This window comes from Prionailurus bengalensis, chromosome B1 (genome assembly GCF_016509475.1).
Source record: "Prionailurus bengalensis isolate Pbe53 chromosome B1, Fcat_Pben_1.1_paternal_pri, whole genome shotgun sequence".
Classification (NCBI taxonomy): Eukaryota; Metazoa; Chordata; class Mammalia; order Carnivora; family Felidae; genus Prionailurus; species Prionailurus bengalensis.
This window is the reverse complement of record NC_057344.1, coordinates 31,772,413-31,916,591: the sequence shown is the minus strand read 5'-3', so window position 1 is coordinate 31,916,591 and position 144,179 is coordinate 31,772,413. Positions and strand designations below refer to the sequence as shown.

The window sequence follows — 144,179 nt, the reverse complement described above, 5'->3', positions numbered from 1 at the left end:
ATCGGTGATGTCTCTATAAATAGTACCTTATTATTTGAAGATACCACAATATAAAGGCATGTTAGGCACAAAGCTCTTACGTGCAGTAAATATGTCATAAGCTGAAGTCAGTTGACACACTATTAGTTACACCATTCCCAACAACCAAACCCGCAATCACTTCCCAGCCTTTGGGCGACATGCTTGGACAGCCTGTCATATTCAAGTGGTTGCTATCCTAGGAAGAAACAGTTGTATCCTTTGGAATAGGTCCAATTCCCGGAAATGCCTCAGTGATCAAGATGGAGTAACCAAGGTCCCCAAATTGTCTCCTCTCGTCTCACCTCCCGTGTTGTTTCTGCACAAGGAGGAAGGGCTGAAGTGGAAGGAAGGAAGTGGATGTGCTCTTGGCATAGTTTGGCTGTGGTTCTAAACCACTGATTAACCAGTACTTGTCATCTTTAAAAAGAAAAACTTGGGGCGCCTGGGTGGCGCAGTCGGTTGAGCGTCCGACTTCAGCCAGGTCACGATCTCGCGGTCCGTGAGTTCGAGCCCCGCGTCAGGCTCTGGGCTGATGGCTCGGAACCTGGAGCCTGTTTCCGATTCTGTGTCTCCCTCTCTCTGTGCCCCTACCCCGTTCATGCTCTGTCTCTCTCTGTCCCAAAAATAAATAAAAACGTTAAAAAAAAAAAATTAAAAAAAAAGAAAAACTTGACTCCTGGTTCCAATTTCATAAGTGGCTTTATAGCTCAGGAAACTTCCACCAAAGGGCCCATCCTTAAAGAAACAATTTTTTCCTCCAACTGCAGTGATAGGATCAACATTGAAATGGGGGCCACAGGTGGTTGGTCCCCTAGTGTAAGGATGCGACATAGCTTGGTGCTTTTCTGAGTCTCCTTACAAAGACTGGACGTCACAGATGTCATCTGTAAGGAGGAGAAAATATGTTAACTGTAACTGTAGAGGGAGAACATGATAGCCTTTGGATCTTTGGAATGGCCAAGCTCATGAACAACAGCAGTAAACAAGTTTATGCCTTTGGTGTGTTTAACCTAGATTTCAGCCTCACCGAAACGCAAGGCTTCTCGAATGCCAGCTCGGGCTCCATAAGCTTGATGGGCCCACCTCTGCCATCAAAGGATTGGAGCCCCTTGTGTGAGCTCCTCGTGTGAAATGTATCCTAACGTCGGCCTCACCGGGGCTAATCTGTCTGAATTGCAGGGGGTCACGTCACTCCGTACTTGAAAAGCCTCCTGGATGGCATAGTCCATATCTTTCCACGCCACGTCAGGAATGCAATTCTTGATTCCGTAGGTTACATATGTTCTGCCCAGACAGGTTTCCCCATCATTGTGCCGGACCAGTGAACATGGGATCCTCCGCAGTGAGGTGTTTACATCATTGCCAGAGGAGATGCACCCGGTTGCCCCGTCACATTTAGCCCCAAGAACTGCTGTGTGTCCTGGGTTATGTCCACCAGCAAGTCGCTAATGACTCATTTTGAGCACAGTTCTTTCCATCTCCATCTGGAGGCCATAAAAGGTGCCCAGGTGCCTTTATACCACATCATCTTCTTCTGGACTTGTACCATCAGGCAGAGGAACAGCTCCAGAGGCAGGAGCTTGAAGAACCAGACTTAAGAGTAGAAACTTCTAACTTTCTCTTGAATAGTTTAACCCAACTTACTTTGTTCCTTTTCAATCTCCAGCTGGCTTTTATTCCTGCCTTTTATATATGCAGATATTTCCACCCCCAACATCCCTCGGTGTCTCTGACACCAGATCTCAGGGAGCACTCCCACCTCTAAATTCCTTATTATCTGTACTTCTTCTTTGATAACACCTTGTATTATCACTTAGCTTTTCCTCAAAATGATCGGATTTACCAACTGTGTTGTAAGACCCTCGATGGCACCCAGGCCAACCTGAGTTTCCAGTGTTATTATTACTTTTTTTATTTGCTATTTTTTTATTTTTGAGGTTGGCATCTCCCTCTACTTCCCACTCTCTCCTTTGACCCTGAATCTTCAAATTTAGACCAAAAGAGTTTTCGCAGGTGCATTCAAATGAAAGTGAGGTGAGGAATTTGGAACTGCCCTCTGGCCAGAGGGAAAGGAATCCCCAGCATTCAGGATCAATGTCCTTAAATGATGGCATCCTAAGCACCTCAGATCAAGCCTGATTTTTTTTTTTGAGAGGAGGGGGGCACCTGGTGGCTCAGTCATGATCTCGCGGTTCGTGGGTTCAAGCCCCGCATCAGGCTCTGTGCTGATGGCATGGATGGAGCCTGCTTTAGATTCTCTCTCCCTCCCTCCCCTGCTTGAACTCAAAAGAAAGAAAGAAAGAAAGAAAGAAAGAGAAAAAGAAAGAGGGGGAGGGACAGAGAGAGAGAGAGAGAGAGAGAGAGAATCCTAAGCAGGCTCCATGCTCAACATGGAGCCCAACACTGGACTCGATCCCACGACCCTGGGATCATGACCTGAACCAAAATCAAGAGTCAGACACCCAACCAACTGAGCGACCAGGGGCCCCAAGGCTGATATTTAAAATTAGGACTCTCGGGGCACCTGGGTGGCTCAGTCGGTTGAGCGCCTGACTTTGGCTCAGGTCATGATCTCACAGCTCTGTGGGTTCGAGCCCCACATTGGGCTCTGTGCTGATGGCTCGGAGCCTGGAGCCTACTTCGGATTCTGTCTCCCTCTCTCTGCCCCTAACCCACTTGCATTCTGTCTCTGTCTCTCTCAAAAATAAATAAAAACATTAAAAAAATAAAATAAAATAAAATAAAGTAAAATAAAATAAAATAAAATTAGGACTCTCTATATCTACACATCCACGTCAGAAGTTTTAGTCTCGTCTGAGCCTTTTGTTGGTGTGGTTAAAGGAAACAAATGCTGTTGCGGGGCGGTGGGGGGGGAGGGGGAGGGGTCCAGCCTGCATGTAAATGGTTCCCTCAGAATGAAAGGGCTTAATGTAAAACATTTTTCTGCAAGTCATTCCACATTCATTAAGTACTATCACTGGTATTTGTCTCTTAAACCCCTTTTACGAGTGGGAGGACCCCAGAGAGTTTACAAATAACGCCAGTGCCAATGGAGGTGGTTAGTATGACCTAACACACATCCATCTACTGGGGAAGTCCTGGGAGGAGAGACTGCTTTATCATTTATTCCAGTTACTCACTCCTGTTTTGGCCATCGAGTCATGTTTAAAGGGGCCCTTCAAGGTTATTTGGCTCAAACTCCCAGCAAATTCTGGGATTTGCTTTCATACCTGACCTGCGTTCGACCACTCCGAGCGTTGTCAGATTACCCCTGTGTGAGGCAGTCCCACCCGCCATGCCTAGCTATGGGGGTCAAGAAATTTCCCACGGGGGGAGGGTGGGAATCTTCTTGATATTTGTCTGCACTTGCCCCCCTGTCTGCTCCCTTCACTGAATGGAACGTCTTGACCTAGTAAGTCTTGTCCAACCCACCAGGGCACGGACACCCATGTGGGTTTTGTACGCCTGAATATCAGAGACGGTGTCGGAATATGCGTGGAGTGCGTAGCCCCTTTCTCGTTTCTGTTACTTCAGATAAGTTCAGTTTAGAGAGTTATATAATTCTCAAATTTATAAGGGGCCTCAAAGTTCATCTAGGACGTAAATTCACAACATGAGCAAAAAAACCCACCTGACTCTTTTATGCACAGAGTGCAGATGCTCATACAGCGCGTAAACATACATACGGCATATCAGGTGGTGGTACATTTTTATGGCAGAGGGTAACGAGGAAAATCCATCTTTAAAAAGGATCTTAGGGGAGAAATAACGAAAACACAAAGTTGAGAAACACTGATGGGCCAGTGTCTTGAGGCCAATTACCTCAGAATCCATCAGGAGTGGGATCCAAACAGCACTTTTTTTTTTAATGTTTTTTATTTCTTTTTTGGGAGAGAGAGCATGAGCTGGGGAGGGGCAGAGAGAGAGGGGGGCAGAGGATTCGAAGTGGGCTGTGCGCTGACAGCAGCAAGCCGGATATGGGGCTCGAACTCACAAACCGTGAGATCGTGACCTGAGCCAGCCTACATCGGACGCTCAGCCGACTAAGCCACCCAAGTGCCCCAAAACAGCACAATTTTTCAAAACTAGTTTTCGACTATATAGCCGAGATTGAGCACCAGTGACCTAGACGAACCCCCCTCTTATCCCATGGGGCATTTGGGGACCGAAAAAGAGAAATAACCTGTTGTGATGAGCAAACTAGACAGTAGAGTCCCTCTTGAGGGCTATTTGAACCTTTTGTTTCACCGTGCCATGATGTTTTTTTCAACTTTTTTCTGTACCATTTTGTTATGCTTCTATAACATGTTAGCCTGTGGACAATTTGGCCCATGTGTTTATACCACACTTTATCCTGACAGCTTGAGTAATGAGGTACCGCCCTTTGTGAAAGTGGAAAATGTGCTATCTGCACATGGTTTTTAAATTGTTCAAATATAAAACGTCTATTATAAAAACGAAGTTTCTGTTTCTCAACCCCGACTCCAGTATCCCAGTCACTGACTTCCTCCCCCAGGCGTGGGCTCTGTGCCAAGCGTCTTGACTATCTTTCCGACAAAATTGTGTGCCTCCTTCGGTGGCTCTTAAATAATGAAATCGCTTGATAATTAAACAGAAAATGATAGTGTTCAAATCAGGGCCCCCAAGTGGCTTTACTCCCAGCTTCATTATATCTTCCTCAGGGTCTGGTAACAAGTACACACTCTTCACCAGGAGTGAAAATAGCATCACTTTGAGCAAAGCCAGTCTTACACTTTCATTTTATACCGAACCTGCCCATACTGAAAATATCCCTGTAAACTACGACCACAACAGGCTGTCTCATTGTCCCATTAGATGGCAGCAGGATGGTAAGTTACCCAGCATTTCACAGAACAATCTAGAAAACTTTGCCTATCACAGACTTCCTCTTTTCTTCCTTCCTTTGAAAGCAAATTGCTTTAAGCACACATCAAAGTCCTGAATAACTGATATATTTAATAAACTGTAAAAAGTCATGGTGTTTTTCCAAATGCATATAATCGTAGGTCATGCTTGTTGGATAATTTGGATTACTTGGATAGCTGGATTATTGATTCCTCTCATTCATGATGAGAGTTTTAAATTAGAACCTTTCAAAGGAAAAAGAGAACATCCATCTGTCTTTTTTTTTTTTTTTCAGAGAGAGAGAGAGAGAGCGAGCGAGAGAGAGCGTGCGCAGGAGACGGGCAGAGGGAGAGGGAGAGATCATCTTAAGCAGGCTCCATGCTTGTTGCAGAGCCCGATGCCAGGCTTGAGCCCATGACCCTGGGATCATGACTTGAGCCAAAATCAAGAGTCAGAGGCTCAGCCAACCGAGCCACACAGGACCTCCTAAGTGTCTTTCTTTTTTTTTTAATTTTTTTTTCAATGTTTATTTATTTTTGGGACAGAGAGAGACAGAGCATGAACGGGGGAGGGGCAGAGAGAGAGGGAGACACAGAATCGGAAACAGGCTCCAGGCTCTGAGCCATCAGCCCAGAGCCCGACGCGGGGCTCGAACTCATGGACCGCGAGATCGTGACCTGGCTGAAGTCGGACGCTCAACCGACTGCGCCACCCAGGCGCCCCCTAAGTGTCTTTCTTAACACAATATTCTCAATGTCCCAAAAGATGACCTCCGGCAGTGACAAGCAATCATCTATAGACTCAGGCTAGGTTGATAACTAGTGTCCAAACTTCTGCCCCTCTTCCCCACCCAAGTCTCAACTCTGAAGCGCTACCCTAAAGAGAAAAACCAATGTTATTTCCCTGGGAAGAGAAATTTTTAAAACCGTTCTCTTGGAACTTATCCCTACCCTGAACATGCTGACATAGAAGTGATAACAGTGAAATTTGGAAAGTTCTTCCTCAAATAAGAGAATACTCACGCTGAGAGGAAAAACAGAACGCATTCCACCCCGTTATTTCATTTGACAGAAAGAAAACTGAAGACGAGGGAGGTTAACCGGTTTGTCCAAGGTCACGTGGGAAAATTCACTCTTACTATGTAGTTGTTGGGTGTCTACCATGTGCCCAGCATGTCCCAGGCATGGGGGTACAGCCCCCCGTGGGTTTCCATCAGGGGCATGAGCGGCAGCCCCAGGGCCAGGATTTAGTTCTGTCCTCTCCCACCATTCTCCATTACAGTCCCCTCTGGGGGACCGCCGGCCTTGCCTCTTCAGAGGATCAGCATTCAGAATGATAAAAATAAAGCGATTTCCAGGAAGGTGGAGCCTCATTTCTCTCAGTCCCTTCTGGCAGAAATTGAAGGATATTTGGGAGAAAGCCAGGGACACGAATGTGTCCTTATTTGTGGAGATGATGCCACTGTCCCAAAGCCACAGGACATGGCCTTGACTAATTTTATAGGTAGCTCTCCTATGGTTATGCGTCCCCTTGTGAATCAAGAGGGTCGTGGGGGCTAGATGGGTGCTGTCACCCTAGAACACACACGCCACCAGAAAGCTGACCCACTCGGAGATTACAACCGAGACTCATCTCCCTAGAACGGTACGACAGCCAATCGGGCCATAAACAGAACAGCCCTCGAGTCTGACTTTCAACCAACGACTTACTGTTCCTGAAATGTGTATTTATTTTGGCTTCATGACTTAACAGAAATAGTGTGAGGTAAAATGACATGAATCACTTAAAGCCTTTCAGATGGTGAAGTACCAGTCTTGGCTGGAAACATAAAACAAGCCATACAGGCACAAGGCATGCACGCACACACACACACACACACACACACACACGCACAGAAGTTAAGACTTATCCCTACGAAAATAAAATCTGACAATAGGAAACTTCTTGGAAGTGTCACTCTGGTACATCTCTGTGAATGGATATCTGTTTTGTTTAAAAAATTCAAGTAGGTGGATGAACCTTGAGAACATTACGCAAAGTGAAAGAAACCACTCACTAAAAAAAAAAAAAGGCAAAATCTATAGGATTCCACTTATGTGAGGTATCCAGAGTAGTCAAATTCAGGGACACAGAAAGCGGAATGGGAGATCCCAGAGGCTGGCGGGGAGGGGAGGATGGGAGGTTGTTGTTTAATGGATACAGAGTTTCAGTTTTGCAAGATGAAAATGCTCTGGAGATTGGTTGCACAACAATGTGAATATACTTAATAATACTGCGTTACACTCTTAAAATTGATTGTGATGGTAACTTTTACGTTACATGCATTTTACCTTAATTTAAGAAAATTTTGAAATAGAAATGAAGTAATACATGTTCTCCATCAAGAATTTTCTATCATGTATCAGTGATATAGGTGTCACAGAGGAAAAACTTTTCCTCTACCCTCTTAGGGGTGGTGCGAGGGGCCTGTGAATTAAATTGCCAAAAGCCAGATTGGCAGGAGAAAAGATGATGTTTCTTTACATAGGTATTTGAGAGCTCACAAAGAAACCAAACTAAACTAAGGGTTTATGTACCTAACTTAACAAGGGGAAAGGAATGGGTCGAAGAAACCTCCTAGGGGAAAAACGAATGGTTTCTTTAGGAAAAACAAATGGGCTCTTAGTAGAAAAAAAAAAGGGGGGGGAGATAAGATAGTCTGCGATAATGTTTATTTATGCAAGTGTGAGAGCGGTCTTCTTTATCTTCTTTGGGGCCTGAATCTTCCCTGGAGAGGGGATTTATGATCATTTCATTCTAGATATCCTTCCTGGGAGTCAAACTGCCCAGAAGAGGGGAATTATGACAATCTCATTCCCAGGAGTTTCTGCTTTTAGTCAGATACATGTGTGAAGGTGGGAGGGCGGGCAGTCAGACAAAGCTTCTTTCTGGATCTGTTGATTGTCAGATGTCTTCAGCTCAGAGTAATTTTTATGCCACTGCCATCCGATTTAGACTACTTCCTAAGCGTTATTCCAAATATTAAAAAAGGTGCAGTTCGTAATATTTCCCAAAACGTTAGTTACCATGTCTGCCAAACGAACCTCTTCTCTCCTTGCAAGGGGCCCAAAATTATAAACCTCATGTTGTAGTTCAGTTTCAGTCCACAAAAAGCTGAGAGTAAAAGCTCAAAAGATCTTCTGAGATCAATCGTCATCAGCAAAGGGCAGTGAAGTGATAAAATGGGGGGCTGTCATTCAGTACAAAACTATGATTTTACCCCTGGGAGGCACCCGCTGGGTGGCACAGAGGATTTTATTTTTGCTCCAGATTCTAGAGCCCAGAAGAAATGAAATTATAACATGCCCTCTTTGAGGGGATGTTCACTGGTGCTCGGGACCAAAGAGATACAGGTCTGAGTTGCTTTTTTTTAGAAGGCATGTTTGTCTGTCTATGTATGGGTATTTTTCAATATTGCTTTCATTCTTAAAATTCTATATGCTTTACTGCTTTGCAGCAAGTGCTGGAAATAAACCTAAGGAGTTTTCTAGGCAGAGTAGAAACCTACAGAGTGTGATCCTGGAACAGCAGCATGTGAGAGCCAGTTAGAATGCAGAATCTTGGGTCCCACCCCAGATGTACTGACTAGAATCTGCATCTCTAAAGAATCTCTGTAGGGGATTCTTGTGCCCTTAAAAGGCTGGTTAGAAACATGGAGTTCCAGGTAGGCTTGGGTGGCTCAGTTGGTTAAGCCTCTGATGTAGGCTCACGTCATGATCTCGTGGCTTGTGGAGTTCAAGCCCTGTACCAGGTTGTCTGCTGTAGGCAGGGAGCCTGCTTGGGTCCTTTGTCCCCCCCTCTCTCTGCTCCTCCCCTGCTGGCGCATGCTCTCTCTTTTTCAAAATAAAATTTTAAAAGGAAAAGAGAAACCTGGAGTTCTGCGTTCCACCTCAGTGAATCTTTTCTAAAGTCTGAGACTCCTTGGCCTAGAAGTTTCAAGTTACTTACCGTGAAATTTCATATCCATAGAATTCCTGTGACAACAGTGAATTGCTTGTGGAGGAGAGTACTGGGAGAGGGACCCTTTCAATGTCATACCCTTTGTATGGCTTGAATTTTTTTTATGTGTCTATATTATCTTTTTTACGTTTATTTATTTAAGAGAGAGAGTGCGAGCATGGGTGCAGGAGGGGAAGAGAGGGAGAGAGAATCCTAAGCAGTCTCCGTGGCTTGAACCCACGAACTGTGGGATCGTGACCTGAGCTGAAATCAACCGACTGAGCCACCCAGGTGCCCCTTAGGTGTCTATATTTTCTTTATTATGATTAAGTAATCATGAGCTGTCTCTAACCACCACATTTCAGTAGGACATTATAATTTACAAAGGACTTTCGTGATTGCACAAATACTCCAAACACCCATGAACCAAGAAGTGACACATTCGGGTATCCCTATACTAACAAAGGAAGATTCTGAAATACAGAAATAAAGAGCATAAGGAAACATTGAAAATTAGAGCCAAACACGGGATCCAAGTGTTTAAAATGTTTTTATTATGAAAAATTCAGACATTTATAAAGTAAATAGAATATCCTAATGGACTCCCATGTTCTATCATTCCCACCCCCTATTCCATTATTTATATGTATACTTTTTTAAGTAAAATGTACATACATTGAAATGCACAAATCTTACCCAGGTCCCTTTTTTCCCTTAATTCCAATCTTGTGTGGCAGAAATCTGGCTCTAGCACCTCCCAAATGTAAATGCTATTGACGGATTTCCGGCTGTTTCCTACACTGAGTTGAATCATCCTTCCCTCGATTTAGGTTTGGCCAGAAACGGAATGCCTTTGTTCTCAGTCAGAAAGCATATGGGATTCTAAGTCTGACTGCTGCATTGTTACCCACTCCGCAAGTGAAATCGGGGCCTGCCCCCTTCAAACTGCCCTCCTGGCCAATAGCCTCCCTCCAAGACCGAAGCTCAGAGCCCCTTGGCTGTGCTCCACCCCCACCCAGCCTTGCACCCCATCCGCACCGCTCTGCGTGGGCTCTCGGGCCATCAGAAATACACTCGCCGCTCATGTAGTCTTATGTGCCAGGCGTTGCTGGCGCATCATCTCATCTCCAAGAGACCTGACCTTGCAAGACTCCCATTTCCCTTTAAAAGCTGGAAAAGAAAATCTAAGCTTGCCTTCCATGTCATTGCAGGAGATGAGTCAGCAGAACAGGAAATTCTCCCCGCACAAGCCCTTCTGATCCCGTGGGTTGGGCGTGTGTGGCATCGAGAGCGAGGGCTGGGAAGGGAACCGGCTTCTCCCCTGGAACCACTTTGAAAGGCGAACAATGTGAGTTGGCCGGTGAGTTTAGAAGTGTTGACACACACCTTGCCAATTAGGACTGTCCCGACATGTTTTGGGGAAAGCTCAGCTGTTTCCAAATAAGGAACAAGGCAAATAGGGAAGCCGGTGGTTGCGAAAGTCTAGGTGGCTTTAGAGCCGGAGAGGTGAGCGGAGTTGCTGCCCGTGACACTCGCCGTGCATCTGAGCGGCAAGGCCAGCTTTCTGGGATGTTTGAGGGAAGAAGTGAGTTAAGCGGGGGGGGGTCCCCGAGAAGGTCCTTAAATGCCACGGAAGCCCTAGTGGTGCAATTGTGCACACGTGGTGGATTACAAAACAGCGAAGAGCTGCGGGCACTGGAGACGCCTGTGTGAGGCCGCCACCTCTGGCCCCGTCTGCATGACACTGCCCTGTCCACCGAGGGCGCTCAGGTCACGGCCTGGGTTCTGCGCCTAACCAGCTGTGGGGCACTTGGGGTAAGTCTTCCAACTGTGTGGGGGCCCCGTTTTCTCAGCTGCAGAAAGGAAGTGCTTAAGAGCACAATAAGCTCTTCCATTTCTAAATCGCAAATCTTTCTCGACCTGGGATGCAGTTACGTCCCGGGGAAACCCCATCGTTAAGTTGAAAACACCGCGAGGTCGAAATGCATTTAACGCCCCGAACCTACCGACCGGCACCGCCCAGCCGAGCTGACCTGACACGTGCTCAGAACACGGACACGAGCCTACAGCCGGGCAAAAGCGGCTCACGCCAAGCCCGTTTGGTAACAGACTGTTGATCGGCTCGTGGGATGGATTGAACACCGTACCGGAAGTGAACAACAGAACGGCTCTGTGGGTGCAGAAGGGTTCCGAGTACCCGGGTTGTTGGCCCTCGCGATGGCGAGGCTGACTGCGAGCTGGGGCTCGCTGCCACGGCTCCGCATCACGAGACACGATCGTGTGGCACGTTGCTAGCCCGGGAGAAGATCCAAATTCAAAATTCGAAGTATGGTTTCTACGTGTGGAATACGTACAGTGGGAAGATGCGAAGTCGAACCATGGCAAGTCGGGGACCGTCTGTACTGCTGCTCCCTCACCAACTCGGACTGGTGTAGCATTAACCCCACTTTCTCCTTCCTTTCATGACTTTTCCAATGGGACAGGGAGAGAGAAGTGGCTGAGTGCGGCAGGCCGTGAGCGAAGCCAGGACTCTTTAAAATAAGTCGCCTGTGGGAATCAGGCGCTAGGTGCGGGGTGTGTGTGTGTGTACATTTCTATTGTGTGTGTACATTTCTATTGGGTGGGGCTCTGCAGAGGGGAAGAGCATTCAGCCTGCTCTAAATGTTTCAGCTTTGCAGGAAAATAGATGCAGCAAAGATTGAGGAGTGAGATTTTGCATATGAGGAGGTGGGGGAGGAGCAAATGCGCTGAGATTCCAGCACTGAATTAAAAAAAGAATGAGGACACAGAAGGGTAGGCTGAAAATGAGCCAAGAAGTAAAAATATGCTGGGGCTTTTAAATAGGGTGTAGCCAGAGCCGGTTAAATCCTACCCTTCCACTCCGACTGGCCTTCCCCTCACCCCGCCCGGACCCATTCTAAATTCTTTCAAGGCGCGGGTCCCTCCCCCCCTCCTCCCCCGCGGAGAAATGATATAGGAGCCAGGAGGAAGTGACACATTTTCCTGCTTGAATGGAGCAGGCCCCTGCTGCAGCCTCGCAGCCATCGTCAGCAATCTTATCTCCCCCCGGCCATCCATCCATCGTGGGCGCCTGGTTCCTCAAACAATGGTTTCCTCTGGCTGAATGAACCGTGGGTGATGACCAGAACACCCAGGCGAGCTCCGTGCTGAGAGGTTCGGGACAACCGTGCCTGGTTCGTGTTCCTTTCCAGGGCGCCACCCCACGAATAATCAAGTGCAGAGGGTAGCACTTAGCGTTTCCAAAAACGGGTCTGAGTCTGGACCCCGCACCCGGCCAAGTGCAGGGCCCTTGGGCGGTGAAGTGGGAGAATCCTGAGGTTGGTATTGAGGACTGAATTTGAGTGCCAGCTGTGTGACCTTGGGCAAGTTATGCGGCCTCTCTGAACCTCTGTATCTTCCTCTACAAAAGGAGGAAGGGCTGGTAATAATAACTGCCTTGAAGGTTCTTGTGAGGATTTAATAAGGTAGCAGGTGTGAAGGGCTTGGAGTGTTGTAAATATGCAAAGTTCATTTCCCTACCCCGCCCATCTTAGACACCCCCCCCTCACCGGTCCAACCCACAGTACTATTTGCTTACCCTTTAATAGCACTTTTTATCAGTACCTTACCAGCATAGCACTTAATTTTATGCAGTTATAGTGTAGTTTAATCATGTAGGCCTCATTTTGTCAGTCACACCGAAAACATAAATCAGCATTCCAGGCGAACATCTTATTAGCGGCTCCCAAATGACTAACTAAATGCTGTACTGACTAAACAATAAAACTACATAAGAATAGAGAGTGAAGTTAAAAGCATCACAGGCAAAAATAACCTCTAGGCCTCCCTGTTCCCATACGGTTTTGTCCTGCCTGGTATGTATCTCCACTTTGTAGGATTTTCCTTTTTTTTTCTTTTTTTAATTTTTGTAATGTTTATTTTATTTTATTTTATTTTTTTGAGAGAGAGAGAAAGAGAGAGAGAGAGAGCACAAGCAGGGGAGGGAGAGAGAGAGAGAAGGAGACACAGAATCCGAAGCAGGCTCCAGGCTCTGAGCTGTCAGCACAGAGCCCGATGCAGGGCTTGAACTCACAAACTGTGAGATCATGACCTGAGCCGAAGTGGGACGCCTAACCGACTGAGCCACCCAGGCGCCCCTAGGTTTGTTCTTATTATGTTATAATCACCTGGCTCCATACTTGTCTCTCAAGAGTCTATAAGCTCCTGGAAGGCAGGGACAATGCTTCTTGTATCTTTGTATTTTCAGAACATAGCTTAACAAACTACGTTGTGGGTGCATAATAACTTTAATCAATTACTTTGAATAAGCCATTAAACTAGTAGATTTTTTTCCTGTTCTGTTCACTGATGTAGCCTCTGCGTGTGGAATCGTGCCTGGCACATGGCAGGCTCCCCTAAACGTGTGTTGAGTGATTGCCCTGGGACCTTCCTGGGTTGCACTTTCTTCATCTGTATGAGGCTCGTTCAAGGGGGGGTGGTCAGTGGACTAAATTAGCAGTTCTCAAATCCTGGTTCTCCAATGGGCCACAGCAGAATTGCACTGGGATTTTAAAAGACACAGATGCCTGGACTCCCCTGCTGAACGATTCAGTAGGTCTGAGATAGGACCTACTATCTTTTTTTTTAAAAAAAAAAAAAAAAAAAAAAAGGAAGAAGAAATCTTTCCAGATGATTCTGGACAAAACCCAGGCCTCACTATGTTAGATATTTCTAACAGTTCTCATGTAGTATGATTTGGTACATCATTTTGACTGTTTCAAAAGACTGCATGCAGATCATCAGAGGAGTTTGCTGGGCTGATATAAGGAGAATATATAGAGCTTGATTTTGTGTTCAGAGGAGTTAGAGAGGAACGCTTTTGGGATTTTTTTTTTATGTTTATTTTTGACAGAGAGAGAGAGAGAGAGAGCGCACGCAAGCAAGTAGGGGAGGGGTAGAGAGTGAGGGAGACACAGAATCCGAAGCAGGCTCCAGGCTCTGAGCTGTCAGCACAGAGCCCAATGCGGGGCTCCAACCCACCAACTGCGAGATCATGACCTGAGCCGGAGTTGGACGCTTAACCCACTGAGCCACCCAGGTGCCCTGAGACACATTTTTTTTTAAAGAAATAAATACATATTGCATATGTCTTTCTGTTTAAAATAAGCAATTTATGACATGTTTTTTTTTTTTTTCTGATTTTCTGAACCAGACAACATCTTCGGAGGCAGAGAGCATAGTTTCAAAATTCAGATAAGTTGTTTCAGGTAAACGTCCATTATTCAGACCACCATCAGCTGGCTGCTTTTGGGGTTCAGACAGGACCTGAGTAAAGTTGCCCCTGGACCTTTGCATGTGCCACAAAATCCTCAAGTTACCAGGGGTACAGAAACCAGGAAGGGTTTTGCATTTCTTCAAGGACACACTCTACTTTGGTGGTGGCAGAACCCATTTAATATTTCACCGAGTTCGTATTTTCACCTGGCTGGGGTCGTTCAACTCTAGTACTGTACTATACTCCGGTGATGGTTGACGACACCTTTTAGACTGATGCTGACCGGCTGGCCCAATAGTCCTCTTAACATTTGGGACATGCTAATCAAATGACAAAGGTCACTTCTATACCCCCACAAATATTTTTTTCTCTCTCTCCCAAGTCAAAGAGTGTCCTCATCTGTTATATAATGGTACAAATTGGGGATGAGGAGGCTGGGGCGAAGGAGGGAAGTAGGTCTATTTTAACTGGATCAAGTTCCCTCCCACTCAGTAGTCAGGGCATCCGCGAAGAAGCCACGTACCGTACCGGAGGGAAGAGTCCAAGGGAGACCTACAGAGATTAGCATCTCTTAGCAGCCAAATAAGGGTGGGTCAATGAAGGCACGGCAGTCATCTGTTGAACCACACCAGCTTTTCATTGTTCTTCTTTCCTATGTTGATGAAAAATTTTGTGGTTTTGACACTCTCACTGAAAAAAAAAAAAAACCACCTGTGACATCTGACAACATTTAGGCCATTCAGTCAACTTTTCTGGCACAGAAACATGTTCAACCCCTCCGGGATGGTAAGGGTGTCACACGTCTGCCTTTCTGTTCCCCTGTGCTTTGTTTATATCACTATGTGACTTCTGGTACCAACACAGCCAGACAAGATCAGTGACCTGGTCGCACAGTCCCCCGGGATGTTCTGTGTGGTGACAGAGGAAGGGATATCCCTCAACACCACTGCCCACAGGGGTGCTAGGGAGAGGGCTTCTAATGAGTCACTGGCAAAACGAGGGCTTGCCATTGAGCTGCACGAGAAAGTTCAGGATTTAACAGGGAAATGCCAAACTGCAAGGTTCTGGCTGACGAAAAAAATTGAAAGAGACAGTGCACAAATCCCATAGCACTTTTCAGGAATTTTTAGGAGCTGGAGTGACAAAACGGAAGTCATAGACATTTTGGATTTGGCCACAGAGCTGATTTCTCCGGAAGGACCAGAAGCTCACGCTGCAGGACATCCAAGCCCTTCCTTCTTTGAGAGCCAAGGCTGCGAAGCACACCTCCAAGCACAACCTGGAAGACGTGGCTCCTTTGGTAACCAGCAGGACTTGTATTGAGCACGCAATCATTCAAGAGGCGCCAGCTGATGGGGGTGGCATAAAATGGCATGTGCTTCATGACTGTACTCTCAGACTTTCTGCAGAGGGATGAAGAAAACCGGGGGTGACTCTTGCACGTGAAACAAAAGTAGCCTGCGTGTCATTTGCAAGGTCTGGAGTAACCATCACCCTTTCTTCAAAAATATGTCTCCATGGGGCGCCTGGGTGGCTCAGTCGGTTGAGCGTCCGACTTCGGCTCAGGTCACGATCTCACCGTTCACCGTTCGTGAGTTCGAGCCCCGCGTCAGGCTCTGGGCTGATGGCTCGGAGCCTGGAGCCTGCTTCCGATTCTGTGTCTCCCTCTCTCTCTGCCCCTCCCCCATTCATGCTCTGTCTCTCTCTGTCTCAAAAATAAATAAACATTAAAAAAAAAATGTCTCCTGTGAGCAGTTGGGAGAAGCAGTCGTGTTCTCAGCAGCAGCTTTTAAGTGACTGGAAACTCTTTGTAAATAAATGGAAATAGATCACATTCTATGGCATCATACTCCAGTTCCCTCAACTATAGTACGGTCATCCTAATGTATCCGATTGTATTATTGTGACCTTGCATCCGTAGGGCTGTAACAATGCGAATGAGGGTGACAAGCAGCACTTGCTTTGCAGCAGTGATATCTTTTCAACACATTTGTTGCTAGTTGTGGGACGGAACAGGTGGTATTCACCCCATTTCATCAGGGTGTCGGGTCTAATAAAAATAAAAATACAACACTTGATTGGGAGTGATACCTTTTTTAACCAGGAGCGCTGATTCATGGGAAATCATCTTAAAGGGCCTCGATTCTACCAATATAAGGATATTTACTATTTACTTTGAAGCATCTCATATGACCTCCCCCCATCAATAAAGCAGTGGTTCTGAATATTTTAGGCCACAGACCCCTTTAAAAACCTGAGGAAAACTGTGGGCCCTCCACTTGGAAGAGGGCACATTCACACATGCATAGAATATTTTTCAGGCTGTATCACGGGGCTCATTCACCCCAAGTTAGAATTCCCCTGCTATAGACATAGGATAGATAGAAAAAGAAAGATCTGGAATGGATCTTCTTTCCACAATTCTTTGGGGCCCATCTCCATGGTGACCGTTTTAGATTCCAAGTTCTAGGGCCATACCTTTACAAGGTGAAACTTGAGATCCAGCTATTTTTGTCATTATTTTCAACTTCTCTTCTTGCAACGGTTCTCTGCCTTGGCCATATGTTGGAATCATATGTAGAATTTTTAAGAATCGCAGTGTGTGCCCAAAGCCATACCCCAGATCAATCAAATCGGAATTTCTGGAGGGTAGGAGCAAGGCATCAATACTATTTAAAGCTCCCAGATAATTTGGATGTTAAACCGAAGTTGAGAAATCCTGCTTTTCTGCCCCTCCGTACTTGAGAGAATAATTCTGTCAATCTGGGTATTCCAGCCGCTTGCAACCCCCTATATCTTGTGCGTCTTTCTGTGACACATCCAGTGTCTTTTCTGTGTGGGGTATAACAATTTCCTCTTTAAGCTAATAATTGCCTTTCACCTCGTTATCTAGAACGTCACTGAGAAATGTATTGTTCAGCTACCACTTAAGAAAGATTTCGTTTGACTCAGAGGTTATGATGGGGGAGAACAAGAAGCAGAAGAAAACAAAAGCTACCCCGAATCGCTAAACTCCATCCAACCTCATGGGTATGCTTTACTGAAAGAACAGAAGACAGAGAGGAGGTGGCGGCCCCCAAAAATTCCTCAAGCTGATTTTGAAGAGGTAGGTGACTCAGTTAAATCTGCAAGAGTGAAGAGGTCCAGAGAAAAGGCAGAAACATCTCAAAAGTGATGCTCCTTTCAACGGCAGAGGTGAGGAATAAGGTGAATATCAGGAGGTGGGATTGAGTAGGCCCCCAAAAAAAGTTCCTACAAAGTCATGATTTTAGAGCTAGAAGAGATCACTGAGATAACTCAAGAGTTATTTCTTTCATTTTCTAGGTGAGAAAGCAACCCAGGTTGGTGGTGTCTCTGCCTGAAGTCTCTCAGCTGGTCGTGGTGGGGTAGGCATGGGCCCAGGCCTCCTGAATGGCCAGGCCTCTCTCATCTTCAATGGCTAGAGCTCATTAATATGGTGACCGCCCACTTTGTCATCTAAACCTAGACACTTCTGAGAGTAAAAGAGGACAACAGGCAAACCTACATTTTTTTTTTTCCTCTCTAAAACTCATTTGTTGGGGCTCCCGGGTGGCCCAGTCGGTTAAGCGTCTGACTCTTGATTTCGGCTCAGGTCATGATCTCCTGGTTTATGGGTTCGAGCCCCGCGTCGGGCTCTGTGTTGACAGCATGGAGCCTGACCGCTTGGGGTTCTCTCTCTCCCTCGCTCTCTGCCCCTCCCATTCCGACCCCCTACCCCCATTCACGCTCATTCTCTCTCTCTCTCTCTCTCTCTCTCTCTCTCTCTCTCTCTCAAAAATAAACATTTCAAAAAGAGAAAAGTTTGCTGGTTCTGAATCCTGTTCCTCATATCTTTCCCTCCTGTCATCTGGATTCTAGCATCCCTGGAGGGTAACACATGGACGCTTGAGAGAACACTCCTACAAAGGTAATAAGGCCCCAGATGTGTGTCCTACGCCTCACTCTCCACCTCTTTCCTTATAGAGTTTCTTTGTATGAAAACTGGCCTTTGTAGGGGAGCCTCTGAGTTGACGTCTCTCCCAGAGATATAGTGTTGTCCCTCAGGTGAGCGCTATTTCTCCTTCTGCCAGTGGTTTTCCTTTTTGGGAAAGCAATGCTCTGATTTCTGTGACTTTTTGCTTGTTGAAAGACAGGCCGGCCCTCTTTCCCGATTAGGCCCTGTTTACTTGGGGCTGGGTTTAAATATCTGCCACAGATTGGTCAGTGATGACGACGGCATTTCTAGTGAGTTTTCTGTAAGTGCTGCTTTTATATTAGCCTGTTAAAAATTTACTGTTGGGACCTTCCAAGAACAGAGCACATTTCCTTATGTGACAGTAATGCGGTTTCCAAATGGCTAACTACGAATGCCTTCTGGACCTTCTGCTTTTTATTTTTTTCTAAAAGTGTCCAAGGTAGTTACCAGACTCTGAGATACTTGGTAAACTCCTTTGTAATCGCTCTGGACTGATATAGAGTGAATTCCTGTTATAAAACTTGACATTGGGGGGGCGCCTGGGTGGCGCAGTTGGTTAAGCGTCCGACTTCAGCCAGGTCACGATCTCGCGGTCCGGGAGTTGGAGCCCCGCGTCGGGCTCTGGGCTGATGGCTCAGAGCCTGGAGCCTGTTTCCGATTCTGTGTCTCCCTCTCTCTCTGCCCCTCGCCCGTTCATGCTCTGTCTCTCTCTGTCCCAAAAATAAACGTTGGAAAAAAAAATTTAAAAACTTGACGTTGGCTAAATTTTAGGACTCCATTTCCAATCAACATTGGGACCAATAAGGAGCAGGACTCAGTCAAGTTAATACAATCCCTATAAAATACTTAGATTTCAGTGATCAATACTCCAATGTCCACTCAGCTGAGGTAGCCTCATTTTCTGATTTCTTAACATAGCAGCTGATTAATTCAATTATCTTAATTATCATCATTATTTTAATTTGAGAGAGGGATATAGCACAAGCAGGAGAAAGGAGCAGAGAGAGAGAGGGGGAGAGAGAATCTCAAGCAGGCTCCACACTCAGCGCGGACCTGGGCTGGATCTGGGCGTGATCCCGCCACCCTGGGATCATGACCTGAGCTGAAATCAAGAGTCAGACGCTCAACTGAGTCACCACGGTGCCCACAGTGATCTTGATGCTTAGTGGCTTGCCAACCACTGGTACCCCTCAGTTTGCTGTTACTGTAGACTTTTGCTATGTGGATGCAGCTTAAGCCCATTTATTCCTGGATATAACAGGATTTTAGCTGAGGACCTGTCTCCCAACTTTGATGGCACTGTCACTACCTGCTCGTGTTGTCTTGATTTTTAGGAGCCTCCTTCTTCAAACACAAGCTGTATTTTCCCTCGGATGATTTGCTTGGGACCGTGAAGCCTCCAGTGATTAGACAGGCTTATTTGTGGAGGTAGATACCTGCGTTGGAGAGAAGTCTTCTCAGGTTGGAAAGGACTCTGGCAGGGAACTTAGGCGGGACACTGAATAGCATTCTCACGTGACCTTCAAAAGAATCGCACATTTTTCCTTCTGCACCTTGACGGAGACGGCTGAGGTGGAGGAGGTTAAATCACAGAGGGGCGCCTGGGTGGCTCAGTCCGGTGAGCGTCCGACTTCGGCTCGGGTCGTGATCTCGCGGTCTGTGAGTTCGAGCCCCACGATGGGCTCTGTGCTGACAGCTCAGAGACTGGAGCCTGTTTCAGATTCCGTGTCTCCTTCTCTCTCTCTGACCCTCCCCCATTCATGCTCTGTCTCTCTCTGTCTCAAAATAAATAAACGTTAAAAAAAAAATTAAAAAAAAAAAAATCATGGAGGTGGGTGCCTCAAAGAGCATTCGCCGAGTGGCGTCTTATCTCGTTTCCCTCGCTGAAAGCAATTTTGAAGTTTAACTTCTGTTGTAGCTTTATTGCCTTCCAAATTAAGAAGTTATTAAATTTAAATTTTTATTGCAAAGCTACCAACATACCATGTCAGAGAGGTTTTTGCAGGTCTATTAAGTATGAGCTGGATTTGATTCATTAAGCTTTCAATTTTCTCCAAAGCTGTCTTCAAGTGTTTGCGGAAGCATACATAACCTTTTTCGGGGGTAGGAGTCTATCTAAGGAGGAGCGATACGGTCATACCGGGCCACATGTAGGGGGCTTCATAGATGGGTTTCTATGTTTCATCCCCAAGGAATTTTTACCCAGCCAGCTGTAGTTTGATTGTTTTTAAAATGTGTGTGTTTGAGGGGGCGCCTGGGTGGCTCAGTCGGTTAAGCATCCGACTTCGGCCCAGGTCATGATCTCATGGTTTGTGAGTTCGAGCCCCGCATCAGGCTCTGTGCTGATAGCTTGGAGCCTGGAGCCTGCTTCGGAGTCTGTGTCTTCCTCTCTCTCTCTCTGCCCCTCCCCAGCTCATGCTCGCTATCTGTCCCTGTTAAAAATAAATAAACTTAAAAAAAAAATTTTTTTAAATGTGTGTGTTTGAGGACTTATGTCCTCTAAGTGCTCTGGGTCAAGATATGTGACCAAGATAAACAGTAGTTTCCTGGGAAAATGGAAGGAGCACTCTACTGAGTGGACTGAGAGCCAGAAACTAGTTTCTAGCTCCCAGACTCTCCACTGACTAGCCCGGGTGACCTCAAGGAAGCTACCAGCATTTAATAACGAACACCTTAACCTCTTAGAAACCCAGTGTCCTCATCTATGTCGTGAAGGTCTTCGAGGTAACGTACACGACGTTATAAATAAAGCTAACGTACTGTCCGAATGCAGAAATCTATTGTTGATCTCATTGCCATGAATCATAACATGAGGTATGAAGCCTGAATTACGGTAAACACTGAAACGAGCAGACCTTTGGCTCACTCAAAAATTTGGGAGGTGAACACAGGAAGACCCGCATACGCTTTCCCCCATACTCTTCAGGGACTTCCAGGGTTCCCAGGCAGACTCAATGTTGGACCAGGCTTCGAATTCAGAAGTGCGTTAAAGGCAAGACACTGCGAGGTGTGTGTCAATATCGAAGGCTATTTTCTGAATGGCTGAGTGACAAACTCTTTCTCGTTCGGAGGGGCCTGGAAACAACATGGACCAGACTTGGATACAGCAGAGCAGGGTCCAGTCATCAATATGAGAAGAATCCTAGGTCCTTGCATATACTCAGACCCAATAGTTTATCTGAATAGCTAATGCAAAACTGATGAATAGAAGGTCTGGTGGAGGCACATCAAAGGATTTGATATTTCAGGTCGAATGTTCCAGGCTAAGAATGTATGTGAAGGAGGAAAGGTGTGTGATAAGGACTCATGGAGTACTGTTTCATCACTGTTGTCAATGAGTCCAGAGGAATAATGAAGGACAGTGCGGGATGTCCAGCCAGGAGGCCTAGAAGAAGTATTCGCACCGAAGGGGTTCTCATCACTTGGTGCAGAATGCCTTGAGCTAGAAATGAGCAGGCAGTGGGTGATGGCAAGATACAATACACCTCATATGCTGGACGTATGAGGTTAAAGCACAGAAACAACGGCTTAAGCCCCAAAGTGCATTACCAAACATCGCGGCAGAGTTGTGAGCTGACTTCTGGAAAGAAATACAGGAGCGATCCCTAACTGACAGTGTGGTGAGAAATGAATATGGAACAGCTTCTGGCATGTCCAGATCGATCTTTATCGCAACTCAAAAACAGCCTTTACGTGTGAGCATAGATTTCTTTTGATGTTGGTTGGCCATCAGTCATGACTACACTTATTCTAACATCATTGTTTTGCCATCTCAACAACAGAAAAAGACATTTACTTATGTGAAAGTCACTGAATCTGTGAGTGGTGATGTGCTAATAAACATCTCATCACCAGCCTTCTGGCGGGGGTGGGTGGGGGGGAAGGGGTTTAAGGAGTATGGGGAGGTGAGCTACTTTCTAGCATTTGCTGCTTTCTGAGGTATAGTTTCATCATGCCCAATTTCTATCCCACAGGTACAATAGATGTAAATAACCTCCAAAGCATAGAAAATAGTAAAATGACAAGATGATTAGGAAGTGATGAGTGTTTTATTATCTTTGTTTATAATACGAATAATTTGAGGGGAGCCTGGGTGGCGCAGTCGGTTAAGCATCCGACTTCAGCCAGGTCACGATCTCGCGGTCCGTGAGTTCGAGCCCCGCGTCGGGCTCTGGGCTGATGGCTCAGAGCCTGGAGGCTGTTTCCGATTCTGTGTCTCCCTCTCTCTCTGCCCCTCCCCCGTTCATGCTCTGTCTCTCTCTGTCCCAAAAATAAATAAATGTTGAAAAAAAAAATTAAAAAAAAAAGAATATAATATGAATAATTTGATTGTCAGTTTACAATTTTTCTTTTTTAATAATGTCTGGTTTTTAACAACCGGCTCACAAAATTCCTAAAAATTTAACAACTAGCTCTTGAGAGACAATATGAGAGGCTCCAACACACCATTGCCAATGAGCGAAAGAACATCAGAGCATCTTTAGGGAAAGATAAAAAGAGAAAGGAAGAGCAGTGAAATATTTTTTTATTTATGAAAAAAAAATGGAGAAATGTGGGTTTAGGTCCTTCTCCATTCAAGTGAATACTTAACTGTAGAATGATAATGCTGGTTTGTGGCTCAATGATTTTTGTCCCATAAGCTTGGGGAATGTTTCATGTTAGATTTCATTTGCTGCGTATTCACAATGTACATTTAAACATTACATAGTAAAGAACCCTTTTATACCTAGTGTTCCCCAACTTTTTTGACTGGTAGAATCATTTTTTCCCCACAGAGTACTTAATATTTCATGGAAAATAGATTGAAAAACACTGCCTTGTGGGTATGCTTAAGTATCCCGTCTCTCAACATTTGTTATTGATGACTTCAATCAGACAATTTATGGCATGTCAGTCCAATCTGTAGTATACTAAATCAGTGATTCTCAAATTTGACTACCTATCAGATTCACCTGGAAGCTTGTTTGCCTATTTTATTTAAAATTTAGGGGCGCCTGGGTGGCGCAGTCGGTTAAGTGGCCGACTTCAGCCAGGTCACGATCTCGCAGTCCCTGAGTTCGAGCCCCGCGTCGGGCTCTGGGCTGATGGCTCAGAGCCTGGAGCCTGTTTCCGATTCTGTGTCTCCCTCTCTCTCTGCCCCTCGCCCGTTCATGCTCTGTCTCTCTCTGTCCCCAAAATAAATAAACGTTGAAAAAAAATTAAAAAAATAAATAAAATTTAAAATATGACCCCCTTTGGGAAAAAAATGGAAAACATGACTATATGAATAGTCTAGGATATTGAATAGGATATTGAATGAGATAATGTATTGATACATAGATCAAAGCTGGGTCAAGGAAGGAAGCTTTAAGGAAGCTAGAGTGATTATTGTAGAGAAGAGAACATTTGGGAAACATAGTTATATTCCAATATCCAGATGACCTTCATATTCATGTTAAAGATGTCCCAGATGGGAGAACCTGGGTCTATAGAATAAAGTTGCCATGAAGTGCATTTCTATACAATATAGGGGTGAATTACTTAGTGGGTATAGCTGTCTAAAATCAGAATAGATCTTAGTTCTTGATTAACTGGACATTTTTAAGCAAAGGCTGAACGAACACTGGAGGGCCTGTTGAATAGGGAGTTCATCCATTGTGAGGATTGAACTAGTTAATCCCTAAAGTTCCTTCCCGTGTTGGGTCCATATGTTTCTGTTATTTGGGCATAAAACACATACTAGTGTCATAGCTAAACTCAAATGCCACCTAAAAAGTCGGCAGCATAGAAGTAGACTTATACTTCAAACAAACAGGCCATTTGGATAATAGTTTGTCAACATTGCAGAGCATTTATGATCATCTAATAAGCAATACTGAAAATAGATTTCAGAGATAATGTTTAATTTCACAGAGTTTGCATCCATATCGAAGAGATATTCAGCTATATATCTATAGACTGTATCTCCAACAAAAGCATAAAACAACATTTTCGGTTGCAATTTACAAACTCAAGGTTAGTGACATGAGGTTACTCATGAAGATCTTTTTTTCATCTTTAAATATTCACACTATTAAGAGACGAAAAGAAACTATTTCTCTGTTTTATGGTTGAACCGTGAATTAAATCATATCTGTGAACACAGCTATAATGGACTACAACTTTTCCTTTAATGTGGAAAACCTATAACATAGATTTTATCATCAGGTTCTTATACCAGCAGTAGAGTGGACTTTTAAAGGACTTTTTAAATTCAGTTTATTCTTTCCCTTAATATATACTGATTATAGACAATTTGGAGAAACACGAATGTCAAAGAAGAAAAAAAAAATTGCCAGTTTGCCGCTGCCTGGAGACATTTCTGGTGAACACCTTAGTACATTTCCTTCCTGTCTTTTTCAGCTCTATGTATTTTGTGTATGTTTGTTGTACAAATGTGATCATATTGTATCTGTATTTTGTATCCTGTTCCTAAAGCATAAGCAACTTCCTCTGGTTTTACGAACATTTGGCTACATAATAATCCTCCTGGTGGCTTCACTATTGTTATTTTTGAACACCTGCTAGTGTAGGATATTTTCATGATTTGATAGTGCATACTATACCTTGAACATTGTGGCCTGAATTGTCAATACAGTCTAGACTATGCAGGGTTTTGGAAAACTGCCTTGTAGGCCAAATTTGTAGATATTAAGGAAGTACGTAAAAAGCTGACATCTGCTTATAATTTTCCCTATAAAGCCTTTGAGCATATTCCATGTTAGAAAGCATGGCTGTAAGTAGTTTGTCAAAATTTTAAATTGTATCACTCTCTTTTTACCCTTGAGTTCATGGTCCTTCCTAGATACCTCTAATTTTTTTTTTTTTTTTTTTTTGAGAGAAAGAGAGAAAGGGGGAGGAGCAGAGAGATAATCTTTTTTTAATTTTTTTTTAAGTTATTTACTTTTAGAGTGAGAGAGCATTCGAGGGCATGCCAGCAGGGGAGGGGCAGAGACAGAGGGAGAAAGAGAATCCCAAGCAGGCTCTGCACACCGTTAGCGTGGAGCCCAGTGTGGGGCTCAAACCCACAAACTGTGAGACCATGACCTGACTTGAAATCAAGAGCCGGATGCTTAACCAACTGAGCCACCCAGATGTCCCGAGACACCCCTAATTCTAACTGCCTAGAGGAGAGAAGCATCTGAACTTCTCATTTAGTGTGGAGGAGAGTTTGTATTCATCTTAACTCCAAGGAAACACACAACTTTCAAGTGATTCTCCCCTCATTCTATAAAATTCTTTAAAAAGCCAGCTTGCAAGATCCCATTAGCTCCTTTCTTTGTTGAGATTGTGGGTGTCCTTAGTACCTCTCAGCTTAGATTTGAAACAAAACACCTCCGAGACTCATAGATTCTCCAGGACCTTACCAGGGAGAGTTTTCCTCTTGGTGTTCCTAGGCTGAACTCAGTTTTGCAGGGAACTATTATTTTGTGCATCTTACACACGGTTAGGTGTTGAAGTTCTGGCGAGGGGCTTACATGAAAAAATGTTTACGTGAATGTGTGTGGATCATGTGGATGAGGGAATGATGTCCTATGGGATTCTCTTGGATGATATGTATTCAGGGACAAAGGACCAGTTCGAAGTAGTTGGGATGAATCTATCTATAAACAACTTACATATTTAACCAACCATGCTTAACAGATATAGATCCGAATGACCAAGATAATGTGTAAAATGCCTTTTATTTCCTGGGTCAGGAAGGGTGAGTGAAAACCTTCACGACATAGTAAGCTTTTTTTTTAAATTTTTTTTTAAACGTTTATTTATTTTTGAGACAGAGAGAGACAGAGCATGAACGGGGGAGGGTCACAGAGAGAGGGAGACACAGAATCGGAAACAGGCTCCAGGCTCTGAGCTGTCAGCACAGAGCCCGATGCGGGGCTCGAACTCACGGACTGCGAGATCATGACCTGAGCCGAAGTCGGATGTTTAACCGACCAAGCCACCCAGGCAGGCACCCCACAACACAGTAAGCTTTAAGGAGGCGACACTTCAGTGGTTTCCTTCCCAAGCCAGGGAGATTTATTCATTCATTGGTTAATCCAATAAATTAGGTGGTTGGTGATATGGAGATGAATAAGACATATTTCCTACCTCAAAGAACTCAGTCTAGTAACAGACACGTATTTAGATAATTTTAACATGATCTCGTAAGAGAGAAGTACATTCGATTTTATGAAACTATTTGAGAAGGTAGGGAATGAGGGAACATATCAGAGAAAGCTTTCTGAAGGCAGTTACATCTGAATTGGTTTTTAAAGAATCAGAAAGAGTTTTGCTGGCTGAGGAAGGAAAGAGAGATGGGTAAGTGGGACTGTTGAGGCAGGGGTGTGGTGAGTAGATGGTGACATTCCAGGGGAAAACTAGCATCATCCTAGATATGAAGAAGACATGGAATCAAGACTTATGTTCTGCCAGTGCTTATTTGAAGTGCTTATTAGACATCTGTAGAAATGTCAAGCAGGCAGGTAGAAGTGTGTGTCTGCAGTTTCAGGGTGGGGACAGCGCTGGAGATCTAGATTTGGCAGGGACTGGTATATACATGGTATTTACACCTATAAATACTCGATGAAGTTGCCTGGGACAGAGAAGCATATGCAGGGCAGAGACCAGGAAGACATATCGTCCTAACATTTAGAGGCTGGTCTGGGAGAAGGAGCTAGCACCCTGAAAGGGGTGTATAGAGAGACTGGAGGTAAACCAATCCTGTAACACGCAAAAAAGGGTCTCAAAAAAGCATGGGATGGCTAGTGGTTTCAAATGCTGCTGGGAAGCAGAGAACGAGAAAACCAAAGTGAACCATTGGAAGATCATTAGTGACCTTGGTGCCTTTTCATGAAATGGTAGGGACAGAGCCCTACTACAGTAGCAACCCTTGTCTTTGGGCTAATAGGTATTTGGGCTTCTCTTCCCAAGAGCCATTCAGAAGAAAGGGAGGCAGCTTGTGGCCTGCTGAAATTACTGCTTAGGGTCACTGATCCTTGATTACTGGGCCCATCTCAGCTTGTCCCAAGATTCCATACAATGTTCTTAGAACAGTACCCAGCACATAGTGCTATATGAACTTGTTGTAATTATCTCAGTTTCCAGGCAAGCCTTACCGGCTTCCCAGAAGAACAGATCGTTTATGTAGACCAAATCATTTTTCAGGAAGTGTGAATATACCAATCTTACACGTGACAAAAACTGAAGAAAATGGCTTATGTATAGGGGTTCCAATCCTCTGGTTTATTGGTCTAGTCCCTCATTCTCTCTTTGTCTCTCCCTCTTAGTTCTGATTGAGGCTCACTGGAGAGCCTAGGATTGAATTATTAAACAAGGGCAGAGAACGTAAAAAGGAAAACAAGTCATAAAAGGCAGATGCAGAGAAATGCACTTACAAAATCAGCCAAAATAGAAGTACATACAGCACAGTGCATTAAAGTTTTGTACCTGTTTGTACAGGTAGCTGAAAGATGAAACTACAGGGTGGATTTTTAGTTTGGGTTTGTTCTTTGGTTAAGTGAGAAATACTAACATAGCAATGGAGGAATAATAATACAATGGTACAGCTTTTTTGAGTGGAGACATTTTGAGACTTATTTTAAAACTGAACTGTTCTGGAAATCAAGAACAAGGTAGAGAGTGGAGATAATGGAGAGAAGGTGTAAATAATTATAAAACTTCCCCTTGGTCTCTCAATGCCTGACCACTCCTTTCAGCCTTAAGGTCAAATTCTGGATATTTTTACAGATATTTTTCACGTGCAAAGTAGAGATCTGTCTCCTAGGAGCATCGTGGGGATTAAGGGAGATCTGCAAAGTGTCCAGCTAATAGTGAGTGCATCATTAATGCATCTTTCAATGACGTACATATACATCTCCTTTTGGCTGATGACAAGTGTTTCCTGGTCGTTTTCCTTATACCTCTTAACTATTGGAGATGCTTTCAATACAAATCTAATAATAACAGCAGCAAACATTTATCACGTATTCTAAGTCATTTAATCTTAGAAACAATCCTATGAGGTAGGATTGTTACCCGCATCTCATCACAGCCTCACCATTTGGCAGCCTGGCTTCGGGGCCCAGTTCTTTCCTCAACCACCGCTTCCACTTTTTCGGCAGGGCAGACCTGGGCCGCTTTTTTCGGCCATGTTCTGCTACTAGCAAACTCAGTTTTCTGTTCAGAAAACACTGAACCGCTTTCAGTCGCCAAGGGCTCTTGCCTCAGTTGCCAGGGCCCATCAGAAGGTAATTTATTTCACCCAGATGGAACCAGCCCAGCTGCGTCTTTCTCGGACCCAGGAACTGTTCCCCTGGCCGAGCCGCAAGTCTGCACACACCCCCCTCCCCCCACCCCGGTCTTTTATTTCATCGGCCAGTGTCACTATTTTGAGTAGAAACACAGTATGCTCAAAGACACAGGATCCCGCGAATCCACCGCGAGCGAGCACGGTAACCGCACGGCTGAGCCCGCCCGGGAATCCACGCACAGACGCGAGGGTTTGGGACACTGATGTGCGCGGGACAGCGGACTGGGCCAGGGACAGAGGGCAGGACGAGCACGGCAAGACACCAGACCAGCAGCTCGCGCACCAGGGCGCGGCGAAGGCCAGGCCGCCCCGGCGCAGCGCGGGGCGGAGAAGGAAGGGGCGGGAGCCAGGAGCCGGGCCGGCCGCTCCCCGCCCCGCCCCCTCTGGTCTCCGCCCCGGCCCTCGCCCCGCCCCGCCCCGCCCCGCCCCTCGGGCCCGGCCCGGCCGCTCCGCCCCTGGGTGACGTCACTGGCCAGGCCAGCCGGCGCCATTTTGAAAGTAGAGTCGCCTGCCCCTGCCGCCGCCGCCGCCGTCCCTGTCGTAGCTGCCGCCGCCACTGCTGGAGAAGGAGAGAGAGCGGGGAAGCCCCAGAGTGAAATCCACCATCCTCCTGACTGGTCTGCCCGCCCCTCCTTCCTTCTTCCCCGACCCCCGCCCTCTCCCCCCACAGGTGCCATCCGCCGCCATCCGCCCTCCCTACCCCCCCATCCCCAGGTGAGGGGGGTGAGTTCAGGAAGCGGCGACCCCGAGGAACCCAGCAGGGTCACCATTTGCAGCGCAACATGGCAGGTAAAGGAGAAATCACCCTCGTCCACTGACAAGGCACCGCTTCCTTCCTCCTCCCTCCATCACCCCCTAGCGACCGTCTGTGCCTCGCGTAGAGCCACGGGGCGCCCCTTGGATTTCAGGGAATTGGTCAAGTGGGGGGGGGGTGGGGTGGGGAGGGTTTGTTGAGGCGGGGGGCGGCAGTGATACCTAAATGGCTTTTTAAACGAGGGCTGGAACCTTGGCATGGGTGGGGGTGGGGTGTGTGCTGGCGAGCCGAGGGGTAAGGCGTGGGTGGGGCGGGGTGGGGGCGAGTGCAGATTTGTTCCTACTCCTTTGGACCCGGTGTAACCTCTGCTCCCCCCACCGTCTCCTCCCCGTCCTTTCCCCCCCCTCCCCCCCCCCCGCCCCGAGCTTTTTATACGGATCTTTCTCCATATAATTCCAATTTTTTTTTTCCTGCTGCAAGCCTTCTTGGGTGTTTATACTAACGTATTTTGTACTGAGAGGGAAGAGTGCCTTACAAGTTAAAATACAATGGGGACCTATGTGTATTTTTTCCCCACTGTGGATACATGTATTTTTGAGACCATGAACCTTTATTTTTTGTCTCGAACCAGCTCCCTTTCGTTTCTTACCCTTCGTGTCCAAAGAGTGCAAGGCCTTGTTAATCCACCAAGTTGCATGAAAAATGTGATTTAAACTTTCCGTTTTGTATGTTAGTTTTTGTGCAGATGTCCTTTTCCCAAAAGGGTTTCGTGGAGTTAGTTAAAATAGTTGTGGAGTTCAGCGATATAAATAGCCAAGGGGATTGATTTAGGTAAAAGCTTGGGGGGGGGGGGTGGGAAGGATGCATGGAGAAAACCGGCTTGGAATATTTAGCAAGGAATGATGGTGAAGGAAGGAAAAGGTGATTGCTTTGAGGATTATCTTTATACATTTTGATGTTGCCGAGTATCTTCCTGCTTCTAGTAGAACCAATTCTAGTTCTTGATTCAATTTCTTCCTTCATAGAGCCAGGGCATTTCCTTCTTAGTGCTTGGAAGTGAAATAGAAATATTGAGGAACTAAACCAATTCTCCATGCGTTTTCTAATATTTAGATAATCTTTAAATAATCAAACCTTTAAAAAAGTTAACATGTTGGATTGACTTAGGGTTTGCTGTAAACAAGTTGCTCCTTTGGCCTTGTCGAGTAAGTGAAATTGAAATTGTTTTGCACAAGATGATGACAAACGAGCAAAACTGTTTGCAAGGTCCTTTGGACTCTGAGGGATAAGGTGGAGGGAGGCAAGACAAGCTTCCTCTGACAGGCTCTTGAGCATTTATTTCGGTTTCTTTTCCTGTCTGGAGCCCGTGATGTGCTGGTAATGAAATGCAAAGAAATGGGTGGTGAGTGTTGTGTGTGCTGTGTGTGTGCTCTGGTGATTGGGTTCACACGAATCATTACTCCTCACCCGGGCAGTAATGTTTCTGAAGTTTTCTCTTCGTTCCGTGTTTTATGGTAGCTTAACCTTATTAACCCTTCTGTAGGCTTAAAGGAAAACTGTCTAATTGGTGGTATTTACTTTTCTCTGGTAGGTCTTGCGTGACTGTAAGGCTTTTACTGTCTTTGAGGGGAAGGGAAAATGGAAGTTTTGAACACATGTGCAATGTTAATGGTAGTACATGGCCTTTAGATGATCTCATACCTGGGATCTCTGTCTCTCCTCAAATGCAGTGCCAGCTATTGGAGACTAACCTTCCGAATTAATGCTCTGGGCTGGTGGTTGTATGTGTGGGCAGCACTAGGCTATTAGTATCATGCCAACCATGGATACCATCTCTGTGTTTACGAGAGTAAACATGAACAGAACTGAGTTTTAATTGGTATGTTTTCTTTTTCCAGGAGCTGGAGGAGGGAATGATATTCAGTGGTGTTTTTCTCAGGTGAAAGGAGCAGTAGATGATGACGTAGCAGAAGGTAAGAAGGCATTTAATAATGCAAAGTTTGAATATGGAATCTTCAAAATCTTGATTACTGAAGGATTTCTTTGCAGCTGAGTCTGTTCCAGGTTAAGAACATACTGTGTTTATTGCATAAGCAATGGGGGAACAGTTTTAAAGTCATCTTTCTGGAAAATAGTCTTCAGGTTTTTTTTTTTATTAATACCTTGTATCATTATTTTTTATTTCTATTAAATGAAAGGAGCACTGGATGATGATGTATTTAAAACCGTCACAAGAAAAATCTAAGGCTTGTGTCATAAAGGTTTCCTGGCTGTATAAATTTCTTGTACAAATAAACGGTGATGCATTTTCATCATGTTTGTAAATCATTTTTAGATAATTGTGTTGAAATACGTATCAGCATTGAGCTCGGAAACATTTTTCAAAAATGAATATCTTTTTTGAAGGAAGATTTTTAGTTTTGTTTTCTTTTGTTTTGTTTTTTAACTTGTGTACTTTGAGAGCGTGATGTTGGTTGACATTCTGTGAAGAAATGCTGACTCAAATGATGCATTTTATTGTCTTGTAAGGTTTAATTTAGGTGGGTAAGAAAACAACAGTGTTGTGGATATACAGCATGGCTTCCTGGGAGCTTATTGTGGTGCAGTTAGAAGCTGGGTTTGATCGGTTGAAGTATTTAAGTCTTCTCCCAAATTTCTTAGTGTATTTCAAAAGCTTAACATTTTGAAACGTTAGGGTTCTGCACTCATTTGAGGTGGTCTTAGGTGCTGGAGGCATTATTTCCCATAAAGTATTTGTGTTATTTCATTGTTCAGAAATAGTATTTAAAGTTTGAATTTTAAAGGTATCCTGTCTTGAATTACAGTAGGAATTTTTGAACAAAATTCAAATGAATTAAAATGTACTTTTAATGAAAAAAAAAATGTCTAGGGGCACCTGGGTGGCTCATTTAAGCGTCCGACTCTTGGTTTTGGCTCAGGTTGTGATCTCACAGTTTGTGTGATGGAGCCCTGTGTTGGGGCTCTGCGCTGAGAGCATGGAGCCTGCTTGGGATCCCCCCCCCCCGCCCCGCCCCTTTCATGCTCACACACGCACACACGCTCTCTCACTCAAAATAAATAAACTTAAAAAAATTTGTCTAGTGAAAGTTTATAAATCATCTTTCTCGAAACAGTATTGTCCTATTAAGATTCTGTTTCTCACCTACTGCCTACAGTGCAGTTTGTTCTGAGGATTTCTTTGATGATAGGATGATGACTTTGTATTGAGCCAGTGAAGGGTTTGGATTTGCATGTGCCCACGTCTTTCTCAAAGAAGTGTCTGATCAGTTTGGTGGGTCCTTTGGGGAGCCAACTGGTATCCATTATATTTGTGATACTTTACAGAGCCCTGTCACATTTCTGATGAGTCCTCATCTGTTTTTCAGATGAGAAATTAGACGCTTTAGTTAAGAGAGTTACTGATGGTCACACAAATGGTACAAATCAAGGTTTTCTGGTGAAGCCTATGGTGTTTGACTTGAGAGATCCTAAGTTCAAGGGAGGAGCCATATGTGACTCATTTTGTGATTCCATTACCTGTTGAATAGTAGGCAGTCGGATATTGGACCATTCATTCTGTGCTGTTGTGTAATATGCACCAAGTTATGAGAGTGGTGTATACTAGAAAACTTCTTTTGTTGACTGCCATTGATTTTTGTATGAAAGATCTGTTGGGGGGCTTCCTAAATGTTGAGCACTGGGGCTGCGAGGTGTCTGGAACATAAACCCTGCCCTGAAGGAGCTTGCAGTTTACTTGTTAAATGGTAGGCAGAAAGACCACATGAGTTTTATTTAATTAGAAGAAATTGATGGTTCCAAACTTAACCTAACTGAATCAAATGATAGTTTGTGATATGTATCATGGGATCAGTTGTAATTCTCCTCCTAATGCTTAGGAGCTGTATTTTGCTATTGATTCATCAAATAATTTTCTTTTGAGGTTGTTAAATAATACTTTAACATACAACCCCATCATCTTACCATGTTGAGGCTTAGTATGTACATTTTAATAAAAATACGACTTACTCTAGCACGTATGTGTATGCTAGTGTATTAAGCATCACAAGCACCCAGTTTTCAAATGATACTCCGTCAATTTGGGGATTTTTGCATACGGCAGCTTACATGTCATAGTGTATCATGTTTATGTTACTAAGGGAAGATTTGCTTTTCCAAAATAAGATTAATATGTTTTCTCCTTTGGTTTAGACTGTAATCTGTAAACAGGTTACATCTAGCTAAATCTTTAGTTCGGCTTGCCTGTTTTCTGTTAATGATGCATTGGAAGTTCTTTACCATCAAAAGCTCCAAATTGTCTTTCCTCCTACGTGCAGTTAGCTGTCATGGCATACCATTTTTACTTCTGTAATGCTTTAATCTTCTTTCCATACCCACTTTCAGCTTAGTTCAGGTTCTCAGTATCTTTCTTTTCAGGTTGCAGTAACTTCCTAAATTTCCTAAACTTCCAAAAATTTCCTGCTTCTCGTCCTTTGTTTTGCTTCTCAGTTGATCTTAAATGCTATCCCAGTTTTACGTTCCTCAGAAATCTTCAGTGGTCCCTGCATCTGCAGGGTTACATTCAAATATTTCAGCCTGGAGTACCAGACCTGTCACCAGTATGACCCCTATTTCTCTCAGTTCATTGCTGATGCGGTTCATGATCCAGCTCAGTGGATGCCGTTCTTCACAAAAATTTTGTGCGCTCTTACTCTATCTAGGGTCTTTGTTTTTGCTCTTCCCACCTTGGAATGCCTGACACTCCTCCCATACTTCATCGCTGATCAGAATCCTTCAAGTCACATTTGTAACTCTTTTACTTCTCTTCCTTTTTGGGGAATATTTTTTACAGTCTTTCTTTATAGCACTTTGTATTTATAATTTACCCTAAACCTCTGCGGTTATACTGTAAGCTTAGTGCAGGACTAATGCATCTTTGTGCTCTGTGCAGAACGTCCTATACAAACTTCTGTGCTTAGAACGATGCCTGGCACACAGTAGGTGTTGAGTATTTGTTGAATGAGGGAATGTGAGTGTTAGGAGGCTTTGAAGGGGAAAGAGATGGGGTGAAAAGATGATTGAGACATACTTCTGGAAATCGTAGAGGTATTTACTCAGCAGGCTTTGTAACTGGATTGATGTTCTACAGCTGTGTAATGGAAAGAAGTCAGGAGACCTTGGGCTTTTATCCTGGTGACAAACTAGTGTATGTCACTTGGGATAAGTGCTTCTCTGGGTTCCAGTAAGCTTAGCCTTAAGGTGACAAGACTGGATTAGATGATTTCTGTTGTTCTTTATACTGTAGTCTAGTTACTTCTGAAAGATGTTTTAGAAAAGAAGCAGCTCAACATTATTACTGCGAAGTTAAATTGTGTGAGATGTTGGGCTCTTTGGGGGCCTTGATTTAGAAAGAAGTCTCTACTTAATCAAGGCTTAGACTTTTTCATTATGTACATTGCAGAACTAAGAATTTTAATGTTTGACCAGATACTCTTATAGACCTTTGGCCCACGTAGACACTTTTTGGGATACTTCTTCTGTGCATAGGTCTTTTTGGGCACTTTAAGTGGTTTACCTTTGGTGTAGCTTCTTGTCAGAGAGAAGGGTGAGGTACTAAAATCTCTATCATTCAGATGGTCTCCTGTCCTGCAGTTTTCATTTTAATCTTTGTGGTAGTAGTAGTAACATTTTATCATCTATACTTGAAAATTTTCCTTCACTGACCACTTTCTCTCACGAGACTAAAGGTAACATAGACACCAGATCTAGGCTACATAGTTCGAATCCTACTCAGTCCTTTACTAGCTATGTAATCTTGGGCAAGGTAACTCACTTCTTTGTGCCTGTTTTCCTCTCTCTAAAATGAAGATCACAGTAAAATCTGTCTTAGGCTGTTGTTTTGTTGATTAAATGAGTTAATATCCAAAAAACAGAAACCTGGCCCATAGTAAGCGTATTATAAAGGATTTAGCTGTTATTATTTGGACACTTACAGTAAGTAAGGAAGAGTTGGAGAATGTGAAAACTGGGGAATTGTCCTTAAAGGTTACTAAGAATTTCTCCTCAGCCAAAGTGAAGAGATTTATACATATTCTTTGGTTCCACTAATATAAAGCTCAAAAAACACTCAGCACTAAACCATAGCCTTAGAGACACATATTAAACTGGTAAAACTTTGAAGAATAGCTACAAAATAATTGCTGTAAAAGCCAGTATGTGGTGGTTACCTTTAAGTGATGGACGGGAGTCGTTCTTGAAAGGGTCTGGGGAGGCCTCATGGAGACAGTGTCTTGACCTCGGTGGTGATTGTACTGACTGATTATCCTGGTCATTTTCTGTTGATTTGTGATTTGTGTGTGTTTGTTAGATTTCACCCAAAAAGGTGTATGTTTGTGTGTGTGTGTGTGTTTTTAAATCAATACTGTACTCTAAAAAGGGTTTAGAGCGAACACTGGCCATCCCCACCTTCACCCACTCTCTAATCCTCCCTCGTCCTTCTGAAGGCAATTAAATTGAACTCCTCTAGTTGTTGTATTCCTTAGTGCTTAATTTTTGTGGATAAAATGATATTTCTATTTCTCATCAGTTTTAGACATTTCCAATTGACTTTCTAGTAGATGAAGATTAAGCTGTTGTCATTATCACCCCCATACCCCAACGTTATAGCACATATTATGGGTTAAGAAGTCAGTGCTCACAGGGGCACCTGGGTGGCTCAGTCGGTTGAGAGTCCAACTTCAGCCCAGGTCATGATTTTGCGGCTCCTGGGTTCCAGCCTCACGTCTGGCTCTGTGCTGACAGCTTGGAGCCTGGAGCCTGCTTGGGATTCTGTGCCTGCCTCTGTCTCTCTGCCCCTCTTCTGCTCATGCTCTGCCTGTCTCACTCTCAAAAGTAAACATTTAAAAAAAAAAGAAGTCAGGGTTCACATTGTTATGACCATTCAGATATATATTGAACCCCCACCACCTGGCATCATCAACCTATGGCGCATGCTGTCCTATGTATACATCACTTGATCCATTCCTAGTCCTCTGTATTTAGTAATAGAAACACTGATTGTATTTTTAAAATCTGGTTAAACAAATTAGAAAAACCAAGATCATCATTTAAAGTGAAACAGTAAGGAATTTTTCCTAATTTTTTTTTTTGCAGTAGCAATACCTGGTAATCTGTTATTTGCTTAAATTTTACTTGTGGAAATATTAAACATTCAAATACATGTGGATAATCTGAAGTCTGTAATTTTTGGTTAAAAATATGGGACTATTGTTAACCATTCAAGATGGTTATTTTAATTTAATGTAAATTTTCATTATTTAATAGTTAATATTGTTAACTATTAAATAGTAATTTTAAATATACATCATTTTAATGCGAGTATAATTTTCCTCATTTCCGTATTTGACATTCTTAATTTTTTATAGGAAATTGTTTTAGGATATGAGTTTATTACACGATGCCTGTTTTTATGAAACTTGGATCCACAGGCATAGCATCTTTTCAACGCTTGGCTTCCTGTTTACTTTTGGTAGGACTTAGACTTACAGACTGGTTCTTGGGGGAAAAAATTCAATAGTAGAGCCTAAGTATTCCCCAAATGAAGATATAACTAAAATTGTGAAAAACAATTTTTGAGATACCACATGAAATTTAATGTTTTTAAATCCATTCCATATATCTAATGCTACATACAGTGTAAACAATTTAAGATCATTTGTGTTCTGTGTTTCTTAGAGGAGTATGCATGTTAGATTTAGGCACTAAGGCCATTAGTAGGAAAAAATAGTAGAACCCTGATATGTGTGGATTTCAAAATAGTGGCACATAAGCTATATGTCAAAACCTAATGACCCGTAGGAAAGGCCTTATTTAACATTCTTGGATCACATGTGATACTCCTTGCCCTTAACACACATTACTACTGATAGAAGTCTTGTGCTCATGCAGTAAAATCACTTAGCGTAAATTTGCCCATTAAATAATGTGAATGATTGTATTTATCTAGCATTAGGCAGTATCCTTGTTTTTTGTTTTGTTTCGTTTTTAATTTTTGGGGGGTGGGGTGGTGGCGGGCAGAGAAAGAGGTAGACAGAGGATCTGAAGCAGGCTCTGAGCTGACAGCAGAGAGCCCAGTGTGGGGCTGGAACTTGTAAACCGTGAGATCTTGACCTGAGCTGAACTTTAGGTATGTTCTGATACTCTTAGTGAACTAAATTTTAAAATTCTAGAAATCGTGGAATAAGCAGCATGATGAGAGGTGGTTTGAAGCAAAGAATTTGTTATTAAGTCAGTAAAAAGATTCCCATATATTATGTATTTGCACATCCGTATTTTCTTAGTTGAGTTGCAAGAGGAAAGATATATTTTAAGTTTCTTTTGTCGTTAATAGGAAAATTGAATGGTTGGACATAAATGTTTTATTTATTTTTTATTTTGTTATTTTTTTGCAAAAGTTTATTAGAATGTAAGATTAGAAAGGAAGAATAGTAGAAAAGCTCTCTTTACAGAGACGGGACATTTGGAAGTGAGTGCCCTGGACATAGATGTTTTAGCTAATCTCAACTATAATCTCTTTACCTTAGGTGATAATGGAAAATACAATTTAGTAACCAAGGGTCCACAAGTGCCTTTTTAGTAGTAGTAAAGAGAAAGTCTTGGTGATACTTAAATTACATTTCTTATCAATAATTGAATTTGATTATTATCACTACATAATCAGCATGAGGAAGAGATGGCCTGGTCATCTTAATCACAGTGGTCAGCATTTATTGGGTGCTTAACTATGTGCCAAGTACTATGTTAGCTGCTTTATATATTTCATTAATCTTCACCAAAACTGAAATAAGTAGATGTTGTTTTTCCAGATTATAGATGAGGAAACTAGGCTAGGAAGATTAATTGTGTATTCTTGAGCAGGTGATGGAACTGGGATTCTTAACTTCAAATTTAATTTCCCTTCTAATGTCCGTAATGTAATTTTTTAATTTAAAAGCTTGCTATTTCTCTTAGTTTAAATGAGGGTGTTTTGAGGTTGTTGGAATGTGACTTGTTTAACAGAGTTGTTTGTAATGTCCAGTAGACGTTGTTTTGAAGTAATTAAATCCAATTTGGAGATTTTCTGGATTTCCTAATGGAATTTTTAAGCTAGGATGTTCTATAAGTGGGCTATAAGGGCTTTTTAAATCTTCTGAGGTCGTATGTCACATATTGTGTATACTTGTACATATGTGCATTTTTCTGATCAGAGAGGTCCACGCCATTGTCAAAGCAGCTATTTTAGAGTGTGGTCTGATGACTTCTCAACTCTTTCAGAAGGTCTATGAAGTGGAAACTATTTTTTTTTTTTTTTTAATTTTTTTTTCCAACGTTTATTTATTTTTGGGACAGAGAGAGACAGAGCATGAACCGGGGGAGGGGCAGAGAGAGAGGGAGACACAGAATCGGAAACAGGCTCCAGGCTCTGAGCCATCAGCCCAGAGCCTGACGCGGGGCTCGAACTCACAGACCGCGAGATCGTGACCTGGCTGAAGTCGGACGCTCAACCGACTGCGCCACCCAGGCACCCCTACTATTTTCATAATAACATGATGCTTGCCTTTTTGACTGTGTTGACATTTGCAGCAGTGGTACAAAAGCAATGTGGGTAAATCTGCCGGTTCCTTGGCATAATCAAGGCCGTGACACCAAATGGTACCAGTAGTCATGGTGATCTTCACCATGTACCAGTAGTTTAAAAATGCCAGTTTTACATATGAATGTCTTTGATGATGCAGTAAAAACTAATTTTATTAAATCTGACTCTTGAGTACATGTCTGTTAAACATTCTTTGTGACAAAATGAAAGGTACACCAAAGCACTTCTACTGCAGACCAGAGCACAGCGGTTGTCTGGAGGAAAAGCATTGGTGCAGTCACTTGGGTTTTAAGGTGAACTAGCTGCTGCTTTCATGGGACATTTTTGTTAGAAATAACTATGGACAAATAAGTGATGATTATTCAGACTTGGATATTCGGCAGAAATTTTCTCAAATGGACAGTGAATTTGTTGCCTCAGTGGACAGTATCTGTTGCCCATGATAAAATTTGAGCTTTCAAGCACAAATGAGAATATTGGAAGACATGTATCTGCCACCCTGAGTTGGATAACTTCCCAATACTCAAAGAATTTTCAGATAAGTTCAGTAGTAATATTAGTGACTGCAATTTTTGATGTTATGTAATGAAAGGTGTCAACATTTGGAAGCTCTGTATAACTCTGAATCAGTGTTTTCCAAATATCCAATGCTTGTGAGGTTAAAAAATGACGCATGAGTAAAAATGCAAGACACAGCATTGGATTTTAATGGAACAGACAGCTGATATGGTTTCAGATTCCACAAACCTTTAAGAAACTACTGCTTGTCCAGTTGTGGTGTAGTATCAAAGGGATAACCATGATTACCTGAAAAGCCTATTGAAATACTCCTTTTTCAACTACGTACTTGAATGAACGTGGATTTTCTTCATACATCTAACACAACACACTGTGGTGTGTTGAATGCAGAAACAATCAAGAGACAACGGGCATCTTCTGTTAAGCCAGATTTGCAGCAGTGTAAAAACAGTGCCATTCTTCTCACTAATTTTTCGGGGAGCAGGGGAAATAAAATCTCTTTCTTTTTTTGTTTTTGTTTTTGTTTTTTTGTTAATGTGTAGGGCTTATCATTAATATTTTTAAATTGATAAATATTTTAAAATTTGAAAGGCCTTTGGGGACCCTCAGATTTCAATTGTAAGGAAATCCTGCCACCCAGAAATACCTGACAGTTGTTGGTTTAGTCTGTTAGTAGATTTCACTGTATTGATGCTTTAAGAGAGTCTCACAGACCACTAGGTAAGTAATCAAAGTAACATGCTGCTTTTGTGCATGAATGTCCAAAGCTTTCCCATAAAAGCTTTCTTGTGACTTGATATTGTTTCAGCCTACTCCCTTGCTGTTCTTTGGATACCAAATTAGATCTGCTTAAGCTCTTTCAATCTGGTGATCTTGGTGAAGGAAGGATACCTTTAGGACTTTAAAATTATCTATTTTTAAACTTAATCTCCCTTACAAAGATTACATACTAGTGCATATTTGCCAAAATACTTCAGCTTTAAAAGTTTTTGAGGTCTCTTCCCACTATCTGTTCAGGTCCTGTTAACATTAATACTTAATGAAGGATTACTGAGTTCCTCAGAACCTGGCATGGTGCCATTTCTGGGTTGCTGCCTGGTTATTAGAAATGAGTTGGTGCCCTTGGCATTGTGTTTTATTCTGAGCCCAACATGTAGGAGTTTGATGTATTGTTTTTTCTTGGAAGAAAGGCATAAAATTGCCTTGGTAACTTTCTACTTACCAACTCTATTACTAAAGAGAGGGAATGGTGTTTTCTTTAAATTTTACTTGAAAGCACAACATAAGTCTATTTTAAAATAGATGCTGAATTTCCCATTCTAAGAATTCAGTATCAACTCTTGATTGCTTAGTATTTTCAGTACTTTTGTGGTTCTTTTTCTACCCTTTAAAGAACATTTGTCAAAGAACTTTAGGACTTTTAAAACTAGCTACACCAGTTTCTCTTCCATGTTCAAATGCTGGGTTTATTAAAAAGGAAAACTAATTTTTTATAATATATTTTTTAGTTAATATTAGCAGTAGTTGATTGAAATGTCATCTAGGTCTTTGCCAATGTCATATGTAGAATCCTTGGCAAATCATGATTGAATGCTTTTCTATAAGCCACTATACCGGGAGTTGTAGATTTGTAATTTTAGTTTCTTTTGGTTGACTTCCTCGGAGAAAACTGGGATTTTCTCTTCTGAAATCTTTGAATAATATCTTTTATACAGTTCGGGGGTGGGGGTTCATGGACCAATGACTGTGTTTAAGAACCTTTGCTTTAATTCAGGTTTTGCCTATGGTTATATGCCTACTGAAATTTGGAGGAGTTGAGGATATTTTATATGGAAATGATAACTTTTAGACTGTTAAGAGGGTATTCTTTCTTAGGAATCCTTTCAGTGCTTACCGTTTCTTCTATGATATTAGAGGGATGACTCTTCTCTAAGGTACTGGACTTGACAACTTTAGTGTGTTTCCATCTTAATTTCTTTTTTTTTTAATCAAAAACTTGTCTCTATAACCATGGGAAAACTGTTAGAGGACTATATTGAGTTTTGAACCAGCTGCTTGTTCTATACTTCATTCAGAAGGAATCTAAATTCTTCATTAGCCTGTATTAAGAGAGATACCAAAGTAGATAAAAGGGATTGGTAAGAAATATTTTTAAATTTTCTAAAGATACAGAAAAATTTTAACTTATAGAACCTGACATTGTAGAGCTTTAGGTCTCCTTTGTGTGAAAGTGGAACCTTTTCGTCTCCTTTTTTCCAGCTTACCACAAAGTAAGAGTTCTGTGGGTCTGGAATAGATGTGTTTCTAAGATAACATAAGGGGAATAGTTAGTACATTTTTATAGACTCGTTGATTGGGAAGACTCTATTTCAAGAGAGAAAGGCTATTGTAGGCAATAAATAATTCCTTATCTAGGGATGCAACATGCAAAAATGGTTATTATAGGAACTGGTAGGCTTCTCCCCCTTAACATAAAAGGAGAATTAATTTTTTTCTAGCAGCAGAACCAGTTCTTCAAACGGAATATTTTTTAGCCTATAAAATAAAAAGCTACTTTTAATTTTAATGCATTTTTATTGTTAAAAATACATAACAAAAACCACATAACAAAGCTTACCTTACTAACGATTTTTAAACATACACTTGAGTAGTGTTAACTATTCACATCATTGTGAAACTCTCTAGATCTTTTTCATCTTGCAAAACTGAAACTGGACCTGTTAACACTTCCCTATTCTCCTGTCTGCCCCTGGTATCCACCATTTTACTTTGTTTCTATGAATTTGACTACCTTAGATAACCTACAAATGAATCCTAAGACAAAAAAGTATTTGTCTTTTTGTGACTGGCTTAACTTCATGTCCTCAGAGTTCATCCATGTTGTAGCACGTGACAAGATTTCCTTCCTTTCTAAGGTTTAATAATACTCCATTGTATGTAAATACCACATTTGTTTATCCATTCATACCTTGATGGACATTTAGGTTGCTTCCACCTCTTAGCTAGTGTGTGCTTTTTTTATAGATGTCTTTTTATACATGGCTCGAGTTCTATGGGAAGGAACAACAGAAATACTTTCTTTAAAATTGTTTTTTATGTTTGTTTCTGAGACAGAGCATGAGTGGGGGAGGGGTAGAGAAGAGAGGGAGACAGAGAATCCGAAACAGGCTCCAGGCTCTGAGCTGTCAGCACAGAGCCCTATGCAGGGCTGGGACTCACAAACCTTGAGATCATGGCCTGAGCCGAAGTCGGTCGCTCAACTGACCGAGCCACCCAGGCGCTCCAGAAATACTTTCTTTAAATGATTGGAGGTTGGGGTTGTAGACAAGGAATGATCAAGATTGTATTTTTTACAACAACCTTTGAGGTAGACACTGCCATTTTGTACACAAGGACACTGAAGCTCAGAGTTGAGCGTCGTTAATCTAAGATTGAGTCAGTAAAACTGTTCTGCTTTTTAGGCTTCCATGTTTCTTCTGTGTGGTTCAGTTTTTAAAAATAACTATTTGATTACAAATTTAAATCTTTTGTTCTCATAGGGAAAGGGTAGAGAGCTAAGGTGAGACCTTAGTTAGTATCCACAAGTGAACAAGAATATGTAATATTGAGTGCCCAGTGCTGTAGAGAATGTGTAGGAAATAGAACAGATCCTTCACTTCAGGTGTATTAGGAGGGTCAGAATTATTCAAATAAGCCTTTTCCATAACTTTGTGGCTTTTGGTATTATTAACCTGTTGACATTACTGGGAGATCCTTTGCAAATCCTATGTAAAAAATTTACAGGTAATGTTGGGCTGTAAGAAATTATTTTCCCTTTTCTAAGTTGGCATTGTTTTTAAAGTTTATTTTTGAGAGAGAGACAGCACGTGAGCCCACATGCAGGCCAGCAGGGGGAGGGGGAGGGGGAGGGCGGGAGAAGCAGAATCTGAAGCAGGCTTCAGGCTCCAACCTTGTTAGCACAGAGGCCAATGCAGGGCTTGGACTCAAAAACCGTGAGATCATGACCTGAGTTGAGTCGGACACTGAGCCACCCAGGCACCCCTCAGTTGACATGCTTTTTGACGTTGAGATGGTGATGTAGTACAAATACTTAGTTGTTCTTGGAATTAAATGAAAGAATCATCTTGATCTCAAGTCTAAGACCTAAATATGTCTTTCAGTGATTTCAAATAGCTGTGAATCGAATTTACTCATGAGTATCTTTGAAGATCTCTCCAAGTTAAATGTCCATGGTAGTGTATAAGCCTTTTCTTTCTTCCGTCTTTCCTGTGTGTTTCAAGACCTTCATTTTAACAGTTTGGGCATTCCTTAAAACGTTAAACATAGATTTAACCATAGAACCCAGTAATTCTGTTCCTAGGTATATACTTAAGAGAATTGAAAACATATGTGCACAAAAACTTTTACATCAATGTTTATAGCAACGTTGGTCATAATAGCAGAAAAGTGGAAACAAACCAAATGTCGATCTACTGACTATGCATAAAGCAAAGGTGGTGTATCTATACAATGGAGTATTATGCAGCCATAGAAAGGAACGAAATGCTGTTAGGTGCTGCAGCTTGGATGAACTTTGAAAACATTATGCTAAGATGAAGAAGTTGGTCACAAAAGACTGCATATTATATGATTCTATTTGTATGAAATATCCAGAAGAGGCAAATCTATAGAGACAGAAAGTAGATGAGTGGTTGGTAGGGCTGGTGGATGATGTGACTGCCGTGGGTACAGCGTTTCTCTAAGGGGGTAATGAAAATGTTCTGAAATTAGATAGTGATGACGGTTGCACAGTTTTGTAAATAGAGTAAAAAAGCTGAATTGTGCACTGAATCTGACAAATGAATAATAGTAAATAAACTTTTTAGTTTACACATACAAATGGTAAATCCAAACAGTGCAAGAGATACAGAGTGAAAGTATGTCTCCCTCTTAACCCCCTTCTCCCAGGTTCTGTGTCTCTAGAGATACTGTCAAAATTTTTTATGTGTTTCAGAAGTGTTTCGCAGTTGCAAATTGTTAACTTTAACAGAGCATGTTCATCATTTCAGATTTGAAAGTGGGAAAATACGTTCCAGAAATCCATGATATGCAAGGTTTATAGGCCTTGTCTTAGGATCAAAAAAATTGCCAGGTAGCTACCATTTTCTTTTAACTGTCCTATGAGGTTTCTGTAGCTTCAGACTGAAGAGTTGCTGAGAAGATTGTACATATTTGGGATGTGCATCTAGCTGTGCAATTAGTAGATTTTAAAGCTGAGTAAAATTTGTGAAATAACAATGTCTAATAATAAAGTAATAATGTCTCACATATCCAAATCTTTAAAAATAACAATGGGGGGGGGGCACTTGGGTGGCTTAGTCGGTTGAGCGCTAACTTTGACCCAGGTCATGATCTCATGGTTTGTGAGTTTGAGCCCCATGTTGGGATCTGTGCTGACAGCTCAGAGCCTCGGCCTGCCTCAGGTTCTGTGTCTCCCTCTCTGTCTCTGCCCCTCTGCTTCTCATACTCTGTCTCTCTCTCTCTCAAAAATAAGATAAACACTAAAAAAAAATTTTTTTTAAATAGCAATTTGGGTTCATTGATACCTGAAGTCTGTGTCTTATCCCTCATTAAATTAGACCTTGAGTATTTTTCCATCTAGATCTTACCGTTCCTAATGATGTCTGTAGTGACTAGGTCCTTTTTTGGTGATTATTTAATTAGGACTAAACCAGACATTAGTAGGCTAGATCCTAAAGACCAAATGTGTCCCTTTTTCCCCCCTCCTTATGTGTCTTTTTGACTATTTGGTAAATACATTAGCTCCTTGTTATGTCTACCATCTCTAATTCTCAACCAAATTTCTTGGAAATTTTGTTAACATTGTACAAATGCCAAAATGTGACAGTTTTTACACTGCTCAGTTTGGTGAGAATACAGTTTCATTAAATTCTTGTTATGTGGTAATTTATTAACATTAATAAGGATTTTTATTTAAGGAAAAATAATTCTCTGAATGTAAACATAAACTGTCTGATGTATTTTAAATAAGCGCTCGAGAAACTTAGCTAACTGCCTATCACTGTTGTTTTGCATGCATTATCATTTAATCTTCTCAGCCAGCCTCTGAGGATAGGTATTTTTATTTTATAGATGAGGAAATCAAGGATTAGACAAAGTAACTTGATCAAGGCCACAGTGGTAAGTGGGGAAGCCAGTGGTTGAGCCTTGGTTCTTCTCACTTTAGAACTACCATAAAGTAAACAAAAAAAATAATAAGATCACACATAATCTCACCATTTTTAGATAACATCTCAACATTTTGGTGTAGATCTGTCCTTTTACTGCTGTGAATATATATATTTTAAAAACTTGTTTTACATGTGTAGTTTTGTATAATGCTTTTTTTCTATTTAACATCTAGAAAGATAAATGGCTCTTGTACTTAATTTGGGCATTTTAGTTTTCTACAGTTTTTGCTGTTGTAAATTTATGATGAACATCTTTGTGAGAATCTTAATACTTTAGGGTATGTTTCTAGAAATGGAGCTGCCGGTCAAAAGATACGACCTTTTTATGGCTTATGTAATGTATTACCAAATTGCCTTAGAAAGTTGGCGTCGGGGGCGCCTGGGTGGCGCAGTCGGTTAAGCGCCTGACTTCAGCCAGGTCACGATCTCGCGGTCCGGGAGTTTGAGCCCCGCGTCGGGCTCTGGGCTGATGGCTCAGAGCCTGGAGCCTGTTTCCGATTCTGTGTCTCCCTCTCTCTCTGCCCCTCCCCCGTTCATGCTCTGTCTCTCTCTGTCCCAAAAATAAATAAACGTTGAAAAAAAAAATTAAAAAAAAATAAATAAAAAGTGATATTGGGCATCTTTAAAAAAAAAAAAAAAAAGAAGAAAGTTGGTGTTGGTTTTCTCTTCCTCCAGCAGTGAATAGGAGTACCCATTTCCTAACCTGTTGACAACGTCTAGCACAATAATACCATTCAATAAAATCTTTTCCGCTTATTTGTTTGAGCATGTTTAACTATGTAGGTTCTGTTCATGTCCTTTATTGTTCTTTGGGGGTACTTTTCGTATTCATTTGTAATAGGTAAACTTTCCCTCCACCCCGCCCCCACCTTCCATCATCATAGCTAGTGAAAGTTGTATGGAAGCTCAAAGAAGTAATTTGGGTCTAGAGTAGATGGGAAAGTCTTTTCTAAATGAAGTGGTTTTTTGTTTGTTCTTGCCAGGCAATGGAAGGCAGAGGGTAAGAAAAAAACGTTTGAGAACTATTACTTGTTAGTTTTCTTATCTGCAAATGGGGATGATTAGTAGTACTTGGCTTTGTTATTCGGAGGATTAAACGTATAGGAGTGCTTAGTTTTGGCATATACTTACTGCTTGGAAAATTTAGTTGATGCAGTTATTTATTGCATGATTAACAGAAATAACACATTAAAAATTAATGGAGTAAATGCCTATTCAAGCCCACAAATCAAGATAAACTAGTTGTTTTTGAGATTTGGGGCAGGTTATACAGGCACTTTCAGTAAGTATATGTTGCATTAATGAATACAGCTTTAGCTTGGTTGAGTTAGGAGTTTGGGGAATCCAAAGACAGAAGTAGGAAGATTAGTTTTATCGGAATTTGGGTTAGGCAGGGGTCTGGCACTTTGACTATTTGAGAAATTTAAAATAGAAGTTCAAGCTCATTCTTTAGGGGTTGTTTTTTTTGTTGTTGTTCCATTTTCCTGTTGTTCTCAAGTCTCTCCATTGTTGTTTTTTTTTTTCTTTCTTTCCTGTGATTGGATACTCTACTTGAGGGGTGGGGCTTTGAACGCACTAGAGCCAAAGCAGCCTTCGCTGCTGGTTTCATTTTCCTCTAGCAGGTAAGAAATGGGAGTTTGGGAGCACCTGAAAGTGTGATCTCAGGAAAATCCCATTAAAAGTGTTGACCCTTAACTGCTGAGGCTCTTAAAAAAAAGCCCTTTCTTCCGCCTCTCTTTGGCGATGTTCTCTATTTCTGTCGTGTTATATGATGATCTGAATCCTTTACCAGACCTTGAGCAGACTGATGAGTAGGTGTAGAGCCCATAAAAAATTTTACAGGAGTCTGAAGAGAAAGCACATTTTATTGTACCGGTGAACACCCTTATTTCTCTCTTTGATTCCTTATTCAGAAGTTGTGCTGTGTTTTATTTTGTCAAAAGAATTTTATTAGCGGATACTAGTACTTCTCAAGCTTTCTGTGCTTATGGATTTCCCCGAAACCTTGTTAAAATGCAGATTATGATTCTGCATGTACATCTGGGGTGGAGCCTGTGATTCTGCATGTACATCTGGGGTGGAGCCTGTGATTTTTCATTTCTCACCCACTCCAGTGAGGGCCGTGTTGCTGCTGTTGCTGGTGTGTTGGTGTACAATCTACACTTCCAGGGGAAAGGCAGCTGGTTTATAGCCTTTTGTAGGGGAAGGGAGAACAGGTACAGTAGTATCTTAATTATTTTACTCAGCATTTCTGACAGACTGAATAGATTCATTGTGCTGTTCTCACATCATTTAACATTTGCTCAATAAATGAATAAACACCTCCTGGGGAGCTTTGTACTAGCTGTTAAAAGAGCAGCTTGCATCACAGTGTACTGCATGTTAGCCATCCCTAATTGTTAGATTGAATTTGTGTTTGTATTTCAAGTTTAGCTCAGGCCAATATCTTAGTATACATAAAGGTTTGCTTTTGCTAGTAATTTGCTTTTTTAAATAGATTGGCCCCCTAGTGCTGTGAAAAAGATGAATTTAGGAAATAAAATTTTAACGCCTTAATTGGTTATTTTATAACTGCTAACAGATTTCTAGTAAGTATAAATTCTAATAGGTATAAATGATTAAGTTTTGAATTCTTTATGATTTTCTGTTTGCTTTGTTAACATTGGAGGTACCTTTTCAGTCTCCTATCAGGATTTCTGTCTTCCTAACCACCCAATCTTAGTTTTATTTTAAGTTGATTTTTATTTTATCTGTGTAGCTCAGGTACATAGTTGAACAAGCTGGTAAATTCAAAATGCTTATGAGGAAAAGGAACCAGTTTCCTGTCCCTTTAACCTGTAATCACCTTGAGTCCCCTTCCCCACACTTTTCAACTGGCTTATTTTCCTATTTCTAAGTACATAGCAGCTGCTTATCCATTTTAGATGTCCTCAGAAGTAAATGGTAGTTAAGAGTTCTGTTCTGCCTCTCTTAACTGCTCCTGTTTTCTCAATATTGCTATGCCATTATTATTGTTGTTTAAATCAGTGTTCAGTGTTGTGGTAGGCTGAGTAATGCTCTCCCCTGCCCCTCAAAGAAACCCACATCCTAATCCCCAGAACAAGTGAATTTACTTCCCCGGAGAGGGAGCAGAGATGGGATTAAATTAATGATTTTGATCTAAGGAGGTTATTTGAGATTATCCTGGCCCTAAATGTAATCACAAGGACGCTTGCAAGGAAAAGAGGGAGATAAGATCTAAGGAGGAAGTAGCAGTAGATGTGATACCAGAAGCAAGAGGTTGGAGATACAGGGGAAGGGTCTTAAGCCGAGGAATGCAGGTGGTCTCCAGAGTTTAAAAAGCAGAGAGGGGCGCCTGGGTGGCGCAGTCGGTTAAGCGCCTGACTTCAGCCAGGTCACGATCTCGCGGTCCGTGAGTTCGAGCCCCGCGTCGGGCTCTGGGCTGATAGCTCAGAGCCTGGAGCCTGTTTGCGATTCTGTGTCTCCCTCTCTCTCTGCCCCTCCCCCGCTCATGCTCTGTCTCTCTCTGTCCCAAAAATAAATAAACGTTGAAAAAAAAATTAAAAAAAAAAAAAAAAGAATAAAAAGCAGAGAAACCAAATTCTTCCTTGAGTCTCTAGAAAGAAGCCTAGCCAGGCTCGTACCTTGAATCCAATGCAACTGAGTTTTGGGCTTCTGGCTTCCAGAACTTCAGTGTGCTGTTAAGCCACCAAATTTGTGCTAATTTGTTACAGTAGCCATAGGAACCTCATATAAGAGTGGACATGATTGTGTCCATATACCCTGTGCTGCTGTGCTCTTTTCTCCAGAGTTAATAATTACCTTGATTTTAGTTTGTTGTTGTTTTTAGTCTGTCGCTGCTATTTTCTTTCTGCACCTTTCAATATGATTTTCTTCATTGTCAAAAGAATCAGATAACGTACATACACACCCCACCTTCTGGTGTTTTCTCCATTTTGTTGTTTCAGTCTAGAGTGATTTGCTTTGTTTTCTGTGACTCTATCACGAAACCACCTTAGATTTTCTGACAGGTGACTAAATCTCCTGTCAGTATATTGAAGTACATCAGACATTCTATCAGTTTTACTTTTGCCTTGAGCTCTATCCTTCGATATGGCCTGGCTTTTTTCTAAGTTTATTGCACAGCTGTTGTCCTTGTCCTTTCCTTCGTTCTTATTTTTACTTCACCATCATGGGAATTCCTTTTGCTTCTTCTGTGTTGGATCTCCTTATTCCTGGATTCCATAACTTCCTTTTTGGTTTGCTCCCTCATTTTAGTGGTGCGTACCATCCAGTATTTCACAAGAAAGATTTCATGGGTGGTACACGCTTTGAGATTTCGCTTGCCTGGAGAAGTTGTCTTTACGTTACTTTCCCACTTCAAAGTTGGGCTGGTTATTGGAAATAATTTTTCCTCAGAATTCGGAAGGAGTTTTTTCTTCTTTTTTTTTAACGTACCTTGAGAGTGTGTGTGCACACGAGCGGAAGAGAGGGAGAGAGAATCCCAAGCTTACAGCACGGAGCCTAATGTGGAGCTTGAACTCATGAACCGGACTCATGAACCATGAGCTCATGACCTGAACTGAAATCGAGAGTCAGATGCTTAACCGACTGAGCCACCCAGACACCCTGAAAGGCATTTCTTTTGTCTGCTGGTGTCTGTCCCTGCATTTGAGAAGCCTGATGCCATGCTGTTTACTCTTCTTTTTTCCTGTTTGGATGATGTGCCTTGATACTGGGCTAGTCGTCATTGGGCCGTTTCAACTTGTGGATTCTTTTCCTTTAGGTTTTTCCTTCTCTATTTTATTTGTTCTTTCTGTAACTCCTATTATATGGATCTTGGGCTTTTTACACCGATCCTCCAATTTTTTTCTTCTCTTTATGTTTTGTTCTGTGTTCCAGAAATTCTCAATTTTGTTTTCAACTCTTTCACAGATGTTTTACATTTCCAGTTATGTTTTAAGAGCTCCTTTGTTCCTTTTTCAGCAACCTTTCTTTTTGAGAAGATTGATTTTTTTTTAATGGTCGTTTATTTTTTTTATTTTTTTATTTTTTAATTTTTTTTTTCAACGTTTATTTATTTTTGGGGGGACAGAGAGAGACAGAGCATGAACGGGGGAGGGGCAGAGAGAGAGGGAGACACAGAATCGGAAACAGGCTCCAGGCTCTGAGCCATCAGCCCAGAGCCCGACGCGGGGCTCGAACTCACGGACCGCGAGATCGTGACCTGGCTGAAGTCGGACGCTCAACCGACTGCGCCACCCAGGCACCCCTAATGGTCGTTTATTTTTAAGAGAGAGAGAGTGAGCACACGAGCAGGGGAGGGACAGAGAGAGAGGGAGACACAATCCGAAACTGACTACAGACTTCGAGATGTCAGCACAGAGCCCGATGTGGGGCTCGAACTCACAAAACATGAGATTGGGACCTGAGCCAAAGTCAGAGGCCCAACTGACTGAGCTACTGAGGCGCTCTGAGAAGACTAATGTTTTAAATTTTTTCTAATCTTGGCATTCCATTTCTTTCACGTTCCTTTTTTCTTATTTATGTTAGCAGATTGCACTATCTGGTAATCCTTGGTTGTCCATAGCATTTAAGAATGAGGAGCTGAGAAATAGATTGGAGATGCCGTGAGCACTGACAGATGTAGTCAGCTGTGAGCTTCACAGTAAGGTGTTAAACCTGGGACTCTCACTGTTTCAGTGAGAGGGAACTTCCAGTGTCCTGTCTCAGAAGGAAGCCTGTATGGGGTTGGGTGTGTGTGTGTGGGGGGGGTACTTATATTCAAGCCTGGCTGCGGATATTTTGGGAGCCAAGAACATGACTGAGCAGCTCGTTGTTTTACGTGCCCTCTAACTTAATCTTGTTTTCAGTGTGGTACTTCACCATCAGCCTTAGCTCCCAACTACTGTCTTTGATCCAGCCAGTTCAGAAAGTTAAAGTGGTTCTTTGAGAATGGGGCTTCTTGCATCTTAAACAGATGTTTTAACTGGTAGTCCTGTTTGGAGCCTTAGTCCTCACTGTTGTCCTTTCTTGACCCTTTGCAGGGTCTGCAGGGTGAATCTGCTTGCCTCTCTTGGCAACTCCTTCCATACGTTCTTAGGTTTCAGTTTATTTTATTCTGTGAGTTACCTGCTTTCCATTTTCCATCACATTTGTTGTTGTCTTCCTTCGGCTGTTTCCCTGAATGTTCCTTTGTTCTTACTGTCTTAAACTGTTTTTATTCATTTATTGTCATTTTAGTGGGATCTAGAGGGGAGAGAGAAATGAGTTTTGAATTTCTGTGTTTAACAAGTGTATCAATAAAATGTTTATAGTACGATTTTCCTTCATGTCCCAGAACACTTGGTAATCACTTCGTCTACCATGAAACAGTAGAATTCACAGAATTTGTATTTGTTTTTTTCTATATAAAAGCAGATGATTTTTTCTTAGATCTAAATTCTAAGGTTGTGTACTATTTGTTTTTAATATACTAAACTTTAAAATATTGTGTAATTCTTTCCCTCAAGTACAGCAAAGGATGACAAGTTAAAATAAAAGACACTAACTTGCACTTTCAAACCTAAATTTTAGGCATTGAGGAATCAGCCAAAAGCAGTGAGATTTTTAAAAATTTATTACTATCATTTTTAAACTTTGACATATATTCTGTTAAGCTCTGTAAAGGGTGGATCTTTATTTACTTTTAATAAAGCACTTGCCACCATGTGTGGCATACATAGTAGGTGCTCATGAAATACTTGTTGATGAGTGCATATGTGAAATTTATTCATGTATTTAAAATATCGGAGGTGTTAGCTTTATTAGATGCAAATGAGTTTGTTTTATTTCTACTCCTAAAATTGGTTTTAATTAATTAAAGTGTTTATGTCTGAGTAAAGACATTTATAAGTAGAATGTAAGATTATAGTCACTTACTGATTGCAGGGCAGCTAAGATCATAATTTTCTGTTGGGAATTATCATTGTTCCTGAAGCCAGGACATAGAGGGAGTAGTAATTTTTCTCTGTGTTTCAGGGGGAGCTCTCATCCCCTGATATTAGTAATAAAACAGTTTTATACTTTTTCTGTTTTACAGATTTTATTTTTAAGTGATCTATACACCCATTGTGGTTTCAACTTAACGACCCTGAGATCTAGTTGAACGCTGGCCCAGCCCCACTGGGCTAGATCTAGTCGAATGCTGGCCCAGTACCATGCTGCCTCTGCCTGCCTTGGATGTTTTCTTTCTTTCCTTGCTCACTAGTAGCTCCAGTCACCTGGGCTTTCTTGGTGGTCCATGAACAAACACCGTCTTGTTCTTGCTGAGGGCTTCAGACTTACCCTTTTAAATCTGGAATAAACTTTACCTAGACTTTTGTGTGGCCCTGTGTAAATTAATTGATTCCCCTCCTAACCCTAGATAACTCTGTGTTCTCTGCTTTTTTTTTTTCTTTTTCAAATACTCTTGCCATTATTTGGAATAATCTTGTTTGTTTATTGTTGACTTGCATATTGTAGGCTTCCTTTCACATTTTCAGTTTCATGCACAAGGGAATAAACTTTTGTTTTATCACTTTATTCTTAGCATTTTGAATAGTTGCAGGCACATAACAGTATTTGGCACTTAGTGGGCATTTTGTAATTATATTTTGAACGGGCAGGTAAATTGAACAAGGTGTTTTCACATGTCATCCCATTTTTAAATATTTGAGACTTTAATTTTACTAAATGTACACACTTTTATTTAAAATAGAAAATACTGTATGCTAAAGAATTTATAGCGCTCATAATCATTCTCTCCAGTTTTGTAAACCAGTAAAATGAGGCCCAGAGAAGTACCCAGAGTCCTACAAGCTATTATTTATTATAGGCCAAGCTGCTATAAAAGACCCATACAGTGGTTCCCCAAATTAGCTAATTTCTCTCTCCTGTAATCCTACAGTGGTAGAGTAGTCCAGAGTGGATAAGCTGCCTTTGCCAGTGATTTTCCAGGATCCCAGGTTTCTTCTGTCTTGGTGTTGTAGTATGCTCTTGTCTGCATGGTCAGAATTAGGAAATTTTCTAATTTTTTAAAATAAGGAATTTTCTAATTTTCTTTAACCTCTCATTTTCTTTAAAACACTATGTGGTTTTGCTGAGGGACAGGGGTACCTGGAGACCCTTTCTTTTTTTTACTAAAAGGAGAAAAGGGGGCATGGCCAGTTGCAGGGATAGTCTCTGTTATAGCTAGTAATTGTTAGAACTTTTACTCAGGCCTGTTTACTCCTTAGTGCATTGCTCTTTCCTTCCTACTTCATCTGTACATAATATTAGACATTTTCTTCAGGAAGTTCAAGAATAAAAATGTTACTGCACCTTTCATTGTCAGATAAATGTTGGTTAATCCATAATGACATAGGTTCTAGAGTAGTAACAGAATGATAACAACTAATGTCTTCAAATTTAGTTTTCTTGTGTCTTGTTTGATGCGGGACGGGATAGGCCTACATCTCCTTTTTAGGAGGCAAGAATCCTCCTCCCCCATTTTGAGTGCCATTATATAGCCTGTTATATATGTTGCCATTTGCAACAACATGGGTAGAGCTGGGAAGTATAATGCTAAGTGAAATGTCAGTTTGAGAAAGACAAATACATTATGATTTCACTCATATGTGGGATTTAGGAAACAAAACAAATGAGCACATCAAAACAGAGGGAAAGAGAAAGCAAGAAACTCATAACTGTAGAGAACAAAATGGGAGAACAATAGGGAAGATGATCTGTCTCAGTGATGGTTTGGCAGGAGCTTGCCAGCTTAGATCTTGGTTTTCATGCTGCCTAGGTGGGAGAAGTCCATTCTGACATTTTTTGTCATTGTAGGTGGATTCATGGTTTTATAGCTAAGCTAAATATGAAATGAGGTCAGACAGATAATATTAGATCTATACAATGATATAGGAAGAGCTCTTTGCTGGGGGTAGGAGCGGGGCGGGGGCGGGGAGGCGGGTGGAGGGGTGGTAGGGTTCTTTGAAAGGCTTCGCAGCCCTTTAAAAAGAAACCCAAGGAAGAGAGAGCTGCTGTTTTTTCTTTTTTCTTTCTCTTTCTTTCTTTCTTTCTTTCTTTCTTTCTTTCTTTCTTTTTCTTTCTTTCTCTCTCTCTCTCTCTCTTTCTTTTTTTGCTGTAATGTATGAGAATATATCTAGAGCTGCTATAGTCTGTCTCTCCCTTGTCCCAACTTTTTATTTTGAAAAAAATACATATATAAATTTTTTTTAACATTTGTTTATTTTTGAGAGACAGAGAGAGATAGAGCACAAGCAGAGGAGGGGCGGAGAGTGAAGGAGACACAGAATCTGAAGCAGATTCCAGGCTCTGAGCTGTCAGCACAGAGCCTGACACAGGGCTCAAACTCACAAACCATGAGATCATGACCTGAGCCGAAGTCAGACGCTTGATCGACTGAGCCACCTAGGCCACCTCTATTCTGAAAATTTTTAAGCCCGCAAAGAAGTTGAAAAATACTACTATAACTATTATTTAATCATATTCACCAATTACAAGCATGTTGGCACGTTTGCTTTATCTCTTCTCTCATACTTACACCTGCATTCTTGTCCCCAAATCTTTTGAAAACATGTTGGAAGCAGCATATGCTTTACCCTTAAATAACTTAGCATTAATCTCTTAAGAAGACTTTCTCTTAAACAATAACATTATCATACCCAAGAAATTTAGCATAAATGCTCTCTGTTATATAGTCCATATTTAAACCTCCGCAAGTGGCTCAAAAACTGTCCTTAAAATTTTTTTTTTTTTTTTTAGTCCAGGATCCAGTCAAAGCATTCTGTTAAATTTGAAGAGTCAAAGCTTGTTTTCTAAAATACCATACTTTCTGGATTTTGCTGTTTCCTCATATAAAATCCAGGTTAAACATTCTTGGCAGAACATCAAATCATGTAAATTTGTCCCATTATTGACAATTGTTAATTTGATCACTTGATCATGTAGTGGTTGCCAGATCTCTCAAAAAACAAAGCAAAAACTTTTTTTTTTTTTGTAATTAATAAGCATTCATTGATGGTCCTTACCTGAGGTAGGTAGTAATTACATGGGTGCCTCAGAATTTCCTAATCTCCCAACTCTCTCCCTTTTTTAGTACCATTGTGGACTTACAGGTTCTTTTGTTATTCTGTGTATTAATCTGTTAATGTCCCCTAATCTGTCAGTGCCACTGTTCCTTTTGATGCTTAAATGGTCCTAAATTTGGTCTGTGAGAGAGACCTATCAAGTCCCTCCTGTGCCCCCATTGCATGCCCAAGTTAGTCTTTGATCACTCCCTATTTTTCTGACACAAGATGTTTCAAGAGTGTAACTTTTCTGCCTCAGACTTGGAATCGATATTTTTCTAAGAAGTTTTGGGTTCTTTTAATAGGGAATGGTATTTAGAAGCCATTTTAGGTGCTAAGTGTTTTCTTTACTACTGGAATGTCATTTTTTTCTAGACAGCTAGGAAATTAAAATGATTTTGCAGTTTTTAATTTTTGAGTTTGTACAGGATGAACTATAATACCTTGTTTTTTCAAAAGGGACTTACAAAATATATCAGTCAATTGTAGTTTGTAAAACTTACTGTATTGTAATTCAGACAGCTAAAAAAGTTTTAAAAAATTATCTTACATACGAATTAGAAATTTGAACGTATACAGTATCATGGATATTTGATATTAAGGAAGTACTGTTTGCCTTTTTTCCCCCAGGTATGATAGTGTTTGGTTATATTAAAAATGGTGCCTTTATCTTTTAGAGATACCTTTGAAATATGGATGAAATAATTAGGTATCTGGAATATGCACAAAATAATATGGGATGGCTTTATGGATAAAACAAGAGTGACCCTGAGTTTTCTACCTACTGTTGCAGATGACTAAAATAGTTTGTGATGGAATTAGGAAAATATTAATTTCTACAGATCTGCCAATTTAGATTGAATACTGGAGAGTTCTTTTTTACCTCCCCCAGCCTATATTTGTATCTTTTTCCTTTTACAGTGAGAACCTCAGTTCCCAAATCTGTAGTTATCTTTTGTCAGAATATGAAGATGATAAGAATTTGGATCTTTGATGAGATAAACCAGTGGATTAACCCTGCATTTAATTGCTCTATACTGGGATTTCTTGTGAGGGATAACAAATAATTTTTTATTGTGATAAAATATACATTAGACTTACTGTTTTTTAATCATTTTCAGTGTACAGTTTATTGGCATTAAGTATGTGCACATTGTGCAACCATCACCTTCGTCCATCTCCAGAACTTTTTTCAAGATTCTATTGTCAAGTAATCCCTACACCCAACATGGGGCTCGAATTTAGAACTGTGAGATCAAGAGTTGCATGCTTCTCCAACTGAGCCAGCCAGGTGCCTGAGAACTTTTTTTATCTTACCAAACTGAAACTTCATTCCCATTAAACAGTAACTTCCATTCTCCCGTTTCCCAATTGTTGGCAACTCCCATTCTACTTCGGTCTCTGTGAATTTGATTGCTCTGGGTACCTCATAAAAGTGCAATTATACAGTGTTTGTCTTCAATATACCAGTGTTTGACTGTTTTATTTCACGTAGCATAATGTCCTTGCCTTAATCTGTTCCGTCTGCCATAACAAACTACCATAGACTGGGTCACTTAAACAATTTATTTCTCACAGTTGTGGAAAGTTCAAAATCAGGGCGCCAGCTGATTCTGTATCTGATCAGGGCTGGCTTTCTTGGTTCACAGATGGCTGTCCTCTCACTGTGTCCTCATATGGCAGAAGGGGTGAGAGAGCTTTTTGGGATGTCTTATGTAATGACACTAATCCCATTGATGAGGGCTCTACCCTTATGACCTAATCACCTCACAAAGGCCCCACATCCTCATATCACTGAGGGTTAGGATTTCAACATGAATTCTGGGCTTATTTCATCAAAGATCCAGATTGTTTTCACCTTCATATTCTGACAAAAGATAGCTACAGATTAGGGAACTAGGGTTCTCACTGCAGGAGAAAAAAGATACAAATATAGAATGGAGGAGGTAAAAAAACTCAGCATTCAGTCCATAACAGTGCTCAGAGCTTATCCATGTTAGAGACTGTCAGTTTCCTTCCTCCATTGTATTTAATACCACTTTGTTTATCCAATCATCTGTTGATACACATTTGGATTGTTCCCACTTTTTGGCTATCATGAATAATGCTGCTATTCAACATTGGGGTTCCAATATCTATTCAAGTCCCTTAGAGTATTTGGGTCTGTAGCCAGAAGTGCAATTGCTGAATCATAAGCTAATTCTGTGTTTAACTTTTTGAGAAGCACCATACTGTTCCACAGTGGCTGTTCTGCTTTACATTTTCACCAGCAGTGTACATGGGTTTTAATTTCTCCACGTTCTCCCCAACACTATTTTTGGTTTTTGTTTTTGATAATAGCCATTCTAACGGATACGAAGTGGTGTCTCGATGTGGTTTTGATTTGTATTTTCCTGATGACTGGTTATGTTGCACATCTTTTTATGTGTTTTTGTCTGTTTGTATATCTCCTTTAAGAGAAATGTTTTTCCAATTCCCTTGCCTATTTTTAATTTATTTTTTTTAATTGATGAGTTTCAGGAGTTCTATATATATTTTGGATATAATTCCTTGTCAGGTATATGATTTGCACATATTTTCTCTCATTCCATGGGTTGCCTTTTCACTTTTGTGTCCTTTGATGCACGAAAAGTTTTTATTTTGACAATGTTCAGTTTACCCTTTTTTCAGCATCATAGTCATAGTCAAGAAAGCATTGCCAAATCCAATGTCCTGAGGCCTTTTTCCCTGTTTTCTTAAAATTTTATGTCTAATGTTTAGGTCTTTGATCCATTTTAAGTTAATTTTTGAAAATGGTGTAAGATAAGAGGTCAACCTTCATTCTTTTGCATGTGGATATCTAGTTTTCCTAGCACCAGGTGTCGAAAAGACGTTGTCGATAAGCATTTGACCATATGTGGGGGCCCATGTGACCATAGGCAGAATAGAATAGTGATTATCTCTGGGTGCTGTTTCATTGGTCTGTGTATCTGCGTTTATGTCAGTATCACACTATTTTGATTATGGTAGCTCTGTAGTGTTTTTTGAAATAAGGAAGAGTGAAACCTCCAACTCCCCCTCCCCCTGCCCAAGATTGTTTTGGCTATTCAGGTCCCTTCAGATTCCAAATGTTAGGATTGATTTTCCTATTTCTGCAATAAATGGACCTAGACATTGATAGGGATTGCATTAAATCTGTGGATCACTTTGGGTAGTATTGATATCTTGACTGTAGTAAATCTTCTAGTTCGTGAACAAGGGATATCTTTCCATTTATTTTTAAATTTTCTTTTAGCAATACATCTTTCACCTTATTGACTAAATTTATTCATAAATGTTTTATTCTTTTTGATGCTATCATAAAGTGAATTGTTTACATGATTTCCTTTTGGGGTTGTTCATTGTTAGTGTTTAGAAGCACAGTTGAGTTGTGTGTTGATTTTGTGTTCTGCAACTTTGCTGAGATTATAAGTAATTGTATTCCTTAAGTAGAGTGCTAAGATGTTTGAAAATCCCTTTTCTTTGACTAAGAACGTATCACCTAGAAATCTGATGAGAGCTCAGATACAGGGTTTATCCCTCAGACACTCTGCCCTACCTGTCTGTACAGGTTGGCTGCTTGTGTAGGTTAGGTCTCGTGCAGTAGTATGTTTTTGTGCTTAACGTCATTGTGTTAAGTCCCTTCTTAATTATGTTTCTTGCATATTCATCAGCAGAGGACAAGAAACCTGAAGTCTGATTATCCTGGAGAGAGTACACCCTATACTAGTGTATCATCGGATGAGAAAATTTGTTGCCATCTGATTTAGTTTTTGTTGGTTCTCCTAACCTGTTTATTAGGATTCTAAGAAAATAGGGCAAATAAATTATTTCCAGGGGAGTGTGGATGGGGTAAAGGAGTAATGTGGTAGGGAAACTTTTTACATTGTTTTTTTTTTTTGTTTTTTTGTTTTTTTAAAATTTTTTTTTTCAACGTTTATTTTTTTTGGGACAGAGAGAGACAGAGCATGAACGGGGGAGGGGCAGAGAGAGAGAGAGAGACACAGAATCGGAAACAGGCTCCAGGCTCTGAGCCATCAGCCCAGAGCCCGACGCGGGGCTCGAACTCCCGGACCGCGAGATCGTGACCTGGCTGAAGTTGGACGCTTAACCGACTGCGCCACCCAGGCGCCCCGAAACTTTTTACATTGTTAAATAAAAAATGGATATTTTGGTTTGTGAGTTAGAATGCTGTTGGTGTTCTGACTTAAGGTTTGTGTTTGATTAATGTTAGGTTCTTCTCGCAGTGCAAGGTATCTACTGCTGGCATGTAGTTGTAGGGGCTTCTTTACAACCATGTGTGATGTGGTAGTTTGTGCTGCTGAGCAGCTGTGTGTCTGATTCCTTTTAAGATTATATGGGTATATTGTTAAAGTGTTCCTGTGCTAGGCTTGGTGACATTGCATTTTTTGGAAATCATCAAAATTTAGTTAAATTACCATAGTAGGATGTTTCCTGGGGATTGATGATGTAGATTAAAACATCTTTGTTTTATCCAACAATAGAACTGAATTACATGGGTAGGAAAACCAACAGGCATTTCCTGTCCTATTTATCAAAACAGAGTCTTTTAAAGAATGTGTAAAGTGCTTTACTTAAACAAATCCGCTGTGTTGACTTCCGGTGGAAGATGATGATCTGAGTCCATGTGTTAAAACAGGCAAACACACCAAAATGACCAACAAGATAATGGGAGAGTTCAGTCTCCTTGGAAACCCTGGAAGCATGCCATAACTAAACTAAAAAGAATTTTGGCAGGAAAAGGTACAAATGAGAAAGAAATATAGTGAGGGAAGTTCTTTCTGGTTAGCTTGGTGTTCATTTTTGTGGTTGAGAAGCCATCCTGGGGTATGAGGAAAGACCTATTTTGAGCTAGAATTTAAGGGTGGTCCATAGGGTAGTTGATTGGTATGAGATTTTGTACTTTGAAGCAAGGATTGAAAACTAAGTGACTCAATGCTTCTCACCAAGGAGAATATCCGTAAAGAGGGGCTAGCTACACATGGTTGCAGGAAAGAGACTAACTGAAGCACAGAGTTGAAACTTCCTGCTCTGAAGCTACCTTATTTGGCCTGCAGGGCTGTGACTTGACCACTTATTGCTGAATCTATATGGTGACCAAGGAAGTGTGGCGGGTGGCCTCTAAGATTGCCCCCAATGATCCTTGCCTCCTGGTATTCATGTCTTTTATCTAATCCCCTGACCTTGAGTGTGGCTGGACCTGGTGGTTTCTCCAAGTGTGACAGAAGTGAATGGATTAACTTGATGGCAAAACTTTTGAGGTTAGGTTACAAAAAGGCTTTGGCTTTCATGTGGGGCTGTCCTCTTTCATTTGCTCTCAGGGAAACAATCTACCATTTTGTAAGCTGCTCTGTGGAGCTTATGAGGCAAGGAGCTGGTGTTTCTGGCCAACAGTCAGTGAAGACCTGATGATTGCCAGCAGTCACGTGTTTGAACTTGAACTGCAAGCAGATCCTTCCACCATCCAGTTTGAAGATGATAGAGGCCCTGGCTGACACATTGACTGCAGACTTGTGAAAGATCCTGAGCTGGATGCCCCCAGCTAAGCCACACTCAGATTCCTGATCCACAGAAACAGAGGGAGTAGAGTACATGTTTGTTGTTTTAAGCTGCTAAATTTGGGGTAATTTGTTAGGCAGCAGTTGAGAAACTAATACAGGAAGTAACCATGTGAACACACACACCCCCACCCTAGAGGATTGAACTTGGTTCTAAATGTTTTCTGATTAACCTAAGACAATTCCCAAATGTTACATAAACATAGGCCTTTCTCTATAAAGATGAACACATGAAAAGGTGGACTCATACAGGCTCAGTCTAAAAGAAGGTGACCAGTGTGAGCAGGTGATTTCCTGTGATAGGGACTTATTTCAAAAAACAAGAGAAAATGTTGAAATTTTAAAAACAACTAATTACTGTTCTCAAGGAGACTCCTGAACACTTGAACAAAAAAAAAAAAGAGAGCAGGAAAGAGTTCTTAAGTGAAATTTGTGCTTCTTAACTGTTAACTTTTTGGAGTGATAGCAGAGGGCTTTAGAAATAGTCCCACAGTTCAGAGGAGAAAATGAGATGAAAATTATATAGGCATAAGTATAAGAAACACAAAGAGTAGATCCAATGTATAATAAAGGTTCAGATCTCTGAGAGATCAGAGCAAACATATAAAAGATAAAGTCAGAGAAACAGTAAAAATTTTCCTAGAGAGAACAGGTCAAAAGGGCTCAGGGAATATATAGCTAACATTTATTGAACACTTATTATGTACCAAGTATTTTTCACATTGAAACTCACTTGAAATTCTCTACAACCCCCATGAGATAGGGTCTTTTAATATTCTTCTACAAATAATTAAAGTGCATACCAAGCAAAATAAATGAGATCCATACCTAGGAATAGCCTAATGGATTTCAAAGATTTCAAAACTTTAAGGTATAGAAATAAATAGTACAAGTATCCTGACAAGAAACAAGTTACCTGCAAAGGAAGGTGTATCAGATGAGCATTTCATTTGTCTTCTGTATGCTAGCACTATGTGTGGCTGTTAAATCCGTTAGGTAAAATACAATAAATTCATTTCCTCAGTTTAAGTGCTCAATAGCTATGCGTGGCTAGTGGCTACCGTGTTGGACGGTGCAAAATAGAACATTTCTGTTACAGTAGAAAGTTTTGTTGGACAGCACGGTGCTAAAAGATAGTGGAGTGGCATTTAGAAAACCCTGAGGAGAAAGCTGTTACAACCTAAGAATCTTAAATTGCTAAAACTTCACATAGGCAGGATAACAGAATGGCAATTTTCAGGCTTGTAATGATTGAAAGTGTGTCACTCGAGTACTTTTCTTGAAAAAATTCTACTCTTAGTATATCCGGGCAGCTGGGAAGTCAGCAACTCAGAAGCATGATGAATCAGCTTCAGAGTCCTGTTTGTTTAACCCTCTGTTTCTCAGAATAACCCAAGATACATAAAAGGGAAAATCTCCGTTCATGGCAGATCTGAAGAGAATGTCCTTCATAAGCTAAATTTCAGAGTGTCAGAGCAATGATTACAGCCTCCTACAGCTCAGCTCCAGAGCTAGCCACAGAAAACAGCTTTTATTTTAAGGACAGTTAATCCACTGAAACCGCTTTTGTTGAAATCGCACAGAGAATCTTCATGCCACCAAATCCAAGCTTACTTCTCAGCCCTCACTTTACTTGATCTGGACACTTTTTGGACACAGTTCATCCCTGCCTCCTTTTAGAAACACTTTGCCTGGCTTCCGCAAAAGCTCTTCCTACCTTACTGGTAGTTCCCTGTGCAGTGTCCTTTACTAGCTAGCTTAGTGCTAGGTGCGGGAGAGCTCGAGGCCCAGCCCTCAGGCCACACCTCTTGTTTTCTGTAATCATTCACCAGGAAATCATATCTAGTCTTTAAATGCCTTCTGTTAGCCGATGATGCCTTAATTTGTGTCTCTCCTTCCTTCCTAGGTGGTTGAAATCCATACTGAAGTTATAAAAATGAAATTCTTGGCTCCTTTCTTAACCAGAACCTGCTGTTTTCTGGTGTGTCTCTTGCCAGTAAATGACACTGCTTTTCCTCCATTGGGCTGGGTTCTAAGACCTTGGAATCCTCCTTTGATAACCTCCATCCATCCGCTAATTCTGGCAGTGCTCTCTTCAGAGTGTGTTCTGAATCTGTCCATCTTTGTGACCACCACCTTAGCTCAGACCGTCATCATCTTTGCTTATGCTACTGCAGTAATTTAGGAACCATTCTCCTTCCCCACCCCCACCCCCCATTTTGTGCTGTAGTCGCAAAACAGATAATCACTTTAAAACAAGATAGAAATTCTGCGAGGACTTCTTCTCATTCTTAAAACAAAGCCACAGTCCTTCTCCCATGGCCTACGAGGCTGTATGTATATCTGGCCTCGGCCAAATGCTCCATCTCCTCTACCACCTTATTATGTAATTAGTCTTGTCAAATATAGCAACATTTCTACTTACGCTGCCTGCTTGAAATACTTTCCTTTACAAGTTTGGATGACTAATTCCCTGTTTGGTCTCTGCCTAAGTTACCTCCTCAGAGAGGCTTTCTCTGACCACTCTACCTGAAATAATGCCCCACCCTCATTACTTTTCTTCTCTTGTTGGTCTTTGTATTTTTCTATTTTTATTTCTGTTCTATTTATACTGCCCTGATACATTTTATATTTATTTGTTTATAATACGTCTCCGTCACTAGCATGTATGTTCCATGAAGGCAGGGATATTTATTTACTCTTGTACCCCCAGCAGCTAGAAATGCTAGGTTGACCTAGAGTGCCTAGCATGTGGTAGGTGCTCACTCACCACATTGTGCTCCACCTTGTGCAGCACCACAAGGAGGTGCTGCTCACTCCTTGTGGAAGGAATGACCGTCCTAAAAATGAGCAAAACAACAAGTGCACAAGATTTATAAAAAACACCAGTTTCCAGAATTAGAGGAATAAATCTTTAGTTCAAGTAAATGGAGAAAAACCTTTAATGTAGAACTTTATTTTTCAATGAGATTCATGAAAGAAATTGTGTCTTTGAGAATGGAATCGTGAAAATCTCAAATCATTGGAAAAGCATGATTACAATTATTTTAAAAAGTTTAGTAGAGACCATGAATTGCAGTGCAAATATAATTTGCACTGGTCAGGAGTATCACTTTGAACAAACTAACCTGCCTCAGCTGAGAGAAAAAGGATGAAAAAGGGAAAAGATGGGGAAAAAGAATTTTCTGGACTAAATGTCTTTTTTTTGTAATAGTATGTGATGTATTCCTTTTGGTTGAGAATTTTGGTGAAATCATTTATGACCAATGGAAGTTAACTTCTTTCTTTAAACCTGCCATTTACACGCTATTAAAGAATACTTGATATAAGGCAAACATCAGTCTATTAATGTTACTAAGTACATTCAACCACCATGAGAACCTGGACATTATTCTTCTTGCTTTCATCTTTAGCTCTCCACACCTTATCAATGATCAAGCCTTGAGAAGCCTTGCATCGTATACTTCATAAATGTATTTTAAAATCTGTACACTTCTGTCCCCTCTTTGTATCTCCATGGTTTAGTTAATGGAACAGGTGATATTAATAAAACCAACTTTATAGGTTTGTTGTGAGGGTTAAATACCTAACATACAATAAGTGCATTTTAGATGTTTGCTACTTATGATAATATTGTTACTGTACTGTCCTGGCTCAGATCACTGTCATTGCTTACCCCGATTTCTGGAGTGACTCCAGATTGGTCTCCAGACTTCCCTCTGCTTACCCTTCTCCCAGTTCCCAGTTCTCTTCACTTCAGTCCGAGTAATCTAAAGGCATGTCTAATTGGATTACTCATATTTAAAACGGCACAGTGAGCTCCCTTTAATCATTGGGGTAAAGTCTGTAAAATTTTCTGTAACATATCTTAATGATCTCTAACTTCTTTCTGTAAATAGACTTCCCCTTTGTACCGGGTTTGTAGGTGAGCAGGACGAATCCTATCAAAACAAAGTGGAGTTGGGCGTGACTCTGCGAAGACAGATGGACAGTGAAGGGCTTTCTGGTTCTTCTAGCATGGCCATAATAATCCTAGTTTGTAAATATTTTAGGCAGATACTAATAACCAGGTGCCCATTCTAGTTAAAAAAATATCTTAAGGCATGCATACATAGATGCACAAGCTTTGTGCAGTACTGCTCTGTATAATCTCCATGGAAACTATTTGCATCATATTTTGATAAGGCAACTTTAATGAGGTGATTTGCTTTGTGGTTTGAATTATGAGCCACTTAAAAGTTAGTGAACATCTAATAAAGATGGTCACTTTAGGTTTAGAATGGTCAGTTTCAAGTTCTTCATTCTAACATTATATATAACATAAATACACCAAGGCTTGTTTGTTACGATCACACCTATAGAGTAAATGTATTAGCAACTGTTTATCTTTCTGTTCTTTGTTGCAGGAGGGTATGGTTCCATTCCATTTTATCCAAACATGATATCAGATTATCCAGGAACAAGTTAAAAAGAAGGGAGACTGGTTCCAGAACACATCTCTGGAAATTACCCTATGGACCCTGACTCTCATGGCAACATTACAATGTAGGTTCTGTATGAGCATCAATAGCCAGTGGTCTTTTTTGAGCCTATCACATAACATGTTCCTGTTCACTGAGTCAGAGGTTGAAAAAAGGTGTTTAAAAAGGCTGTTAGCACTTCTTTTATTGTTGAAAATCATAATGTAATCAAAGTGATATTTTAGTCCAGAGACCTAGGAGTACAGAATCTTAACCTGCAGCCTGAGGCTTCTTGAGTGTACAGACGGTCGCTGACTTAATGATGGTTTGACCTACGATTTTCCAGCTTTATGATGGTACGAAGGCAATATACATTCCATAGAAACTGTACGTTGAATTTTGATCTTTTCCTGGGCTAGCAATAGATGGTAGGGTATTTGCTCCCAGTTGGCCATGTGATCACAAGGGTAAACAGCGAATATGCTTAACAGTGATTCCGTATCTATCATATAATCATTTTGTTTTTCACTTTCAGTTTAGTTATTCAATAACTTAATGAGCTATTTAACACATTATCAAAACAGACTTTGAATTAGATAATTTTGCCCAATTATAGGCTAATGTAAATGGTCTGAGCACATTTAAGGTAAGCTAGGCTGAGCTACGATGTTGGGTAAGTTAGGTGCATTTACATGCACTTCAATTTATGATGGGTTTATTGGGCTGTAACCCCGTCTTAGGTCGAGAGTATCTGTATATGCAAAGAAGCAGCAAAGCAGGTCAGTTATGACACTTTACTACTTAGGGCTTCAGCCTCAGTCTCCAGGGAGCTTTGCTGGACCATTTGGAGAACTTTACCTAAGCTAGATTGGCCTCCATAGCCTAGAAACAGATAAGGTTACAATGCTTGCTTCTGCTTTGTGCAGCAAAGCCCAAAGCCCAGCCAACATCTCCTGCCTATCACGTGCCTGATTCAAGGTTCATTTCTTTACATCTATTGCTTGTTTAGCCCTCAAAGCTACTCTGCGAGATAGGTATTTAAAGATGAGGAAACTGAATCTTTAAGAGCCTTAGTTACTTCCTCAGGGTCTTACAGGCAGGTGAAGTGAAGAAAAGTCCAGTCTGACTTCTCATCATTTCCTGCACAAGTTTCTTATAGATACGGCCCCAACAATGTATTACAGGTATGCTAAGACAGTGATCCCTCAGTTCCTGTGGGGTGCATGCTGAGCTGGATGGGGGGGTGCTTAGCCGACTAGAGTTCCTGAGCAGACATGAACAGCCTAATCTTATCTTTACACTAGCGTGCCTTACAAACAGTGTATTCTGTGTGCCCTGACATGAGAAAGATCGACACACTGGCCTGCTCCGCTGAAAGTAACAAGTCAGCAAGGGGGAACATTAGGCGCCAGTTCTTATAGCCATCCTCCTTTCAGCCTCTCAGGTTACGGTAATAACCCCTAGTCAGTGCCAAGTAGGCAAGAAAACTTCAGGATGGTCTGGAAGGGAGAGAGGAAGAAATGGTTGGGGCCCACTTCCCCAAGAGCAGGTGAGTAGGTCAAGCCTTACTTACTTCATAGGAGCAAGAGATTGCTAAAAGGATGGCACATACTTAACTTGCTTTTTAGGCCGAAATAAAATGTTCTTAAATCTTGAACATAGCACTTTAGTGGAAGGGGTGGACCTGACCTTTCAGAAAAGGTAACAAAAACTTTGAGCTCCCTCTAGAGGTCAACAGTGATAAAGGAGCATCATAATGGGAAATAACCTAAAGCTAGTCTACCCCTTCAGCAAGAAACTAGCATTTTATAGATGCATTATCCAGGAAAATACTTTCTTACATTGGAGAGTAGTTAGTTGCCTTTGAGAAGAAATTTGGGTTAATCATATTTTAATAGCTTTGTGGGGTGATTCCTAAAATTCAGTGTTTGCTGTGTTATGGTATATTGAACTAATAAAGGAGAAAAGATCATGATAATAGATTGTGTCCAGACAAAATAGCATGCTTTTAATTTACTTGTTTTTGTTTTTTGTTTTTGTTTTTTTTTTTTTTTTTTTTTTGAGAGAGAGAGGGTACATGTGCAGGGATGGGGGTAGGCACAGAGACAGAGGGAGAGAGAATCTTAAGCAGGTTCCATGTCCAGGGCAGAGCCCAGTGCAAGGCTGGATCTCACAACTGTGAGATCATGACCTGAGCCAAAATCAAGAGTTGGATGCTTAACCAATGGAGCCACGCAGGTACCCGCAAATTAGCATGCTTGGAGCTCTGAGTGTTGAAGCAGATCAGATCAAAATGAGAATTAATTTCTGTGCTATTGTGTGCCAGAACATTTTGACTTTAGCAGAGATAAAGGTGATGAGTATACCCACTGTGTTCTCATCCCTACCTCTCCAACATCTGAAAAGAAAAGAACAGTGAATACCAGATTAATATTCTGAGGTTCAAGTTGCCAGGCATATGTTAAAACTTCTCAGAAAGCTAACATACAATTTAAGTTTTAGAACCTCAGTTGATCAAATGAGAAATCTGTTTCAGCACAGATATCTTCCTCCGGATCAGATACTTCATGGATAAGAATTAGTTATGGTGCTGACCTTTACTGTGTTTACACCTTTTGTTCCCAGTATTGTTTATTCTTCTCTTCAGAACTCACCGAGAAAGTTCAGTTCTTAAACTTTAGTATGTAACTATAGAATGAAGAAGTTAGAAGTCATGTTTAATTTGTGGTAATATTCAGAATATATGAAAGTTACATTTTTTTTAAGTTCCTGAAGTGCTTAAAAAAAAAAAAAAAACCCAGAAGGATGGGAACATCCCACAAAGGGACCCAGGAGCCAACCTGAAAGCTCTCAATGACCAAATCTGGAATAATTTGAACAATACAGTAAACTTCATAGTATGATTATAACCCAGAATATGAAATAAATAAATAATGAGTTCATACTGATAACTGAATAAAGAAGTGGGAGAGAAAAGACAAATTTCCCCTAGAGAAGAATTCTGAATATGTAGATATTCCTCCTCAAGGCAGTAGTGCTTTATATCTCCATCCCTTAAATGTAGGCTGCGCTTAATGACTTCCTACCAGAGTACCTTACTGGGGGACGGGTACTTTATAGTGGAGAAACCTGGCAAACAGCATCATGGCCAGATAATCTAGGTTATCATCAATAAGTCATATTGATAAGATGTACCTTCGCATGATGTAGTAAGAATGACATTTCGTCTCTGTGATCTTCCTGCCAATAAGGCATAATGGCAGTGTGGCCAGGAGAAAAACAATATCAAATTTAGGGACATGCTGTAAAGCACCTGGCCATTACTCTTCAAAACTGTCAAGGTCACCACCGAAGAGAAAGTGTCACAGACCGGAGGAAGCTAGAGACAAGATGACTAAATACAATATGGAATCCTACATGGGATCCTGGAACTGAAAAAAAGGTACTAGGGAAAGATGACTGAAATCTGAATAAAGTGTGGAGTTCAGTTAATATTCCAGTGTTGGTTCTTCATTTGTGACAGGTAAACCATAGCAATGTAAGGTGAAGGTGTATGGGAACTCTCCGTACCGTCTTTGCAACTCTTAATGTAAATCTAAAATTAGGCTAAAATTAATTTATGGAAAATAAAGATTCAGCTCAGTTAATTCTTATGCTGTGTAGCTTTTGTTCAGTGATGTTTGAAAACTCCCCAGGTGTTTTGAAAAATGGAGAACTTCTCTGCTATGTGTGTATGTATCATCACTTGCAGTTAAGTAGTTTGTGACTTTTATGTATAAAAGTGAGAAAGACCCTATGTCATAGAAGTGTAGTGAGTACTTTCCACTGATATGAGCATATCCAGCACCATAGTTTCCTGCTGTAGCAGTGGCGGGAGTTGAGCAGAGCAGAATCGTGCTTCATTGCTTCAGTCCCATTCTGTTTTCACATTGATTGGCTTATAACTTACAGAAAGTAACTTTCATTAAGTCACTATTGTTGTGAATTCCAGGTTACAAAGAAATAAATCTGAGATCCATTTTGTCAGAGTGAGGTCCCTGACAGAGATCCATGGTCATGGGTGGAGTTAACGCAGTTTTTGCAGACGTGTTGTCTTACAGGTCTTTAATTTTCCATATTTGAAGTTTCCTGATAAAAGCACGTTATTTTTCTCAGCCATCATTCTGTTTTCTTCCTCCCTAAATGTATTAAGTGTATGAATACGTGTTATATATGCTCTGTGAAAGATAAATTCTCTGAAGAGAGAAATCATCTTTCAGTGTTTCTTGGCAAATGAAATTTCATTGCAAATTTTGAAGTTCACAATTGACTTAACTTATGGTTGAATTTTTTTTTTAAGTTTATTTATTTTGAGTGAATGAGTGAGTGAGAGGAGGTGCAGGAGAGGAGCAGAGAGAGACAACCCCAAGCAGGCTCCAGGCTGTCAGTGTAGAGCCCGATGTGGGGCTCACTCTCACAAACCTTGAGATCATAACCTGAGCCAAAAATCAAGAGTTGGACACTTAACTGACTGAGCCACTCGGGTGCCCCACTCGAGGTCGAATTATTAATAGCAGAGCTGAGACTACATCTCCAGGTGTCTTCTTGTTCTTACCTAGTAGTTAATGAAGGGCCAAGGGAAAGTGTGAAAAGGGAGGAAGATTTAAAGAAAAATTAGAGCAGAATGTGAAAAGATACTGGCAAAATAAGAACATCTGATGTTTCCCTTCTATTCTTATTCTTCTACTCTTTAACGGTCTAGACATCAGTGAGCATCTTTATACTTTTTTTTTTTATTTTTGGATTATTGGGGCGCCTGGGTGGCTCAAGTCAGTTCAGTGTCCAACTTCAGCTCAGGTCATGATCTCACATCACAGTCCATGAGTTTGAGCCCTGCGTTGGGCTCTGTGCTGACAGCTCAGAGCCTGGAACTTGCTTTGGATTCTGTGCCTCCCTCTCTCTCTGCCCCTCCCCAGCTTGCTCTCTCTTCCTCTCTCTCTCTCTCAGAAGTAAATAGACATTTAAAAAATTTAAAGTAAAATAAAATTTTTGGATTATTTTAGTAGGATGATTTCTGAAACTGACATGAAGTTACAAGAGAATGAATGCTTTGTGGCTGTTGGTATAAATTATGAAATAGTTTTCCAAAATAACAAGATATACTTTTCTACAGTGCAGGTAGAGCAATTTATATTTTTCCTCTAGTTTAAGAGATAGAAAATGGTGTGTTATTTAAAAATTAATGTTGAGGGTCACCTGGGTGTCTCAGTTGGTTAAGCATCAGACTTTGGCTCAAGTCATGATCTAGTGGTTCGTGGGTTCGAGCCCCGCATCGGGCTCTGTGCTGACAGCTCAGAGCCTGGAGCCTGCTTCAGATTCTGTCTCCCCATCTCTCTCTGCCCCTCCCTTGCTCATATTCATTCATATTCATATTTTCTCTCCCTCTCTCTCAAAAATAAATATAAAAATTAATTTGAGTGGATATTTTATTATATTTTACCAGTATTGCTCTTCTGTGAATTGTCTTCCCCATGTTGTATGAGCGAGCTGTTTTTGGAAATACAGGTATTTTTCTTAGCCACTTGTCTTTAGTTATTGTGTAAAAGTCACATTTTTGTTTCATTATCTATCTATCTATCTATATATAATATATATTATATATATATATATATGCTTCTTCTGATGTATTTATACCCCTCCAGAGATCTAATATACACTTTCCCCCCTGATGGAGTACATACAGAAGGGGTAAAGGATTGGGGAGAGGAAAGGTGATATTTATCAGGCATTGTCATCTTTTTTTTTTTTTAATTTTAGTCATTCAAATAGTGTGTAGTGATAACTCATGACTTACAGATTCATCTGTTGTCAGGGTTTTCATGTTACTCTTACGGTAATGGTTATAGGCATGTTAACCTGGTCTCCCTCCCTGTCTTGAGCTTTGGAAACAAATTCCATAATGCTCTGATTGTTTCATTTATGTTGTGTACAAATCAGATCAAACATGCTTTATATCTTTTTTTTTAATCTCCATGATATAATGTAAGCAGCATTCTTTCTCAGTACAAATAGATTTTATTTTTTTGTGCTGAGAATGTAAGGTACACACAGACAAACTTTGGAAGGATGTATACTAAAATCATAGTCTATCAGTAATGGGATTAAGAGTGATGATTGTCTTTTTTTACGGAGCAGTTTGTGTGATTAAAAGAGTTAAATCCCATTGCAGTTCTTACACAAATCATAGTATACATAAATACATCTATACCTGTTTCACAGTTTGCACATATTTGTTGAAAGACTGTTTAGTTATTATCTACGGTTATCTCTTAGTGATGGGATTTCAGGTTTTTTATTCTTTAATTTGGTTAAAATGATCACTATATTATTTTTTTAACAAAAACAAAAAACAAATATTTTTATACTTAGGTTCCTGTAAATCTTTTTAAGTATTTTTATTGCAATACTGGTTTTTATCTTTTGCCTTAGAGTTGTAAGATTATCAAGTGGTTAGTTAGAATCGGTGGTTCTTAATCTTTAGCTAATTTTATTGTGGTTAGAGAATGTGGTCTTTAAATTTGAAATTAGAATTCTTTAAGGGACTGTCTGTGGCTCAGTGTATGAGTTTTTTAATTGCATAGCTCTTTGGAAGATACATGTTCTTCTGTATTGGTATAAAGTTCTCTGTATGTGTGTATCAGTTTGATCTTTCAAGTGTGTATACTTTCTCCTCCCCTCCCCCTTCTTCTCTTCTCCCTTTTTTGATCTGTCAGGCATGGAGAGGGATGTCAGTCTTCTGCTGTAGTTACAATTTTTGTCAATTACTTTATTTCTGAAACCCTAAAATATATATAGTAAAAAATATGTGGAAAGATTCATGGCTGTTAACGTCTTTAGCTTACTTTTTATCATTATATACATATTATAAACTCTGTCATACTGAATTTCTTTTTACTTAATTTAACCAGTGGTTGGAAGCATTAGTGGCATTTACTAGGCATGGGCCAAGTGTGCTAGCTCTTTGGCAGTTTGCGGAACAATCTTGAACAAGAAAAAATCGTCCCATGGTCTGCATGACTTAGAATATTCTGCCAAATGCTTTTGGTGCTGGAAAAAACTTCCTAATATTTTCTAAGCCTAAAATCCGTTTTATTTATCACATATTATTTTGCATGGGTTTAATGTATATACTGATGTTTGCTGTGTAAATCAAGGGAACATTGTACTTGGAAATACTAGAATTTTACAAAGAATTCCTCATGATTTTCCAGTCACATCACCAGTGCAAGGCTGTTGATGTTTTTTGAGTTACCACTATTGTATACCTGTATAAGTCTGCATTTATAACTGATCTATTGTGATTATTCTACATAGAGTGTCATCATGCTCACATTTACATATTGGTGGGGGGCTTTTTTATTTTGTTTTTCAGTATTTTCCACCTTTTTTTTTCTGGGACTGCAGTGATCCACATGGTAGAACACTTGATATTATCTTACAGGTCAGGTCTTTGTTCTTTTTTCCTGCTTTGCTCTTGCTTTTTTTTTTTTTTCCTCCCCCCTGTAATAGCCCTTTGAGTTCTTGATCTTTCCTCCTGCAGTATCTAGTTGGTTAATGCCACCCAGTGTATCTTTCATTTCAGGTAGTGTATTTTTCATTTCTAGATGTTCCTTGTCTTTTCTCTTACATTTCTCAACATGTTTATAATTCATTCTGTGTTCTGGAGCATATTTACAATAGTTGTTTTAAGGTTCTTGTCTGATAGGACCTTAATTCCATCATCATTTTTGTCATTTTGGGTCCTTCTGGTTATGGGTCACATATTGCTGCTCTTTACATAACTGGTGATTTTGGATTAGATGCCAAACGTTGTGAATTTACATTGTTGAGTATTGGGTTTTGTTCCAGCACATAGTTAAGTTGCTTGAGATACATTTGATTCTTTCAAAGTCTGTTTTTAGCTTTGTTAGGACAAATTCAGTCTTTTGTGTTGATGTAGTTCCACTTACTAAGGTGATGCTCTTCTGAAGACTTTACTTGGTGCTTCATTAATTATGAGGTTTCTCTACTCCAGCTGGTAGGGATCCCCTAATAGTTCTGAGCCCTCGAAAGCTTTCTAGTGGTTCTTTTCTAGGCCTTGTGGAGTGTCACCACAAATGCTCAGATTCAATTAAAGAACCCAAGTGTCCTCTCTCTTTCTGTGCTCTGCTTCAAATTCCCCCTGATTTCTGTTTTCCATAACCCCCAGTTTCTGTCTCCACAACTAAGTGAGATTGCTGCTCTGTCTGACTGCCCTGTCCAGAAAGTAAAGGGCGTTAAATATGACTCACTTCTTTCTCTTGTCTAAGGGTTCACAGTCCGACAACATTTTTGTTCCGTTTTCTAGTCCTTCCCAGCAAGAGGATGCGTCCAGATTGTCTTAGTCTCTCCCTCATGGCCAGAAGCAGAAACTAACTCCTAACCCTCATTCTCACCCTCACCCACATGTCAGAGCTAATAATTATTTGCTCACCTAATATATAGTAATTTTTGTTAATTACTACTATTGATATATACCGTCTGTTAGTTTTCTGCTGTACCCTGTTTTGTTTATTATACCACTTAGGAAATAGGGGAGACAGGTAACAAGAAATGTTGTGCCTGGTGAAATAAAAACAGACCAGTAATACTACTGTTGTCACTCGTACTGCCACCAACCACCACTCTGCCCCCAGAAGAAAGCAGTGATTTCAGCTTCCGAGAATGAAACCTGGCTGCCAGTGGTTTACAAAGAAAGGAAAGGGTTGGAAGAAATGAGAATTCCATTTTATAGAATACATTTTAATCCTTGATTTTATAAGATTTAACAAGTCAAAAACATTGTGTATATTAAGTTTTCTTACTAAAAATTTGTGCCTTTTAAGTGCTGTTGCCTGGAATTCGATCTATGCCTAAAATTGCTCTGTGTTGACTTCGGGCATAGTAGGGCAGTTGACTGATGTTCTTATAAAAAGATTAACATGGACAGTTTTTTCATTGTGAAATAACATTTTATTGGCCATAGGAAATAATCTTTTTTTTTTTTTCTTTCTTAAAAGAGGAAGTTTTTGTTCTTTGATTTTTGTTGTTTGTTGCTTTACACTGTTCAGCTAAGCAGTGGCTTGGTTGGCTGTTTCTCAGATTTTCTCTTAGTTCATTGGCTTGTAGCAAGATGAAAAATAACAGACACCAATGTATTAAGAATATCTATAAATGGGGGCACCTGGGTGGCTCAGTCTGTTGAGTGACCGACGTCGGCTCAGGTCATGATCTCACGGTTTGTGAGTTCGAGCCCCGCTTTGAAAGGCTCTGTGCTGACAGCTCGGAGCCTGGAGCCTGCAGCCTGCTTTGGATTCTGTCTCCCTCTCGCTCTGCCCCTCCCCCACTCATGCTCTGTCTCTGTCTTAGAAATAAATAAACATTAAAAAAAAATTTTTTTTAAAGAGTATCTATAAATTGAGGGGTGCCTGGGTGCCTCAGTCGATAACAGCGTCTGACCTCGGCTCAGGTCATGATCTCACAGTTCATGAGTTCGAGCCCCGCATTGGGCTCTGTGCTCACAGTTCAGAGCCTGGAGCCTGCTTCAGATTCTGTGTCTCCCCCTTTCTTGGCCCCTCCCTCACTTGTACTCTGTCTCTCTCAAAAATAAACAAACGCTAAAAAATAATAATAATAAAGTGTGTATAAATAGAGAAAGTTGTATGCCTTTCACCCAATATTTTCCTTCCTCAGTGATTTAAAGTGGGTTGACTTCTATGGTATATAGTATCTTTGGTTCTTGGCCCTTTTTTTTTTTTTTTTTTTTTTTTGATAGGCTGGTTGTTAGTTTTGTTTCTAGGATTCCTCGGCCTGTCTCAAGTGTGCCTGTTAAAATTTTGTACCCTTGCTGTGAAGCTGCTTCAGTATTAAGCATTTATGACATCACTTTACTTTGGGGTTCTAGTTGTAAAATAGCCATTCCTGGGATAAGTGACCATTGTAAGAACAGATGTCGTCTTATTCCTGTTACAGTTTGCACTAAAACACTAGTCTGTTTCTCTTCTTCCCTCCCCTTCTCTTTTCCTCCTCCCTTCTCTCTCTTACATGCAGACAGACACACTTCTCTTTTCTTCCCCACCCTGTCACATATTCAGTGACTGCATTATAACCAGCTATAACCAGTACTATCTTTAGTACCTTGGGGTGTTGTAATAAAGCCTACTGTTTTATTACTTGATTCTTGTTCTGTCTTCTGAGGGTAACATAGATACAGAATCCTATCACCACCATTCCTATCCCACATCTCTTCAGTACTATTATAATGACCTCCCTGTTGACTTAATCATCTCTAGATTTTTCTCCTGTCCAGGTCACTTTAGAAAGACAAGATTTCTCCCCCATTGGAAATTAAGCACATCTTTCAGCAAGTCCCTCTTGCTTTCCAGTGCTCAGCAGGAAGGCTAGTCAGGCTAATTATACTGATCATTGACTTATCCTTTATTAAGTTACAGCCATAACAGCTCATCTAACTAACAAGAGTTGTAATTTCTTTAATTTAGGTGAATGCAACAATTTGGGAAAAAGATGAAGTAATTTAAATACTGAGCCAACTCTGCCTGTTATTCCATTGTGTGAACAGGAAAGTGAATCTGGTGTTGGTGTTAGGTGTGAGCATTTCACCAATTTGAGAGTTCAAAGAGAAGTATTTTTGGTGCAGCATGACTTTGTATGCAAATTAACTAGTTCATCTGGTGCATTAGCCAAAGAAACCATAAGCTAGCAATGCACTGGGGGAAGTTGGCTGAGCTGGACTGACAACAGAAAGAATTTGCGTGTCCAAAGTGATGCTTGTCTGAGTGGTTTGAATTTAAAGGTAATTTTTATGATGTATGGTTTTTAACCTTATTCCCTGATTTTAAAAAGAACCTGACCTTCAGGTAAGAAGTGACTCCATATATTGTGTCTGGTATTGTTAGCTTCTATTTATTTTCTCTCTCAAAGTGTACCCTAATGTACTTTAAGTGCAGGGCTCTTGTATGATTTTAAACCTTCACTACAGAATACAGAGCACCCAATGAATGGCTTTTATGTGTGATTTCTTATTTGGCTCATTGCTTGTGCAACAGTATGTTGTTTAATATTTACATATTAAATATTTAATAATTACATTGTAGCTTTTCCAGCTTTGTTTTATTGCTGATAATTTAGTTTTGTGCCGGTGTGATTGGGAAATGTACTTGGTATGATTCAAGGGTTCTTAAATTTGTCATATTCGTTAGGTTTCTTTTTTATGTGATTTAACTGGGGGATTCTCCTGTGTGTACTTGAAGAAAATGTGTATTCTGTTTTTCTTGGATGGAATGTTTTATATATATACACACACATATACACACATATATATGTGTATATATTTATATATATGTACATATTTATATATGAATATATGTATTAGAAAAATATATAAATATATTTTAAAGTATATATTTATATATTTTAGAACCCTGTATTCTTAAGTATGCTTCAAGTAAAAAATGTTGAAAAAGAAAAAAAATAACTGAGGGTACTCACTTAAAGCATGTCAGAGGGGAGGTGGGTGGGGGAATGGATGAAATAGGTGAAGGGGATTAAGAGTACACTTAATCTTGATGAGCAAAATAGAATGGCTTTTTAAATAATTATGTTTGTCTTTACAGATTAGTCTGATATGTTCAGTTTCACACTTTTACGTTACATATACGAACACTAAATTTATTTTTTCCTCCTGATACCGCTGACCACGATGGGCTTCTGAGATAAGGTGTTTTTTTTTTTGTTTTTTGTTTTTTAATTTTTTTAAACATTTATTTATTATTGAGAGACAAGAGAGACACAGAGCGTGAGCATGGGAGGGGTAGGGAGAGGGAGAGACAGAATCTGAAGTAGGCTCCAGGCTCTGAGCCGCCGTCAGCACAGACCCCGACATGGGGCTCGAACTCACAAACTGCGAGATCATGACCTGAGCCGAAGTCGGTCGCCCAACCAACTGAGCCACCCAGGCACCCCTGGGATAAGGTTTTTAATCTGGAAGTGGGGTGCTGTCCACACCTTCTGAAATTACATGCACATTTTTGTGTGCACTTAAGCATGCAGTTTTTTGGCACGACACGTGTAACTTTCGGTAGGCTCTCAGAGTATTCCAAAAAGGTAAAGTGCCTTGGACCTAGACAATGAAGGAAGCAAAGAAAGCTTTCCAAAATCAAGCTGTTCTTGGAAAAATCACTAAAAAGAAAACTACAAAATGGAGTATTGGACAGGTTATTAGTAAAGATACGTTGGTCAGTAATTTTTAAAATTGAAGGTGTATAGTGTTCTTTATTATAGCAAATCAACATTCTTAAATTGTCACAGTGAGCTGATATAGGTCAGAAAATGGCCTTTCTCTTGTAAAAAAAAAAAAAGTTTATTTAAATTGCATATGATGAAGTCTTTCCTAATTTGGCATAATGCTTTATAGTGAAGAACTTGTTAGTAACAGTGGTGAATTTTTCCAGTGTAGTTGCTTTATCTTAATACCTAATTCTGTAACTTAGATTTTTTTCCCTTAGAAAAATGACTCTGGTGTCAATAAGCAAGTGAAATACCCTATAATTTTATTTGAATTTACTGTGAAATTAGCACTGACTTCGGGTGTAACAGGACTGCCTCTAGTAGCCTGTGTGGTGTTTGGGAGCCACAAGAAGAGCTGTGCATATTGACGGTGCATAGCACAAAGTGTTCCTGATATGTGTGTGTTCTGTTTGCAGACTTTTGTTTGAGAGGCCATAATTTGAATTTATTGATTTATGACTGTTAAAATTTCATCTAAAGTTACTTTTACATTTAAAAATTTCCCCCATTTTAGTTATATCTGCTTTAGTTTCAGAGGCCACCTTTGGGTTCGCATAAAGAAGCTTATCAAAAGTATATAAGAAGGAAAATTATCAAGATAATTATTATAATGTTTCATGGTCCTATCATAAAATGTTTCACAAATTGTTGATTACACTCAAGATTTTAGTGAAATACCAGTAAACCACTAGTATTTAAGTATAATTTGTATTCCTGTTAAAATAGATTCATACTGATTTATTCTAGAGAGAATGTGTTTTTGGAGAACTAAAATATTCATGAAAGAACCTTAGATTTACTTATTTCTGATGGTAGGTTCATCTGTAGGCCTGGAATGTGTTAGGGAAAACATGCTAAGTTCTGTGTAAGTTGGGAAAGAAAAACTAAAATCATTTCTTCTTTGTTTTTGTTTCAATTATACAGCAGATATAATTTCTACGGTAGAATTTAATCATTCTGGAGAATTACTAGCAACAGGAGATAAAGGTGGTAGAGTCGTCATCTTTCAGCAGGAGCAGGAGGTAAGTGTTTAAAGTTTAATATATCTAAATTTCAGTTTGCTTTGGGGGCTAGAACTTGTATTGCACTGGAGTACTTCATCAGAGGATTTTGACTTTTTTTTTTTTTTCCCTTAATGTTTATCAAGCAGAATATCCCAATGGATAGATGGTTTCCCTTAATGTTTATCAAGCAGAATATCCCAATGGATAGATGGCTCTGCTTCTCTTAGCTTTGTGTGTGTGTGTGTGTGTGTGTGTGTGTGTGTGTGTGTGTGTGTAGTTTTGACTATAAAAACACAGCGCTTTGTTAGATTTGGTTAGAGAAAGGAGTGGGAAGTGGTGTTAATTCAAGATTTTAACTGGTTTTGAAGCCTTGGCCCTCGTTTTTTTTCTCTTAAAACCCCATAAAGCAAAATTGCTTTGATCTCTTCTCAGTGCTTAGTTTGCTTTGTGTAATTGGGGGTGGGAGGCTAGTTTAAAGAAAAAGCTGTTGAGTTATTTTGACATCAGTTCATACTAATACTGTTACTGTGGTTTAAATAAAACTGTTTTAAATGACAATTGCGTGTATACCCATGTAATGTAATTTATAAGCTCAGTAGTACCCCTTTTCAAGCAGAGTTGATTTGAAAATTGTTTTCCTTTTCTCTTTGAAGAAAGGAATTTCTCATTGCAGACTCTTGAGATTAAAGTGGGTTTTGTTTTGTTTCGGGTACAGCTTAGGCACACTTCTAAATCCGATTGACAAGATTTCTCACTAAAATTTTATGTTAAAATTTGTCACACTAGATTTTCCTTTACTTTCTCTGTCCATTCATAGATCAAAATTAGACATTATTTAAAATCCTCTGTTTTGAAACATCCTGTCCCTGTTTATGTATCCAAAAAGAGTTAAAAGTAATGTGCATAAATTGCAGGGTTTTACAAATAGATGTCTAAATCATAACAGAGAGTTAGGTTTTAAAGGATTGTGAAGTTCCTTAAATAAGCAAAGAATCTAGTAATAATACTACTACTTTGCACTTCTATAGCGCCTTTGACCTGAGGATCTCAAAGTGCTTTACAAACACTAATGAATTAATCCTCACAACACCCCAGTGAGGTAGGTAATTTAATTTTAAAAGAAATGATTAATAGTGTCTGATTAGAAGATGCACAAACACTAAATATGTCTCCTTTTATTTATTTATTTATTTTTGGTTGGAAGACAATATGAAAAGACTCCAGCTTTTCTTGACAAAGACTGTTCTTATGGGAAGGGGGGAGGCAAAATCAGTTTTCTGTTCCTATTTTCAAGCAACTAAAATCTTGACCATAGGAATCTTGAAATACTTAAGAGTTGAAATGGAACCTTAGATCATTACAGTTTCCCTTTCTATTTACAAATGAGAAAGTTAGGATATTAACAGACCACTTGATTAGTGTGGCAGAACTAACAACTAGGACTCAAAACTTCTGACGCGTCATCTTTTAATATTCTTCGGTGCCTTTCACCTTAGATAACCAAAATATGAATGGTAATTTTGTTATTCAGAAGTTAGAGCTGGCATTCTCTGCCCTTGAGTGGTTTTTTTTGTTTGTTTGGTTTTGGTTTTTTACTGGGTGTTAATGACTGTCTACAACTTAGCTTTTGTTTTAAAGAAAGGTGTTTGGAGCTTTCGATAAATCTAGTAGGGGTTTGATATACGATAAATTGGAATAAAAGATCTAACACAGAGTTACTGCAACTGCTCGAACGTTTTACTTGTATTGGCAAACAAGGCCCCAGATTTGAGGAATAGGTTTCCTTTGATTCTTTTCTGAAATTCCATTGAAGATTCTAAAGTGCTAATATTTAAGATACATACCCTTATAACAAGGAATGAGCAAAATGACTTTTTGAGAAGGATCATTGGTACCAAAAAAGGACTTCCTTTTTCACATGTATCTGACCTTCTTAACTGCATTTAAGAATTCAAGATAGATGCATTATCTAGAACCTCAGGTTAGTAGTGTATCTTGAGAATTACTTAGTACAAGTATCAGTATGTTTTAAGCGATGGATTAAATAATGATGAGGTAATAATTTACTTCTTCCTTCAAAACTTTATCTTGTTAATATTAATTTGGTGCCTGTTACCTAACTTATTTTCCACATTTTTAAGCCCTGTCTTATATGGAGCGTGTAGTATAGGGCTGTCTTCAGGACACTCACTGCCTACGTCACTGATAATGTCTGTGCCTTACGTCTAGAGGCACCTTTATATCAGTACCTAATATATTTAGATTAGATTTTTATTTTATTTTATTTTTTTTAAATTTTTTTTTTCAACGTTTATTTATTTTTGGGACAGAGAGAGACAGAGCATGAACGGGGGAGGGGCAGAGAGAGAGGGAGACACAGAATTGGAAACTGGCTCCAGGCTCTGAGCCATCAGCCCAGAGCCTGACGCGGGGCTCGAACTCCCGGACCGGGAGATCGTGACCTGGCTGAAGTCGGACGCCCAACCAACTGCGCCACCCAGGCGCCCCTAGATTAGATTTTTATGAATCCACATCTGTTACATCTGTAAAATAGTGTTCTAGTTTGGAAAGTGGGAGAGAACTTAAAGATGATCTTTTTCTAGTTTTTAGATAATCCCAGAAAAGGTTTCTATCAAAAGGTTGTATTGCTTAGTTTAATAGCAGAGCTCTAGAATTAGAACTTAGATCTCTGAATTTCAGTCCGGCTTCTTCTAACAGTTATAGCTATTAAACATACATTCCAGGGAGCACTGGTGCCTGTCCAGTGAGCCTTTCTTAGTGTCTGATAATGATGCCAGCTCCGTGTACAAAACAGTGGCATTTGCATTCTCGTGGCTTTATCTTCTCACTGGGTAGCTGGCGGGGTTCCTTTCTAAACTTCACTTGACTGGCACGGCAGACTGACACCTTTAACTCACCGTTCTGTCTCACTTCTTTTACCCTTCAAGTGTGGCTGATCCCCTTCCTGTCATCCTGTCGGGTACCTCTTGCTGCCTGTCCATCTGTTCCACAGTCAAAGAAACTGGGTAGTCATTTAGAGGGCTGTCATTCAGTTCGAGTGTATTTCACCCTGGTGATGCTAAAACATTTTTTGCTGTCATTTAATACTATTTTTATAACTAATACGTTCCTATAGTTTTCTGTTTGACAGAATCTCTGTGATAGAAGCAGGTCGCGTAGGGAAATTAAGGCCCAAGGGTAAGGTGATTTCCATGAGGCATTCCACTTGTCCTGTGGTCAGTAAGTGTTGATACCCAGTCCAATGTTTATAGCATGTCCTAAAATAGGTGAACAATCATACTGTTTTCATAACTTTTATGTAATAGCTTTTGACAACAAAGTAGATGGTGGGATATATTCTTGTTGATAATGAAAATATTAATAGTTTTTCTTGGGAGATTCCAAGTAACTGTTAGACTAGGTGGTGTTGGTGTTCTGTATTTTGTAAAGGATCTTTCGTTTTATGGGTATTCAAATTAGGTGGGCGGCAGTTGTTGAAATTGCTGATTTTTCTTTTGACTTTGGATTGCTCAGACCTTCACTTTTCTCTGAGGCTTTCTGATTGATAGAGGTTAAAGTGTGTGTAGGGGGGAGATTTTTTTTTTAAGGGACAATTAAGGAGAAAGGTGAGAAGGGAGATGTTCCTTTTTTACATTTCTTCCTAGATTATCGTATAGAGCCTTTGTTTTCTGTGTTCTAGGAGTGCTAGTAACTTTCTAGGCTTTTTCTCATTTTTTGGTTGTTCTTAACGTGGCATTCCCAAAACTCCTTAACAAGATATAGAAGAAATCTTAAAAGATGGGTGGGGGGTTAGGGCATCTGGGTGATTCAATTGTTAAGCTTGATGTCGGCTCAAGGACATGATCTCACAGTTGTGAGATCAAGCCCCCTGTGTCAGGCTCCATGCCGAGCATGGATGGAGCCTGCTCTTTAAATTCTCTCCCTCTCCCTGTCCCCTTTCTGTGTGCATGCACTCTCAACTCTCCCTCTCCTCCCTCTCCAATAAAAAAAAAAAAAAAAAAAAATGGGTAGGGGTTTAATATGTATTTTCTTTGTAAATTATTTGGAAAGACTAGAATGGAGCTCAAAATCACCAAGATGTTGTTAAGGGCGCCCAGGTGGCTCAGTCAGTGGAGCATCCAACTCCTGAATTCGGCTCAGGTCATGAGGTTCATCAGGTTGAGCCCCACGTGGGGCTCTGTGCTGACAGTATAGAACCTGCTTGGGATTGTCTCTCTCTCTCTCTCTGCCCCTCCCCGACTTGCTCTTTCTCTCTCTCAAAATAAACTTAAAAAAAAAAAAAAACAAGATTTGTTTTTAACAGATTCAGTATCATCCATACAAAGGGGTTGTTGATTTACTTTGATGTTTAAGTGAAGAGAGAACCCACTTTTCTAGGGTGATGTGGCAGCATTCGCTTTACATAGTATTTACTGAGCAGCAATCAGAACAGCAAATTTAGCAGTGTTGGTGAGAAATGGTCGAAGGAACCAAGTCTATATAGCCAGGAGAAGAGACTGTGTAGAGTCTTGATATTTAGGGATTTATGTGGGAAGAATTGATTAGTTTCTTTTGTATATGGAAATAAATACACAAGATCTGGATGCCCATCTGTCAGGAATATTATAGAAAGAATACATGAGAAGTTCAAGAAAATCCAGTGTGGTTTACGCTAAATCAAAGTATCTATAAAATAAGGTTTCTTCTCTTAGCTACCGGGCTTAACTGTCTTCATTTTTCATTCACTCTTTGATCTAAGTTTTGTGTTTTTCAAAGAATAAAATGTTAGAATCGCCTGGGAACATGCATTTCAAATGCAGATTACTGGACTGTGTCTCAAACCCACTAAATCAGAATGTCTGGAGGCCCGAGATCCCACTTTTACTTTTTTTAAAAGTCCTTTGGGGACCTCATTTGATAGAAAATGTCGAGTTGAAATTCTCTGCATTCCAGTGCCAGGATAAGGATAAAAGCTCCATAATACAGCTTCAAGTTTATATCTAAAAATACATTTAAACAGATAGATCTTAAATGTATTTAAGATACATTAAATGTAAATACCTTTAAGATAGATCACATGATACATACAGAAAAATGCACAGAATCACAAGTGTACAGTTCTATAAATTTTCACAAAACAAACACACTTGTGTAATTCTTCCCTGGATCAAGAAATGGGATATTACTGGCACTTTAGAAGCCTTCTTTGTCCTTCCTGTTACTACTACCCTCCTCTACCAGAGATAACTGTGAAATTTGTTTTGCCCATATTGAGCTTTATTTGTATATGGTGCATTCACAGAAACTAAGTGCTAAAATGTATAAGCTTTTTGCAGGGGTTCTCAACCTTTGGTGTCATGGATTTCGTCAGTAGCCTGGTCAGTTCTGTGGACTTCTCAGAATGTTTTAATTGTATATAATAACATCGGATTAGGAAGGAAACTATATTGAAAAATACGTTTCAAAGTGTTTTTAAAAACACTTATTACTGAGTAATGTTTTTTGTGGGGTGCCTGGGTGGCTCAATCAATTGTCTGACTTCGGCTCAAGTCATGATCTCATGGTTTGTGAGTTCGAGCCCGCGTTGGGCTCTGTGCTGACAGCTCAGAGCCTGGAGCCTGCTTCGGATTCTGTGACTCCCTCTCTCTCTGCCCCTCCCCCACTCACGCTCTGTCTCTCAAAAATAAATAAACATAAAAATATTTTAAAAATTGAAAAAGTAAATAAAATTAAAAACAAAAGTTTTTGTGGGTAACAACTGGGGTGTGATTTAAAAACATGTCATGTCTATAGTGACAAAGTGATGGATGCTGCTAATATGGTGTTTTATCACCTATATCCATAAATGAAAGAAATGCTGAATTTCAGCTAGACATTGGTAGGAAAAAATATTTAAATTTCCACCACATCCAGGTTCACAAAATCCCTGGGTTTCATCCATGGATAGGTAGTATATGGGCCCCAAATTTACAGCCCCTAGTAAAGCAGTCTCTTTTTACCAATAAAAAGACTGGGGTCAGACAATAGGTTTAATCATCCAAAGTCATACACTTTAATAAAGAGATGAACCCTTAATTCTAGAATCCACGTGTCTTGTTTCTCTGCCACAGTCACAAAATCTTATTTAATCTTCACAGCAAAATAATGAAGATGTGTGCACACCTCCTGTGTTTCAATTTATTACCAATTTATGGATGAATTGAGATTAGAGAAGATAACTTTTCTACGATCACATAGCTAGTGAAGTCGGTAATAGTTAATTTCTGTATAAATTGGAATGAATATCCACAACGCTGCATATTGTTTAGCATATGAAAAAAAATCTGACTTCTCTAAGTATGAGCCTAAGTGATACAAGTCACACAGAAAAATCAGTTTCATTACTTTATCGTAATGGGGAAAATACTTGATCTTGACTTTTTAATAGTAGCCATTAACGAATGATGTCTTCTCTGTGGTAGGCTTAAGGAGGGAAAAGTTAGAAAGACTTTGGATTGAGAGTTTAAATACCTCATTTCTGTTTGTTCATGAATTCATCCAGCCACCTCTCTTGTTCAACCGTCTATTGTCCACATTTCTATCCAACCAGCTGTTAAACACATGTCACCTACCTACTAATCTTTTGAGGTTCCAGCTCAAAGAATTCAAAATTCAAAAGAATTATATTTTCCAGAAGTGAAGTATCAGTTTAAAGTACCATTTCTGATTGCTAAGCGTTATCAGTATGAATGTCACTAAACAACTGTTAGACAAAGTGGGATTCCTCTAAATGTTATTTTTTGTAACACTGGATGAGATCTTGAAAGGATGTTTTTGACATATTAATTTTTTCACTTTACCTGTTGCCCAGAAATTTGAATTGTCCATATTTCTTATATTGTCCCCCCAGAATCCAAACAACAAAAAACAGATCCAAATCTGTGAAACTAATAATACCCAGGAATTTTAGAATTTACTTTTTCTTCTCTCTGCCATCTTCTCAACCTCACACATACAACACTTCTTAATTGTATTTTTCTCACAAGTAATTTCTCCCTCTTAATTAAAAACATCATATTCACTGTAGATAATTTAGGAGACATGGACAGGGGGCAAGAAAGTACCTATAACTCCACCAAACAAAACCCAACACTTTTGGTGTGTATTAAAGATTTGTCTTTCGGGGCGCCTGGGTGGCGCAGTCGGTTAAGCGTCCGACTTCAGCCAGGTCACGATCTCGCGGTCCGTGAGTTCGAGCCCCACGTCAGGCTCTGGGCTGATGGCTCAGAGCCTGGAGCCTGTTTCCGATTCTGTGTCTCCCTCTCTCTCTGCCCCTTCCCCGTTCATGCTCTGTCTCTCTCTGTCCCAAAAATAAATAAACGTTGAAAAAAAAAAATTAAAAAAAAAAAAAAAGATTTGTCTTTCTAAAATGAGATTATATTTAGGGTGGTATGTTATTTTTCCTCACATACTGTATGTAAAGACCTTTCATGTTGTTAAAGATTCTAAATCCTCATCTTTAATGATTACATGATACTCCATTACAGACATGTACTGAAGTTTATTTAATGTAATCTCCATTGCTAGAGATTACCTAGATTGTTTATTTCTTGCTTTCTGATCTTTTTTTTCTTTTTTCTGTTATGAATAACACTATAAAAACATTCTTGTAGTTGAAACTTTGAAGCACCTATTACTTCTTTAGAACCTTCTAGAAGTGAAGTAGCTGGATCTAAGGTTGTGAGCATTTTTAAGTTATATTGGCCAATTCTCTTCCAGTAAACTTTACGAATTTATACTTGAACCAAAAATTTCTAAATACAGAGAAGAAATAAAATCGACAAATTGGTGATTAAAAAAGGTATTTTTACCGGATTTTAGTTTTACCTACACTTTTGATACTTCCAGTAATTAAAATTGTTTCCTCTATGTCCTGTTTTTCTGATGGTGTATTTAATAAACTGATTTGTTATAGGCCATGTATTGTGAGGAGAGTAAGTTCTTTCAGGAGGCTGTGTTTCTCAGTTTTGTAGATTGGCTGCCTTTAAGTTTCGTTTACTTTTTCTGTTTGTGTTTGCTGATTTCCTGCCTCTAAATTATTTAGACATTTACCCATATTTCATATTTTCCCATTTCAATTCAATATCTGATTGAAATTTATTACTCTGCTTTATGTAATTTAGAGATCTTCCCCTCCTCTACCTTCCCTCCCCACCCCCAAACTGACAGGCAGGTTATTCCAACATACATACTGATAATCTTTTTACAATGACTATTTTAAATGCATCTGTATCAGACAGAACATTATTTTATAGAGTTATATCTAGTCTTTACTGTATTTTACTTTTTCAGTACCTTAAGTGTGTTGAACTAATCTTTTTTATTTTTTCCATATTGTAATTGAATTGTATATACAGGTTTCAGAATTTATTGAAGTTGGTTTCTTTCTCAAATAACTCCTTTTGCTCTTTTCAAAATAAATGACTTGGTCAGAATACAGGGTGTTGCAGGTTTCCTAATTTGAGAAACTAACGTTCAGCTTTTTGGATTGCAGGCCATTGTATGTTTAGCCATATCATGTTGTGTCTAAATAATGTGGATCGATTGGACATTAAAGATGTGGGGTCCATCTGCTGTTGGTTAAGCAGTCCAACTCTTGATTTCGGCTGAGGTCATGATCTCACGGTTTGTGAGATTGAGCTGAGCCTCGTGTCATCACAGAGCCTACTTGGGATTCATTTTCTCTCTCTCTCTGTCTCTCTCAAAATAAACATTCAGAATCATTTCATCTCATGAATAAAGACCAATCTCTGTGTTAATCTTGTTTAGAGAGGAAACCAACTCCATAAGAGTCTAAGTTGTCTAAAGTGTGTGTTGCTTAGTATAGTATATAATAGGCATTCAGCGAAGGGGCACAACTTACTATTTAATAAGAGCTGAAAAATCTTGAAATATTCCACCACCATCATTGTGATCAGAAAATGATAGAAATTTCTTTTGTTGTTGTTTTCTGTTTACATCGATTGTGTTTTATCTTGCTTTATTCTAGAAAGTTCCATATATTTGCATTGATAGTGGTTTGTTAATCAGATATCTACCATTTCTGTCATTTCACAAGACTCAAACTTTTTTTTTCTTTTAGTTTTTTTAATGTTTACTTTTTTAAGAGAGAGGGAGAACACAAGAGTCAGCATGAACAGGGGAGGGGCAGAGAGAGAGAGGAAGAGACAGAATCAGAAACAGGCTCCAGGCTCTGAGCTGTCAGCACAGAGCCCCACGTAGGGCTTAAACCTGCAAACGGTGAGATCATGACCTGAGCCAAAGTCTGACTCTTAACCGACGAGTCACCCAGCCACCCTACAAGAGTCAAACTCTTTTAAACCACTTTGAAATAAAAAGCAAATGTTTGCTTGTTGCAAATATATTACAAGATTAAAGAATCATTAATAAACACTAACTAAATTTTATTAGTGTTCTATTTAGCAGCTTAAAAAATATCCATTGTCAGTCACATGAGATTACAGTAAAATACATTTTTAATTTTTTCTAAAATGTGTTATGTTTTGTTCAGGGAGCAAAGTAAATCCTACATTTTCATAAAGTTTCTTTTAAAAGAAGGAAGTTATTAGTAAAAGCACAGTGCAGTTATTTATATTTAGAATTAGCTGTTACAGAATGTCAGATGATGTTCTTTCAGAGATTGTTTTTAATTCTTGATTATTCTTAATAGGTTTATCATGAAAAGTATGAAAACTGTATCATTTTCACAAAGAAAAAGATAAAAATCCAAAATCATCCCATCTCAGGGGCACCTGGGTGGCTCAGTCTGATAAGCATCCGACTCTTGATTTCAGCTCAGGTCATGATCTCATGGTTTGTGAGATGGAACTGAGCCCCTTGTCAACACAAAGACTACTTGGGAGCACCCCCCCCCCCCCCCCAATAAGCAAACGTTCAGAATCATCTCATCTCATGAATAAAGACCAATGAATAAAGTGTGCATTCTGGGTGTTTTTGTTTTGCAAAATTAGAATCATGTTGCACATGTGACTCCATAAGTTTTTGTATCTGTTGATGTTGATCAGGTTAATTTCAGTCAAGGAGGTGAAGAAACTGGGCAATAATTGAGTGGAAAGGAGTGCATGTGTAGTGTGGAAGAACATGTCCAGTCTGCTTTTATAACTTAAGTGACAAAAGTTAAATGAACATGGAGCTTGTGGGAGCTGTAGAAGACGAGTAGCAGGAAGCATTGTGCTTGATATAAGTTAATATGTTGAGACACACTGATCTGCTGTTGAATGTAATTGGCTCTATAGTATTTCATAATTCACTTGATTTGATGGATATTGAGGTTGTTTATGCATTAAGTTGTTCATACATCTTTGCAGGCATGGTTTTCCATGAGGTTATACTTTTGAAGTGGAATTGTTGAATATCTACATTTTTTAAGGCTTTCAATAAGTATTGACAAATTATCCTCCAGAGAAGCTGTGTAAATATTTATACTTCTTCCGGTAGTATATGACTTGAACCATATTCTCATCATTAAAACGATGGTCATTATCACATTTTTTATTCGTCTAAGGACCAAACATTATTCTTCAATTTTGATTACTAACAATAATGAGCAGTTCTACATATATTTACTGACCATGTTTTATATAAATTGCCAACTTTTGACCTTTGTCATCTTTCAAGGAAAGGTATTGATATTTTTTATAGTGATTTTTTTTTTTTATTTAAAAAAAATTTTTGTTTTTTACATTTAGAGACAGAGCACAAGTGGGGGAGGGGCAGAGAGAGAAGGAGACACAGAATCCGAAGCAGGCTCCAGGCTCTGAGCAAGTGGTCAGCACCGAGCCCTATGCGGAGCTCGAACCCACAAACCACGAGATCGTGACCTGAGCGGAAATTGGACACTCAACCAACAGAGCCACCCAGGCTCCCCTTTCATAGTGATTTTTAAGGACCTTTTATAATACATCTTATATAATCCATAATTTTCTGGCCTATACTAGCCATCTTGTTAGCTGTCAGTCTTTCTCTGCTGTTTACTTTTGTCTTTATAGTAAGAAGTTCTTTTTCACTTTAAAATATATAGAAATTCACCATTGTACTTACCTTTTGTTGCTTTTGTTTATTTTTGAGCATTTAATTGCTCCCTCTGGAGTTTACTTGTGTATAAGAAACAAAGTTCCAATCTTCTTTCCAAATGGTTGGTTGGTTCTAACACCATTGAATATTATGGTTTTATATTTTGTTTTGGTTTGTTTAAACCTCAGGGGCATACTTGAGTTCATGAGCTCCAAACCTGTGCACATAGGCATGCAGGTGCACATACACTGCTTCTCACATGCTTTCATGTACCTTTCCCTGTAGATAATAATAGAGGTAGATTCATCTGTCCCTATAGGTAACGATTTAAATGTGTTCTTATAATACATATTTTGTTTTTGTGCGCTGTATTATTAACTGTGGTAAAATATCATATAAGGTGGAACTTCTCAACAGTTTTCCGAGTCTGCAATACAGCATTACCAACCATATATACAATGTTGTATAACAGATTGCTAGACAACCCCCCCCATGCGGCCCCTCCCCCCACCAATCCTGCATAACTGAAACACTATACCCGCTGAACAACAACTTCCTACCCTCTTCCTCCTCCTAGCCCCTGGCAACCACCATTCTAACTTGCTGTTTCTATGAAGTTGGCTACTTTAGATACCTCATGTAAGTGGAATCATGGAGTATTTATCATTTTCTGACTGGCTTGTTTGACTTAGCTTAATCTCTTCATGGTTCATCCATATAGTGGCATAAGATAGGCTTTTTTTTAAGACTAATATTTGTGTGTGTTTGTATGTCACATTTTTCTTTATTCATGTATCCATCACTGGACATTTAGTTTGCTTCTACTATTAGTTTGCTATTCACATAGCTATTGTGAATAATCTCTTTGAGATCCTGTTTTAATTCTTTCAAATATATCCTGAAAAGTGCAATTGCTGAATCACAGGGTAGTTCTATTTTGAGGAACCCACATACTGTTTTCAAAGTGGCTGCACCTTTTGTGTGCCACATTTTTTTACACTGTATTGAAATAATACACAAAAGCATACAAAGCATTAGTACATTATCACATAGCAGACATCTAGGTCAAGAAATAGAACTTTCCACCCTTCCACATAGCCCTTCTCATCCCCCTTCCAAGTCATTAATTTCTCCTTTCTCCCCTTAAAGAAAAGTCTATTTATAAGCCTGATTTCTAACACTGAGTTTGATCTGTACTTTTAGAACCTTCCATAAATGGAATCATAATAAGGGTGTATCTGGCCTTTTTGCTCAATACTACGTTTGTGTGTATATAATTTGCTCATGTTCATTGCTATGTAATGAATGTTCTTTTGTGTTGCTTTACTACAATTTATCTGTTATGTTGTAGGTGCAAACATTTTGGTTGTTTCAGTTTGTGGCTATTAAGAATAATGCGTCTATGAGCGTTATTTTTTGTTATTGTTTGGTTTTTTTGTTTTTTGTTTTGTTTTCATATTTTCTTTATTGAAAATATATAAATACACTAAAAAGAACCTCAAATCCATATATATATTTGAACTTATCAGTCTGATATTTTTTCTTCATAATTATATGCAATTAAGGCAGAATTTGTTTAAAAATTTTTGGAGACACCTTTATATGAAGAACAAATTTGTTCTATAGAAAATAATGTAGAGGATGGTTACAACTCAGAGAGTCTGAAAGTAGACATTTCAATAAAACTGGCTATTTTATTCAATCACAGGAATGACATTGGAAATATAGCAAAGATCACATTGAAAATTAGGAGGGAATTAGACACTAATAAAAATGCTCCAAAAGATAATTGTTTTAAGATGTTGGTGATATAAGGAAGGGGGGGTGGGAAGGAAAAGGTGGACTTGAATAAGTTAGTTAAGCAGAGTGATTAGTAGTTACATAATAACTGCAACTCAGGGATACATTAGAAACTAAAATGTTACTAGAAATACAAGTTTTTAAAAGCAGTGTGTTACTAAAAATATGAAAATGTGCATGGTGGATGCCTAAAACTCACCCAATTAACATTTTAAAGTATAATTTAAGGCCATTTTTATTTTTATTTTGAGAGTGAAAGGTGTTGAATAGTTAGGTGGGCAGAACAATTTCATCACTACTGGAGATTGATTTTCACTTCAGTAATCAAGAGAAAGGAATTTAAATTTTGCTGTCCTTAATTGATGTAGTATTTAGAATTATAAGCAGTACAAAGAGAAGGCTTGTTTTTCACAAACAGCTTGATTGGTAGAAGATTTCTTTCTTTTTTTTTTTAAAGCAGTGCTATTTTACCAGTTGGATAAATTGTCTCTATCCAACTATTGACTACAACCTCCCACATTGACCAGGATTTCCTTTATAATTTTGATTGATTCCTGGAATAGGAAAGACCATATTCCTCATACTAGTTTGAGACTTTCTCTTCTGTTCTCCATACTATACAATGTGACTAATGATAACCAATGAGCTTTTATATGATAAATAAGTTATATTCACTTATGTTGGTATCTAAAATTTTTTAAAAATATTAATTTGGATGGATTTTTACTATTTCGACAAGCACTATTTTTATTTTTTGGTATTTTCATTTAATTTATTTTTTTTAATTTACATCCAAGTTAGTTAGCATATAGTGCAACAGTGGTTTCAAGGAGTGATTCCTTAATGCCCCTTACTCATTTAGCCCTTCCACCCTCCCACAACCCCTCCTGTAACCCTCTCTTTGTTCTCCATGTTTAAGAGTCTCTTAGGTTTTGTGCCCCTCCCTGTTTTTATGTTATGTTTGCTTCCCGTCCCTTATATCCATCTGTTTTGTATCTTAACAGTCCTCATATGAGTGAAGTCTTATGATATTTGTTTTCTCTAATTTCGCTTAGCATAATAATACCCTCCAGTTCCAACCACGCAATTGCAAATGGCAAGATTTCATTCTTTTTGATTGTCGAGTAATACTCCATTTGTGTGTGTGTGTGCGCGCGCACACACACACACACCACATCTTTATCCATTCATCCATCAGTGGACATTTGGGCTCTTTCCATACTTTGGCTGTTGTTGATAGTGCTGCTATAAACATGGGGGTGCATGTGCCCCTTCGAAACAGCACACCTGTATCCCTTGGATAAATACCTAGTAGTGCAATTGCTGGGTTGTAGGGTAGTTCTATTTTTAATTTTTTGAGGAACCTCCATACTGTTTTCCAGAGTGGCTCTGTCAGTTTGCATTCCCACCAATAGTGCAAAAGGGTTTCTCTTTCTCCGCATCCTTGCCAACATCTGTTGTTGCCTGAGTTAATGTTAGCCATTCTGACTGGTGTGAGGTGGTACCTCATTGTGGTTTTGATTTGTATTTCCCTGATGATGAGTAACGTTGGGCATTTTTTCATGTGTTGGTTGACCATCTGGATGTCTTCTTTGGAGAAGTGTCTGTTCATGACGTCTTTTGCCCATTTCTTCACTGGATTATTTGTGGTTTTTTGGGTGTTGAGTTTGATGAGTTCTTTATAGATTTTGGATACTAACCCTTTATCTGATATGTTGTTTGCAAATATCTTCTCCCATTCTATCGCCTTTTAGTTTTGCTGAACATTCTTGATCATGTTTTTTGGTCCACATAGTCATGCATGAAATTACTATGTCATGAGGTAGACAGCACAATAAAAAGTGGTTTGCCAATTTTATCCTCATGAACAGTACATGAAAATTCTGGTTGTTCACGTCTTTGCCAATATTTTATTATCGGTCTTTTTAAATTTTCAAATATTTTGGAGATTTTGTGTATGTCATATTATACTTTTTTTTAACACTGATTGATCATCTTTTAATGCGTTTATTGGTCATTTGGATATTATCTTTTGTGAAGTGCATGTTTCCTACTTGGGTAGGAGCCGAAATCAAGACTCCCCTTTACTCTTTAAATTTTTAAATTTAAAATTTTTTAATTTTTAAAACGACATTCTTTGATGCATTCTTGTTCAAGTGTCACAGTGTTGAGGACAGGGGAATTATGTTTCCTTTTCTTTATATCTGCTCAAAGTACTTAGTTCGTACTTGCTCACAGTCATGTAAACATCCCTCCCCAAGTTTTAGGGGAAATCTCACTGCTCACTAAAGATTCAGCTCTCTGGAATCCACTAAGTCAGTTTCTGTGCATGCATCTGTTTTATGGCCTCTTCTGTGTGTTACTGCTGCTGTCATCTCTGCTGTTATTCTTTGTTCTTGTTGATTTGTCTTTAAAAATTCTTCTATGTAGGGACCTGGGTGGCTCAGTACGTTAAGCATCAGACATTCAGTTTCAGCTCAGGTCATGATCTTGGAGGTTTGTGAGTTCAAGTCCTGTCTCCCTCTCTTTCTGCCCCTCCACTGCTTGCGTGTGCATGCCCACATAGTCTTTCGCTCACTCACTCCCTCTTTCTCTCTCTCTCTCTCTCTCTCTCTCTCACACACACACACACACGCGCAAAATAAATAATTAAAAAAATTATTTTACTGTAATTTTAGTGGAGTTTCGGGAATATGGTTGTTAAGACGTGAGCCCAGCCTGCCATGTTTAACTTTGTAGACATAACTTTCTTCTTGTGTGATGTAGTTTTTATTTGCCTGTTGTAAAGAAAAAATGCTTCTTGAAATCCATTAAGACTGCCAATCATCTCCATGATTTTGTTTTTGTATCATGTAATCATGTTTAGACCCATGTAATAATTACTGAGTCTTCAGGATGATGGGGTTTTTTTTCCTGTTTTAGAAGATATGTTTATGTTTGTGCTTTTCTTATCATTTTATATATTGTGACCCATAGAGACCCAGTTTTTGCATATAGAAGTGTATGTGTTTGCCCTTGGTTCTCTATATTGCTTACCTGAATTAAATGGACCTTATTTCTGCTTTTTTAAAAAATTATTTTTTTATAACTCTTTTTAATGTTTATTTTTGAGAGAGAGAGAGGGCACACACACACACACACAAGTTGGGGAGGGGCAGAGAGAGGGGGAGACAGAGAATCCAAAGCAGGTTCCTGCTTTGATTGGGGCTCAGGCTCAAGAACCGCGAGATCATGACCTGTGCCAAAGTTGGACATGACTGATCGACCCAGGTGCCCTAATTTCTATTTTTGACTAAAGTTTCACATACACAAGTTACTTGAAGGTAGAGAATCTGTGTTATTAAATCTCTCTATTGTAGGTAGTAGGAAACATATGCACTTCACTTGCTCAAGTTCAAAACACATTCATATTAAAAATTGAATTGCTATGGGGCACCTGGGTGGCTCGGTCAGTTAAGCGTCTGACTTCAGCTCAGGTCATGATCTCCTGGTCCGTGAGTTTGAGCCCCATATCAGGCTCTGTGCTGACAGAGCCTGGAGCCTGCTTCAGATTCTGCATCTCCCTCTCTCTGCCCCTCCTCTGCTCACGCGCTCTGTCTCTCTTGTCCCTCTCTCTCTCCCTCTCTCTCTCTCTCTCTCTCTCTCTGTCTCAAAAATAAAAATAAAACATTAAAAAAAAATTGAATTGCTATGATAGTTTTTTTGGAGAGTAACGTGACAGACCTTTTGAAACAGTAATTTTAGGTAGAAGATGTATGTTTTTTTCTGAAATGATATTAGCATATACTTATTTAATGGATTGGGTTATCTGATTTGGTGTAAGGTTATGGTAATGAGATCAAGATTCTAATCCCCATGTGGATTATATTTTGTCATATGCCCTGCATTCTTAATATTGGCAAACTCAGTAATAATTAATACCTGCTACTGGAGGGTACAGAGACAACTGTGACCATGAATGATCGATCCAGGTAATCAAGCTACCAGAAAAAAACAACCCCAAACAGGCTTTTAAGATGTTGATTCAAGGGGTGCCTGGGTGGCTCAGTCACTTAAACCTCCGACTTCAGCTCAGGTCATGATCCTTGTGGTTTGTGAGTTTGAACCCTGCGTTGCTGTGCTGACAGCTCAGAGCCTGGAGGCTGCTTAAGGTTCTGTGTCTCCCTCTCTCTCTGCTTCTCTCTTTTTCTCTCTCTCTCTCAAAAATAAACATTAAAAAAAATTTTTTTTAAAAGAAGACCTATGTCCTAATTTAAAAAAAAAGATTCAATAAGGTTTTCTTTCTGTATGGAGAATAATAACCAATGAGCCATTCTTAGATAATCTTAAACATTTCACTTGATAATTCTGTTTTACCTTAAAATAGTCGACTATCAGTAATATCGTTCCTGTGAACTATTTTCCCATAGGTTCTTCTTTGAACTAAACTTTCAGTGTTTTTGATGGAAAGATTTTTAATCATGTGATAATAGGTTAAAAGATAAAATTCTGAACATGGTTATAACTCTGACTTTTTCTAAGGTGTTAGTGTTAACTAAAGAAGTTCACCAGCACTCTCTTTATCCAGTAGCTTAAACCATATTCACTCACTGATACTAAATGAAATAAATCATCGGTGTGTGCTAGGCTTATAAATATAAGAAGGCTAATTTAAGGAGCGTAAACAATTGTTGATGGGTTTGTGGGGAGTGGTTTGCTGGTTAATGCTGAATGTGGACTTAGTAACAGAGCTATGTGACAGTGGTCTTGGGGTGGGAGTTGTGGTGGCCATGACATTGATGAGAGCTCTTAATGAGTTTTTTAGTGGTGAAATGACCTAAAGGCAGGCATGAGAAAGAAGAGGAGGAGGAAAATAATGCATCATATTAAATAACTGAGGATTGACCCTAAAGTGGGCAGAGAAAGAAAGTGTGCCTCAGCCAGCTGATTCTGATAAGCTTTTATTTACTTTTCCCTTTTTGGATGAGCTCCCTCATTAAGGATGCTTAGATTTTTTTTTTTTTTAACCAGTAGTCCTTTATTATTTACTAAATAACGGTAAATTAGTAATCAGATTGATCCGTACCCTTTCCCAATTATATTGGGCTTAATTATTAGTCTTTAGCTTTTCCTTTTTGGTGAAGCTGTTTTATTTATTCCTTGAAGACCTTAAACATGAAAAGCAATTGTATTTAAGATGCAGATAATTAACCAGAATTTTGCAAGGTCTGTTGGAATTGATTACATGTTTGATTATTTTTTGAAATCTTTCTCAACAGTCGTCCAAATATTTTTGTTTCCATTTTAGAACAAAATCCAGTCTCATAGCAGAGGAGAATATAATGTTTACAGCACCTTTCAGAGCCATGAACCAGAGTTTGACTACTTGAAAAGTTTAGAAATAGAAGAAAAGATCAACAAAATTAGGTGGTTACCCCAGAAAAATGCTGCTCAGTTTTTATTGTCTACCAATGGTAAGTGTTAAAATTTTTTCCTTTTATATGCCCACTGTGTACACCTATTCTGTAGGATACTTTCACCTGTACAAAGTAGAATAATTCAGAGATTTCTGCAAATAGACACTTGGAAATATGTCTTTCCCACATGGAATGTGTAAATTCTTTTTTGTCTTCCCTTTTGTATTCTCTTTTAGTTTCTCTAAATTCCATGAAAGAGATCCTTTAGGTGTCAGTTTTCTTTTAGTACACACACAGTCTGTAGGGAAGAAAAAAAAAGACTTTACTATTAGATTTAGATCAGGTACCGTTTGTGCCACTTCTTGGCTTAAGTAGCCTTGAGCAGATCATAATAGTTGAGTCAGATTTTCCTCATGGGCAAACTGGAGATAGGAGTATCTATGTTACAGTATCATTATGAGTAGTAAATGTGATAACTCTTAGTGTGCATAGTGAGTGCTCGTTAAAGTGTGCCTAAGCTCTCCAAAGAGTATTTCAGTATAAATACACACTATCTGTCAAGGGATGGTCTCCATTCCAGGATACTTTTTGGGAGAGCACTCTTTCTACTTGATACTTGTTCTTTAAGGACACGAACTGGAATCGACATACTGCCTTCTTCCCAACAAGCCTCATGGATGGAAGAAGATTCTTCTTACACCATTTTGTTTGCTCGAGAAAAGTTATTAACTAAGAATTAGAATTATGTAATGACTACCAGAATTTAAGAATATCTCTTTTTGTTCTTCTAAATTTTTTTTATATAAGTTGTTGTGACTTGGTTTATCCTTGGGGGCTTGGGTCTGAAGAGAATCGTTAAGAGTGATTGAGCGGGGTACATCCAGGTTCTAGTTAGCCATTGTCTGTAAAAATTTAAATTAAAACTTTCTTGAGGCTGTATAAGGCACTATTAATGAAATTAGATTTTAGTACCTAGACCTTACTGTCCTTTCCCATTTGCAGATGATAAAGTCAAGAGACTTCTGGGGTGATGTGGTGGAGATTACTGAGTGACCCTTTCATCCAATTTAGGCTTTATCACCCACTGTATCAAGTTCTTAGAAATACATTCCATAAAATGATGCCATTAGCTGACACCATAAATGTTTGCTGCTTCTTAGGTGACCACTTTTCGGATCGTCAAAGCTCTCCCCAACCAGCACGTTGAAACCCTCTACCCCATCTCTTCTCACATAAACTGCATTTGCCTCTCTTCTCCTTATTAAAGGAAAAATAAATAGAAATAAAAATGATTTAAAGCTTATAACTTAGGGCATTATAGATGAAGGAAATGTGTTTATTCGTGTTGTATGTTGGCTTTTAATCTTGGTTCACTTTAAATTTAGATGTAAACTAAGTTATTTCAGCAGCACTTCAGATACTGCTGTTTCACATCAAAATAATACTTGATCATATCATTTATATGGTTTCTACTTTTGGAAGTAAATGCCCCAAGTAAGTGTGCTGGGGCATACATACCTCATATATTGGGATATTTGTTCTTAATAATTTTGGCAGTTCACTTCTTACGGGATAAATTACTATTCTTTTATAAAGGGAGATTTTTAAAGTAAAAGTTGAAATAGAATAATGGAGCCTGCATACCCATCACCCAGCTTCAGCAGTTCTCCGTTCATAGCCAGTTGTTTTTTTCCAGGTGCTTCTGCTGCTCCATCTCCTCAGTATTGTTCAGAAGCAAATCCCATTTCAGTTCATTTATGGAATAAATCTCAAATATCTTTCAGTTCTCACTTGATATCCACATGTGTCTTCCATGCACTCTCTGTGATTTGAAATAAGCAAAGCAGTGTATAATCAGATGAGCCTTCCTAGACAGAAAACTTTACAGAGGCTCAGTGGAGGGGGAGACCAATGGGGATTCCAGTGTTTGGGTCTTAGGAATATGACTCTATGTAGTATTTTTCTGTAGAATCAAGTGTCTCCCAAATAGGTTTACTGTGTAAATTTTCAAGTCATTATTTTAAAGGGCACTGCACAGTGCATTGTAGGTATCTTTTGTCGTTATTATTAAAGAGTACTAATAGTTATTTGGGGATGCATTATTTTTTTGTACTAAAAAGTAGAGCTCACTGTGGAAGGATAAAACAGGTATGGGAATAGGATGGAAGGAGCAGAACTTAAACTATATCTGAAAAGCTTTATTCTTTTTAAAAGAAAGTACTCATGGGAGAACGTCAACATCTCAACTCTGAGTAATAACTTTATATAATTTGGTATTGTTGTCTGTGTGAGATTAAGCGTAATGATGCCTCCTCCTCCTCCACTTGTAATGGGCCTTTACTCTCCTAAAAGATGAGAAACTACTGTGGGAGAATGGTAGGGAATAGAACTAAATATCGCAGCTTTGATTGACCCAAAGTAATCTCATTTTCATCTTTGCATTGCTTTGCCATGGTCCCATCATACACTGTCCAGTGTTCCCCATATTGTTCTTACTTAAGTCACTTCATAGTGCCCTCCTTATAACTTTAGTTCATTTTAATGTTTCTTTAAGTGACTTTATTCTTTTCCTCTTTCATCTTGTTTCGCTTTCTCTGAATTCTCCTCGATTCTTCCATGTTGCAGAAATGTCCATCTCTAACCTGTTGGCCATGAGTCTTGAATATATGAGTAGTACAGAGTTCACTAGTAAATAACAGTGTTTTAACAGCTTGTTAATAAGAAGCTTTTGAATAATAAAGCTGCATTCCCACAAAGGAAACTTGGTAGCATAGTCTTCCCTCTCCCAACCCTCTTTTTATGGTGAGAGAGGGGCACTGGGACTTGGGGATTTCTGGAACACCCTTTACTAATTAGTATTGACAATGTAGGGAACCACCAAAGAGCAGTGGTTCTTAACCTTTTAGAAAAGACAGATTTCTTTGAGGAATCCAATAATCCTCTTTATGGAAAAGCATATATATTTAAATAATTTTGCATGCAGCTCTATGGAGTTTGATTATTGTTTCATACCTCCAGTAGGCCAAAAACTACAGCTAGAAAAGTCACTACTGTAGAGCTTAGGAATTTCGTTTCTGGTTTTTTTTAATTGTTATACTTATTAAAGTATTTCATTTCTTGGGGCCTCTGGGTGGTTTAGTCAGTTAAGCGTATGACTCTTGATTTCTGCTCAGGTGCGTGGATACTTTCTCTCTCAAAAATGAACAAGCTTTTAAAAATATTTAAAATATTTATTTCTTGGGGCGCCTGGGTGGCTCAGTCGGTTAAACGTCCAACTTTGGCTCAGGTCATGATCTCACAGTTCGTGAGTTCGAGCCCTGCATCGGGCTCTATGCTGACAGCTTAGAGCCTGGAGCCTGCTTCGAATTCTGTGTCTCCCTCTCTCTCTGTTCCTCCCCCACTCATGCTCTGTCTCTCTCTCTCCTTCAAAAATAAATAAAAACATTAAAAAAAAAGTTTTTAGTATTTATTTCTTTTCTTTTTTAAAAAAGTTTATTTCTATTTTGAGAAAGAGAGAGTGAGCAGCGGAGGGGCAGAGAGTGGGAAAGAGAGAATCCCAAGCAGGCTCCCCGTTGTTAACACAGAGTCCAGTGCAGGGCTTAAACTCGTGACCCACGAGATTATGACCTGAGCCAAAATCAAGAGTTGGACATTCAACCAACTGAGCCACCCAGGTGCTCCTAAAATACTTTATTTCTGACCTGCCTTGTTCCCATGAACTGCACTCAAATTGTACAGGGAGAGAAAGAACCTTAAGCAGGCTCCTGAGCGGAAATCAAGAGTTGCTTAACTGGCCGAGCCACCCTGGTACCCATGTGGAGTCTTTGATAGATCTACTGGGAAGTATGGGAGGAAGGGAGATAGTCCTTTATCATTTTTATTCTAAATTAGTTAATTAAAAACTTTTTTAACCTCTTAAGTGACAAGTTTATATCACTTAAAAAATGTTGAAATTTAATGTTTTAAAAATCTGTTTACCCAGTTTTTCATGATTTTTTAAAATATAATTTTCTTCCTAAAACACTACTAGGAACCACAGACTAATTACATTTTATTTGAAAAATTTGATACATATATTGTGATTTCTTTATATCTTTAGTAAGGATGGTGAATTTGAACAGGCCATACGATAGTTATAAATTGGTGAGGGGAAGCTTTTCATTCTTCTAAAATGAAGAGTTTAGGGGCGCCTGGGTGGCTCAGTCGGTTGGGCGTCCGACTTCGGCTCAGGTCATGATCTTGCAGTCCGTGAGTTCGAGCCCCGCGTTGGACTCTGTGCTGACAGCTCAGAGCCTGGAGCCTGTTTCAGATTCTGTGTCTCCCTTTCTCTCTGACCCTTCCCCATTCATGCTCTGTCTCTCTCTGTCTCAAAAATAAATAAACGTAATAAATAAATAAATAAATAAATAAATAAAATTTTAAAAAATGAAGAGTTTAGTCTTGACTTATTTATATCATGCATTTGGGGACAAGTAAAATATCCTAAAATATATAAATCTTTACATAAGATTTATATATAGTATATATTATATGTTATATACAGTATATATATATTTTACACATAGCACATAGAGAATTTTTAACTGCAAGATAACTCTAAACATTACTAGGGTTTAGATGAAATATTAGATTACAAGTTAGCAAAATTAGTGATTTTTTTCTGTTTACACTTCATCTTTGCAAAGGGCATCCACAGGGGTAACTGACACACTTCCCTGCCAGGCAGAGAGAGGTGGTGAGGCTAGAAGAGTCCTTGCTACCCCTGTATGTGACAGAATTTTATAAAGTGCCCCCATACACTATTTTTTTAAGTTGTTTTACCCATTTGTTTATGAAAGGACCATTAAGAATGTGATACATTTATATGAATGCAGTTTTAGGATTATAACATGAAGTATTAAATAAACGTGCTTGAGTCCATAATGATTTAAATAAATGATTGGTCAAATAAATAAGCAGGGAGAGGGGATACTTCTTACAGGAGAATTTCAAATATATGGATGGATGCTCCTCCCTACAGGAACTGTAACTTGATTCTCTAAGTGTGGACCAGACTTAGAGACTCATTTCCAAAGAATAGAGTATGACAAGGGGGGAAAGAGTAACTGCAGTGGAGAAACCTGGCAGATACTGCCTTAGCCAAGTGAGTAAAGCTAACATCACCAGTGGAAAAGTCATGTTGATATCATGTATACATGTGTACCTTACTTCACCTCTGGTACCTTCCTGAAAACCAGTGATCCCAGTCTGATGAGAAAAGAAAACAGACGTACCCAGCTGAGGGACATTCTACAGTACCTCACTACTACTTCTCAGAATGGTCAGGAAGATGAAAAATCAGGAAAGTCTGAGAAACTGTTAAAGTCAGAGAGACCAAGGAAAGTTGACAACTAAATACAGTGGTGTTTGGATCCTGGAGTAGAAAGGGCTTAGTAGAAAACCTGGTGAAATCTGAGTGAAGTCTGGAGTTTAAGCTAATAGTAATGTACAATGTTAATTTCTTAATTGTAACAAATGGTTAAATAGGATGTTGCATAAATACCATGGTTGCATAAGTTGTTGACATTAGAAGAAACTGGGTGAAGGGTATAATGGAAACACTCTGTGCTACCTTTGCAACTTTACTGTAACCCTGAACTTAAAATAAGCATTTATTTAAAAAATACTATTTTCTATGTTCTTGATAACCTAGGAATTTTGTCTTGAAGAACTTGGGGACATAGCTTTTAATTGGTCGGTTTTTGTTTTTTTTTTTCAGTCCTGTTAACAACTTGACTTAAATCCCTAGTACAGCAGGGAGAAGATAGATTTAAACAAAGGCATCCAGTCTTGTGAAGGAATTTGTGGAGTCTTTCTTTTCTTTCTTTTCTTTCTTTCTTTCTTTCTTTCTTTCTTTCTTTCTTTCTTTCTTTCTGTCTTTCTTTTCTTTCTTTTTTTTTTTTTTTTTTTTTTTTTTTGTGAGAGAGAGAGAGTGCACGCACACACACGTGAACAGGAGAGAGGCAGAGGGAGAGAGAGAATCCTAAGCAGGCTCCTGAGCAGAAATCAAGTCAGGGGCTTAACTGGCTGAGCCACCCTGGCACCCATGGGAAGTCTTTGATAGATCTGCTAGGAAGTATGGGACAAAGGGAGATAGATATTCCTTTATCATTTTTATTCTAAATAATAAGCTTTCTTAACTCTGTTCTCTATTGAAAATTAAATATTAAGTAAATATATATGTATGTATTTGTATATATATGTACACACATATATGTGTTTACATGCACAGATACATAGATGTATAATTTTTTCCCCTCTAGCTTTAATTACTTTTTTAAATATTTTTTTAATGTTTATTTATTTTGAGAGAGAGAGAGAGTGTGTGTGTGGATAGGGGAAGGGCAGAAAGAGGGAGACACAGAATCCAAAGCAGGCTCCAGGCTCTGGGCTGTGAGCACAGAGCCCGATGCTGGGCTTGAACCCATGAACTGTGAGATCATGACCTGAGCTGAAGTTGGATGCTTAACCGACTGAGCCACCCGGGCGCCCCATAGCTTTAATAATTTTTAAAAGATAAAGGACCTGGCTGTGACTTGATTTTAATATCAAATGGTACTTTATGAGTACCATTAACATAAATTTGTGATTTCTGTATTGTATTTCTATGAATGTGTTTTTATTCATCAGGTAATAGGAAATTTGTTTTTAACGTTTATTTATTTATTTTGAGAGAGAGAAAGAGAGGGCCTGAGTGGGCGGAGGGGCAGAGAAAGAGGAATAGAGAATCCCAGGCAGGCTCCACGCTGTCAGTGCAGAGCCCGACCTGAGCCGAAACCAAGATTCAGACACTCAACCACCTGAGCCACTCAGGTGCCCCGAAATAGCATGTTTTAATGCTATATATAGCATTAAATTAAATAGCATGTTTTAATACCTATATATTTTTCTTCCATTAGTATTACTCTTTCTTTGAGGACTTTTTCATTTTTCTCTGCAGATAAAACAATAAAATTATGGAAAATCAGTGAAAGGGACAAAAGACCAGAAGGGTATAACTTGAAAGAGGAGGATGGAAGGTATAGAGATCCTACTACAGTCACTACACTACGAGTAAGTACTACTTAACGAAAAAATGATGGTATGACAAACAGTGTTCTGTATTCATATTATATATGCTAGATACTTAGCAGAACTTGAATAGGATTAACTGTAATCTGCCCCCTCCCAATAATTCTGTAACCAGGTAGGACATTAAAAACTCCCATTTTAAACAACCATGTCCCACATAGAGGTCTCTCTGTGCCGGGGGCTGACCCAAGACCTAATGCAAGACTGTTTTATAGTATGTCATACTCTTTTGCTCTCATGGTGTGAGTGTTAGCTAACACAACCTTAAGTTTCAAGATTAATTTTCTTTGGAGATCAAAAAAGCAGAAATGGACCAGATATTCTGGTTCCTGCTGAAAAATACCAAGAATTAGGTGCTCTGGGCCAATTTCCTTTTTAGCCATTTCAAACTGGGAAAAGGTTTAGCTTTGTAAATCTCAAGCAAAAGATTGGAACTAGAACGCACATCAAATTCTAATAGTATAAAAGAAGGTAAATTGACCAAATTATTTTTCTTCTCATGTCAACACTTTAAGGATCAATATCAGTTGCTGTATAAAACTAAATCTGTGTGCTATTTGTAGTGTTCCCTCAAAAACTGGAGTAAAGAACTGAACCTTAAGTGCCATTGTAAATAAATGAGCATTTTGTAATGACTGTTTTTCATGTATTGACAGGTGCCAGTCTTTAGGCCCATGGATCTAATGGTTGAGGCCAGTCCACGAAGAATATTTGCCAATGCTCATACATATCACATCAACTCAATTTCTATTAATAGTGATTATGAAACATATTTATCTGCAGATGATTTACGGATTAATCTTTGGCATCTGGAGATTACAGACAGGAGTTTTAGTATCCATTTGGTTTCTTTTTTTGGTGTTCGGTAAAGAAGGCATGTTGTGCCCACTAGTTATTTCTTCATCTCTCCTTCATGTATTTTTATTTTTTCTGCTTATAGGAGCTTCTTACTATACCACTTTTTTTTTTAAGTTTATTTAGTTATTTTGAGAGAGATACAGGAAGAGAGAATCCTAAGCAGGCTCTGCACTGTCAGCACAGAGCCTGACATGGGGCTTAAACTCATGAACTGTGAAATCATGACCTGAGCCGAAGTCAAGAGTTGGTCACTCAACCAACTGAGCCACCGAGGCGTCCCTATAGCATTTCTTCTTTGTGCTTAAGTGATTAAACACTGGGGGAAGTTCTCTGATAAAGGGCATAATGTATTGATTTAAAAATAGGAATGTTGGGGGCGCCTGGGTGGCTCAGTCAGTTAAGCGTCTGACTTTAGCTCAGGTCATGGTCTCGCAGTTCGTGAGTTCAAGCCCCGCGTCGGACTCTGTGCTGACAGCTCAGAGCCTGGAGCCTGCTTCGGATTCTGTGTCTCCCTCTCTCTCTGCCCCTCCCCCACTCACACTCTGTCTCTCTCTTTCTCTCAAAAATAAGTATTAAAAAAATTTTAAATAGGATTCTTGGAATTTTAAGTACTATTACGTATAGTAAGTTCAGTAATTAGCGCTAAGTGCTTTGCTATATAATACTGTGTATATTAAATACTGTTGCAGTCCCTGTGAAAATTAATGTTTTTAATAGTTGAGTTTTTTGTAAAAAACAAATTTGTGGAGTATTATTCTTTAAAAATGTAATTATAAAAATATGCTCACTAGGGGCGCCTGGGTGGCGCAGTTGGTTAAGCGTCTGACTTCAGCCAGGTCACGATCTCGCAGTCCGTGAGTTCGAGCCCCGCATCGGGCTCTGGGCTGATGGCTCAGAGCCTGGAGCCTGTTTCCGATTCTGTGTCTCCCTCTCTCTCTGCCCCTCCCCTGTTCATGCTCTGTCTCTCTCTGTCCCAAAAATAAATAAAACGTTAAAAAAAAAATTAAAAAAAAAAAAATATGCTCACTAGAGTTAGAAAAAAATTCATACAAGTCATGATGCAATAGTGGTATAAAGTCAACAGAAATACCTTTCCCAACGCCATTCTCATTGTTCATATTATCCTTCTGAGATTTTTCTGTACAAGTGTATGATACTATACATACCTGGCATACACAGCATACTATGTGCATACAAATCTAGGGTTGTATATAAATATATTTAAGTTTGTCTTCCTTTTATTTTTTAAGGTTTTGTAAATGTTAGCAGTTATTACCGCGAGTGTCATTGTATGTATTTTTAAATAGACTTCATTTGAAAAATTAACACCTTAATGGAATTTATATTATACCCATATTGTATAAAAGAGCCTTTTTCCTCCAGTCTAGTCCCTTTACCAGTCTGGTTAGTGAAAAGTACTATTTATCAACCATTTATGTTTCTTTTTGTTCTTTTCTAGTTTTTACGTTAGGTACATCAGCTCCATTTTTGTGGTGCAGATAGGTTCCCCTTGAAGTTTTTTACTTTTGTTTGGAATGTACACTAGCTCCTGTCAATATTTAGGAAGATAACTTATCAATCGGTTCCTTGTGGCTTCTGGGATTTGTGTCACACTCAGGAAAAAAAGGCCCTGCTACATTCTAACAGGATATCGAATTCACCCATGGTTTCTTCGAAGATTTTTCCCCAAGCGTTAGAATCCCTGTGGGATTTATACTCCTTTAAGGAGTAGAATGAGTTCAGAATTAATACTTGTGCTTAATTAAGTTTATGAATGAATTTTAGATTTGAGAACTGCAAGATTATATTTGCCCTTTTTTCTAAGTGGAAATTCCTTAATAAAATGCTATTCAGATATTGTGGATATCAAGCCTGCCAATATGGAAGAGCTAACAGAGGTGATCACAGCAGCAGAATTCCATCCGAACAGCTGCAACACGTTTGTATACAGCAGCAGTAAAGGAACTATTCGGTTATGTGACATGAGGGCCTCTGCCCTCTGTGATAGGCATTCTAAACGTAAGTTTACTGTGTCTTTTTTTCAAATGATAACATTTTCTGGTTTTTTGAAACTAGTGTCAGATGTGGTGACTGCATTTACGTAGGTTTGTAAGTCTGCGAATCTGTGTGCCCAGGGTCTCCCGTGCCTTTTGCCAAGCTGCCTGACTCTACACGAGGCTCTGGAGCTTACTCCACTGGAACAACATGAAGGCCCTCCTGGGAGCATGTCTGTCGATGTCCCAGTGGATATATTTTTAAATGGAATATGATTTTTTGGGAACCTGGGGTTAGGCTCTCCAACTCTGTATTCAAGTGTAATCGGTTTTTTTTCCCTCCTTCCCTTCCCCCCTCCCTTCTCTCTTTTCCCCCTGCCCTCCCTTTGTCACTTTCTATTTTGAGTTTTCTCGGAAGACTTTTCTGAGAAGAGCTTTCCTTGGTTTCAAAAAAAATGAAAAAGCGCCAGGTTAAAAAATTAAGGGTTTACATTATTATTGTCTTCATGTTACTGTAGACGTGAAATTCATTTGGTACGTGCCTGTTATCAAAACAGTTTCACCTGGCCACTAAAACAGTAGACTCTGGAATGAATTTGGACGGTGTGTTTCTTGCGGTGGCAGTACAGGCAGTCGTGGAGGATGCGGAACCCGCAGACCTGGTGCACTCTGGAGCCCGAATCCCTGGGGGGAGCTTAGCTCCCTTAAACCAGCCATAGGGCTCTGGGTGTGCGCTATGTACTTGGGCGTCTTCGACGTCGGCACTAAATCACTCCTAAGAAACCTCCAGGGAGGTTATGTTCGTGTAGCCAGAGAGAGGTTTTTCAGTTCTATATACTAGCCTGTCACTCTGACTCACTTGTAGGAAGTTTGTGAATGGTTGTCTCAGCAAGTGCTTTGTCCGAGCCAGAATATTATACAATTTGCCCTTTTTTGCTTGTTTTTAGTGTTTGAAGAACCTGAAGATCCCAGTAACAGGTCTTTTTTTTCTGAAATCATCTCCTCTATTTCTGATGTAAAATTCAGCCATAGTGGTCGATATATGATGACTAGAGACTATTTGTCAGTCAAAATTTGGGACTTAAATATGGAAAACAGGCCTGTGGAAACATACCAGGTATTTGCAGTTTTTTCTTTCAATGAGCATACACCTTGTTTACTTCTAAGTCTTTATAGTGGATTTTGTACTACATGTTACTCCCAGTACAGCATGGTCAGCCCATAGGCTTTTTCCTTCAGACATCCATTGAGTACGTTGCTTCGCCTAATGTTAATTTTATGTATACTTTTGTAGGTTGTGTTGTCTATTCAGTTAAAGTGTGATTTTGCTACCAGTTTGGTTCAGTAGTAACAACTTTTCTTCCCCACCCCTGTCTACATTTAAAGTGAGGAGGGGAGAGCAAGCTCTCTATTAATGTCTAGGTGGGGAAGAGGATTGGGGAAAATGGCCAGTCCTACTGGAGATGTCCTGGTTGGAGTGTGCACAGTAGTAGTTTAAAACTGAAGCTGAACTCGGGCGTGCCCAGTCAGGTGGACCGGCGTTCTGCCGTTTGGCTGATAACTGTTGTCTTAAGCTAAAGGAGAAGGGCTTGAAAGCCCAGCAGACGGCTTTAGGTGTTGCCTATCTGTTGTAGAATGTTAGGTCTGGATTCTCTTCTCATCAGCCAGCCACTACCATTGATCCCGTCTCTTCTAGAGAAGAGAATGAAGGTGTGCACAGCTGGGAACAGGGTGGGGGGCAAGCAGAAACCTGGGTGAAGCCCTAGGCTACAGTGTAGAAAACACTTAACACTGTTGTATGAATAGAGAACTTCTAAACGGTACCTTCTTTATGTTATATGTCTTCCATAAAATTAGAACAACGTTTCTCTAACTTTTTAATCCTCTTTGACAAACGTAAACTACTTAAGACTCTTCTTAATGGTATTTGAAATTTTAAAATAAATGCTATGTTGAAGCAAAAGCAAATACATACTGCTTTGTTTTCACGTTACATTTGTGTGACCTGCAAGATTGTAATCTATTTCCTGGGGTTCCTCACCACCACCACCCCATTGCCATTGAGAGTAATTGATTTGAACCTTAACTTCATACACTTAAAATTGTTTGGTGAGAAACCCTTATATGTGCATTCTAAAACTTTGTTGGACTGTTAGGATTTACCTCATTTTACCAGATTTGCAGGTTTTCTGCTTATGCTGAATTAGTGATTCGGAGTAGAGTCACATTATACTCTAATGTATGCAGATTTAACTCTTAACTGAATTTATATAATCCTCTTTCTGAGCTGTGTGACTAAAGAGTATTTTGAGCTTATTGATTTTTTGCCTTCTAACTCTACATGAGTTACAGTTCTTCTGTGTTAACAAATTTGTGCTTAGTGTCACATAGACATGGCTGAATCATTCCACTATACTTAATTGAAATGGACACTTAAAATGACTTAAGGTTGTTTCGTAAAGAATAGAGAATTCTAAGCATTTAGAAGGTACCTGCTCTTTTCTGTCATTATTTATTTTATAAGGCTCTCTAAGTAAAGTCAGTAAGATAGAGACCCCTTTTTCCCTCCCTCTGGTCACAACAAAAGCTTTGGAATGTCCTTTGTAATTTAACGGTGTTAATATTGAGAAAAATGCATCATTTCTCAGAATACTTTTTAAATACCAGATTTAATGATTTTTCTGGCTTATCCCCTTGTGAGATACTAGTGAGTAAAATACAGAATTATACTTCAGAAAACCAGTACCTCTTCATTAGTTTTTGATACTCCATAAGGAATATCAAGTAATAACCAATTTTTTTAGTGATGCATACCTCGAGTAACTATATGAAGTTGATCCTTGAACAACATGGTTTGAACTCCGTGGGTCCACTTACACGTGGACTGTTTTTCTATAAAAACAGTAGAGTGCCATAAATGTATTTTCTCTTCCTTATGATTTTCTTAATAACATTTTCTTTTCTCTAGCCTACTTTATTATAAGAATACAGTATATAATACATATTACGTATAACATTAAAAAAAATACATGTTAACTTTATATTATCAGTAAGCCTTCCCCAGCCAAGAGTAGGCTATTAGTAGTTAAATTTGGGGGAGTCAAAAGTTCTATATGGATTTTGACTGCAGTGGGATTAGCACCCCTAATCCTCATGGTGTTCAAGGGTCAGTTGTAATTTATCACCACACCAGGGGCGCATATGCTGCGCATAGTATGGGTATGTAATGACAATATAGGGCTTCAGTTATTTATGCCCAGGAAGTAGTTATTTAAAAAGGAAGTAAAACATAATACTGAGTTCTTTATCAGTAATTTATTGGTTGAAAACCAAGTGTTAACATATTCAACTACAGATATAATAATAATAGTCTTTAATTATCATTCTCTTATCTGTACCATTTTCAAATGTTCTCTAGCCTGAATAATTAGGCCTATAAAGTGTTCATTTGCCATGCCCCAAAGGGTATTTTTCTCTGTCCTACAATGGGAAAATGTGTGTTCTTGGAAAGGGGCTCATTTGTTTGTAAAAGAATGAAATTATTGCCTTTATTGTTACCAAGAGAATTGAATTTTAATAAGATTAAATAAAGTGTGTATGTATCTCTGTATATTTCTTTTTTAAAAAAACAAGTAAGGATTTAGTTAAATTGTTTTCCTAATATCAATCAGCAGATCTTAAGATGTAAATAAATATATCTGTAATAATGCATTTGTACTTAAAACTCAGGTTCATGAATACCTCAGAAGTAAACTTTGTTCACTGTATGAAAATGACTGCATATTTGACAAATTTGAATGTTGTTGGAACGGATCTGACAGGTAATTGATTTTAATTTGAACTTCTCATTCAATCGTGCATTTCATTAGAGGAAAGAAATTTGCTATTTCGCTTCTATGGTTGCCACATTCACTAAAAATACAACTTCTTTTAGATTGACACAAATTATAAATCCTGACTTCATTTTCTTTCAGTTTCCTTGAAATAAATTCAGTAATCTTATAGCAGTAACAGCAGAAAAAAATTAAACCTGTTTCACTAATAAATATGAAAATGCACAAAGAAGTCTCAGGATCTTAAATTATGACTTAAATGTCTTTAAATATTTCCCTTTGTGAACCAGATCAATGACATTTTTGACATGTCAGTAGTTAAAATGGTGAAATTTCAGTTTGTTCATCAAGTATGAAACTGTTTTTAGAAATATTTAGTCAGTGAATATTTCGTTTGGAATGCTACACACCAGTTTTTCCAGACACTACATTAATATCTCATGGAAGTGGTAATTATCATCTGTAATTTTAACCATATTACCATGAGTAATTAGGATTTTTATAATCCACAACTTTGCCATGGTATGCTTCATTTTTACCATGTCACGAATATGTGTATCATTATTTCCAGGGATAAATAAGTCTTAATCTTTCAGGTTTTAGTTTCAATAGAACGGAACATGGTACAAGAAAACATAATTTGGGGATTACCTAAACTTGCCTTCAAGGTAATTAGAGGTACTTTTAGTTTAATGGGTGAAGCCTGATAAAATTCGAGTCTCGTGGTATTAATGTGTTAAAGAGGATGATAGAACTTTGATCGTTTATCTTTGGTATGACTTTTAAAAGTACTTTTATCTGATTCTAACATGACACCCAGTAATAGGCTGACCAGAGTACACCTAGACTAGGAATAAGCAAGCTTTGCCTTTGAATGCACTAACCCCGAGGCATCGAGAAGTTTCGAAAAAGAAAAGAAGAGGAAAGGAGAAATTAGCAAGTAGGAAGAGAAAGAAGACACTGATAGAATAGAATACGGCACACTGCTACAACTAGTTCTTCCTCACACGGTTTAAATTGTTGATTTCCCTTAACCTTAAAATAATTTTTTGGAAATGATTTCAAACTTACGGAAAACTTGTAAGGGTGACACGTCTTATTTAGCCCTTACTCAGGTTCTCCTGGTACTGTTTGCTGGGTCATTCTCTTTTGCTGGGTCTTTTTCTCTCTCTCTCTAAAGACATGCAGGTAGGGGCTCCTGGGCGGCTCAGTTGGTTGAGCGTCCGACGCTGAATTGCGGCTCCGTTCACAGTCCCCCGGTTTGTGAGTTCGAGTGCCGCGTCGGGCTCTGTGCCGACAGTGCAGAGCCTGCTTGGGATCGATCTCTCTCTCTCTCTCTCTCTCTCTCTCTCTCTCAAAAGAAATAAATAAACATAAACTAAAAAAAAAAAAAAAGACATTTAAACAGACGCACATTATTTGTGAACCAATTGAGAGTAAATTCCAAACATGCCCCATTGCCCTTAAATTTAATTTAATGAGTATTTAAATTAATAAGTATTTCCTAAAACATAATAGTTTCTCCCATGTGATAGCAGGGCAGTCCTCTAAAGCAGAGAAACTGGCGTTGGTGCAGTCCTCCTGTCTAATCCACAGAGCCCATTAAAATTTCCCCAGCCTCGGGGCGCATGGGTGGCTCAGTCAGCTGAGCCTCTGACTGCAGCTCGGGTCATGATCTCACAGTTCTTGGGTTCGAGCCCTGCGTGGGGCTCTGTGCTGACAGCTTAGAGCCTGGAGCCTGCTTTGAGTTTTGTGGCTCCCTCTCTCTCTACCCCCCGCCCCAGCCTTCCTCAGTCACGTCCTTCCTAGCAGAGGAAAAAATCTGATCAAATAGCCAATCCAAGGGTATATGTAACATTTAGTTGTCCTATCTCCTTAGTCTTCTTTAATTTGGAACAGTAGTTCTTCGTGTTTTCCTTGTCTTCTGCAACTGTGGCATTTTTGAAAAACAGGCCAGTGATTTTATAGGATGTTTCTCAGTTGGAGTGTTGTCTAATGTTTCCTCGGGACTTGATTCAGGTGACACATTTTTGGCAGGTATACCACAGAAATGCTGGCCTAACGAAACCTTTTAAATAGACCTACGTGTCCTAATCCATTAAAACCTCATAGATTCAAATAATACAAGGATGCCGGTCTAAATTACATAAATCCTTTTAAAAGAAATACAGTTTTAGTACCTTCAGGTATATGCACCTATTTAAGTTTGATTAAAATGTTGTCAAATGTCCTTTGGGGGAATTGACAGTACTGTGTAACGTACGATATGTGCAAATACTCATAGTTGTTTTCAAGTGGTAAACAGTTCCTTGATAACCTGTGATCTTATTTACAATAATAATTTAAACCATGTGGGAAGAATGGGGGAAGTAATAATAGCACCAGACCCTTTCCAAATGAACGGTTTCAAACCTAGGTTTTGCTCACTGGGATACTTAAAACTTAGTAAGTGTTGAGCGGTGATGGATGGAAGGTTGAACTGACAAAGAGCTACCCTGGGTAGGATTAAGATTTGGCAGGCCTTTAAACGGCTGCTATTAAAAATATTGGTCAAAAAAAGTGCTTCAGATGTATTTAATGTTATAGGTAAAATGACTTTCTGTTCATAAAAAACTTCATATGCTACTCAGTATTCTCAGAAGCGGATTTCTTAAACCATTCATAAGCTAGGATGATCCCAGCCAGACAGCATCCTGGGAACAAGTTCTCTAGTTTATCATTTAAATCACAAAACAAAGCGTTGGTTTCTTACGAGCGGTTTTATACCGTGCGGTTTGGGGGTTTCAGAACCTGTGGTCCCACGGTTGGCACTTCAGAAAGCCACAGGTTTGGTCAGTCACGTAACAGCCTGTAGTGGCAAAAATGTTCGACAAAGGTGACGTCAGTACTAGTAATCAGAAGCTGCCCTTGAGAATGCTTCCCGTGTTGGTGATGGTTTGGGTAGTCATGAAAAGGAGTCGATGACAGAAAATCAAGCTCCCTAGCCCCAGCCCCAGACTAGTACCAGTTTGTTTCGATGGTCTCGGGGTTGGTGTCAGCAGCCCTCTTCCTAAATCCAGATGTGCTCGAAGTCCCTATTTCCTGTGGAGCACACTGGACTGGGTTTCATCCCTGAACCGTTGTACTGGAAATAAACTCTTTTCACTTATTTGACTGCACGCTTGTTTGCTTTTGCAGTGTTGTCATGACCGGATCTTACAATAACTTCTTCAGAATGTTTGACAGGAACACAAAGCGAGACATTACCCTAGAAGCGTCGCGGGAAAACAATAAACCTCGCACGGTTCTGAAGCCACGCAAAGTCTGTGCAAGTGGCAAGCGAAAGAAAGATGAAATAAGCGTTGACAGCCTAGACTTCAACAAGAAAATACTTCATACGGCCTGGCACCCCAAGGAAAACATCATTGCTGTAGCTACTACAAACAATCTGTATATATTTCAAGACAAAGTGAATTAGGGTTGGCATTCCCAGCCGAAGAGCCCACTTCCTGCTTAGTTGAGATAGTTGAATCTAGCATTCGTACCTAAAAACGAGAGAGGTCCATTGTGGCGCCCCTTTCCAGTGTTTGACAGTGTGCCATTCGACAACACATTTTTTATAGCTACATGGAGAAATCTCTGTGGATTCTCACCGCGGTGTTCTCCATGTCTGCTAGCCATGTAGGTAAGGGTAGGGCACTTTTAATTTAAATGACTTCTTGCACCATCTTGCCTAATGGACTAGATTGGACTGTGTCAACATTGATTTCCTCCACTTTTTATGCCTTCCATTGTGATGACGTCAAACACAGTGAGAGCCTTCAGTCATGCTTATGGGATTTAATTGTGTATCCTCATTACTGTATCATTTGTGGGGTACACCCCTCCCCCTTTTTTAAATTAAACACAGCTCATTCTTACTGTGGCTTGTAGCATTCCTCCTCTTCTGGCCTCCTGGACTCTTCCCCTCCGTCTCTCTCACCCCTGCCCCTCCACCCAGTCTTGGTGGTGGTATATTAAAAAAAGAAAGAACGAAAGCACACAAAATGAGTCAGTTTGGGGTCAGTGGTAAAGGGGGTATATGTTGCGAACAAATGTTTTAAATAACAGTTGGCTGTAATCACTCCTTGCCGTGTCTGGCACCGAAAATAAGGAAAAAAAAAAAAATACTACTACTGAATAAAAGTGACAAAGAATGGAGAATCTGGTTTTCTTTTTCTTTTTTAATCTACCTCTCTAAGCCAATATTTTGTGTCATACTTTTGGGCGCAGTGAAATGAAATGAGTTTCCATTGTTTAATCGGTATTTTTGTTAACTATTTTTAACAAGTGTTCTTTTACATGGAGAAGAAGGGGTCTTGGTTCTGTATGAACATGTTTTGAATATATATTGGTATTACTAAGGATTTCACAATCTATAAATTGCTATTAGAGATTTTTTTTTTTTTACTGTGGTTATAAGTATTGGATACATTGTATCTACACTTAACTCATCTGTTAATGAAATTGTTGTAAATGGGAACCAAATTTGTAGAACTTCATTTTTAAAGACTTTTTACAGTGCTTAATTTCATTTTTGCCTTACTAAAGTTAAAGGTTTAAAAAACTTTCTTAACAGGTTAAAACTTTTTTTGTCATTCACTCATAAGACATGACATAAAACTATCCTCCAGTGATTTACATAGATAAAATTGACACTGCACTAAATATTTTTTTTGTATTTTCCTGCTATCAGATCTGAATGAAATGTACTTTGCCATAGATATGTTTTTCCTCTATTTTTGGTTTTCCAAAGTATTAATATTAAAGACAAACTTTAAAGGTTCAGTGTTCAGAAAGTGCTTAATGGACTCCCAACAGCTGCCTCAAATAAAAATTTAGTAATCTGTAAATGATTACATTTTCCTTAAGTGGTGATACCTTTTCCAAAGATGAAGAGTACTCCTATTTTTTAATGGGTAGAATGTACCTTTGTCAGTCTTGCAGAAGCTTTAATGGAGAAGAAAATGGACTTTATTTTTAAAACTATAAATTGAGTAGGCATGTATATTATTAGAGAATGGTTAGGATGTTTTGGATGAGCAGTAATAGACAACCTAGAATTTTAGAGGACTCTGAGTGCTTCGTGTGTGTGTGTATATATATATATATATATATATATATATATATATATCCACTACCTATGGTTCTATTCTCATCAATGAAAGATGATGAAGCAATTCGACCGTAATTCCCTCTATACTTATACGAATATTATGTCTTGTAAGTCAACATTTTTAGCACACAGGAGAAATTTTATGTAATAAAATTACTGTATCTTTTGGACTTAACAAATTGGAATTTGTATTTAAACACGTTCTATGTCTGGAAATTCTTCAAGTAATGGCACTTTTACTAACTTATTTGGGGATCTTGGGTGCATTCCTAATTTGTTATTTATTCTTCACACTTGACTCGGAGTGGGATGTTCTCCTGCCACAGTATCCAACACTGATGCTCGTCTCTGATCAGGCAGCTTTCCAGATCTACGCGGAAGATCGTTTCCCTAAAGTTTGGGTGTAGATCTTGAGATTAATACCACCAAACAGCTCTTGGAAATTCTCTTTGGATTCAGCAATAGCTATAATGATTCTCACTCATGACACTAAGGGTTAGTTTTTTATGTTTAAGAGAAACATTACTACAGTTAAAATGCCTCCATAAAGGAATGCTATTACAAATTGTAATGATATTCTCAAGTATCCATTTTTACTTATTTGATGTAGCAAATTAGAAGCCCAGCCACTCATCTCATATGGTCATGGTTAATCTTTTTATTAATAAAAATTTTGCTTAGAATAAACTTAGTCTTGTCAAGTTGCTTGTATTCTATTGACACCTACAAACATTCATATTCTATCCCTTCTGTCTTAACCTGTTTTTAAAATTACAGTAGGAAAAGGAACTTGCATTCTGTTAATCTCCTTTGATCTCTTTAGTGGCTGGGCAGTAGTCATCTTATAAATCTCTGTATTTAGGTGAACAGCTGTTCATGTAACAACTAACTACTGGACATTAAACTGTCTTCTGTGAAGCCCTTAGTCTTTTGGAATAAATGACTCCATGCCGGGCACCTGGGTGGCTCAGTCGATGAAGCATTCAACTCTTGATCTCGGCTCAAGTCTTCATCTCAGCGGGGTGCGTTCAAGCCCCACGTTGGGTTCCACGCGGGGCATGGAGCCTATTTAAAAAACCAAAAAGACATCCATGCACTTTTTTCTCATTTCAAATTGAAGTTTTGTTTTTTTGTTCGGGTTTTTTGTTTTTGCTTTTGTTTTTTAGTGAGGATCTTTATAAACCTTAAATGTGAGGATTCTGGCTACAGATATTCCTAAAGAAAATGAGAAGTATGAGAACAGGTTCTTGCAGTGTGTAACTATTTCAAGTAATACCTTTTTGGTCTTGGAAAATTTATATGTGAAACCTAAACACTACTGATGAGTGTTTTTAGTGAAATACAAATCATTACCTTCTTGGAGAACACTGCTTCGGCATTTTTTTTTTTTTTTCCTTAAATCACACTTAAATTCAAGTGGAGATAATCTACACTTCTGGAAGAACAAAACCAAGCCTAGAAAAGAGAAAAGGTGAATGCTAGGTAATCAAGAATCAAGTCAATTTACTTTAGCATTTGAGAACATTACTATTTTGGGGTCTTATTTATTCAGTTGGTTGATAAGGGGTGTGTGTGTGTGTGTGTGTGTGTGTGAGACCGTGACTGAAAGTTTTTCACACACCTTTTCCCCAAACCTTAGAACCTGACCCTGCTTCATTTTGTAGAACTGCATATGAGGTCAAAACATCCTCACTCACTGTTTAGTATTATCAAATGCTTGGTGAGCTTACAAAGCCTTGGGGGTGTTCTCAAATGCCGAAGGTAATTTTTTAAGCTGGTGATAACTTTAGTTTTGTCGCCTTGCCATTTTATTGCATAGTGGTATCAGACTTTTTAATCTATCTCTATGTAAGAATTAAGACACGCCCACCAAAACTTCCTCTTTGGCACAGTAACTGTCAAACTGAAGGCACTACACAGATGCCTCCAAAAGGAGAAATTTAGCAAAGAACTAAACTTGTTTCTTCTAAAGTCCTATGCTTCTGCTCAGTAGTAGGTGAATAGCAACAAGTTATTTGAGGGCTTTCCCACTAGGGGGCAATGGTTAAGTCCTGAACAGCATTTACCAGGTATTTTTAAGAATTCATTAACAGGAGAATTCTATTCCTATACTGTAAGAGCTTAATTTTCAAACACTAAATTGGGAACCAAATAAAGGGGAAGCCCAAGGTATACTTATGTCCAAATAAAACCAGTATTCAACATGACCTAGCAGTACTTATTAACAGGCCCAATGATAGAGGATGGATCCCACATGTCACTTATGAGGTCTTTTGTGATCCTTTCTTACTGAGGAAGCAGCAAAAGTGAAATTACGAAAGAGTCGAGCGCTCCTTTGTTTCAATCCTAGCCTACACAGTCTGGCTACCCCTTTGCAAAATCAGATCCTTAAGTGCCATGTTCGCTTTCTTATTTACAAGGAGACCAGGAGTTTTATGTTGATTTAACTCTGGGCCACCATTTCTTTAAAAAAACAAAAACCTTCTAGACCCTGAATGCATGTTTTTCAGAAAGTACAGAAGGAAAAAATACCCCATCAGTAATCTTACCATGCAGGGAAAACATAGTTGTTTTTTTTTTTTTTTTCTTTCCATAGAGAATGGAATCACGTGTACAGTTTAATGTCCTATTTCTCTGCTCAACATTGTGCCGAGCAGTGTCCCAGATCAGATACGAGATTTCCCTGTCTGCAAAGCCTCACGTTTGTGGATCATCCACTATTTATTTCACTGGTCCCTGTTGTGAGGGCTGAATTTTGTTTTTATTTTTGCAAATAGAAGTATTGATGGGTACGATTTTTAGGATACATTCCTAGAAACACAGTTACTGTGTTCAAGGCTATGGATATATTTAAGATACGATACATGTTGTCAGATTTACCTTCCAAAAACGGAAGTTCCATCACTAGTGTGTGGGATTACCCGTATCTTCACACCTAGAAAATCTCATGTTTCAGTTTTATTAATTTGAAAAAGTCAGAAATGGTACACCAATTTGTGTTTCCCTATTTCTAGCCAGGTAACTCATTTCTATAACACAAGACACGTATGTACTCTGTAAATATTTTCTCCCACTCTGAGCCAGTCTTTTCTTCATTCTCTTAACAGAGCTTTTTGAACATCAGCAGTTCTTAATTTTCACAAAGTCCACTTTAGCAACTTTAATGGATTATGCTTGTGGTGTCATCCAAGAAACCCGCCCAACTTAAGGTGACAAAGATTTTTTTTTTTTCTTTAGAACTCTAATAGTTTTAAGTTTTTACATTTAGGTCTGTGATGCCTTTGAGTTACTTTTTACAGACGGTCCGTATAAAACCTATACACCACAGACAGATCAAGTTTTTTCTTGACAATCAGCCACAGTGTTAGCCTGTTTCTAAACTGTTCCATTAGTGTATCTGCTTTCATCCACACTGCCTTGCCTTGATTCGTGTCGCTTTCCGTAAGTCGGAAAATCAACTTTGTTCTGTTTCAAAAACGTGTTGCAGTTTGAATTCCTTTGCCTTTCCGTTACACGTTTTAGAGCCAGCGTGTTGCGAACAAAAACACCCTCTCGGATTTGGATGATAACGGCACTGCACGCACAGACCAGTTCAGGGAGAGTGGACGTTTTAGGGTTTGTCCTCCAATCTGAGTGAACACAGCATATTGTCCCATTTTCTGTAGGTTGCAGAGTTCTTTTATCACTGTTTTTAGTTTTTAGCGTACAGATGTTGCACAATAGTACTGTTACCGGTTCACGGGGTTTTTCTGTATGCATGCTGGGGAATTGGTACTTATACAATTTTCAATATCTAATTGTTCATTGTTCACATCTAGAAATAGAATGGATTTTTGTATCTAGACCCTGTATCCCGACATCTTACCAAATTCACTTAAGGAGATTTTTAGAAGTTTTCTATTGAGCCATGTTGTCTGCAGATTATTTATAACAAATGTTTTCTTTCTCCACAGTCTTTCTGATTTTCCTTTCAGATGCCTTTTCTTTCTCTTCCTTGTCCTGCTGCCCTGGTTAGACCTTCCAGTGGACGGTCAAAGGAGTGGTGAGGTCGGTTCAGACACATCCTTACATTCTTGCCTTGTCACCAATGTGGGGGGGCAAGCATTCATTTACCATTACCATTAAGTGTGTTGTTTACCATTAAGTAGGTTAGTTGTAGGGTTTTTGCAAATGGCCTTTTTCAGGCTGAGGAAATTCCGTGTTATTCCTGGTTTTCTGAGATCTGTTAATCATGAATGGATTTTGGATTTTGTCAGGTTTTTTTTTTTTTTTGCATCTACTGAAACGATGTCTTTTGTTGAAGGACCGGCCTTGCATTTCCAGAATATTGTTAGATTCTTTTGCTAGTGTTTTGTTGTTTTTGCCTCAGTGTTCATAAGGGATATTGATCTGTAGCTTCCTTACCTTTTAATGTCATTTTGGCCAGTGTAATGTTGCTCTCATAAAATCAGTTTCCCTCCTCCCCCATACTATGGAAGAATGTGGGTAGAATTCATATATAGTTTCTTCCCTAAGTGTTGGGTAGTATTCACCGCGGATGCCATTTGGGCCTCTTATTGGAAGATTTTTATCTGAATTCAATTTTTTAAATAGAATTATACAGATTATTTCTTCAGTTTTAGCATTTTGGCTTTCAAGGAGATTGTCCACTTCATCTAAGTTATCGGATTTATGAGCATAGTTTTTCATAACATTCTGTTTATCTTATTCGGCTCAGGCTGCTATAACAAAATACCATACACTGTGGTTTTTCTTATTTTTGCTTTTATTCCTCCTTCCCCCGTCCCTGTCCTCCCTTTCCCCTCCTCTTCTCCTCCTCCTCCCTTTTTTTGTCGTCAAACTGAAGAGTTTATTTCATTTATGGTTAGAAAGTCCTTCCCTTCATTTAGGGTTAGAAAATGAGAAAAAGTTCTTTTATGTTCACTTTTACACTTAAAAATGCTTTTTATTATGAATCATTTTACTTCTTCATTGCATTTTCCTTTCTATTAATGATGACATATGAGAGCTACTAATTTCACTATATTTTACATGTAGCCATTAACTAGACCATTAAGTAATTCTACTTTGTACGTCACTTGACTCTTTGGCGTTTTGTGTAATTCTATTGTCTCCATATAATTTCATTTTTTTTCCAATATCGAAACCTTTTCTTTTCAAACCTCTTTCTCTTCTGCTTTAATTGCGGAAACTTCCAAAATAATGGTAAATAAAAGATACAAAGTTGTTTGTTTTCTCCGGGACTGCACGGCGATACCTTTGGTGTTTGTTATTAAGTATAATGTGGGCTGTTGATGGAGATACTCTTTACCATGCTAAGAAAATCTCCCTGGTCCTATTTTTACTAAGTTTGTTTTTTTTTTTTTAATGTAATAATATCAAATACTATGGCTGTCTATTGAGTTTATTTTTATTCCCTTTGACCCTACTAAAGCGATGAAGAGTATTTTTGGAGTTTCACTTCTGTGTACCAGAGGACATGGATCTTTTGTTCTTGCGTGTGGCTGATTGTGTCAGGATTGGGCCAGCTTCGTAAAATTAAACGAGATGGTCTCATCTCTCTCAGTGTTTTACCTTGGTTTTGCTTCTTTTACTCAAGAGTACTGTTGGTAATTCCAGTGGAGTGGGGGTGGGGCGGCAAGAGGTAAGGTGATATTTCTATGGTGGTCACTCCTTCTCCAAAAGGTCCTTCTTATCTTAATTCTGAACTCCATCGAGGTTATAGTAGTTAAAATTATTATAGGTAAAGAATTGGCTCCAAATTACCAAATAATATGCCCTATGAGCGTGATCTTGATTTACACATCAATTAAGAAGTACTTTATTGCTTAAAGGGACCTCAGACCTCATTAAGCCAACCTCCTCATTTGAAAAATGGCCAGACATAAAGTTGTTCTGTCAAGAGTCACACGGCTGTGAGTCACTCTACAAAGACAACTGTAATATATGTCCCTTGTGGGGGAATTGAAATGTATTCCTACTTTGTTCTCTGAATCGCCCAGCAGTCGGCAGAATGGAGCACCGTAATTTGAACTTTGGCTGGTGACGTTTTGCTTCTTGGCCCTAATCTAGATCAAACTCTTTGCCCAGCAGTTCACTTAGTAATGCCTGAAAAGATCTACCGATGAGATTGTAGAATTGTGATCCTAAGCAGCAAAGAACAGGTAGTTAGGATGTGATGGGATGCCACACTAGGGACCCTGCCAGACTACAAAAATATTCTGATAAACTGTTTTCCTCCTCTTACCCTTTCTTCACTCCCTCAACTGGTGGCCAAGTGCTGACCTGTCTTGCGGATAAGTTTATGTGGTCATCAGATGAGAATGGCATCCAACACGCACTCTTTTATTCATTCCACTGACGTCTAGTTACTTCCCTTCCTTCTGTAATTATTTGAGTTTGCACCTCACCTGCGTTAGAATTAGGGCAAAATTACTTGTAATTGCGTATGCTAAGTCAACACTCAATATAATAATAAAATACTTTGCAGGGTATATCGTGGCTTCTTTAGTCCTCTTTTTAAAATTTTTTTTTCAACGTTTATTTATTTTTGGGACAGAGAGAGACAGAGCATGAACGGGGGAGGGGCAGGGAGAGAGGGAGACACAGAATCGGAAACAGGCTCCAGGCTCTGAGCCATCAGCCCAGAGCCTGACGCGGGGCTCGAACTCACGGACCGCGAGATCGTGACCTGGCTGAAGTTGGACGCTTAACCGACTGCACCACCCAGGCGCCCCTAAAGTCCTCTTAAAAATTCTCGCTTGATCCCAACTACGTTTCTGAAATGGCGAAAGAGTATTACTCTCCCCATTTGGCCCTTGAAATCAGGCTCAGAGGAGGTGACTTGCACAAAATCTCACCACTGGTCAGCTTGGGCTCAGACCCAGTTTTTCTTACTCCTGGTCCCCTGTGTGTTTTGTTTTGTTTTGTTTGTGTAATATACACACTGCCTCTTTGATAGGCTCCACACTGTCCCCACAGAGCCTGAAGCAGGGCTTGAGCTCACCCAATGCAGGGCTTGAATTCATGAGCCGTGAGATCATGACCTGAGCCGAAGTCAGATGCTTAACCGACTGAGCCACCCAGGCGCCCCGTGCTAAAGATGTTACATAAATTAACTCATCCAATTTTCGTAAAGTAACTTGCCTGGGGCCACACAATTAAACTGGGGCCACTACTTTAAACTGCCAGAAAAGTTGTAGCCAAATCTTTGTCAGAAAGTAAACAAGCTTAAGGTCCTAATTTAGACATCAGTGTTCAGGTGCCAAAGCAGTTCCCAAAATTTTGGATCAAAATGTCCATTTCCTTTCCAATTTATATTTTTTTATTTATATTTTTATATTTTTTATTTATATTTATATTTATATTTTATATAAATATTTATATAAATATAAATAATATATATTTATATATTTATATTATTTTTTAATTTATATTTATTTATTTATATTTATATTTTTATATTAAGTTTGGCCCTTATTTTTTCCGCGGGCAGTAAAAGTACAAGGTTCTAGAACTGGATGAAATTTCAGAGATCAAGGTAAAACGTTTTCTGTGTGATATAATTGTGGCTCTTACCTTTCTCTTGACAGGAGAAATTTGAGAGAGCATTCCTTGGATGAGCACACAAACAGCCAGCACTTTTTTTTTTTTTTTTTGAGCATTTGAAAGGAAACATTTTTTCCTACAAGAGAAACGTTAAATAATTGAACCTCATAGATTGCACTTGGCATAAGCCCCAAAATAAAGTGGTAAGTCTGATAATGAGCGATTCTGAAGGAAGTGAACATGGGGGCACAAATGAAGGAAGTGAAATGGCGAACTCAACTTGGGTCCAGGTGGGATCTCTGTGAATCTGGGTAAAGAAGAGTGTGGCCCAATCAGAGCCATTTTTGTAGACAGTGCCTTGGAAGCAGAGAAACTAGACTACGAGTCGAACGCACGAGTCATTTATCCACGTTTGTGTTAAAATGCAAGGGGAGCCCAGGAGCTGTGGGTCTGTGCGTTGCAGTCAAGTGGTCTGGATTCAAGTCCATATCTGTCACTGCCATCTTGTGTGCGGTACTCTGCACGTGTATCAGTTTTCTTCCCTATAAGATAATAGAGACACCTAACTCATGAGATAATTGCATAGAACATCAACTGTATGAAGTACTTACAAAGTCTGGTGTATATTAAGGGCACAGGGACTTCAGCCGCTATCATAAATGTCTGACCCCCCCTCTTCTACCTGGTTTATTATCTCATTCGTTTTGAATAAAGGCACTGGGGGAAATAACATGTAATGTAGTACGCACAAACTCTCTAACGTCCAGACCCAGTGTAACTCAATATGTAAATCGCAAATTTCCCCTCAGGAGAACACACTTTACAGACTCCGGCTCAGGCCTTCCTCCAAAGTGGGACCAGCCAGACCACGTGTTTTGCCCCTCACTAGGATCTCACCTGCATGTGGCTTATGTCATTAGGATAAACCTGGGAGGGGCGCCTGGGTGGCTCGGTCAGTTAAGCGTCCGACTTCGGCTCGGGCCATGATCTCGCGGTTCATGGGTTCGAGCCCCGCATCGGTCTCTGTGCTGACAGCTCGGAGCCTGGAGCCTGCTTCGGATTCTGTGTCTCCCTCTCTCTCTGGCCCTTCCCTCTTGAGCTCTGCCTCTCTCTCTCTCTCTCTCTCAAAAATAAATAAACATTAAAAAAAAAAAAGGATAAACCTGGGAAAGGGACATTTACCAACTCTGTTGGGAGAAAGCCGGGCTTTACCCGGTAATTCAGTTGGCCTTCACTGAAATCTGGTTCTCTCCACCAAGGAAAGCCTGCTATTGTTTACAGACCCCTAAATGGGAGGTCATGGTCTCCTGCTCCTTTTTCATCCTTCTCAACTCTTCCCTCGGGCCCTCGGTCTCTGTCCGTGGGCCTGCCAAGGTTCTCTTGCCACAAGAATAAAGGGCGTTACACGAGGACATGCCTCCTGCATGTCTTAGTTCAGTGTCTGCTTCTCGAGCTTTCTCCAGACTAACTCCCAGTTGGCTCCCCCTCAGTGAGCCTTGGTCACCAATCCCCAGGCCCCGCTTTTCTCCATGGCACTGGTTACTCTCTGGAATTGCCATTCCCTTGATCATTCTCTGTCTCGCTGGTGAGACAGGCAGCTACAAAACAGAGGCCTTGTCTGACTTCTTAACTGTAGTAACCTGGACCTCAGATGCCTGGTAGCTAACAAACACTCAGAGTATTTATTGAATGGCTGAATGAATACATCGTCGCCTTTTTATTTGTCCTCTATAACCTTGCCCAAGCTACCCCGCGGATGTGAGTTTTAGATCCCTCGTTGGTTAAGTGATGCTAATAATGAGGATCAATTGAGGTAAATATACGTAAAGTAGCCAGCAGAGGCCATGGCACTAAACAGTAGCTATATTGATGTTGGCATTTCCAGTGATTAAGTGGTGTTTGGTAACATATTTTATCGAGGGAAATTTTCACCGGATATAGCTTCTAGGTTGACTTTTATACACTCTCAGCACTTTGAAGAGATTCCAGTGTTTTCTGTGTTCCATAGTTTCCAGTGAGAAGTCTGTTATATCCTCCTCTTTGTCTCCCTGTAAGTTAGGTGTCGTTTTTTTGTTTGTTTGTTTGTTTGTTTTGCTGCTCCTTTTAAGATTTTCTCTTTGTCAGTGTGGTGTTGTTGTTGTTGTTGTTGTTGTGTTTTTTGTTTTGTTTGCCATGGGACTGTGATGTGCTTTGGTAGGACTTTCTTCATGTTTTACCTGCTGGGGGTTGTTGAGGATTTTGTAAGCACGAGACCATAGTTTGTGTCACGTTGGGAAATTTTTCTTCAGAGAAATAACTTCTTTAATGGTTTTCTCTGTCCTTGCCTCTGCTCTCCTTCTAGGACTCCAATTATGCACATGTCAGACTTTCTGATAAAATCCCTTAGGTCACTGTTCATTTCCTTTCCCCATCCTTATTCTCTGGATTAAAAAAAAAAAATGGGTTCTATTGCTTTCTTCAAGTTTATGTCATTTCTTCTGCAATGTATGATTGGCCTTAATACCTATCCAATGTATTTGTTATTTAAGATAATTGTATTTTTTCATCCCTAAGGGTCCTATTGGTTTTTCATGTTTCTCCTCAGTATGTTAATGGTTTTCCTTAAAATCTCTGGATATATTTATAGCAATTATTTTGACATCTGTGTCTACTCATTCCATCATCTTTGTCCCTTGTGGATCTGTTTCTATTGACTTCTTTTCCTCCTAGTTATGGCTCACATTTTTTCTACTTCTTGGCATAGCTACTAATTGTTCTCATCAGGTTTTGGACGTTTTGAGTACTTGTTGGACATTCAGATTTTGTTTTCTTCTCTTTTTTTTTTTTTCAACGTTTATTTATTTTTGGGACAGAGAGAGGCAGAGCATGAACGGGCGAGGGGCAGAGAGAGAGGGAGACACAGAATCGGAAACAGGCTCCAGGCTCCGAGCCATCAGCCCGAAGCCTGACGCGGGGCTCGAACTCACGGACCGCGAGATCGTGACCTGGCTGAAGTCGGACGCTCAACCGACTGCGCCACCCAGGCGCCCCTGTTTTCTTCTCTTAAAGAGTGTTGGGATTTATTCTGGCAAGCAGTTATTTGCAGTTCAATTTCGTCTCCTCAAGACTTATCTTTATGAAGGTTCATGAGGTTGGCCATGGAACTTCACTGTCCAATATGATAGTCCCTAGGCACATGGGACTATTTAAGTTTCGATGTAAATTATTTAAATGAATTAAAATTAAGTAAAACTACAAATTCAGTTCCCTAGCCCCACTAGACACATTTCAAGTACTCAACAGCCACATATAGCTAATAGCAACTGTACTGGAAATTGCTGGCCTGGAATATTTTTACTCTAGAGGTAACTTAGATCTACTCTAAGGCATGACCTTTCTAGGGTCTTACTGAGTGTTCCATGAGAACTCTTCAGTCTGTCTTATCAGAACCTAAATACATCCTATTCCTGAGTAATTTACATTCCTGGAAATTGTTCAGCTTACAGTTTCCCAAACATTCTTAGCTTATAGAGTATCACTCTCTGCTTCCATGGCTTAGTATTAGGCAAAGAATAAAAGGGATCAATGCACAGATTTCTTTTTCATGCGTTGGTCCTTTCTCTCTCACAACTCTGCCCAACTCTGCCAGTTATTTCACCTCCTCGGACTCACCTCTCTCTGTTAATATCACCATCACCTCATCAAGTCTCCTTTGCTCTGCTTTCGATTCTCTTTCCTGTTGTAGTTCTCCCTTCCAGTGGGAAGCCAAGGTAATAACAGGACTTACTTGTTTCCTGTCTCTCATGTTTCAAAGTCCTATACAAATGTGCAATAGGACTTTAAGCAATGTCTGAAAATTATTGTTCTGTATATTTGATCCAGTTTGTTAGTTGTGTATTGTCAGAAGATAGGTCTAATCCCTGCTACTCTGTGATAGCTGGGAGTGGAAGTCCTTGATTCATAAAATTTTTAAAAATTTTATATCCTGTCCTAGTGACTACTCCAAAATATAACAGATTTAATTGATTAATTGAATAAGCCAAATTAATTTGTGTGTCTGCCACTGTTGCACACAATGATGAAATTATACAGTTGTGTAATTTTGGCAACTTATTCTTAAATAGTTCTAGCCATGTTCTTACTTTGTCTAGAAGTTTTTTATATACCCCTTACAGTCAGTGATGCAGTTTCTACTTGTGTCTTTCGTAGTTACACAAATTTTGCTGTATAAGTCTTTTCTATTTAGATACTTAAATACAAAGTCTTATTCATAAAGAAAATCAAGGGGATGATCACATATGAAATTCTGAATAACAATAAAATTTGTAATATGTTACCACTAGCATATAAAGGAAAAGATATATAGTAAGAGAGATTAGTTCAAAAGTTTCAAATTCATTCATTTCTTATTTTAATGTATCAGTTTTGATCTCTTCATTTTTAAATAAATCGTATTAAGGCATGATGTAGAATAAATTCTTTTTCTATTGCTTCCGAGCACATCACCACAATCTTAGGGGGTTAAAACAACACAAACTTATCATCTCACAGTCGTGCAGGTCAGAAATCCATGTGGCGTTGGCTAATTTCTCTGCTCCAAATCTCACAAGGATGAAATCATAGTGTTGGCTGGCTGGGGTCTTCTCAGGAGGTTCTCAGAAGAATCTTTGAAATACACTGAGATTACTGGGAGAATCCAGGTCCTTGTTTGCTTGTGCAACTTAGGCCTTCCTAAGCTCCTCGAGGACTCTCCCCATATGGATGCCTAGATCTTAGCACCAAAAATAGCAAGTTGAATCCTGAAATGTTTGGAATCTCTCTAACTTACTTTTTTGATTCATCCCTTTTTAGAGACATAATTCTCTACTCTTGAGTGCTCATGTGATCAGATTGAGCCCACCCAGCTCAGCTCATCCAGGATAATATCCCTGTTTGTGCATCTAGAGACTTAATTACATTCACAAAGTCCCTTTTGCCATGTAATATAACACAGGCACAGGTTCGAGCGATTAGGACCTGGACATCTTTGGGGCAGGGGGAGGGTTCTGCCTGTAATATAAAATATTCAGAGGAAAAGAAGTATGATGTTTAGAAAGAAAAAGAGCAAAATGATCAGAAAATGATAGATTAACTAAAGACAGGCATCACAGAAAAAGGATCATGAAGATGTATAGGAATGCAAAAATATCTAGCACTAACTATGGCAAAAATCACAGTGTCTGAAATCCAGTCAAAGAAGACCAGGAGTGCAATGTTGAAAAAACACAATCCATAATGAGGAGAAAAACCAACCGATGTCAACAAAGAACAGTCACAGGAGATACAAGTGCATTAAAATAATTTTTAAACCTGTATTTTATTCATTTTTTAAGTAATTTTTACACCCAATGTGGAGCTCAAACTCATGACGCCAAGATCAAGAGTCACACGTTCTTTTCACTGAACCAGCCAGGCACCCGTGAATCTGTATTTTATATGTTAAAAAGAGGGGCACCTGGGTGGCTCAGCTGGTTAAGTGTCCAACTTTGGCTCAGGTTATGATCTTTGTGGGTTCAAGCCCCACATCGGTCTCTGTGCTGACAGCTCAGAGCCTGGAGCCTGCTTCTGATTCTGTGTCTCCCTCTCTCTCTGCCCCTCCCCTGCTTATGCTGTGTCTCTCTCTCTCTCTCTCTCTCAAAAATAAACATTAAAAACAATTTTTTTTAATTAAGGGAAGATATAACACAGATTCAAATCATATTTCTAGGGATTAGAAACTACAAGGTCTGAAATGAAAATACACCAGATGAGATTAATGGTAGATTAAATATTGCAAAAGAAAAGTTTAGTGAACTTGAAATAATACCAATAGAAATTATTCTAAAGGAAAGATAAAAAAATTATGAAAAGACACCAGTGAGCTATAAGACAACATTAATATATGGATATTGGACATATATAGACAACCTAATATATGGATAAATAGCATCCACAAGGGGATCCTGAGAAACTTAACAGAAACCCATGGGGGAGGGATAGGAAAAAAAAAAGAGGTTAGAGTGGGAGAGAGCCAAAGCATAAGAGACTCTTAAAAACTGAGAACAAACTGAGGGTTGATGGAGGGTGGGAGGGAGGGAGGGGAGGGTGGGTGATGGGGATTGAGGAGGGCACCTTTTGGGATGAGCACTGGGTGTTGTATGGAAACCAATTTGACAATAAATTTCATATATTGAAAAAAAAAATAACATCCACAAGGAAAGGAGAGAGAGCAGGAGACCAAAAAAAGATTTTTTTAGGAAATCATGGCTGAAATTTTTCCAAATTTGATGAAAATTATAAATACAGAGTTCCAAAATGTTTAATAAGCCCCACACATATGAAATATAAAGGAAATATAAAGGAAGCTAAATCAAAGTGCCTCATAATCAAATGGCTGAAAATCAGTAATAAAGAGAAAATATTAAAGGCAGTGAAAAAAAAAGACAACATTATACAGAGAAACAAAGAAAAGGATGATATCAGATTTCTGATTGGAAATAATGCAAACAAGAAGACACCAGAGCAACATTTTAAAAATACTGAAATGAAAGGGGGGAAAAAACTTGTAAACCTTGAATTCTATACCCAGCAAAAATAGCTTTCAGAAACAATGGAAAACCAATGAAAAACTGTCAGAATCAAAATTTCCAGGACTCTGGATAATAATAAATATTCAGCATTCAAAGGAATACCAAATTAGAAAAAGGCAACCAAAACATGGCAGTAGAGCTTTGTGGCATTTCTACTCACCCTGGCCCCATGCATCCCTGGCACGGAAGTGATCTTGTTGACGGCAGAGCCTGCATTCCCACTGTGAGAGCCTGGTCCTCGGTTTCAGAGAGAGAGAAGCACACGGTATTTTCGAAGAAATATGTTTGTCTGTTTTAACCTGTGTGGGGGTTACCTGAAAGTGCCTTTGTTTCCCCTGACTTGGAAATCATTCAGGGCAGAAAGATGGCTATATAGAGGGAATTAACTTATAATCGTTGCAAGGCAAATGAACTGCTGCTGCCTGGACAAAAGATTACAGCTGCAGCAAGCAACAGATGTGCCAAAAGTGGGAAGAGGGCTTTTTTTTTTTTTTTAATTGGGGCATTCAAAAGTGACTACATATACCGAGGAACTAAAAAAGTCATGCATATGCCCAAGGCAGGATGTGTGCCTAGAAAAGACATGAAGGGGCGCCTGGGTGGCTCAGTCGGTTGGGCGTCCGACTTTGGCTCAGGTCATGATCTCACAGCTCGTGAGTTCCAGCCCCACGTTGGGCTCTGTGCTGCCAGCTCAGAGCCTGGAGCCTGCTTCAGATTCTGTGTCTCCCTCTCCCTAACTTTCCCCACTCACACCCTGTCTCTCTCTATCTCAGAAATAAACATTAAAAAAATTTTTTTTAAATAAAAGAATGAGAATGACTCTCCACTTTTAGAAAAGACTTAGAAAGACACTACACTGTCACCCCTGGCTAATCTCTAGGCCCAGCAGAAGCAAGAAGTAGAGGCTCAGAGGTTGTAAGTGGGCCGTCAAAGCACTGAAGGAATGTCCCCCAACACATACTGAGAATGTTTTTCCCATTTCTTCTTTTTCTTTTTTTCTTTTTCGTTGGTTCTAGACATTCAAAGAAATCGCTGTCAAAACACCAACTGATCTCAAGCTAAAGGAACAGAGGCTTCAGAAATTTCACATGACAGAGAATATGGACTTGACAGAAATAGTTTTTAAAGGCCACTAAAAAACTACACAGCTATAGTCCACAACTAACAACAAAACAAACCCTAAAATGGGAGAGAAATCTGACTTCCAGAGTTGCCATATTATATTCAAGATGTTCGGTTTTCAACAAAAGTTAGGAAGCATATAAAGAAATGAAAATGTATGGCCCATTCACAGAAGAAATTAACAAAAACTGTCTGAGGAAGCACAGACATCGAATGTATTAGATGAAGATTTTAAATAAACTGTTTTACATATGCTCAGAGAGCTAAAGAAAACCATAGATGAAGAGCTAAAGGGAACAAGGAGAATATCTCAATGAATAGCGAATATCAATAAAGACACAAATTAGGACCCCCTGGGTGGCTCAGTATCCGACTTCGGCTCAGGTCAAGATCTCGCAGTTCTTGAGTTCGAGCCCCTTGTCAGGCTATCTGCTGTCAGGGCAAAGCCTGCTTGGGATCCTCTGCCTCCCTCTTTCTCTGCGCCTCTACCATTTACACACGCTCTCCCTCTCTCAGAAATTGATAAACATTAAAATAATAATAATCATAAAGAGGCACAAATTATAAAAAGGAACAAAACAAAAGTCCTGGAACTAGAGAGTACAATACTTGAAATGAAAGAATCATCAGATTTGAGCAGGTGGAAGAAACAATCAGCACACTTGAAAATAGGTCAACTGAAATCCAACCTGAGGAACAGAAAGAAAAAACAATTTAAAAAAACCCACAGCTTATGGTTTGTGGTCAGTACATAAGAACCTTGGAAGTTATCACTCTATATGTATCATAAAGCCAAAGCTGAACAAATTGAAAAATCAACAATTCTTATATCCACAAGAGAAGTGACAACACTGAGCAAACCACTGCCCCCCAAATTGGAGAGACTGGCAGGCAAATACAGAGAATAATAGTTTTCTGGAGTAGAAACTGATGAGCTAAAACTTTCCCAGGAACCAATGCTGGGGATAGGAAAACCTGACCATAATCGATGAAATGCTGAAGGCTCAGCGTGGACCAGTCTGAGAGTTTAAACCCCAGGGAAACCAATCACTAGGAGGTCCTCACACATGTGAGTTTTACCTCCTGGATTTCTACCGTGTTCTCACAGTGAATATGGGAGGAAAACCCACTTGTGCCTACCTAGCAAGGGGGTTGGGGCAGGAGGAACCATTTTAGAATATGCCTGACCATTCTGTTCTTAACAAGGTCTGCCTTCTGGAGAAACTATTTAACCAAACCTATATCTGTCTTTTTTTTTTTTTTTTTTTTTTAAATCAGAGCCTAATTGACCTCAGGGAAGGAAACTACCCAATCCCGGATGACTCTAGTCTTCTACATGAAGGCTAGAGGGAAGGGGGGGGGGGGGGGGATGGGAACTACTCAAGCCCCTTCTGGGCTTACACGTGGGAGAGGGAAAATACCCAATTTCAGCCCACTCTAGCCATCCTGTCTCACTTACAGGGAGTGGGGATTGAAAATCACGTGTGAAGCTTACAGTCTAGAAGTACAGCCTCACTGAGACTGAGACCTAATCATAGGACTATAGAATATTTCCCCTTGCCTACACTTTACCAGCACATTACTAAAGGCTTATTTACAGCAAATCCTTTTGCTGAGTGCATCATGCTCAGTTAAAAAAAGAAAAATTACAAGACATACTAAAAGGCAAAAAACATGGTTTGAAGACTAATGCAAACATCAGAACCAACCTCAGATATGGCAGGGATATTGGAAATTTCAGGCTGGGAATTTAAAACAATTATGATTAATATGCTAAAGGCTCTAATAGATAAAGTAGACAGCACGCAAGCAATATAAGCAGAGAGATGGAAATGCTCATAAAGAACCAAAAAGAAATGCTTGAGACCAAAAACACTGTAACAGGAATGGAGAATGCCTTCAATGGCTTTATTAATAGACTGGACGTAGCTGAGGGAAAAAAAACCTCTGAGCTTGAGAAGATCTTAATAGAAACCACCAGAACTGCAAAGCCAACAGACAAAAGACTGAAAAAAGCAGAACACAATATCCAAGAACTGTGGGGACAACTATAAAAAGTGTAAAACATACAGCTTATAACAAGATTATAACAGAATAAGAAGGAAGAGAAAAAGGAATAAAAGAAATATTTGAAACAATAATGACTGAGAGTTTCTCCAAATTAAGGCTAAACACCAAACCACTGATACAAGAAGTTCAGAGAACACCAAGTATGATAAATACCAAAGAACTATACCTGAGTATGGGGAGCCTGTGTGGCTCAGTCAGTTAAGCATTGGATTTCAGCTCAGGTCATGATTTCACAGTTTATGAGTTCAAGCCCCGTGACCGGCTCTGTGCTGACAGCCCAGAGCCCAGAGCCCACTTTGGATTCTGTGTCTCCCTCTCTCTCTGCCCCTCCGCCATTCATGCTCTGTCTCTCTCTGTCCCAAAAATGAATAAACGTTGAAAATAAATAAATAAATACATAAATAAATAAATAAATAAAATTTTTTTTTTTTAACGTTTTTATTTATTTTTGGGACAGAGCGAGACAGAGCATGAACGGGGGAGGGGCAGAGAGAGAGGGAGACACAGAATCGGAAACAGGCTCCAGGCTCTGAGCCATCAGCCCAGAGCCCGACGCGGGGCTCGAACTCCCGGACCGCGAGATCGTGACCTGGCTGAAGTCGGACGCTTAACCGACTGCGCCACCCAGGCGCCCCCAAAATTTTTTTAAGAAGAAAGACTGCAAGCCCATAGCTTAACTTTATGACTTAAGGAATTGGAAAAAGAAGACCAAACTAAACCAAAAGCTAGCAGAAGAGAAAAATAATAATGATTAGAGAGAAATGTGGTAGACAACTAGTAAAATCACAGAGAGAATGAATGAAACCAAAAGTTGGTTCTTTGGAAAGATCAACAGAATTGAGAAACCTTTAGCTAAACTAAGGGGAAAAAAGCAAATAACTAGGGATATTACTACTGGCTTTACAGAAATAAAAAGAATAGTAAAAGAATACTAAGAACAATTATATGCCAACAGATTATAAGACCTACATGAAAATGGACACATTCCCAGAAAGACACAAATTACCAAAACTCACTCAAGAAGAAATAGAAAATCCAGGTAGGCCTATAGCAAGTACAGAGAATTGTAAACCTCTAGACATGAAAAACCCAGGACCAGAAGCCTCACTGGTGAATTCTTTCAAACATTTATTGATGTTTTTTTTTAATTTTCATTTATTTTTCAGAGAAAGGGAGAGTGGTGGTGGGGGGTGGGGTGGGGAAGAGCGATGGGAACAGAGGATCGGAAGCGGGCTCTGTGCTGACAGCCAAGAGCCTGATGCATGGCTCAAACTCACAAACCGTGAGCTCATGACCTGAGCTGAAGTCGGACGCGTAATCGACTGAGCCACCCAGGTACCCAATCCTCCCAAACATTTAAAGAAAAATTAACAATAATCCTTCTCAAACTCTTCCAAAAAGGAGAAGAAGGAAGACTTCCTACCTCATTCTATGAAGCAAGTATTACCCCAACCCCAAAGGCTGACAAAGACACCACAAAAAAAACTATACACCAGTATCCTTTATGAATGTAGATACAAAAATTCTTAACATTTTTTTTTTGGGGGGGGACAGAGAGAGACAGAGCATGAACGGGGGAGGGGCAGAGAGAGAGGGAGACCCAGAATCGGAAACAGGCTCCAGGCTCCGAGCCATCAGCCCAGAGCCCGACGCGGGGCTCGAACTCGCGGACCGCGAGATCGTGACCTGGCTGAAGTCGGACGCTTAACCGACTGCGCCACCCAGGCGCCCCTAAAAGTTCTTAACATTAAGATCAGTCACAAAACAAGGAGTCCTACTTCCACCAAAGCTATTCAACATTGTACTGGAGGTTCTGACTAGAGCAATTAGGCAAGAAAAAAAGGAAAGGCATTCACTTAGAAAGGAAGGCATACAACTATCTCACTGTCACATGATATGATTTTATACACAGGAAATCTCAAAGAATTAAAGGAAAATTACTAGAGCTAATAAATGAATTCAGTCAAGTTTGCAGGGTACAAGACCAACATACAAAAATCCACTGTCTTATTATATATAAACAATAAATAACCTGAAAAGACAATTAACAAAATAATTCATTTACACTTGCACACAAAAGAATAAAATAGGTACAAATTTAATCAAGGAGGTGAGAAATCTGTACACAAGGAGGTGAGAAATATAAAACATTGCTGAAAGCGATGAAAGGATATTTAAATAAATGAAAAGACAACCCATGTTCATGATTGGAAGACTACTGTTAAAATGCTACCCAAGGCAATCTACATGTTCACTGTAATTGTATCAAAATCCTAGAAGAAAACATACTAGAAAATCTTTGTTACCTTGAATTGGGAGATATGACATCAAAAGCACAATACATAAAAGAACAAATTGGTTAACTAGATGTTATCAAAACTGAAAACTTCTGTTCCTCAAAAGACAGTGTTGGGGTGCCTGGGTGGTTCAGTCAGTTAAGTGTATGACTTTGGCTCAGGTCATGATCTCGTGGTTCTTGGGTTAAAGTCCCGCATCGGACTCTGTGCTGACATCTCACAGCCTGGAGCCTGCTTCGGATTCTGTGTCTCCCTCTCTCTCTGCCCCTCCCCTGCTCTCACTCTGTCTGTCTGTCTCTCTCAAAAATAAATAAACATTTAAAAATTTAAAAAAAGGGGCGCCTGGGTGGCTCAGTCGGTTAAGCGTCCGACTTCGGCTCAGGTCATGATCTCACGGTCCGTGAGTTCCAGCCCCGCGTCAGGCTCTGTGCTGACAGCTCAGAGCCTGGAGCCTGCTTCAGATTCTGTGTCTCCCTCTCTCTGACCCTCCCCTGTTCATGCTCTGTCTCTCTCTGTCTCAAAAATAAATAAAACATTAAAAAAATTTTTTTAATTAAAAAAAAAAGACACTGTTAAGAGAAACACCAGACAAGTGTATGTAATGGGGGCGGGGGGGGGGGGGGGAGCGGGAATCTTTACAAATCATAGGCCTGAAAAAATATTTGTATTGTGAACATACAAAGAACTCTCATAACTCAAAAATAAGAAAACAACTCACTTTTAAAAGTGGGCAAATGATTTGAACAGACACTTCATCAAATAAGATATATGGATAACAAGCATATGAAAAGTTGTTCAATGGCTTTATCATTAGAGAAATGCAAATTAAATCCACCATGAAACATTACACCCTTACGAGAATAACTAAAGTTAAATTAAAATTAACACAATACCAGGTGTTAACAAGGTTATTGAGCAAACAGAACCGTCAAATGCTGCTTGCGGAACTATAAAACTACTCTTGAAAATATTTTAGCAGTTTCTCAAGATATTAAACATACTCTTACCATATGATCCATTCATTTACCTCCTAGGTAGGTATTTCCCCAAGAGAAAAGGAACTATATGTCCGTACAAGGAATTGTACATAAATGTTCATAGTGGCCATATTTGTAATAGCCCCAAATTGGAAACAACCTAAATGTGCCTTCAATGCATGAATGGAGAAACAAATTACGTATATCCATTCAAAGGAATGCTATTTAGCAATAAAAAGCAACAAACCATTAATACACACAACTACATAAATGAATCTCAAGATAAGTATATTGAAAGAAGCCAGCCAAAGAAGTACATCATATATGATTTCATTTATATAAAAACTCTGGACAATGAAAATTATAGTGACAGAAAGCAGATCATTGATCACTTGGGAGTGAAAGGAGGCGAAGGGAAGGAGGCACAGATTAAAAGGGGCACTAGAGGGGCGCCTGGGTGGCTCAGTCAGTTTAGTGTCCAACTTCAGCTCAGGTCATGATCTCGCGGTCTGTGAGTTCGAGCCCCGCGTGGGGCTCTGTGCTGACAGCTTGGAGCCTGGAGCCTGCTTCGGATTCTGTGTCTCCCTCTCTCCGTGCCCTCCCCACTCACACTCTGTCTCTCGAAAATGAATAAATGTGAAAAAAAATTTTTTTAATAAAAATAAATTTTAAAAAAAGGGGGGCACTAGGAAAAGTGTTGAGGATGATGGATATATCCACTCTCTTGACTGTGGTGATGGTTTCACAGTGTAAACATAAGTCCAAAGATATCAAATTGTGTACTTACAAACACGTGCTTCGTTGTGTTTCAACTGTGGTGCAAAAAAAAAAGTTGTGTCAAGAAAAAAAATTCACGGACAACAGGCTAACCTTTTAGAATACGCATTCTTAGGGGACACTATTCTCAGGGAGAGAACTTCAGCAAGCCAGAGATAACTGCATAAATTGTGGCAATAGGATCTATAATGAGCAATGAAACTGTAACTATAGAATTGAGACTAAAATAAATATGGGAATTATGCTAACATGTTTTTGTAGTCTCCTAGAATCCATTCCCTTCCCAGTGTGACTTTGCAGCTGGTTCTCTGACTTGCTTTGGCCAATGGAATGTGCAAGAAATGATAGTCTGGAGTTGCTTCTGCTCATTATTCTTGAATTTCTTCCGTCATCATGAGGGGAATATGATCTGGCCAACCCATGGTCCAAGGAAGATTACAGAGCAGGACCAACTTTCACCTTGAAACCAAATCCACCTAAACTGAGTCTATATTAATTATCCTTCAAATACATGACAGAGAATAAATGTTTCTTCTGTAAGCCAGTGGGCTTGGGGTGGTTCATTATGCAATATGATTACAGTAATAGCTATTGGATACATACAAATATATACTACAATGTATTAACTCTATATTGAAATGCGTAACATATGTTTGTTGTGGCGGAGAAAAGGGAGAAAAGTAAAAGATAGGGAAGGTATGCAACCTTATTTTTACTCATCAAAATTTATCAGATTAAGTTGACAAATCAAGTGATAGATGTTCAACTATATCTAAAACTACAAAGATAAATATGAAGAGAATATGACTGGGGCTCCTGGGTGGCTCAGTCGGTTAAGCGTCTGGCTTCAGCTCAGGTCAATTTTCACAGTTCGTGAGTTTGAGCCCCGTGTCGGGCTCTGTGCTGACAGCTCAGAGCATGGAGCCTGCTCCGGATTCTGTGTCTCCCTCTTTGGAAGAAACTGAAGAAAGAAGAAATGGAGGACTAAAGAAATTATACAAACGTCTAGTTATAAGAGGAACTAACTGAACAAAAATAAAATTCCTAAATTATAAAATGAAATATATTATAAAACAAAGAGCACTATGGTGAAAGATATTTTGAGATATCAAACAGAAAGCATGATATATAATAACAATATTAAATCCAAATACATATATATTATTAATGTATACAAATGTGTTAAACAGGGTGCCGGGGTGGCTCAGTCATCTAAGCCACTGGTTTCGGCTCAGATCATGATCTCACAATTCATGGGATTGAGTCCTGCGTTGGGCTCTATGCTGACAGCATGGAGCCCACTTAGGATTCTCTCTCTCTCCATCTCTCTCTGCCCCCCTACCCCCTCTCTCTCAAAATAAATAAATAAACTTAAAAAAATAAATGTGTTAAACTATTGTAGTAAAAGAAAAAAAAAATCTGATTGTATCCTAAAGCAAAGACTAGTTTTTGCTGTAATCCTATGACACACCTAATAGAATGTAATTCAGAGAGGTGGAAAATTAAAAGGGTAAGTAAAGATACACTATGATGTTACAACTAAACAAAAGCCACTATCACAACAAAAACCAGGATCGTGATGTCAGTATCAGGATAATTTGAACTGAGGACAAAGTGATGACCACTTCATTATGATAAAGAGACAACCATGAATATCTGTGAATCAAATAATGAAGTATCAACTATAAAAGAAGGAGATAGAAGAAATAAAATCATAGTTAGGGGTGGGAAATGTTAACTGACCTCTTGAAACCCATGACACATAAAGAGGGGGAAAATAGAAAAACTTAGGTGACATTACTATTTTTTTTTATTTTTTAAAAACATTTATTTATTATTGAGAGACAGAGAGAGACAAAGAATGAGCAGGCGAGGGGCCGAGAGACAGGAAGACACAGAATCTGAAGCAGGCTCCAGGTTCTGAGCTGTCAGCACAGAGCCCGATGCGGGGCTCGAACTCACAAACCACGAGATCATGACCTGAGCCGAAGTTGGACGCTCAACGGATGGAGCCACCCAGGCGCCCCATTAAATGACATTACTATTAAGGTGGTTCCAATAGATCCATTAACCCTGATATTATGAACACAGAAACTATACCTCCTTTTTAAATACTCATGGAACATTCTCTAAAGGAAACCATATAGTAGATTTCAAAGAAAACCTAAAAAATAATCTCCAAATGAGAAACAATGCAAAAACATACTCTGATCTAGAAAAAGTCTTAAATACCCAAGTTCAGAAAAAAGAATAAAATAAGTATCAAATGTAACAAGTTAGGAAAAGATGAAGAGGGGCGGCTAATGAGTATAGGATGACAAAAGTCCAAAATTAGATTGTGATGATGGTTACATGACCCTGTGAATATAATAAAAACACTGAATTGTGAACTTTAAAGGGATTAATTGTAGAGTATGTGAATTATATCTCAATTAAGCCGTTAAAAGAAGGATTTAAGAATAATACAATTGGGTAGGAAGAAATGAGATTTAAAAGTCAATAAAATAGATAAACTATTAGGTAATATAATCAAGAAAAAATTGAGGACATTTAACACAAAATAAGATATAAAGGGAACATCCTATGGCAACAAAGCTAACCTCCCTAAAAACACTAGATGTTTCTTCCCTTAGTGGAATTGTACCAACCCCTTAAAGAAAGGTAATTTCAGGGGCGCCTGGGTGGCTCAGTCGGTTGAGTGGCCGACTTCGGCTCAGGTCATGATCCCGCGGTCTGTGAGTTCGAGCCCTGCGTCGGGCTCTGTGCTGACCGCTTGGAGCCTGTTTCAGATTCTGTGTCTCCCTCTCTCTCTGCCCCTCCCCCGTTCATGCTCTGTCTCTCTCTGTCTCAAAAATAAATAAACGTTAAAAAAAAATTTTTTTTTTAAAAAGAAAGGTAATTTCAGTTTTATCTACTTAAGACCATAGAAAAGGAAACTTTTTTTTTTTGAAAAAGAAACTTTCTAATTAATTTTGTATAAAGTGATTATACCCAAACTCAGAAAAGACTAAGAAATGTTCAAGACTTTTTTGAAGAAGCACTTTTACAAAATAATAATAATAATAAATAGAATAAGGAGGGATATTATAGTGTGAAACTGAATAAAGAAAACCTAATTCAAAGTGGAGTCACGAAGCAATGAAGGAAGGGTTCTCATGTCTGTGCCACCGGTCATAGCTGACTTTACATACACCAGAAGATTTTCTCCTCACCCAGCAACAACCCAGCCAATGAGAAATCGGCACAACCCTAAACTATTGCTCTCCTCTGATATATTTTTGTTCAAAGCAACCCCTCCAAACTTTCTCCTTTCCTCTATAAAAGGATGATCTCCTCCCTTGTTCTTTGGACTTGCCTAGGGATCCCCAAGATTTGCTCCTCCTCAATTCTTCAGCTATTCCCAAATAAGGTTGATTTTGTTGGTTCAACTGCTCACCTTCTTCTTTTAATGGATGACATTTCTTGGTGTTACCAATGGGATCCAAAGGAGATAAACCCTTGAGAACTACCCACAGGACCCACCTGAGCCCCTTGTGTTCTTCACAAGGTGTAGTCTTCTTCCCTTTGGGTTTGGTTAAGTCTCCTCTTGGATTCAAGCTCTCTCCTTTTGGTCAAGCTTTTGGACTTTATTTGGGACCTCTTTTCATGAAAGTACCACCCTTCCTGCTGATTTTCTTTTTGTTTTCTAAATTTCTGTCTCCCTCCTCCTCCTCCTCTTCTTCTTCTTCTTCTTCTTCTTCTTCTTCTTCTTCTTCTTCGGTTTATTTGTTTATCTTGAGAGGTGAGAGGAGGGGCAGGGAGCGAGGGAGAGAGAATCCCAAGCAGGCTCTGTGCTGTCAGCATGGAGCCTGATGCGGGGATTTGATCTCAAGAACTGTGAGATCATGACCTGAGCTGAAACCGAGAATTGGATGCATAACCAACTGAGCCACCCAGGTACCTCTGTTTTTGTTGTTGTTGTTCTGGTTGCGTTCTGAGCTCTCCAAGTTTATGTGCATACTTGGTCTCTATTTCTGTTTATTCCTTTCTGTTTCTGTTTCAATTTGTTGAAGTTTCTTAGCAAGTCACCCATCCTATTCAAAAGGGGTGGGAAAACACATAATTCCTGGTGTTGTAAAACAGCTGTTGGAAAACAGGGCCCCTTGTGGTATATTTTAGAGAATCCAAAGGCAAGATAGGCTCCACCTAATCCTTGGACCAGGTTCTTGTGCCTTTCTGAAAAATGGGTAAAGTTTTGGATACTTTGGAATTTTATTTATTTTATTATTATTTTTTTTAATGTTTTATTTATTTTTGAGACAGAAAGAGACAGAGCATGAGCAGGGGAGGGGCAGAGACAGAGGGGAGACACAGAATCAGAAGCACGCTCCAGGCTCTGAGCTGTCAGCACAGAGCCCAATGCAGGGCTTGAACTCACGAACCGTGAGATCAGGACCTGAGCCGAAGTTGGACGCTCAACCGACTGAGCCACCCAGGCGCCCCGCTTTGGAATTTTAATGGCCATTCTGGGGAAACTTTCTTGTAGATAAATCCACCATTTAAGGTGATCCATGAAAAGAGAACATCCTACATATTTCGGCAACAATGAAATACATTCCTAGATCGGTAGCAGAAGGTCTAAAAGACAAAATGACTCCAAAAACAGCTCTAACAGGAACCTTGGAGCACACAAATGCAAAATCTATAGTAAAAAACATTGGCCATCATAAGGCCAACTTAACTTAAGCCATCTGCCAGAAACATAATTTGGATCCAACTATTCTTTTGAGTTTTGTACCTGAGATATAACTAAAAATTTTAAAACAAAAGTTATAAGATTTCCGTGTCTGCCTATATATTATGCATGTCTATGTATGTATATTATAGATATGTGATATTTTCCTACCTCTGGATGGTATTGCCAAATTAATTTGTAAATGACTCCTTTTTATTGGCTTCAAAACAATAAGTACTTATATAAATGAAGTAGACTAACCCAAATGTTTTTTGAGTTCACCTGGTCTGAGATAAACTAAAAGCTGGTTTAAGTTTGTCAGTTTCGTAAAAACAAGCATGTCTTCTACCCTATGACCCAGCAAAATAGCACTGCTAGGAATTTACCCAACGGATACAGGAATGCTGATGTATAGGGTCACATGTACCCCAATGTTTATAGCAGCACTTTCAACAGTAGCCGAATTATGGAAAGAGCCTAAATGTCCGTCAACTGATGAATGGATAAAGAAGTTGTGGTTTATATATACAATGGAATACCACTTGGCAATGAGAAAGAATGAAATCTGGCCATTTGCAGCAATGTGGATGGACCTGAAGGGTATTATGCTAAGTGAAATAAGTCAGGCAGAGAAAGACAGATATCATATGTTTTCACTCATATGTGGAACTTGAGAAACTTAACAGAAGACCATGGGGGAGGGGAAGGGGGAAAAAAAAGTTAGAGATGGAGAGAGCCAAACCATAAGAGACTCTTAAAAACTGAGACTAGGGGCGCCTGGGTGGCACAGTCGGTTGGGCGTCCGACTTCAGTCAGGTCACGATCTCGCAGTCCGGGAGTTCGAGCCCCGCGTCAGGCTCTGGGCTGATGGCTCAGAGCCTGGAGCCTGTTTCCGATTCTGTGTCTCCCTCTCTCTCTGCCCCTCCCACGTTCATGCTCTGTCTCTCTCTGTCCCCAAAATAAATAAAAAAAAAAAAACAAAAAAAAAACTGAGACTAAACTGAGCGTTGATGGGGGGTGGGAGGGAGGGGAGGGTGGGTGATGGGCATTGAGGAGGACACCTGTTGGGATGAGCACTGGGTGTTGTATGGAAACCAATTTGACAATAAATTTCATATTAAAAAAAACAATTTGATATTTTTCTACCTCTGGATGGTATTGCCAAAATTAACTCTTCAGAGTCATCAACATTAAATATAATGCAAATAAACAACTGTAATTCTACTTGGGTTTATTAAGTCAAATAAGTTCATCTTACCTCAATTGCAAAGTTTGTCAGCAGGAAAATTCCCTGGAAATGATGGCTGATCTTGTCTAATGTCTCGTTAAGCTTTTGTGAGTAATCTAAACATAATTTGGGAGAACAAAGGATTTAGATAGATGAAATGGAATAAGAATTTTTTAAGTTGCAATAATTCTGTTTTATGGTATGCGTGCTAAAAAAAATACCTTCCCCAAATATTTTTGGTAACTTGAAACTTTTAGAACTTTGCTAAGTTAAATCAAATGATGGAACTTCATTGAGTATCTGGATCATTTTCCAAACAAGATAAAATACTAAAGCATTAATTACTGAACATAGGTTTCTCTACTATTGATTTTCTATTCCAGAGAAACTAAAGGTAAATTTGGGTCTGTAAGTAATGATGTCTTGTGCCACATTGAAAGAGTATACTAGTTAAAAGAGCACATGCTGGGGCACCTGGGTGGCGCAGTCGGTTAAGCGTCCAACTTCAGCCAGGTCACGATCTCGCGGTCCGCGAGTTCGAGCCCCGCGTCGGGCTCTGGGCTGATGGCTCAGAGCCTGGAGCCTGCTTCCGATTCTGTGTC

The 144,179-nt window shown here is 39.5% G+C and overlaps 1 protein-coding gene across 2 annotated transcripts; it reads left to right on the top strand.

Moving 5' to 3' along the window:
• The first annotated feature begins 28,888 nt into the window (after positions 1-28,888).
• On the top strand, positions 28,889-115,302 carry PPP2R2A (protein phosphatase 2 regulatory subunit Balpha). 2 transcript variants are annotated; one of them, XM_043561348.1, is made up of 10 exons: positions 28,889-29,220; positions 31,084-31,158; positions 78,980-79,077; positions 97,220-97,385; positions 104,308-104,420; positions 105,095-105,272; positions 107,151-107,315; positions 108,238-108,407; positions 111,020-111,111; positions 114,301-115,302. In XM_043561348.1, the coding sequence occupies exons 1-10, from the start codon at positions 29,214-29,216 to the stop codon at positions 114,578-114,580; spliced, it is 1,344 nt and encodes a 447-aa protein (XP_043417283.1). In that variant the 5' UTR covers positions 28,889-29,213; the 3' UTR covers positions 114,581-115,302. The 2 variants fall into 2 exon arrangements, with proteins under 2 accessions (XP_043417283.1, XP_043417292.1); XM_043561357.1 differs by lacking the exon at positions 28,889-29,220 and adding an exon at positions 65,660-65,798 and having other exon boundaries at positions 31,081-31,158.
• Positions 115,303-144,179: the final 28,877 nt, after the last annotated feature.

Excerpts from the sequence above, each read along its gene's own strand:
- PPP2R2A (XM_043561348.1), top strand. Across the intron at positions 105,273-107,150 it reads GATTACAGACAGGAGTTTTA|ATATTGTGGATATCAAGCCT; the intron begins GTATCCATTTGG and ends AATGCTATTCAG. Across the intron at positions 107,316-108,237 it reads CTGTGATAGGCATTCTAAAC|TGTTTGAAGAACCTGAAGAT; the intron begins GTAAGTTTACTG and ends GCTTGTTTTTAG.